Source organism: Phocoena sinus, chromosome 7 (genome assembly GCF_008692025.1).
Source record: "Phocoena sinus isolate mPhoSin1 chromosome 7, mPhoSin1.pri, whole genome shotgun sequence".
Lineage (NCBI taxonomy): Eukaryota > Metazoa > Chordata > Mammalia > Artiodactyla > Phocoenidae > Phocoena > Phocoena sinus.
The window spans coordinates 10,499,698-10,643,876 of record NC_045769.1 but is presented as its reverse complement, the minus strand read 5'-3'; positions in this window follow the sequence as shown (position 1 = coordinate 10,643,876).

Genomic DNA, 144,179 nt, shown 5'->3' with positions numbered 1-144,179 from the left:
ATCCCTTCAAAAGATTATCCTTCAATATTTTTTAAGGGCCAATATGAAAAAAATGTTACTATCAGAACCCAGATTCAGATTATTTCTCACCTATGACATTTTAAAACCAAAACCAAAATTCATTATATAAATTATTTAAAAAAACCTTAAAGAAAGATCAACATGAAAACTTTTCCATTTTACATTTAAGTAATCACTACCTAAATGGAAAAAATGTCAATTATGATGCAAGCAGATACATTTTCATTTTTGTAGCTGATTTCTGACATAAGGGTTGCTCGCTAAAATATAATCAAGAAATATGCCCTGTAGTTCAAATTACGAGAATGAGCCTTAATGAGAGAGAGTACGAGAAAAGTGAAAACTTCAATTGTGGAAAGTTGGTAAAAGTACTATGAGTTCACAGAAAACATTATTCTCGAATTTATACTCATATCACTAAGTACAGTATTTTCTATCTCAATTCTGCAAATTGCTTTAGTACCAGCTGTGTTACACCAGCCATGGGCATCAATACAATTATTGATGATAATAAAAATTATCCTAGTAGGGAAAATGCAAACCAAGTAGGTTGAAAAAAGTTAACTTATTTGTCTATATTATTCTTAGTGGGTAACACACCATACTGCAAAATGAATGACTTAGTGAATCTGCTATTGCCTGAGATTAGAGAGACCATCAGGAGAATGATTTAAAGGAAGCCTTCAAGTTGGCTTCCAGATATTGCAACATGAACAGCCTGGAAACTTTCCAAAGATATTTCATTATATTAACATGATTATAATTGAGGCACCGTTGTTTAATATTCAGTTCCATCTGGGAAGTATAAGAAAGAAGCATCCCTGATGGTTTGTGTCTTAGCAATTTGTTTCTGTGAAAGTATGTTGCACTCTGTTAGTAACTGCACAACAGAGCGGAGATACTGTAACTCATATAAAATGTAAAGCAGCTATTGACTGGCAATGGCATATCTTTTCTGCTCCAAGCACAATTGTAGGCACTCAAAGAAGCCATGGATCAATTCAAAATGGTTAACATTAATATAAATTTGCAAGCAGGACTTAACTGAATGTACTAACACGTATCTGCTCTTTATTTAGCATCATTTTCCTTCATACGTTTTTATTAATTTTCATGTATATTTAAAATACACTGTTCTATACACATTCTACTCCTTATTAAATGTTTAAACTCTTACACAATGTCACCCTTTATCAATCTGTTTAGTTTGTTTCTCACTTTATCAGGGTGTGAGAGCACAAACACATTTTAAAAGCTTACAGAGAGTTCAAATTGAAACACTGCCTGAAACCATAACAGAAACGCAATAAAAGGAAAGAAAAAAATTAATTTGCTTTATGTCCCATCCCCCAATCCTCAGCTTTTTTTTCCCCCCCCTTTTTAGACGCCTTGCCTTTGTAATTGGACTAATTCCCTTTAGATTCCAGGCATTTCTGGCTAGTCTAGCATGTTGTTTTGTTATTTTGCTTTGAAGCACCATTTTTCTAAATTCAAGTGTAATTTTTATTCCTCGTAGAAACTTTGCACCATACAAGGAAGTAAAAAGAAAAAAAAAGAAGCTGATGATATTTCCTTCTAGTTTTTAAATACAATTCAGAAAGTTTTTTCCTGAGGTAATTGGTACTAGAAAAATGATGCCAACAAAATCCAGTTAAATTGGGAACTAGCATATCATTGTATTGAGGCTGCTAGACTTAGTAAATATAAATACAGGACACCAAGATAAATTAGAATGTCAGAAAAACAACAAATAATATTTGTAGTATCAGTACGTCCCATGTGAACATTTCATAAGACCTGCATGTGAGGTATACTGATACTAAAATGTTTTCATTGTTTAAATGAAAATAAAATTTAACTGTCTTGCCTTTAATTTGGCAATCTTATATAAAGAGAAAGCCTGGTTGTAACTTGGCTTGAAAACTAAATGCAAGTTATAGCTTGTATCTAACCAAAAACTATAATTATACCCATAATATTGCATTAATTCTTCTAATGAATTTTGTGTTGATTTTTTTCTTCTCAGTGTAATTTTCAGTTCAAAATTGTATGTAAACATAACAGGACATCTTTTACTTTTTATTTTAATCCTCAAAATAAAATACCACGTAAGTAGATTTTATAATATTGAATATATGACTACCTTATAGTTTTGATATTTAAATTGTTTACTTTTAATCACTGATACTTGTGCTGCCCACAACCTTTCTTTACTCCAATGGTTATCTAGCCAAGTTCTGCTAGATCCTCCCTTGTTCCTGATATGGCTGCTGATTGGAACAGGCATCACCATCATTTGCATTGATTTAGGAAATCTTGTATCATTTACAAGTTTTCAATTTTACCCTTCAATTGATTTGCTTTGTACTTGGCATTTTGGAAATGCCCTATAATAAGCAAGAGGCTGATAAAGAAAAGTATTAATTCAATGGGCAGGAAGACCACTTTTTTTGTTTTTTACTTTTTGGCCGTGCTGTGCAGCTTCCGGGATCTTATTTCCCGGACCAGGGATTGAACCTGCGCCCTGGACAGTGAAAACTCGGAGTCCTAACCACTGGACCACCAGAGAATTCCCAAAGACCAAATGTTTTAATCAAAGAGGAATGCTGAGAAGGTACTAGTTTTATAAAAAAATGTCATTGATGACTTTTTCTTGGCATTAGGGTGACTCTTGCTTTACTTCAATTTTCTGGTTTTAAAGTTTTCTTAATAATGACAAAAAACGTTACCAAAAAAAATTCCTCATACTGTCATTCTTGACAATCTCTTGAAGATCCTTTCAGAAGTTTCTAAGCATATATAACAGTGTGTGTGTGTGTGCGTGTGTGTGCGTGTGTGCGCGCGTATTTGTGTGTAGCTATGTGATGTTTGGCCAGCACATCTGTGTAGGGTGGGTAGCTGGGAGTGTTCATGTATTTACATGTGTGTGCATTTGTGTGTATGTATATTTATGCTACTGTTTAAATTATATATCACAAATAGCACCCTCTTATACACACAGCTCTATATTTTATTTCTTTACCAAGTAATACATCATAGAGATGATTTCCTATCAGTCATTAAAAGGCAGCACCATTCTTTTTAACTGCTAATATATTAGATTAAAATGTACTATTATTTATTTAAACAGTCCTCTATGGATGGATACTTAAGCATTTTGCCTATTTATAAATGATAATATAATTACATACTGTTGCAATTGCACACCTTTGGAATTGTATTTACATGATAATTTCCTAGAAATGAAATTATGTGCATAAATTCGGGTTTGCATTCAGCTGTGAATAATAACTGACAAAATACGGCTGAAACTCATAACAATTTAGACTGTCCCCTGGTATAAGTTCAATATACAAAAGGAATCCATAGGAAGGAAGTAACAGGACTGGAATGCTAGCATAACATTTTCATCAGGGACCGACAAGAAAAGACTGAACAGTGTGTAGGTAGTTATACACTTCTGGCATACTCTAACAAAGTATGGGTGGGTTTTAAATTTTATAGATGCCATCAGCTCTCCGTATCTGTGGGTAGAATCCCCAGATTCTACCAATTGCATATCAAAAATATTTGGAAAATTTCCAAAAGGCAAAACTTGAATTTGGGCTGGCAACTATTTCAACAGCATTTACATTGCATTAAATACTATAAGTAATCTAGAGATGATTTAAGTATATGGGACGATGTGTGTAGGTTATATGCAAATACTAAACCAGTTTATACGAGGGATTTGAATATCTTTAGATATTTGCTGTGGTCCAGGGTACAATCCCCAGCAGATATGGAGGAATTATATGGAGGAAATATATTTTATAAGGGTGCCAATTTTCTTGAAATTAAATTACCACCCATAATGCATGAGAGTGCATATTTCACAATATCCTATAAACATGTTACCATCAAAAACTTTTTTGGTAACCTGTTAGGAGAAAAGTGTTATTTCAGTGGTTTTTTGTTTTTGCATTTCTCATTTCATTGATGAGAATGAATATCTAATGCTATAGTTAATAACCATTTGTATGTCCCTTTCTGTGAACTCTGAGTTTACGTCTGTTTGCCATGTTTCCTTTTGGGACACTGATCTGTTTCTTACTAGTTGGTGGGAGTTCTTCATATATGAGGGAAACTGTGACATCTGCTGCCAGTATTTCTGTATATATATGTATTATGAATGTTTTCTCTTGGCCCATGACTTGCTCTTTTCATTTTGGTGTCTTTCTTTGACGAGCAGTTTTCAGTTTTGATTATGACTAGTTTATCAATACATTTCTTTTATGGCAGTGGTTTCTGTGATCTATTTAAGAAATTTTCATCTATTCCAAAGTCACAAAGATGTTTTCCTAAGTTTGCTGTTAGGATCCTCCCTAGGGTCCCAATTTAAGTAAATTTTATTTATGGTGTGAGGTAAGGGTCAAGGTTTACGGTATTTTCCCCCCCAAACATATATCCACTGTTTTACCATCATTTGTTATAAAGACATTCTTTCTCTCAGTGATGAAAATCAATTTTCTGTATATGTGAGGGTCTATTTCTGGTCTCTATTTTGCTCCATTGGTCAATCTAACTATGTTTATGTTAATATCTCTCTCTCTTAATGACTAGATTTATGTTTTAAAACTGAGATAGCTTAAGTCTTCAAGATTTGTTCTATTATTAGAAAGCTTTTTGTATTTTCAGTGTTTTCCGGTTATAAATTTAATTATTCAGGCTGTCAGTTGCTATTAAAAATGCTAAACTTTTGAATATAATTTAGAATTTTGAGGAAATTGACATCTTCACATTATCTAGTCTTCCAGCCCAGAAGCACGGCATATCTGTCCATTTATTCAGTTCTTTAATTTTTCAGCAATGTTTTGTAGTTTTTATTATAGTGATCTTTTACATTTTTCATTATATTTATTTCCAGTTTTTAAATGTTCTTTGGTGATATTACCAATAGTACTGTTTGCGTAATTTCGTTTCTTATTTTTGGTATATAGAAATATAATTGAGTTTTGTATATTGAACTTATATCAAGAGAGTTGCTGAATTAATTTATTAAATTACACTTTTATATTCCTTTTGCATATTTTCTACATACAGGTTAATTGAGAATAAACTGTTCTTTTCTCAATAGTTATGCCTTATTTTTATAGCATTAGCATATTTTCAAGGATTCCTAGTTTAATACTGAATGTAATTGAAAGAGGAAACATTCTTGACTTGTTTCTGATCTTAGGTGGAAAACATTCAACATTTCTCTGTTACCTATGATGATAGCTGTTGGTTTTTCTTAGATGCCTTTATAAGATGGAAGTTTTTTTAATTCGTAGTTTACTGATATATTTTGTGTTTGTATGTGAATGTGTGTTAACTTTGCTAAATAATTTTCCTCTGTTTTTTGAATGGTTATTTATTTTTCTCATTTTTTTCCCTGAACGAGTAATTATTTTGACTGATTTTTATATGTTAAACTTGTATTCCTGGAATCAACTGTGTGTGTGTGTATGTGTGTGTGTGTGTATACTAATACAACTTCAAGGAGTTTAATCTGTTGGATCCAATTTGCTAATACATTGTTGAGAATTTTTGAGCCTATACTTACGAAGGGAATTTATCCATAATTTTAGTTTTTCATAATGTGCTTGTTCAGCTTTGATGTTAGAGGTACGCTGGCTTCCTAAAAACAACTGGGTAGTGTTTCATCTTTCTATGATTTTTTTTCCCTCTTAACTTATGCCAGTGGCTTGGGCCTCAGAGTAAATGTTTAACAGCATTGGTTAAGAGCAGAAACCTTTGCCCTTGTCCTTATCTTGAGGTACACAATTCAGTCAATACCATTAAGAATGATTTTAGCAGTAGATTGTTGCTAGATAACCTTTATAATATTTATGTACTGTCCTAGTTTGCTAAGAGTTTTTTATTTTCATCATGAATTTTTTCAAATGATATTTCTTCATCTATTTAAATGACCACATAGTTACTGTCATTTACTCTTTCTTTAATATGGTGAATTACATTGATTGCTTATCAAATATTCAGCTAACCTTTCATTTGAGGGATAAACCCTACTACATTATGATGTATTGTTCTATTTATATATTGCTGGATAATTTATCACTTGTAGTAACAGTAGCAGGCTGCTGTAACTAAGTACCACAGGACAGGTGGCTTAAACAACAGAAATTTATTTTCTGCCAATTCTGGAGGCTAGAATTTCAAGAGCAAGGCATCAGCAAGGTTGATTTTTTCTGAGGGTTGTGAGGGAAGGATCTGTTCCAGGCCTCTCTTTTTGGCTTTTTTATTTTTATTTTTTTAATACATTTATTTATTTATTTATTTTTGGCTGCGTTGGGTCTTAGCTGCTGTGCGTGAGCTTTTTCTAGTTGCGGCGAGCAGGCGCTACTCTTCGTTGAGGTGCACTGGCTTCTCATTGTGGTGGCTTCTCCTGTTGTGGAGCACAGGCTTTAGGCACATGGGCTTCAGTAGTTGTGGCACACCGGAGGGCGCTGCCAAGTGCAAGGTTCTGTGAGCCTCCTGAAAGTCAACAGGGACTAAAAAAAAATATCAATAGTCACTGACTTCAAGCCCTCAAGAAACCTAAGACTGCTGGGATCCCTTTGGAATGCTAAAGAAAAAAATGAATAAATATCTCAGCCTGATGATTTTATTTACCTAGTTCATACATTTCTTCCTGTTTTTTCATATGACTTCATGCTTAAAGCATACCTGATCTTCAAAACTTTTTATTTTACAGTCTAACTCTAGTTGGGAAAGTATTTTAAAATCCCCCTATGTTTCTCTTCCCTCAATAAACTTTCAAACTTTCATGTGGTTTCAACTTTGGAAAATGGAAAGAGAAGATGAAAAATTAAGGAATAAAAAATAACACTTTCACAAAAATAATTAACTGGAATGTCATTTGCTTTATTCTAGTGGTCTTACTAGAAAATTGCCTAAAATGTATCATACTGTGTTCCTGACAGGGTATCTATAAAAATCATCACAAGTCAGGGTTCCAGTCAAAAGCAATTGATATCTTGTTAAAGCATTTACAAGAGATACTTATCTGTGGCAATAAATCTGTGTCAATAAGGGGACACTTCAATATGCCTTTTTACATGCCTTAATAGACAAGCAATCTCGTAGAGTTATATTGACCAAAGCCAAAACCAAGGAAACTTCCCTTTATGTCCTCAGTTTGTAAATTATCATTACTATCACTTAAAAATAAAGTGATTGTTCAATAATTTCAGGACAATGCAATTGCTGACATTTACCCCTTTCCATGGCCTGACCATGAATCTAAATAAAGATTGTGATTTAAAAGGATCTATGAGTCTCCTCTATGGCTTGGTGAATATTTATTGAATCTCAGCTTTGAAAACAGCATCATATTTAAACAACAACAGAGCCCATACTTGTTTTCTTCCCTGGGCCAGATGGTGCATCATCGTGGGAAATGATGTAACCTGTCACAATGCATAAGTGTGATCTTGTGCGAAAAAATTCTTCAAGCTTGGGACACTCTCTGTGGAGGCTGCATGCTGTCTCTCATTATCTCAAATAATTAAAATCTTGCATTTTCCTCAACAACATGCCACTGAGATGAACAATTAAGAATCACTGACTAGAGTCACAGAAGTGTAAGAATCTGATGGTTAGAAAGGAACTTTTACTGTTTCATTCTATCGTATTTATATCCATCTATCTTCAGATGCTAAGATCCAGGGAAAGAATTTGCTCTCACGTATGCCCAAACAAGAAAATACTGTAATCATATGGGTAGAGAAAGTATGTGCATTTGGGCTGATGTATAGATTTTCTTCTTATGGATCAGAAAAATTCATAAAAACTAAGGATTTATTTTTTAAATGTGATTTTCTTAAATTAGTGAAGAAATTTTAAGAGAAAGGGCTTTGTTCTTGGAGAGAACAGATTTAAAAGATCAGAGTTCACGTTGTACTTCTGCCATTTCGTATATGACCTTGGGTAAATAACTTACATTCTCCATTAACTATGAAGCAAATGGTGATTTAAAAAAAAATCGAAACCCCAGTATTAATGTGAGGGTTAAATGAGACAATCTCTGGAAATAATTTATAAGCTACAAAATGATGACTGCATGACATTTTTATTTAAAAATGAAGGGAAATAACACATTTTTTTCCTTATATATCCTTTTTGTTTTCCTGGTTTTTCTTAAAGGTGTAGGGCAGATTGCTGAGAAAAATAGCTTGAAATAGTTTAATAATTTACCAACTGTAACAGTCAGCATCCAGTCAGGGGAATAGGAAACAGTTCCAGGTCTTTCAGGCAGGGAGGGTTATAATGCAGGGAATTGCTTATACAGGTGTCAGAAGGGCTGGTGGAGTGGATGGGGCAGAGAGGCCACTAGAGGAGCCCAAACAAGGAAGGGCTTTTCCAGAGAGGTGGAATCTGTAGCTATCCCTGGGCTGGTGTCCAGCTGTCACTTGTCCCTGCTCCATGGGAGGCAATGTCACTGCTATTGCTGCTGCTTTGAAACTGCACCAGTGCAACTGAATAGAAGCTCAGGAGCCCACACACCTTCTTGTGCTCAACTCCTAGAAGTACTGCCATATTCATCCATTTTTTTCTTCTTCCAATGTCCTGCCAGTACCTCTCAATGGAAAATCAAACCAGAACCTAACTGGCAAGGAAGTCTGGGAAATCCAATAAGAGATTATTCCTTAGTCTTTGTCTAAGATTTTCCGGAATCAGAGCCTTGAATGGAGCTGAGGGACAATGTGCCTTACATATTTTGGCAATCTATTTGCACAGCTCATGACATAATTTGGTAAGTCAATCAGATCCACTTAGTTTCAGACTACCAATTAGTAGAGAAAACTTACTTTCTTATGCGTATTGTGAGCAAAATAAGTCTTCCCAAAATGTTTGCATTGTAATATGGATAGATTTGAGACTTTAAGCATATTTAAAGAAAGTCTTCTCAAAATGTAATCCATGGACCACCTCTATCAGAAGTTCCAGATCCACTTTATAATAAAACAAACAATAATGCAGGAGATTGATTATACAGGTGTTATATACACTGATTAGAGAAATGATTCACAGTGGTTAGATGGTGCTATGGGTTGAAACTAAGATAGATGGTGAGTGGGAGTGGGTATAGGGGTAGAGCAGGATCTTTAGACTAATCGCCTCTCCTCTCTTGCTGCCTTCTCCTTCCCCAGCTGAGAATGTTATGCAGATGGATTTCAGTACACACTCTGCCAATGCCTGAGCATCAGCTCTGGGGGCTGTGACCCACTGCTGCTCCCCATATTATGCAACCTCAGAGATGAAGCTACTGGTTACTTTTTTACAAAAAACAAAATCAATGCACTAATAGCTAAAACGGCTTTCCATTATTTTCTTAGCTGCTCACCTGTTCCAATTTTATCTTTCCTCAAATTGCAAGCCTGGCACTGAATTTTAGTGTTGTGATTTTGACGTGCACTGACTTTGATCTTGGCTGTGCCCTGAGTCTGAGTTCTCTCTTACCCAACGATGAACTTTGATTTTCTCAACCAAACCTTTTGTGACTCCTGCTTTGTGAATTTTCATCTCAGGCTCCATTTATTTTATATTGATGCTTGACACCATCAGTTCTGGAGATGTAGCTGGAAAGCACTCTCAGAAGTCTATGGCCAGGCTGCACTCATTGTTAGTTCTGTCTCCATAGCAGCCATCCATGGAAATGCTGCAGCTTTTAGAGTGAGCTGAGGTTGTGCTATGTGTGCAGTCACCCCTCGTGGCTCTAAAGGGAGCTGCTGGTATCACAGTTGATGCCCAAACTCAATCCAACCCACTGAGTGAATGAACAGTTGCCCAGCAGTACTGCTTGACGCTTAGTGAGACATTATTTTCTCACTCTAAGAACTAATATAATGATTGCACAATGAATGTGAAGTGTCTGGCTTTCACAAAAATACCCATTGCTATGGTCTGAATATTTGTATCCCCCACCCAGATTCACATGTTGATGTCTTAATCCCCAAAGATGATGGTGTTAGGAGTCGGGGACTTTGGGAGTTTCTTAAGTCATGAGGGTGGAGCCCTCATGAATAGGATTAGTGTCCTTATAGAAGGGACCCCACAGACATCCCTAACCCCTTCTACCATGTGAGAACACAGAAAGAAACAGGCAGTCTGCAACCAGAAGAGGGCCTTCACCAGAAAATGACCATGCTGGCACATTGATCTTAGATTTCCTGTCTCCAGAACTGTGAGAGATAAACTTCTGTTGTTTATAAATAACCTGTGGTATTTTGTTATAGCAGTCTGAATGCCCTAAGACATTCATCATCATCTCTTTACTTCTGGAGAAGATGATTAAAAACTCATTGAAAAAACGCAAAGGTACAATGATGAAATGCCACTTCTAAACTTTATCCACGCTGCCTTCCTCTCTCAAAACACTGATGCCTCAGCTCTATAAGTTGCCCTTTTCTAAATTTCCCCTGTTTTTTTATCTAAAGTTTGTGTGCCTGTATTCCAACTCACAATTAAGCGAGTATTATCAGAGCTAGATGACACTTTAAGGATTATTCTTTAGTCTTTGTCAGTGAGAATTTTATGTGATCAAGGCATTATTTTCTTGGCAAAATCTCTCAACCCCTCTTCCATTTGCAATGTTTTCCTGATCATGCATGTGTGCTCTTCCTGGGAGAAAATGACTTCACAGGAAAACCTTTTGAAAACAGAATAAGGACATCATCTAGGACAATGCTAACTCAGAGGACAAATAAAGGAGAGCAGCTTTGTTCTCTGTTGTCTACTTTTATCGAAGACCAGAAAGGTCCATGAGCCGCTTCCCTTCACACCCTCTGGAAATGACAAGGTAAATGGCAGATTCGAATAGCACTGATAGCATAGCAACCAAACACTGCAAGCTCTGGCCTAGGTGGAGCAGCTGGGCTCAGGCTCTGTCCTAGGCACAGCTCTGCTTCCTTCTGGGTCGAATCTCCTTCATCCAGAAGATGAGGTGCTGGCACTGTAGGTTTTCTAAGGTACTGTAGCTCTCAGATTGAATAAACCTTTGTTTCCATGGGTTCTGCCAGCTGCAACTCTAAGCACTTTTTGAACACTGTTTAACTAGAAATGTTTTAAAAACATTATTAAAGCATGAAATACATACAGAAAAGTAAATGGTTATAGAATATAGCTTGATGAATTTTCACATACTGAACACTCCCATGTAACCTGTGCCCAGATCACGAAACAAAATATTCTAGCAACCCAGAAAACCCTTAATGGTTCCTTCCATACCTCCTCAAAAGGTGCTAAGCTAAGGTATTTTGCAATAAAATGTGTATGGCTAGAGGAAAAAAAAAAAAAAAGACATTTTATATTGATAAAAGAGTTGATTCATCAGAAGAATATGACAACCCTAATGTGAATATTTTATAAGTTTGAAAGCACAGGGAGTACTGAAACTCAGTCCTCTGGTCCTGCGAGTGCTCTATTGGAGTTTTAGTTGCCCTGCCTGCTGCTGACTGTAGCTGCCGTTAGATACAATCCATTAAAATACAGGAATCAGACGCCATGCCGTGTTCTTTTTGTACCAGATTTCTCCCATTCAAAACCTGGCTTTGTTGCACTCCTGTGATTTCAGACTTTTCCCTTCAGCACTTAGGTTTGTTGTCTGTAGGAAAGACCTTATTTGGCTACACCAGAAGTGAAACATTCACTGATGTTTTATATATTTCAGTGTAGAGTTCTTACACATCTCTCATTACATTTATTTACCATTTATTTGATGTATTTAAACATTAGTGTAATGGAATATTTGTCCGTGTAATTTTAATCATACATGTCTAACATACAGTCATACAATCGAGTTTTGTATACTGACCCTGTGACTAGTGACTTTCCAGAAAAACTTACCCTAATGGTTAATCGGTAGATTATTTTGTATGCCTGGATTATATCCAATCACAGGTTCTCTCGTAGTCCAAAATGAAAGTCTCAGTGTTTAAACATACGGAATATTCACTTTTTGATCTTCTCAGCATTATTATGTCCATTTTTCAGATTATAAAAACTAAAGAAATCAGAGGATAAAGAACTTTCTCAGGGTCACATGGCTAGTACATTGCAGAACAGAATTCAGAGACAGTTTGACTCCATAAGCCATACTTTTTACCACTATGCCATACTTTAATTAAGATAAAACTCAGTAATAGTGGAGTACATTATTATTTTCTCTTTAAGTTAAAGATCTATGAAATCTCTTCAAATCATCACATTTGTGTTTTCAGGAAGTCAAAGCAAGGAGGAAGAGGGATGGGGTGATATATGAGTAAGGAAGCACCAATGAAAGGAAATCTGAGAAGGATATTTTTTGACTGCGCTCAAGTATATGACTAGTAGTTAAACAAAATAACTAAGCATTCAGTTTGGATTTTAAAGCTGTCATGTATTCCCCTTTCCCTCATGAGATAATTTCCAATATCCAACAAAAATAACGTAGATTATCATCATCAGTCCTCCTGGTCCCATTCCTGCAATGCTGATGTGTTCAGACCAAGCACAGATTGCCCCTGTGTGTGGCCACAGATGACTCACTGGATTTTAAGGAAACCACAGAAGGCTGAAAATTATTTTACTTGTAATATTCTGTATGAATTTGCTTTATGCATGGAATGGTTTGTGAAGACTGTACATGAAATGAAATAAGAGCTATTGTTATATTGGGTTTGGAGATACTTGAGGTTTTTTGCAGTTTAGTTTCCTAGATACTAATAACACAAGCATCAAAGATATTTAGGGGCATGTTAACATCTTGCAAAATAATTGAAAGGTTAAGCTGACTAGAAAACTGTTGATTATATCTCATTTTCTACTCTCTCACATGTGTGTAAATGTAGAGTTGTCCACAACTGTTCAGCAATGCAGATAGGAAGGATATGGCATTTTATACTTTAGTTTGGGGGAAGGGATCAAGACCTTTGTAATAAAACAGAACTTTTATAGTTAGACTTCTGTCTCTACCACTAAGTAACTTCAGAACTTTGAACAAATTAAGTTACGCTCTCTCTGTCACTCAGTTTCCTATTTGTAAATGGAGATTAGGGTCTAGCTCTTCATGTTGTACATAGTTTTTTTATAAATGTTACTCTACTCTCCTTTATGTGTACCTTATTTCACTGCTTTGAAAATCTTTTCTTTTATTGGTTATATTTTGGGTCTTAGATGTTATCTCCAAAAATAATCAGTTAATATGCTTATGTAGAAAATAAGAGATAACAAAAGTAATAAATAGTCTGCTACCATTTGATAAGACATGAATATGAATGTAGATCGAATCACAAAGGTTGAGCAACCAATAAGCTCTGTCTTGTGCCCTCAGCTCCCAGTAGCGCCTCATGCATAGTCAATGGTCATACAGTGTTTCCTTGTTGTCTCACGCAAAGTGAGTAACGTACAGTATGATGCTGCGACCAAAGACCTCTAAACGCGTTTGCTGAAATAGCTTCCAATTAGTGGTTACACTTGTGTTTTATTTCCACTTCATTGCATGAGATTTGAGTTACTAATATTTTAAAAGCTCTCATTCTTTTTCTCAAGCAGAGTATTTATTTATGAAGTATTTATTCAAATAAAGTAGCAGTATCAGAATTTTTTTTTTGTTATAACCATAGGGTTCCATTTATTATTTATTTATTTATTTATTTTTGCCAAGCAACTTTACAAACTCAATGCTGACTCACAATATGGAGAAACATACAGCCAAACCCCTGCCTGACGTTAGCATTGCTATCACTATTGTTCTTTTTATGACCATTATGCTTTTTACTTGAAAGGGTACCTCCCCATTCTTGCAGAGTGGCTTCATGGTGACAAGTTAATTCTAAAGTAGAAGGAATAATAGCATCAACTACTTTTAACATTACCATTAAGTGAAACTGTGCCAGGCAGTGAGCTATTTTCTTTACCTATATGATTTTTTATATTTTAGTTTTTCTAAAAAGTTGACGAGGTAGATATTACTCCCCCATTTCACAGATGAGGAAACTGAGACTCACAGAGGTTGAATGTTACCAGGTTCATCGATAATTTCAGTGACATTGCTAAGCTTAATTTTAATTTATACTTGTCTGACTTCACCATGGTCTACTGACTCTCTCACTGCATTCTGGTGGTTGAACTTGATACATCTTGAATCCTTAATAGAGGTACCACAAAGCAGGAGATTTACGAGTAAAAGTGTGAATTATAAGCCGGTACCATCCACTTTTTGGCAAAATAGCTCCTATATTGATGTAATGAGGGCAATCCCTCATAGTAACTATCCCTTCCACTGCTTTCTCTTAACTTACCCCTTCCCCAGATCACATTCATTATTTTTATCTGATTATGAATGCTATATATGAGCCATGTGAAAAGTTGAAAATTATATATACAAAAAATATTTCACCAGAGATCACCATTGCTTCCGTTAGTATATTTGGTTCAATCTTTTTACTCATAATATAAGGAAATATATTTAATTTGGCATGAAATATATAAAGACACATATATGCATATTTGCAATTAAATAACATATACCATTTGTGTCCTGCATCTCCCATTAAATATTTCTTGGAAATGATTTACCACCTAAGTTTTTTAGAAAATTATTATGATGTTTGGGTTATATTATCTCCATCATAAAAGTATATGAACATTTAATTAACCTTTTCAATTTAATTGGAGCATATATTTGTTTTAGAAAACTCTGATACTGTTACAAATTTAGGTTCTTTCCATTTTTTTCTATATTATGTTAAAATGCCTTCAGTGAAAACCTTTGTTTAAAAATGCTTGAGTGCCTGTTTGTTTATTATCTTAAGATAAAAGGAGATTTTTAGCTACATGATGATAAAAATGCTTGGTTCAATATGTCACTTAAAATTTTAAAAAATCAACTACTAAATGAACAGAAATAGGACATTTATCTTTCAAATCTTAAAGGGACTAAATTTAATGAAGAAAACTTCATCACAAGGGACCATACATGATGGTGTTGAACATCTTAAAGATAGGAGTAAGAGGAAGAGGCTGACAAATATTTTCAAGAAGGACTTTGCAAAATTCTGTTGCTGTATACCGGAAGGACAGTGGGTGGTAATGAATTGAAGAAGGGGCCCTCCGAACCCCACTTGGGCTCTCATGTCAGTTTGGCATCCTAAGGACTCTAAATTGGGAGTATCCAGAGGTAACATCCTTGTTACACGTATTATTATTATTTTTTTCAAGTTAGGCAGTAGTAAATTTGGTTTTACCCGGTTGGCTTTTGAGCAGGAATTTGGAATTGAGGAATTTGAATAGAAGAGAAGTAGACATGGCATGGACTTATATACACTACCAAATGTAAAATAGATAGCTAGTGGGAAGCAGCTGCATAGCACAGGGAGATCAACTCGGTGCTCTGTGACCACCTAGAGGGGTGGGATAGGGAGGGTGGGAGGGAGACGCAAGAGGGAGGGTATATGGGGATATATGTATATGTATAGCTGATTCACGTTATAAAGCAGAAGCTAACACACCATTGTAAAGTAATTATATTCCAATAAAGATGTTAAAGAAATTGATTAATTAATTAAAAAAAAAAAAAAAGAGAAGTAGAAAAAAGGGAGGGAGTAGAAGCTGCAGCTGGTTCTAACTGGTTTTTAGGTTCATGTGAGAAATACCTAAATGACACTTTCAGGATGTCGAACTCTTGCTGCTAGATGAACTGGAGTGATCCAGGCAGTAAACATCTGGACTCCAATAGTGGGACTGGAAGTTAATAATAACTTCCCACTATGTGTGTTTTGTGTAATCTAAAATCCCCAAGATTCCACTGATGTTCTACCGTTAAATGACTCTGATCCACCCAATATTGGTACCAAATATTGGGATACTGTGGCTTAGTCAAGTTGACACATAAATTAACCATCATACCACTGATACACATGTAATTTCCTAACACTAAAAGTGCTTTCACACACCTGAATTTTTCCTATCACTAATCTCAAGTTGGGAATGCCTTTTTTCTAATCTTTTGAATCACATAAGTCTATGGTTATGTGATTGAAAAGGTTTAATCCTGCTGCCACGTCCTTCATGAGACCTTTTCTGGTCTTCCCATTCCTGGGTCATAAAACGTGCCTCCATGCTCCCGTGTTTATACTTGACCTTTAGCAATTCTCAGTCCACGTCGTGGATTCTAATCACTGATATATTAATACGTGAGGTCCCCCCAGTAGGGTTTATCCTGCTGGAGTGGAGGGCATTTTGTTCTGTTTATATTAGTGAACAAGTGTAACGGTTGTATAGAGTCAGAAGTCAATAAATGCAAGGTAGAGGCACAAGTCCAATACGAATTTGATTATTGAGAAAAGTTCTTTCTTATCATGTGGAACTGTATGCAAAGGTCGTGAGGTTGGTGAGCAGAGGGAAATGGATATTAGAACATGTCAACCTCCTCTGTATGTGAGCTGGTGACTGCCCGCCACTCTCTGTGGGTGATGTATGTCCAGATATTTTACCACAAGTGCAGACATCAAAGTGAGGAGTATTCATAGGTCTTACCTCTGTCTTTCTCAGGAACAGTCATGTAATTGTCTCTAGGGCTGAGGCGAGTATTGGGAGAAAATAAAACAAAATAAAACTTACCAAACAACCCAATCTTCTTTTGTTGCTCATGTTTTGTTTGCTTCTTCTCTCTTCTCAAATAAATAATAAGCTCTTATAATTTTTGTCTCAGGAAAATCCCCAGGGCATAATCTTCATTATGTTTGCATATCTTACAGAATCACATGTATTTACCACTCTGGACCTGCTTCTTTTCATTAACCTGTAAAAATTATTGAGTACAAAAGTTTAGTGAGGCAAAAGAAAAGAAAACAGTGAGGAACAGAAGTAGACAAGGCATTTTGGATTGTTTTTTCTGACTGAAATTTACCTTCATGTGGGAATGACAGCCCCTCTCTAAGTTTGGATTACAAATCAATAGTGTATGAATGACTCTCAAACTTTTATCATGAGGTGGAGGGAAGGGAAGGACTCCAACTAATGATTATACAATCCATTGAATGCTTATGATAAAGAATAGCGTATCTCTCCCACCCATTTTTAAATAAGCAAATGTCTTTTAAAAACGAAAATACAAAAAGCAACATGCTTATTGTGTGGTTAACATCAGCAAGTGTTACACTTATTTAACTATTTACTCTTGCAATCTTCTTATGAAACTTGAACAATTTCGGGCACTTCTGGAGGGATTGTCTAGCTTCTAAAGAAACATGGAAGGAGAGACAGGTCATCAGGTGTGGTCCAGTCTTCACCAAGTATTATTTCTGCCTTTTAGTGCAGATTTTCCTACTAACTCCCTGGAATGATCTGGAACTTCAAGATAATTTCAAGATAGAGCTTGGGACTTAGTAAAGACTGAATAAAAGTTGCTCAAACGAGTTGCCTTTATCAGACTTTGGTTCTTACCTTCATTTCAAAAAGATTTTGAAAGACTGGGGTGAAGGGGAGTAGGAAAGTTCGCTGGGATTTCTAAATACCATGTTTTCAACCACTTATCATTTCAAAAGACAACTGCACAGTTGGAACTGTGGAACCCTGCCAAGCCCTTTACCTCTCAGTCAGCAAAGCCATCACAGCCATTCGTTGTTAAAGCAAAATGCCTCCAGAAACCTGAGGACATTTTGCCTTTCACGTGCCTCCCCTCCATGTTTCCTCCCTCTTTACTATAAATTAAATATGCTTAATATTTGTGGCATTAAAACAAAACTATTCAACCCATCCAAATCCAATTAATCAATCTGTTCTCAAGGTTTATTAAGCTCCTTTCTTTATACCTCCTATTTGTAGGATGAGTGATATCAAGGAACCCAACAGAATGCAAACCTTAACATAAAATCATTGATGTAGGCAAATTAACTTACATAGTTTGTGGGCAGTGTGGTAGGATTGCTCTCTGTTTTTAACCAGTTTGTCCTTTGAGTTAGGTTAATAAATTTACTTGTACTTTGTCATTGAAATGTCAACTTCTGAGGTGCATACGGTATCACATGGGTGCAAAAGAATAACAGCTGAGGGCTCAGATGGGGTCGGAGATGAATTAAGAATAGCCACTTCAGGAAATGTGCTCCAATTCCAGGCTCAAACCAGGGACCTGACAACAAAGCAGGTCAGAACAAAATTTCTTTCATCACCTCTTCCCCCTCAAGCCGTCACTAGCTCTTTAAAAAGGTTGACTCGTTTAGATTTCTCTGTATGCTCCATATGACCCCAAAGACCACTAATTCCATTCTGAATCCACTTATCTGTGTCTTTGAGAATCTTAGAGGTTGTTGCTGTTTGCAAAGTAAGTCTCCTAGGTGCATGTTGGTTATCCGAAGGGTCAAATTCCCTTGGAGTACATAGCGTTTTCTACCTCAAATTATTCTGCAGATGGATGAACTCTATGCTATAGGTCTTAAGCTTAAGAAAAAAAAAAAAGGATGTGGAGAGTGAGGTTATTTCTGCTATTCCTGTTGAGATAATGGCAAAGAGAGGCACCAGGCAAGTGACCAACACATTGATTGATCATTTTCAGACTAATGTTTTAAAAGCAAGCTGGAACATCTGTTGCTTAGTCAAAGTTTCTCCATTTTCTGACTACCAGTCTTATGAAGATATCAAAAATGACATCTGTCAGCATCTATCCTTAGCATGTAAACTACATGCTAAACAAAAGATCCGTTTATCTTGTTTGCTGCCTTATCTCCAGTGCTCAAAACATGAAAAGAGCTCAAAATATACTTAGTAAATACATGAATAAATGAATGAATAATATGTGATTGTAGCTGCTGTCCTAATTTGGGCACTAAGCTGTCAGCTGCTGAGATTAAGACACATCTGTGTAGGACTAAAGAATTGGTGGGTCAGCTCAAAAAAAAAGCCTTTTAGGACTGAGGAATTGGGTAGGCACATTTCTAAAAATTTCCTCCTGAGATTTCTATCCTCTGGTTATTCAGTTAAACATGAATCTAGTCCTGTTGAAGGAATTTTCCTGTTGGAATTAGGGTTACCACATAAGAGTTCTTAAAATAAGGAGAATAGCTGGGATTATCCAGGTACACCCAATCTAATCACAAGAGCCCTCAAAAGCAGGGAATATTCTCCAACTGGTTACAGAAGAGGACATTAGAGGAGGTAAAAAGAGGAGAGATGAGGCCAAAGGAGATGCAGAGAGATTTGAAGAATAGGAAGAACTCACTGCTGACTTGGAATTTGGAAGAAGGGGCCAAAGCTGGGCCATGTGAGCTGCCTCGAGAAGGTGAGAATGACATTGCAAATCTATCACAGCATTCAGCACCTCTATTGCAGCAACCGGAGTGCCAGCAAACTCATCCCTTGTTTGGAGTTTCACAACAGCTTCTTCTCCAGTTTCTCTAACTGCATTCTTTCCCCAATACAACCACTGCCAGCAGTTCCAATCAGTCATCTGCTGCATAGCAGCCAGGCATCTTTCTAAAGCATAAATTAGATCCTGTCATTCCCCTGCTTGAAATAATTCCCTGCAACCAGAAGAACATCTAAGCTCCATTCTGTGGTCTACAAAGTCTTGATCTTGCCTCCACCTTCTTCACCACCTTCGTCTGCTTTACCCTCTCCAATTTCACTACATCCCAGTGGTATTGGCTTTTTGATGTCCATTGAATGACTCACTCTTGTTCCTCTTTCAGGGCCTTGATATTTACTTATTCTGCTTGGAACTTTCACATTTGTCTTCTCAGGTCTCAAGTCAAACGTCACGTCCTCAGACAGTACACCCTTGATATTCTACCTAAAGTGCCTCCCAAATACATTGGCTTATTTAATTTTTATAACACATTTTACTTTTAAATATGTTCATTCTTTCATCTTTTCATCTACTTATTGATGGCCTATGTCCCTTTAAAGAGCAAACACAAGTGAAAAATAAGGGACTTAATTTACCCTGCTGAAAATAAGGAAAGAGACTCCTTCCTGCTTCTTAATGCATTTACTTTAGAAAACTTGTAGTTGCAAGCTCTTTCCCTGTTTCTTTGAAATGTATGTAAATATTTTTATAAAGCTAAATTGATCGTCTGTTAATTTTACAAGTCAGGAATGTTTCCTTAAGGACCTGGGAACGATCTCTTTGAAATGTAATCATCAAGGAATATAATGTCCCAATCCATAGTTTCCTGGGGTGCTAAGACCTTAACTTCAGTGGGTGCTGACCCCAGGTTGCAAACTGCTTCGGGTCATAGTGATGTGAGAAAATTACTTTTTAAAAGACTTTTGCAAAACAGGTGGCTACTTTAATTACCAATAAATTTAGGATAGACTAAATTTTTTCTCAATCTCTTTTTTGTAGATTGTGCCACACATCACGTTTTGGTTTAATGATTATTCAGTAACAAAAATGTTTTCTACTTTTGTGAAGAGATTTTTCTGGGGTGATAAGGAGAGGTTGTCTTTCATTATACTTTCCCCAGCACCTTACATTGAAATGTAAGACTCACAGGAGAAAGACATTTGCTATCATCTTTGATATATACATCGGTGCTGGGCATTTTGTAGGTGCTCTGTAAATATTCGTGAACCAGCTGATCGACAAAAATGGTGATGCTTTAAGCGGAGGCAGGTTGCTGGATGGCTGGGAAGCTCCTGGAGGCCACAGTAGTACTCCACAGATGAGAATCAAGCTGCAAACATGGATGAGGGTTAGGGGAACAAGGTATGTGAAGTGGTAGTGAAGCAGACAGCATAGTGATCTTCTTTCAGAGAATTTATGAGAGACTTCCAGGATAGCTCTGACATTGCTTTGGAAGGTCTCTGCAGATGCATTAGCAGGTAGCTGTAAGAGCCTGCAGATTGTCAGTTACAAAGTTGATATTATTTCTGACAAAGTTAGATAGGAAAGTGCCTTTAGATCAAATGATTCCTACCCAAGTGAAAGCAAGTTCAATCGGCTTCCCGATCAGTGATTATAATGTTATGGAAAATACAAAAGTAAGCAAAACCAGAAGTAGTAGAAAGAATTGTAAGGTTTTCTTCAGCAGGGAGTTGTGAAACAGAAAATAAGGGCCACGAAAATGTCAGGATGATTGTATTTGGTATACTCTTTGAAAGTTTAATTAATATGGAATTAGGTAAACTAGGAAAACAGATCATTCATTTTTTTCTTTGTTACATGCTATACACACATGTCTTTACAATATTACTTATAGGCAAAACCAAAATTAAATATCTGAGATTAAAAATACACAATAAGATGGACAGTGAGCAAGCAACCTTCAGCTGTAGACTTAACTCAGTACTGAGGCATTCAAACTGCATTAAGATTAGCAATACACTTGAGCTTCAAAACGCCTCTGGCACTAGGCTTCTGCAGTGTAAAGGAAACCCTTACAGAACTTTCCATGTCCACTCTACCAAGCTGGGGATGGAGTCTGAGTTCAGAGAGGAGGGTGAAAGTGGGAAGAACAGGTGGTCTAATCATTATTTAAATGTTCATGGAAGATAAATGGCCTATTATCCAAGAGTGTGCTGTAATCAGTTTTAGACATGCTGACTCCATAAAGTTCAGTGTTTGCTTTTATTAGTAGAAAAAAACAATGTATTTCTCTTTTGCTGAAATATCCTTTCACCATTTTTCCATTAATACTTACAATAGCCCTCCAAGCATTTCCCCAGGATTTTTGGAAAGGTTTTGCCAGAGTTAAGTTGTCTTTGGGTATGAATTCAGCCAACTCTGCATGCCTCTACATAGGTACTTATTCAATACAAGCTTATCAGCAGAAAACAGGGAATGCTAGGACATTTTCAGCATAGGGTAGATTTTGAAGAGATGAGTCAGGAGAATACCAGGAAGGTTCTGGAGTTACAGGATTGAAAAGATTCTAATTATTTCTCTCCACACACACAAAAATGGGAATATTAAAGAAAGCAGTGAATTATTGGGAGGTCAAAGAAGGTGCATGTACTGTTTCTAGAGGACAGTCAGTTGGACCTTAGTCAAAATTTGCGGCGATGTTCAAGACAATAGTCTTGAGAGTCACAAAGATCTCGTTCTAATTCAGGCTTTACCACTTGCTAAACATGTGACTTTGAGAAAGTTACTTAATTTTCCTGAACCTTAATTTGTCATCCATAAACTAGAGGTAATATCAGTAATACCTAAATCCCATAAAATTTATGAGGATTCAATGTGCTTATATATTAGGGCATTTAGCAAATTATCTGACAGATAGTAAGCATTCAGAAATAATTACTATTAGCAATGGTAATATTAATAGCTATGAATTTCACAAGCCACAAACTCAGACGTGAAAAAAGAAAAAATAATAACTTTTTAATACTTGAATTTAACTTTTCTCTTGAATTCCTATTGTACAGGATGACAGAAAGATTAGTCTGGTCATTTCCAGATAAATTCAGACATTTCTGAGTTTTCTTATTCATTTCCAGTTTAAAGTCAACATATGATTTTCTACTCTTTTTTTCTCCCTGAAGTGGAGGTTGTGTGTGTTAGGATGTAGAGACAAGGCATTTGTCTATGCTCTCATTCAATTATACTCACATTTGATTCAAAATTTATTTTTGTATATATAATGAGTTAAGAGTTACATTTCCTCAGAATTTTCAAACTACCCTTCCATTGTTTTCAAGCAATCAGTGTTTTCCAATGGGAAGTATGAACCTAGCCTGACTCTCATTCTTTTGAAGGTGATAGCACTTTTTTTCCTTGGGAAACTTTAAAAAATTTTATTTTTATCCATGAAGCTGTGAATATTTATCTCACGTCTAGGTGTGGGTATCTGTTATTCATCTTACTTAGCATTCCTTTCAGTTAGACCATTTGAGTTTTCTTTCAGCCCTGAAAATTTTTCTTGCATTATTTCTTTGATAATTTCTTACCATTCATGTTCTCTATGGGTGAACAAAGTTGCATACATAAATCTTGGTCTAAATGTCTAGTTATTTTCCTAGGATAAATTCTCAGAAGTAAAACTAATGGGTTAAAATTTATGCCTATTTTATAGCATTTCATAAATATTACCACACTTTTCTCTTGAATGGCTGCACCAGTTCATATTTCCAACTTAAGTATGAGGATATTTAGGTAGTCAATGGGTCTTCAAACACAGATGGTATTTTAAGGATGTATTTTACAGGACATATAAAAACTTTAAAAATCAAACCACTCATTTTCCTTAGTTCAATCTCACATTAAAATAATTGTATATAATTATTTTATACAGTATTATTCAGAATATTTTTAACTTCATGTCAAATTCTGTAAAATAAGATGAAAGCCATGCTGAATATGCTTCAGTTTAGATGTTGAATATGTTTTGCATTAGATTTTAGATGAATTAGACATAATCTTGTAGTCTTAGCAAGATCTGGCTACAACTAAGTTTAGTATTTTGAATATGTCACTCAAGACCAAATAAATCAGTAAAACCAATAGTTAGTCCTTCCTTACCAAAATCTGATAAGTGATAAATAAGCTAAAGAAAATAAAAAGTTTTAGTTTTACTTATAATGACTGAGGGAGAAGGGCCAGTTGGATCTTGCTTCCCATCATCTGAAGCGTTACTTTCCATCCTTTTGTTCACCCTTTACTCAGTAACTAAGATTTTTTTTTTAAGTGACTGATGTTGAGTGTTTATTTCATTGAAAGTCTTAATTTTTTTCTAGATAGGACCATTTGGTAAATACGTATAATATGGTAAATAACATTTCTAGAGACATAACAAGTCCTCATTGTTTATCTACTTATCCTTACAAAGTCACTGACAAAGAAGAATATTGTGAGACTTTTTAAAAGTATAAAAATGCTTGTAATCTGTAAGAGATTTATGCACTGGGTAGCTTTGATATCCTAGCTAAATACTCAAATTGTGTCCGTCTGCTGACTTTTACAGTCTTGTATCGATATCAACAGGCTCTCTAACTTCTTAATAGGTTCAGCTGTTCATAGACAGTGGCAGGTGTTTGTAGGATGGGAGAAGAGAAAGACTGGGGTACCCTTTCCCAGGCTGTCCTCCCCCTGTTGCGAGTTGGCTGTGTTACTCCACAAAAGGACATAGCTTCCATCAGGGAGCCCTCTCCGTCACTATAACTGGTACCTGCTTCCCCCTCCTGCCCTTTTGGGTCTAGGTGTGATAATTGTTCACATCTAATTTGTCATTCCTTGCTTTACCATTGCTTTTTGGTTTTCTTAAGCTTACGTTCATTTTTGTAAACAGTTTCTTTCTTAAGCTCTCCTCAATTACCCTGGTAAATGTGCCATTCGCCTCGTGCTGGGATCCTGACTGAGGTACTCTATCACGGTTTTCTGTTCAATAGATGCATTTTTCTTATTTACTTATAGTGAAAAAACTTGAAATAAAAATCAGTTTTTGCTGTACAATGATGTTTTGAAACCCATTCAATAAGTTATTTTTCTATCCTACAGAAAGAAAAGAAAGAAATTCATGTAAAGTAGATTCACCTAGTAGGAGGTTCTCCTGCAGAGGCTCCAAAAACAGGTAAATGAATAAGTTTGATGCTTCCCAGTAGAACTTCCCAGTACACTGATTACTGTGTATACAGAATTAGTCAGTATATCTGCCAAGAATGCAGAATCCATTTACATGGAATAGGAAGTATGTTTTTTTTTTGTTTGTTTTGTTTTTTTGCGGTACGTGGGCCTCTCACTGTTGTGGCCTCTCCCGCTGCGGAGCACAGGCTCCGGACGCACAGGCTCAGCGGCTGTGGCTCACGGGCCCAGCCGCTCCGCGGCATGTGGTATCTTCCCGGACCGGGGCACGAACCTGTGTCCCCTGCATCGGCAGGCGGACTCTCAACCACTGCGCCACGAGGGAAGCCCAGGAGGTATGTCCTGAAACTAATGGATAGTGGTTGATTTTGATTGCTTCAATTTCAATCAAGAACCAATGGGCTATCTTGGAATAGAAATTGCATTAGCAGAAATGTCTACACCTAGGAAAAATAACATTTTTTCTTTTGATTATTATTATATTTGGTTTAGTTATTAAAGTTACTTTAGTTCAAGTTTCATCTGCTTTAATGACACATATATTCTCCATGGATTGTTTTCTGCATTATCTTTTTATATTCCCTCAACAGTATAATAAGAAAACATGCAAATATATAGAAAAATTTAAAGAATTTGTGGTGAATACCTCTAAAGACACTACCTAAATTCTATTAATATTTTACTATACTTGTTTCATTACAAGTCTATCATCTTTCTATGCACGTATCCATTCATCCATTCATTTATCCATCCTTCCTTCCTAATGATTTTGTTTTCTTCAAGGACTCTCTTTAACTCTTCTGCAATTTTCACATTCACTAGATATTTTCTAGCTACAGAAATTTATTATACTTGCAGATGATTAAGATTCTTTAACAAAAGGCACCATAAAGTGAAATGATGCAAGGTAAATCTGGTTTTCTCATAAAAGTGTTTCCATAGGAAGTTATATCCCAAGGAATTAATGACTCCCTTTATATAAAGGGATACAGGTATACAAAATAATCACAAAATGTTATACTTGTTCTGCATTCAACATAATTCTAATAAGCAGAGCAACAATATTATGAATTCCACAACATTCAGCATTCAAATGGACGGTGAAGAGGGATGAGCATAAAGTGTCCCTCAGTGCCCTTGACAATGACCTTTCATTTAAGGATAAACATACAGGAAAATAATTATAGAGCTTTAAAAATTTCTGCTTGTTATTCTCAGTAAGACAAATGACCACTTCAGAAAGCAATTTGGTAAAATCTAATAAAAACATATATACACGTGCCCTGCAATCCAGCAATTCCATTACTAGGAATTTACTTACGCATGGGGTGGGGACTCTGCTTAGGACCTGCGTGGAAGGGGAGAGGCACCATGTGGAAAGGAGGGCCTCCAGAGTGTGGAGTTCTGGAGTTTGGAGGTTGGGCCCTGAGTGTGGGTGTGTGGGTGGGGTTTAGGCCCAACGTGTTGGAGGGGGTCTCACAGGGGGTCTCCGAATGTAGAGGTAGGGCCCTGGGTGGGGGTGTAGGGGAGGGGCTTGGGTTCTGCACCCCAGGAGGGAGGCTCCGAGGGCAGAGGATTAGCCCCAGGAGCCCAAAAGGCTCCCTGTTGCCTAAGTGCACAGGGAAAGCAATGGCCACGTTCCCTTCCATTCCTTCGTGTCCGTCCCACACCGTCTCCCCCAGGGTCTCTCCCGTGGCCACTGGACCCCTAACCATGGGTGGGTCCCACTGGGTGTAGGAACTCCTCCCCTCCCCCAGCCACCCCTCAGGGATGCCGGTCCTGGAGGTTCGGCATTTACTTTTGCTCCCCCTTCCATCCCTCCCACTCCCTCAGGACCTGCGCCACTGGAGGGGGCCTCGGTAGGCAGGGGATCAGGCCTGGGATCTCAGCAGGTTCCTGGGGGCCCCAGTGGGCAGGGGAAACCTGGCCATGCTCCCTTTTGATTCTCTGCCCTCCCAATGGTTCCCCAATTTCCCCCTTTGGGCGTGGGATCTATTCCCCTCCCCCAGCCACCCTCAGGGGCACCAGTCCCGTCCCACCTCCACTTGTCCTCCCCTTCACTCCCCCCATGCCCCACGTCCTACCCGGTCGCTGGGGGTTCCTCCCGTCACCTTAGGTGCTTGTGGTCCCCCACGGGTGCCTGGTAGGTGCCCTAGTTGTGAAGAGACGCGAATTCCACGTCCTCCTAGTCTGCCATCTTGACTCCGCCCCCTCCACTTCTCATCTCACTTAATCCTCATCCAGTAATGAGAGGGACTCATTAGCCTGTCATGTACTGATAAGAAAAATAGACTCAGAAAAATTAACAAATTTTCACAAGACCACAGAGATAATAAGAGGCAGAGAAGAATTTCAACCTAGTTGTGTCTATTTCTAAATTCTTTGGTCTTGTCCCGTCTCCATGTGTGGAAACAAATAATGTCATTAGTCATGATCACCATTGATATTTTTTCATCACTAACAATGTACCAGGTTTAATAATAAGTGGTGTATAGGCACTGTCTCTAACAAACCTCACATAGAAACTATCATTGTTCTTGTTTTATAAAATGAGAGGATGTCCAGGGAAATAAGATTGGTTTCTCAAATCCCTGCAGATGAAGAGGGAAAGAATGGGAACCTGCATTTCTGTTGTGATGACCAATGTTACACTTCATGGAAAACAGAAGCAGGATTAGAGTCAGCTGCTTGCTTTAAGCATTATGGCTTATTTTTCCACAGCATTAATTTTACACTTATATTTTTGCTGACTATAATGTATAATATGTTTTAAAATGTTATCATTTTGTACCAAACATTTATTTCTCAAATCATTTGAATTATAATAAAAAGTACTTGATGTCCTGCTATTATGAAAATAGCCCCATGAAAGAAAAAGCTACAGATGCCTTTACAGCACAAGTGACCTTATCATTTTCATCATTGCTATGCTTTTAAAATCATCTCTTTTATAATTTCAGGTTCTCTCTTCCCTTTGAAGTCATAAGTGGCTGAAATAATCTATATGAAGCGCTATGCACAATGTTCCTTTAGGATGGTGATTTAATTTGTACATGAGAACAGAAATTGTATGTGTGAAAAAGATTAACTTTTTGGAGACATTTAATTTCCTTTCATTAAACTGTTTATTTTATTAGAATAATAATGTATAAAGAGAAATACTTCAGAAAGTTGGATAAATGAATATTTAAATGTCACCGTTCATAAAAATGTTTTACCATCCTATCCCTTCCCAAGTCCCTTTGCAGAAAATAGGCAAAATTAATAGAAACCATCTTCTCTTTCCTTTTATCCTTGAGTTCAAGAATCTAGCATATGTCTTTCTCATTACTATTTCTAGAAACTTAATGTAATTTTCCATTCTGTAGAAAGCAATTTTTATCTCAGAGAAATGTTCTTTAGTCACTAGTATTGTTATTGTATATTTCCCATCAGTTTCCTTTTCTTCTTCTGAAGTTGTTGTTATTTGGGTACTAAACTTCTGAAATCTGTTCTCCAGATCTCACATCTGTTCAAATTTTCTCTCTTTTCATATTTTTGGCCTGTACTTTGAGATAATATTCTTGCACTCACTCTTCCGGGCTGCTAATCCTGGTCTTAACAACAATCATCCCATACTTCACCTCATCTACTGAATTTTGTACTTCAAACATTTAGTTTTTATTTTAGAAAGTCTTGCTTTGTACCTAACTGGAATAGTCATAGCTGTTCCTTACCATGTTATTATTATATACTGGTGTTGTCTGAGTCCTCATCTGTCCCCTCCAGAGGTTCTCCTCTATTTCAGTTTCCTTTGCTGGATGTTTGGGTCCCTCAGAGTGGGATTATTTTTCCTTGTCATCTCTTTAGGAATCAGCTTTGGTTGTTGAAGCACCCTAAGTGGAGGAACTCTCAGAAGGAAGTCGAATCACCATCTACTTTCATCAGCTAAAGGTATGCCAATAGGCAGACAGCAGGAAAAATCCTACCACTGACCTAATAGTCTCATACTCTCCTAGCCTCAGAGGTATCAGTCCACCTTTTCACCTCTGCTTTCTCTTTTGAAGGCTAAGGAGACCAGCCCATCCAGACACTTGTGGGTCCATGGGTTCACGCACACACACATGTACACACGGGTTCAGCATTGCCCCCTCTAAATTCCCAGGGGTCCACAGATTTCTGTCATGGGTCAGTGTCAACAGTAACACTTTTTTAAAAGTACTTTCAGGGGGCTTCCCTGGTGGCACAGTGGTTGAGAGTCCGCCTGCCGATGCAGGGGACATGGGTTCGTGCCCCGGTCCGGGAGGATCCCACATGCCGCGGGGCGGCTGGGCCCATGAGCCATGGCCGCTGAGCCTGCGCGTCCGGAGCCTGTGCTCCGCAACGGGAAGAGGCCACAACAGTGAGAGGCCCGCGTACCGCAAAAAAAAAAAAAAAAGTAACAGGTTACTACCGAACTGAGTTGAGTTCTGAACTGAGAGGTATCAGAGATTAGCACTCCTTTGAAAAGCATATACCTGGCTTCTAAGCAAAGATTAGATTGAAGGGGGAAAATGTGTATGAGAGATGCCAGTTGGAGGCTATTGCAGTAGATGAAGTGAAAATGGTAGTGATGCAGACCAAGGTAGTAATGGTGAATATGGATAAGAATAGATCTCTCTTTTTTTTTTTTGCGGTACGCGGGCCTCTCACTGTTGTGGCCTCTCCCATTGCGGAGCACAGGCTCCGGACGCGCAGGCTCAGCGGCCATGGCTCACGGGCCCAGCCGCTCCGCGGCATGTGGGATCTTCCCGGACCGGGGTACGAACCCGTGTCCCCTGCATCGGTAGGCGGACTCTCAACCACTGTGCCACCGGGGAAGCCCTAAGCTAACATTTTTTAAATAGGAAAATAGGATAGTTAAGCTTTCATTTATATCTATCATCTTTTTATCTATATTTATATATCCAGCCCATGTTGGGGTAAAGTCATCTCTGCACTGACATTGTCTTGTATCATTTTTCTGTGTACCCGTTCCTCTTAAAAGACCCGGAGTTCTTTAAAGGCAGGGTCTGAGGTTTTTTGGTTTTTTTTTTTTTTTTGCGGTACTCGGGCCTCTCACTGCTGTGGCCTCTCCCATTGCGGAGCACAGGCTCCGGACGCGCAGGCTCAGCGGCCATGGCTCACGGGCCCAGCCGCTCCGCGGCATGTGGGATCTTCCCGGACCGGGGCATGAACCCATGTCCCCTGCATCGGCAGGCGGACTCTCAACCACTGCGCCACCACGGAAGCCCTATTTAAATATTTTTTAAAACACCTTTCAGTTTTGTCTTAAAATGCATTCAATCTTTGAACTCCATGTCTTGAGTATTTGAAATTTTATACAATATTAAATAATGAAATAATTGTTCACTCTTTAAAAATACTATTCTTGGTCTGCTCTCCTTTAGGATTGTCCAGTGCTACAAACAAAACTTCATTTCCCATTGGTGTTCACAGACAGGGCGTTATGTCCACAAGACATCAGTGGTACTTTAAAATTTGAATGTTAATTCTTTTTCCATGTAATTGCTGTTTGCTTTTGACATTGGCTTGTGACAGTGAAGGCCTTTTCTTTTCCTTTGTTTATTAAGTCCTTTCCCATCTCTATCTAATGGTTTATGTTACACTTCGGCTGAAAAATACATTGCACGCCCTTTACCAATTTATAATACTGTACTCCAGTGACAGATGTGCAGCTCAGTGGGAACATTATAGACATCACATGCCAGGATGAATAATTTCCTTTTTTCCCCTAATATTCAGCATCCTTTATAAGATAGAGTCAAGAAAACAAAAACTCAAATCAGGAAATTTGCATCTCTTTTAATAAAAAAATTTGCATCTCTTGTATCTTCTTTGGCATCAGAAGATAGAAAAAATTTCCTGTGTGCCTGACCTGCTACCTATGTCTTTTATGAGGCAATTTTCAATGTGAAATTTAGATGGGAAAGCGGTCAGAAACATGAGCCTCCTGTTCGTGTTTTCTATGCCTCTGGTGTTAGATTCGTTTTTGAATAGTTTTTATAGCCAATTTAGCAGTTTCTTATCTAGATGGCGTTTTTTAATTTTCAGTTTGTTTTATGATTAAGCTATCCTCAGGGTCCCTAGTGTTCTTCTGCAAGAAAATAGCCTGCTTGTTCTAGGAGAGTGGTGCTAATGGACAGTTGTGGGAAATATAAGCAAAGAAAAGTAGATAGAAGAAATTAAATTAGGTGTAAACTGGGGCTTTTTCATATTTTTAGCACATATGACTTTCTTGTATACTTTTCTTTCTGCAAATACAGCATCAACTGATCTCTAGGGTGGTTATTTTCCCAACTGCAAATCAATTTCATTTGAAATAACAAAAATATACATTACTACATAACACACACCAGGCAGGAAAGAAAAAATAAAAAGACCAGTGTGTACTGAAACAGCTAGTCACAGTACAAGCCACGTGAGAACCTGTGGAAACTATAAACGGGGATCTTTAGAAATGTTGTCACATAATCTCTAATCATTTCTATTTGCCTCAAAGAATTGAGGACTTTTGAGAATCACTTAGATCAAGCACAACGTCTGCCCGGCTTCAGCAAGACACACCAGGCTAGAGCATTAGAAATCACACACATAATTAGAAATCGCACACTTAATTAGAAATCACACATAATAGTGAATTATTGCCATGTAGCTGGTGGGGCTTCTGTGTGTGTGTGTGTGTGTGTGTTGCTTTATTGTTCCACAAAATATCTAAATACTCTTTTCATTTAATTGGAATGTAATATATGCCAATTCAGCTGCTATCACTCAGGTAGGGCAGCAAATTCATATATAAACTGACATGTACTGGGAGCGAGAAGGTGTTCAAGAAACCACAGATTGTTAGAAGGGATCATATGCTAGGAAAGTAGCAGCATGCAAGTCAATACAGTACCCATAAGTGTGTGTGAACTAGATAATTTTTGAAGGGTTAGAGATATAAATGATGACAAAGGGTCACTTATTTCCTCAAGGCAACCTTCCATGCATGCCCAGAATAGGGCTTGCTCTTCTCAGAAGGAAAATGTCAGGATCCATGGCGTTTCTCAGTGTGTGTAAAGCACTAGAAGTATCTTTGGAAAGTTAAATGAGAAAAAACCAGCGGGATGTTAAGCCACTTAGCAGGAGGTCTCACTAGTTGACACGTGTGCTCTCAGTTCTTGCTAATAGAGCCATGAAGGGTGACTGAGTGAGAAGGGTCAGTGACGAGGTCACCAATCCTGTGATGACCTAATCAACTTAGTGTGGGGATTTCCCCAGGCAGGAGGTCCTATACCTCACCCCACCAGCAGCCCCAGTGGGAGGGTAGACTTGGAACATCTTAGGTTTGTGGGATCTCAGCATGTGCCAGAGTGGGCGAATGCAGAAAGCAAGCAAGAAAATGAAAAGCTTTTTGTCTTGAGGCGGACAAAGCAAGCATCTTCTCAGGAGTACAGAACGCAAATGAGAAAATGCCAAAACAAAACCTGAAAATAAAACAGTGATAGCAATGGTCTCAACATTAGATGGAGAAGAACTGGAACTACAACTGAAACTACCAAAAAGAAAAATCACTCCAGAAAAATCTTTTAGTCTGTAAGATGAGACTTGTTACCAGCACCCCTCTTACTATTACTAGTTTTGTAGCCATACATCTGGAAGGCAACCAGTCCATCTAGAACCAGCAAAGAGTCCAGAGACAATGTGAACCCGGAAAATAGCAACATCTGGTATGAAACTAAACTGGGCTAGAAAAGGGTACCATTTCCCATGTGGTGAGGGGATAGGAATTTGGGAATGGTTACATCAGATCTTAACTAATTAAACAGTTAATTCCTTATTTCTCCTTTATATTTTTCTTCCAGTTTCATTGAGATATAAATGACATACAGCACTTCGTAAGTTTAAGATGTACAGTGTAATGATTTGACTTATATAATCATGAAATGTTTATCGCAGTAGCTTGCATGAACATCCATCATCTCATACAGATACAAGATTAAATAAACAGAAAAAGGTTTCTTCTTGTGATGAGAACTCTTAGCATTTACTCTCCTAAACACTGTCATATATAACACATGGCAGTGTCAATTCCATTCATCATCCTGTACATTCCATCTCTAGTATTTATTTATCTTATAAATGGAAGATTGTATCTTTTGACTGCCTTCATCCAATTCCCCCCTGCCCCCAACACTCACATTTGGTAACCACAAATCTGATCTCTTTGTTTGATTTTGGAGTATAATTGACCTACAGCACTACATTAGTTTTTGTTACACAACATAGTGATTCAATATTTCTATGCATTTCAAACTGATCACCAAAATAAGTTTAGTTTCCATATGTCACCAAAGAAGATATCACGTAGTTATTGACAATATTCCCCACACTGTGCATTTTATACCCATGACTCATTTATTTTGTAACTGGAAGTTTCTACCTTTTAGTCTCCCTCACCTATTTCTCTCATTCCTCCACCTCCCTCCCTTTTGGCAACCACCTGTTTGTTCTCTGTATCTATGGCTCTTTTACGGTTTTGTTATGTTTGTTTCTTTGTTTTGTTTTTAAGATTCCACATATAAGTGAAATCATACAGTATTTGTCTTTCTCGGTCTGAATTATTTCATTTAGCATAATACCATCTAGGTCCATCCAAGTTGTCACAAATGTCAAGATTTCCTTCTTTTTTTATGGCTAATATTCATTATATGTACATACCATATCTTCTTTATCCATTCATTTATTGGTGGGCACTTAGGTTCCTTCCATATCTTGGCTATTGTAAATAATGCTGTAATGAACATTAGGGTGCATATATCATTTCTAATTACTGTTTTCATTTTCTTCAGATAAATATCCCAGAGCGGAATTGCTGGATCATACGCTAGTTCTATTTTTAATTTTTTGAGAAATCTCCATACTGTTTTCCATAGTGGCTGCACCAATTTACTTTCCCACCAACAGTGCACGAGGGTTCCCTTTTCTCCTCATCCTTGCCAACACTTGTCATTTATTGTCTTTTTTATAATAAAAAGGTAGATGTAACAACAAATAAAAAGACATCTATCAGATGTCTTTCTGGCAGATATGATGTGAAGTCTCACTGTGGTTTTAATTTGTGTTTCCCTGGATGATTAGTGAAGTAGAGCATCTTTTCATGTGCCTGTTGGCCATCTGTATGTCTTCTCTGGAGAAAAGTGTTTTCAGATCCTCTGTCCATTTTTTAATGGGATTGTTTACTTTTTTGGTATTGAGTTGTATGAGTTCTTGGTATCTTTTGAATATTAGCCCCTTATTTGATATATCATTTTCAGATATCTTCTCTCATTCAGTGGGTGGCGTTTTCATTTTATCAATAGTTTCCTTCACTGTGCAAAAGCTTTTTAGTTTGATATAGTCCCATTTGTTTATTTTTGCTTTTGTTTCCCTTGCCTAAAGAGACATATCCAAAAAAAATATTTCTAAGACCAGTGTCAAAGAGAGTACTGCCTATATTTTCTTCTAGACGTTTTATGATTTCAGGACATACATTTAAGTGTCTAATGCATTTTGAGTTTATCTTTGTATATAGTGTGAGAAAAGAATCCAGTATGATTATTTTGCACATAGCTTTCCAGTTTTCCCAACACCATTTATTGAAGAAGCTTATTCCCCATTGTATATTCTTGTCTCTTTTGTTATAGATTAATTGTCCATATATGTGTGGGTTCATTTCTGGGCTCTCTCTTCTGTTTCATTGATCTATGTGTCTGTTTTTCTGAGCTAGTACCATACTGTTTTGATGACTATAGCTTTGTAGTATAGTCTGGAATCAGAGATTGTGATACCTCCAGCTTTGTTCTCCTTTCTCAAGATTTTTTTAGATATTCAGTGTCTTTTATTGTTCCATATAACTTTCAGAATTTCTTGTTTTAGTTCTCTGAGAAATGTTATTGATATTTTGATAAGGATCACACCAAATCTGTAGATTGCCTTGGTTAGTATACTCATTCTAATAATTTAATTCTTTCAATCCAAGAACACCATATATATTTCCATCTGTTTGTGTCATCCTTAATTTCTTTCATCAGTGTCTTAGAATTTTCTGAGTACAGGTTTTATTCCTAGGTATTTTATTCTTTTGATGCAATTGTACATGTGATTTGTTCTTAATTTTCTCTTTCCAATATTTCATTGTTAGTTTATAGAAATGCAACAAATTTCTGTATATTTATTCTGTATCCTGCATTTTTACCTAATTCATTGATAAGTTATAGTAGTTTTTTGGTGGTGCTTTTAGCATTTTCTATGTATAGTATCATGTCATCTGCAAAGACTGACTGTTTTACAACTTCCTTTTCAATTTGGATTAAATTTATTTATTTTCTCTGTCTGATTGCTTTGTCTGAGACTTATCATACTATGTTGAATCAAAGTGGCAAGAGTGGGCATCCCTGTCTTGTTTCTGATCTTACAGAAAATGCTTTCAGTTTTTCACTATTGAGTTAGCTGTCATATATGGTCTTTATTATGTTGAGGTGTGTTTCTTTACATTGTTAAGAGTTTTCATCATAACTAAATGCTGAATTTTTAAAAATTCTTTTCTGCATCTACTGAGGTAATCATATGCTTTTTATTCTTCAATATGCTAATGTGGTGTATCACATTGAGTGGTTTGTGAATATTGAAACATCTTTGCATCCCTGGGATAAATACCATTACATCCAGGTGTATGATCCTTTTAATGTACTGTTGAATTCAGTTTGCTTGCATTTTTTTGAGGGTTTTTGCATTTATGTTCATCAGTGTTATGGGCCTGTAATTTTCCATTTTGTGATATCTTTGGTTTTGATATCAGAGTGATACTGGCCTTGTAGAATGAGTTTAGAAGTGTTTGAGAAGGATAGGTGTTGACTCTTTTTTAAATGTTTGGTAGAATTCATCTGTGACACCATCTGGTTCTGAACTTCTGTTTATTGGGAGGTTTTTTTTTTTAATTAGTGATTCAATTTCATTACTGATAATTGGTCTATTTTTATTTTCTGTTTGTTCCTGGTTCAGTCTTGGGAGATTGTACATTTCTAGGAATTTGTCCATTTTTTCTCCATTGTCCAGTATATTGGTATATAATTGTACCCAGGAATCTCTTATGATTTTTCTGTGGTGTCACTTGTAACTTCTCTTTTTCCTTTCTGATTGTATTGATTTGGACCCTCTCTTTCTCTCTGTCTCTGTCTCTCTCTCCCTCTCTCTCTCTCTCTCTCTCTCTGTTGTTTTTTTGTTTGTTGTTTTTTTTGATGAGTCTGGCTAAAGGTTTATCAATTTTGTTTATCTTTTCAAAGAACCAGATCTAAGTTTCATTGAACTTTTCTAATCCTTTATCTCTATTTAGTTCATTTCCTTTCTGATCTTCATGATTTCTTTCCTTCTACTCACCATGGGTCTTGTTTGTTCTGTTCTTTTTCTAGTTACTTTTAAGTGTAAGGTTAGGTTGTTTATTTGACATTTTTCTTGTTTCCTTAGGTAAGCTTATATCACTATAAACTTCCCTCTTAAAACTTCTTTTGCTGCATTCCGTAGTTTTAGATCACTGTGTTTTCATTTTCATTTGTCTTCAGGTAGTTTTCTTATTTCTTCTTTGATTTCTTCAGTGAATTATTAGTGTTTAGCAGCCTATTATTTAGCATCCATGTGTTTGTTTTTTTGCAGTTTTCTTCTTCTAGTTGATTTCTTATCTCATAGCATTGTGGTTGAACAGTTAATTCTAAGAGAAGAACACCCCTGATATCCTGACTGCTAAGTCTTGTTGTTGTTAGGAGCTGGTCTGATCCTCATGGCTCTGCCATGTTGTTCTCCTTTTGGAAATAAATAATTTCACAGGACACCAACATCAGACAAGGTCATTCTGCAGCCATGATGAAGTGAAACAAAGAATAAGACCACTCATCATTTTGTCCCAGCACAAACAAAAAACAGGTCATTGTGGAAGCTACAACAAATATCCAACTGCCAAATATCCCTCTCTCCTGCCTAATATGAGTAATGGCTATCTCTTTTCCATTTTTTTTTCAATTACAGCTTTAACCTGCCTCTAGTCTTCCCTCCTAGATAAGACTTATTATTCCCAGTCATAGAATTGTCCTTTTTCTGACAGTATCTAATATAGAGAAAATCCTTGCTTCCTTGAACTTTCTCCCAAATCACCCAACACAAAGTCCAATCCCATAGGAGATCCTTTTTAGAAGAACTCACTCTTTTACCAAGATGTCTCAATGTTTCCCGTGACGTGCAGGCTTCCTCACTGCAACTAATGATAAGTGCAAATTTTTGACCCCAGGTATACCCCAGATAATCTTGGCTAGATGTGCATGTGAAACTTTCTTGCACTAAGCATTGTGTGTAGCCTTTAGGATACAACAGTGAGGAAGATGGTGCCATCAAGTACATAAGCATCACCATGAATCGGAGTTCTTCCTGTTTTGCTCACTGATGGTCCCCTTAGAGAGCCCAGCACATAGTAAGTTCTCAATAAATATTTATTGAAAGAATGAAATAGCTTTCAGTCTACCAGCTAGGAAGTGTTCAGCCGGGAGCCAGACACATAGAATGTACAATTAACAATAACTTATTTCATATTATATTAAGTTCAATAGTAGTTGTATATTTATTTAAGTTAATTCTACTCTACACTTGTAGAGTGTTGAGCCAAATATTTGCTTGTGATCTTTGTAATAAACTATTTTCTCTCCAATGTTTCAAGTCCATTACCTCTTTCAAAATATTGTACAAGTAAGGTTTAGTGCAGAAAGTCAGCTCTTTTTATGCAGCTCCAATCATATTGTAGTCAGCATTTCCTGACCTTCCAGGATTCTGTCATTTAGCTCACTGTTCCTTCCAGTTGAAATTGCCTTTATCTCCTTCTTGGTTAGGTTAAAGAAATCCTATTTATAATTTCCTTGTCTGATATGTTTCTTCTTAAGTAGAAAAAAAAAAAAACACTTCCATTTTTCTGACCTACCTGAGGAAAACATATTCATACATTTTTCTATACAGATGTTGTTATTTCTGTGTGGCAATTTCTAACCCTCTGCCATGCACGGTTCCTTTGGAAGGTAATGCATCTATTCCTTTTCTATTCCAGGCATTTAGTTCTATGTTGTATTCAATATATGGTAAATAAATAAATTTGTGGCCTCCCAATAAACATTTAATTATTTCCCCATTGGAAGATAAATCCACACTTCTTCTCTTGACATTCAAACCTCTATAAAATATTGCCTTAAAATATATTTCAAGGGTATCTTCCCTTACTCCTCTGTGTGAACAATTTACTTCCATGAAGTTGGTCTCTGCATGTTTACTGGCATTTTTTCCCATTTTTCTCTTCCAGAGTGATTTCCCTTCCTTTTACTTAGCTAAGACTTACTTCTCCTAAACTTCTGAATAAATTACTACCTATGTCATTAATTATCACCAGTATAGGACATGAATACCAACATATAGATGATGTACCTCAAATCCCCAGGACCTTACACAACATAGAGACTTAATACATGACTGATGACAATGATGGTAGTGATTAGGTGGGAGCTCAAGAGCTCAACAGACATAGAAAAGATGCTTCTACATGGTCTTAAGCCAGGATCTACTGTCAAGAATAAAATAGAAAGAAGGAAGAGCAGGATAGCAATAGAAAACAAAAATAGCTCCTGTTAGACATCAAATGGTGGTGAGGAGGTAAACCTAAGCTGTTGTCTTGAGTGCAGAAAGGTCATGTGGTTCTCTGGATTTAAAATGATTTATTATGACCTAACCAGACTTTAGAGTTTGGGCTTTGAACATGGGAATTTCATACATAGAATTCAGAAAATAAATTACCCACGTACATGTCTCATTCTTTTTAGCATTATTTATCTGAAACCTCATAATGCTATTCCTTCTCCTTTGTGATTTAAAAAAAATTGCTTGCATCATTTTCTTGGATTATTTCCTGCTAGACCTTCATAAAATATGTCTATTTTTAGGTGCTACTGAACAAATGCTCCTCATTCCCCGCTTGCACCCCACTGTGCAACCACAGAGGAGCCTACAGATCAGTGGGGGTTGATTCTTCATAGAAATAGCATCTCATCTTGGGAGTATGAAATTTCAGGGAAATATCTTTGTAAACTACTTGACTTATTTCTAAATTTCTTCTTCTCCGACAAGGCCTGAAGATTACAGAAACGTAAATAAGTCATATATCCATTGCCTTTGAATTCAGTTAGGGTCTAATATTTAAGGCAGAGACTTGAATGAAAACAAAATTGTCTGAAGTATTATGATTGTCTCTGGGAATTCAAACAAAGGATGACGATAAAGACAAAAGGCCTTTACTATAAACTAACAAAAAAGGCAGCACATAAATAAGTGCAAAAACCAGAAAAATGGGCAAATAAAAGGACTTATTCTCATAGAGGAGCTTGGCTTCATGGAGACCTCCTGGAGGAGGTTCAGTTTAATGTGGTCTTGATGGGTTTATTGGCTTTTGACAAATATTGACTTGAGAGGAAAATTCTAAATAAAAATCAAATTCAAGAAGGCAAAATGACTGTTTTGGGAAAAAAATAATCTTGATATGTGTAAACAGCAGTCTTCCAACTCCAATACAACTAATATATTATCCAACATATTTCCTATTTTATCAATCCTCTTAGAAAACTAAAAGCTACATTTGGGGTTCTGTTACATTTTCTTTCCTCAGCCATGATGTTTTTATTTTTTGTCATACCTTTCTTTTTTTCTCTTCCTCTCTTTTCTTGTTTCTTAGGTTTTCATTTCATCCTGATTTGTTTTAGTTATACCACACTTATGCATTTCCCTGTATTATCAACTGCACAAAATGCTCTTGTGTAAATAAGAAGGGTAAAAAATTCCACATTCATTACAAATACATTATAGAGTTTAGAGTGAGAAAGAAATCTAGAAGTGGAAGATGTTTCCAAAAGGTGGAAAACTTTGAATGTCATGTAAGAAAACAAACAAAAAACATATATTTTAGGCAAAGAAGAGCCATTGCATGTTTACTGGCAGCAGAATGATATAATGACTGTTCTACATTGTGAATATAGTTGTAGAAAAGATGAGAGATTGGAGGAAAATATTGGTCTAGTCAAGTGAACAGTACACAGATGCCTGAAATAGTTCACTTAGTTTTAAATGATGTATTGTCCCTTACACAGTCTATATAAAATTCACAGAGACTAAAGTAGAGGTAGAAAAAATTGTAAGGAATGAGTGCACTAAAATTTAATGCAACAGAAGTTGTGCTTCCAAGGTAGAGAAGAAAGATTCTAAAACTGACTGTATGATGGCCTCCAGTTTTGGTTCCACATGTAAGCAGCATGGAAGTCACCATTCTGTTCTAACATCAAGTAACAAACTGAACAGACTAAAAAATCAACAACTCTTCTTGGATCTGTAAGAGATGGTAAGGACACAGGGCAAACTGTTGTCCCCAAGACTGGAGGGACAGACAGGGGAATATAGGGCGTCTTGACTAGCAGAGCAGAAACTCAGGAGAGGAAACTACTGAGGGAACTAGTGCCGGGTCAGTAAAACCTGAACTGCAACTGGTAACTTGCTGAAGAGTCAGTGTGGACAACTCTGAGAGATAAAACCTGCAGGGGGCCCCAGACATAGGCGGGCCCAAGATGTTGTGAGATTTATCTCCAGGAACTCAACCAGATTCCCTCGGTAAATATCAGAGAAAAATCTCCTTGGGCTTCTAGAAGAGAGAGAGGGAAAGGAACCATTCTGAAAATATTGGTTTGGCCAAAGATGGTATGGAAAAACCCATACAAACTTTCTGGCCAACCCAATACATTAGGACACTCTGTTCTTCTTAACAAGGTCTGCCTTCAGGGTTAACTAGTTAACCAGAGCCTACCCGCTGGAATATTATCAGAGCCTAATTGACCTGGAGAAGGGAAATATCCAACTCTAGTCCACTTTAACCATCCTGTCCCACATAAGGGAGGAGACAAATAGTGAGAAGCATTTGTGCAGTTCACAGTACAGAGGTATAAGCTTACTGAAACACTGAAGCATAATCATAGGACTACAGAACGCTTCCCGCACACACACCTCACCACAACATTATTAAAGGCCTATCTACAGCAGTTCCTTTTACTCAAGATACATCATCTATTGCTACCAGTCAGAGAGAATGGGCCAGAAAAATATATATATTTGAAAAGATAATGGCCCAAAACTCTCCAACTTTTGTGAAAGACATAAATTTAAAGATCCCAGGAGTTCACTGAGCTCAAATAAGATAAATTCAAAGGAAAATATAACCAGAGACATAGTAAGCAAATGGCAGAATATTAAAGATAACATATAGAAAATAGCCAGAGAAAGACAAGACATTTCATATGGAGGAAAAACTCAACAATTCAAATGACAATCACGTGAGACTGACAATTTAAATACAGGTGCATATTGTTGTTTAGATAATAAGAAATATTAAGTAATTGCCTTTAGATTTTCCAACTTTTTCTCTAAGTTCCTGCTAGATTTCATATTCTAGTAGCAGATGTATTTTCAGAGAAATGTACAAATGTTCCTGTTCTCTTTGACCAGTATTAATTTCTTGAGATCTTATTGCTTGTTACTTGAATCCTGTAGCTCTCATACACCTGGTATAAGCAACATTTAATTTTTGAAGTATATCGACAATCTCTTTATAATTACAAGATGTAATTTTACATTTTTGCATTTTAAAAAACAGTTCGATCATAATCTATGCATGCTTTTCCTTCATGCACCTGCACACATGACCTTTGTGAACAAAAATTATCATGTACAATCTGTGTTTACTTATATAACTTTCTGGTTACATACTGCCTATATCTGTGGAGTCAAGTTATGAAAGTAATAGGAAAAAAAAATACCTAGGCTGTGTTCATTGGTTATACAAGTTTGAAATGCTAACCAATATATTTTATTCACTGTTACACTTCTGCGCATGCTTTAACAAATTACTTCTTAAATCTAGGATGTTCTAAAGCCTGCTACCAAAGAACTGAGTTTGAAAAAAAAATGACAATAGAATTTTCATCAGAACACAAGAAAAATAGAAGACAGCATGACATCATTTTAAAAGTGTGTAAAGAATAAAATATAAAAGACCCAAACAGGAAGACTTTTCAAATCCTATGCGGGTCTTAATGCCTATAGAAGAAGAGAGGGAATGAAAGACAATTGGAGCAGCTCTAGTGCAGCTCAAATTGTTGGCCAGGCCAATGGGGAGCTCCAGAGCAATGAATACCCATTGGAGGAGCCCCACAATGGACAGAAATGGCCTACCTCTAGTATCTTGATTATATGCTCAGTCATTGACCGGGAGTAGCCCAGAGAAAGCTTCAAGAAAATGATTGTCGATCTTGAACTTGGAGCAGCTGGAAGTTGGCAGCTCTCACCTTCCTTGAAGCAATTTCTCTCTTAAAAGAGAACCGAGCAGCACACTCTCATCACTGCAATACATATGAATTGGAGAATTTATACCTTACAATGGGGTGTTAATTTGTAATGTGTTAAAGACATATACCCATTCAAAAAGGAAAAAAATTATTGACAAGTATTTACACTAAGACTGTATCAGTTATCTAAACTCATGTGATAAATTACTCCAAAATTTATTAGTTTAAAATGACAACCATTTCATTTATTCATTATACTGTGGCTTAAGATTTGGGGCTAGGCTCAGCTGGGTGGCTTTCTGTTGGTTTTACCTGGAGTCAATCATATGGCTGCAGTTATCTGATGGCTCAAGTGAAGCTCACTGGTCTAAGGTGCCTCACTCTTATGCCTGGTATGTCTCTCATGCTAGACCTGCTTCTTCACAAGGCCCATCAGGCAGTCAAGTTCCAAGGAGCAAGTATTCCTCAATCCTCTGCTTGTGTCACACTTGCTGATGTCTCTCTAACCAAAGTAAGACACATGGCCAGCCCTAAGTCCATGAGGACAGACTATACTTATACACAGGTACTGGGAAGTATGATTCATTGGGGGCCATTACTGTAGCAGTCTACCACAGGGATCAATATATGAGGAATGAAAAAAGGAAAAGCAAATACGCCTGATGTTTGCAGCTAAGTAATTAATTAGAAATATTATGCTTTGATTGGCCAGAGAAGCAATAGAGACAAAGTGGTTTATTTTGAACATAAGCATTTTAATATATCAACAGTATTTTGTTCTATAATTGCAAGTATTAACTCTTTGCTGATATTATATTATCTGTCTCTAATTAAACAAAGTTTCTATGTTTTTCAAGTATATAAAAAGTGATATCAAAAAGAGAACAAAAGATTCATTCCAAGAAACACAAATAAACTTCCATGAGTAAGTCTGACCTGAGTCAACACTCTTAAAAAAAAAAGGGGGCTTTTTTTTAGGGTTAACTTCTGATTTGGGGTCTAATCTGGTGATCTGAGCCCATGTTTTAAACTTTTATCTCTCTTTAAAATATCCACTGAAATTGCTAAATGATTACTTTGGGAAAAATTCATACCTCTACAGAAACCAGGGGAAGATACATCTACCTGCCTGAAATGTCAACACATTTGGAAAAGATAGAGTGTAGGCAAGTTTGTGATCACCGTTAGAAAGAGGTTTCATCCTGAGAAACAAATGGGAGGAGCTGTATGAACCCTCACTAACCCCCTGATGCAGAGTGCTAGATACTGTGTAGTGGACAGGCACATGGAAGTCACTACAGAGAGAATCTTTATCTTTTGATCATTTCTGAGATCTGCAGTGGGTGATGGAGTAATCCTCTTGTCTCAGAGAGAATAATTTTAATGCAAACCAAAAAGCATGAACTGGAAGTGACATACGCTACAAAAGAAAATGTTCACTGAAAAACTATTGACTCCAAATGATTGAATATAAATTAGATAAAGAGCCTTCTCTAAAAAGTTTGCATTACCTGAAGAATGAGGACGGGAGGGAGTATTGGTATGTCTTTAGTTTCCAGTTCCATTCAAGGGAAATTGTGGATCTCTTAGTATGCAAAAACTTTATGAAAGCCTCTTATAATTTTAATATGCCTGCTGGTTAAATTGGATACTTGCCATTATATTTCTTACTTGAATATTTGCTGAACTAATGGGATAACTCAGTAAACAAACGTTTCACTCTCATTTAGGTTTTCTAGCTTGGTTCTTTCTCCTTCTTAATAAACCTGAACAACTCTAGTTTTTATATTCTAGGTATCAATCTTTAGTAAGAAAGCTGGTCTTTAAAATTCTCCTCATAATAGCCAAGAGGGATATAATAATGTATTTATGAGGTCTGCTTTATAAAATTGAAGTGTAGCAGAGCATGAAATATTCCTTTTTTAAAAAGGAACTGTTACCTAAAACATAAAATAATGTTTTTTAAAAAATTCTGCACATTAGAAAGAGCTTTATAGAATAAGAAGAATAACTCAATTTTGCACAAACAAATCTAGTTCACTCTTTAGCTTTGGAAGCAGTTCTTTGTAGGAAAATGCTCTCAGCAGGAAGTCCCTTTTCTTGTCACTTTAGCAGAGCTATATTGTAAGTAACTTTTAAACCAGGCGCCTCCATGCTCTACTCATCTCTGGCCTAAGCACACCTTTCAAATCTTCTAATCACACAATACCCTGTCTAACTTGTTAGTTCTTTTTGTAGATCAGAGAAGTATAATTGAAGAATAAGTAATTAACAGATGACCAGATCTCTTTCCTAACTTCCCCTTCAGAAATCTCGAGAACAAACTGTGTGAACAAACCGTGAACAAAGTAACATCTAGAGGAAGATCACAAGAAGTCGATGCACGCAGTGGGGGCTGCCAAGGAGTCTGATCCCCTATTTCAACGATTAACTGAGATTACTTCCCTTTTTCCCTTTAAAACTTTCATGGTCAAGCAGAATCTTCGGAGGTGGTTTTTTGGGGACATTGAGTCCACCATCTCCCCAGATTGCCAGCCTTCTGATGAAAAGCAACTTTCCTTTCTACCAACATCTCTCTCTTGAGTATTGAGTTTTGAGCGGCGAGCAGCTGGACCCGATTTGTTAACAGGTTCATACCTGGAAAATAATCTGTTGTCCTCCCTTTCCTTGCCTCACTCAGTTTTGGTGTTGTTGTCTTTAACTTCCCTTTTTCATTTCTCATGTTTCCATAGACAACTGATTTTAGAAATCTTCAAGCGAATGTTTGAATCCTTTTTAAACAACATATATCCCGAGCTAAGAGAATATTTCTCTACTAAATCATTCCATTCTAGATACATGTAATATCTCATGTAAATAGCTTGAAAAAATTTGAAATGGAAATATTATCTCCATCATTCAGATGTGAGTATTTCTGGGTAAGTTCACGATGCCAGGGACAAAGAGAACTAAGGTTGGACCCCAAGACTGTCTAACCACACCACCTATCAGGCACAAAATCAGTCACAGAGTCAGTTAAGTCCAGATCTATCTTTTCATTTAAGAGCCAGCTCTCCTCACAATTTTAGGTGTTAATACAAAAGATTCCATTATTCCTTCTATGGGAAGCAACCTGAAAAATTCTAAGTCGGGCTACCAAAATGAGATTTCAGGAAGAAACTCATTTCATCTCCATGATCCATTGTCCCATTTCTGTGGGTTGATTCCTCCCTACTCACCACCACATCCCCTTCTGAATCAACAACAGCCAAAAGATTTTTGCAGTATTTAGTATAGAGCACAGCACTACAGAAATGCCTAAGAAGATTCTAAATACACTCACAACTGACTAGCATAACTGTGGACAAATTGACTTCAGAATTAGAGAAAGCCTCTAAAAACTGTGATGGAATGATTGTTTGAGAAGTAAACCAACTGTTTCACAATATCCTTCAGTTAAATTGTGAGTCACTGGGCCATCAGGAAGTAATTGGTTCACAGAGCAGTCATCAACAACAGCAATGAAAATGTCAATTTCATAATTTCTAGGTTCAAAAGGTATCACTGGTATACAACAGAATATACAAGCAAGGAACTACTGAAGCAGAATCCACTCCTTCTTGATCCCACCCCCTATCCCTCTTTAGAAGTTTCTCTGAGTCAGGGAAGAGGAAGGGATAGTTTGGAATATAAAAAGCTTTAGAGGCTATTCACTGCGTTCTCATCAACCTGGTATAAACATGGGAAATGGGAAGGGGTGAGAAGGGAAGTGCAATATCATTTACTCTGATGATTTTAACTATGAGACTAAAAGAAACCAGAGAATTTAAGCCCCATAATTCCTTTACTAACCTGGCTCTTGAAGACAGAAGTTCAGTAAATCTCCCCAGGCCACACAGCCAGGGAGGGACACAGGGATGGCTGACATGTCTTGGGAGCTTGAGAGTGAGGCACAGAGGGTCTTGCCTCCATGGCTTTCTCCCCAGGCCCTAAGAGGGACCTGCAAGGTTACCAAAGGGAACAGATTGTCTCCAAAAGAGCAAACCACTGTGTCCACGTGGCCTGCCGTGGTGAGGAACACCAACACTTTGTGGCGGGGACTGCAGGTGGACACACAGAGATCAGAAGAGGGTGCTGGGTGGACTTCACCTGAGCTCACAGCAAAGAAATCAAAGGTTGAGTTGTTCAAGCTGACTTCTGCATACCCAAGTTTTTCACTATCAAAACTTGTCCCACAGGGCTTCCCTGGTGGTGCAGTGGTTGAGAGTCCGCCTGCCGATGCAGGGGACACGGGTTCGTGCCCCAGTCCGGGAAGATCCCACATGCTGTGGAGTGGCTGGGCCCATGAGCCATGGCTGCTGAGCCTGCGCGTCCGGAGCCTGTGCTCCGCAACGGGAGAGGCCACAACAGTGAGAGGCCCGCATAGTGCAAAAAAAAACCTTGTCCCACAAAAAGCCATTGATCTAAACTCTAGGTTAAATATATCCCATGGTACAAATGTTGTATAAAAAAATAAAGTCATGGGTCCGCAATATTTGAGCCCTCTGTAGCCTGTTGCTGAATTACTGACAGATCCCCATGTGCCTATGTCCTTATCTGTAGAAGAGACACTTCTATAAATTATCCCCTGCTCCCCAGAGACAATGTGACAATTAAGTTATTCAGAGTGAACCTTAACTATTCAATCTTCTCTTTCACTTAGGAATTTGTCTTCTATTTGTTTGGAACCTTAAAGCTGAGGGTCAAAACCAACAAACAAAAAGAGACTTGCACTACGTATCACTATGTTATGACTACTGGTTAGCCTAAAATGTACTAATTATAACTCAGAATCAGATTGTCTCTGGAACTTCATATCTAGGGATTAAAAGAAATGTAACCAAGTGGCCAGGCTGATTAAAGTGATTATTACTTCTACCTGGGGAAAATTATATATCTTTAGATGCAGACTAGAGAATTTGTCATAAGTATTCATGCTATATTTTTCTTAAGAGGATATGGAAATACTTTTTTTTCTCTAAGAAAATAAAGCTAGCCATGAATAATCGGCATGACTTCATTGTTCCTAAACCCTGCACGCATTTACTGAGTACCTACTATGCCTCCGGCATAGCTGATAAAACTGGAATCAAAGCAGACTAAAAGGGCTTCCCTGGTGGCGCGGTGGTTGCGAGTCCGCCTGCCCATGCAGGGGACATGGGTTCGTGCCACGGTCTGGGAAGATCCCACGTGCCACGGAGTGGCTGGGCCCGTGAGCCATGGCCGCTGAGCCTGCACCTCCGGAGCCTGTGCTCCGCAACGGGAGAGGCCGCGGCAGTGAGAGGCCCGCGTACCGCAAAAAAAAAAAAAGCAGACTAAAATTCCTGCTATCCTGATGAAAAATAAACAAAATAAATGAGTAAAATATAGAGTGTTTTAAAATATAAGTAGCATGAAGAAAATCAAGTACAAAAAAGAGCGTGGGAAGGTTGGGTTGCAATTTTAAATTGGTGGCCTGAGAAGGTTACATCTAAGTAAACAGGAAAGATGTGATGGAACAAGGCAGGTGGATTAGAGAAGGCTGTTCCAGGCAGAGGAATAGCACAGGCAAAGTCCTGAGGCAATTGACCTTCTACTGACTTCTCCACCAGTCTCCTTCAAGGTCCCACAGCAGCTAGATGTGCTGTTTCCCAGATTCCCTTCCTTACTTCATCTTGCCCACCCACATGTGTTTTTCTCTGACCTACCAATTCCTCTGTTCAGATCCTTATTTTTCCAAATACTTGCACAATTGTGTAAGTTCTTATTCTCTTATTCCATAATAATAATGGTGCTTTACTTCCCCGACTGAACCCTGACATCTCACTGTCTCATACATCTTAGTCTCTTACTCAAAATTTCAAGTCACCAAAGTGCATTGTAATATGAGGGTTAATTCGCTCATTCCTGGAATTGGCCTGAACTGTTTGGCTCACGTATTTGCATGACACCGATTCCTGGTTAAGAAGTGAAAGGTACCGATTCACAGGGTTATGTTGTGCCCATGGGTCTGAGGAGTTTGGGGGCAGTTTTTACCAGCTTGCCAGCATCGTTTTTGATAACAGGGGCACTTGTACCTAGTCTCAGTACACTTCCAATGGGCTCTTGTTGTTGGGTTTGGTTACACAGTGAGAAGTATGCCTACCTGACCAGCAAGATGTAATAGCCCCAGTTCAAGAGTTGTTCTCTGCATATGTCCAGTGGTTCCTGATTCAAGAGAGAAAAGCAGTCTGATATGACCCTATAGAGGGAGGAAACTGGACCTTGGACCTGCCTCTTCAGACTTCTTGCTGGGTGAACTCCTTTGGCCGTGATGTCCTGTCTTTAATTTGTAACTAAATTGAGTATTTTTCCTGAAATAAACTGTAAATTAACAAGCATTGACATTGGGGGTCCTGTGAGTCTTCTTTAGCAACTGAGCCAGTCTGACTGCCACTCCCATACTCACATGCCATGAAACATCTCCCTCCCATCCTTGTCCCCCAGCCACCAAGTTTCCCTCCCTGCAAGAAACCAGCCTTGTAAATGCCATGTGAGTCCTTCAAAAGATATTTTATGCATATTTAAGCAAAGTCATATATACATATATTTTTACTTATTTTACACACATAGAAAAAATTTGTGTACACTGCTCTGACCCTTGTTTTTTTCAAGGTCATATTTTAAGAGAGTTTTAATTTTCCTGTAACTTATTTGTTAACTTGTAAGCTCTTTTTTTTTTTTTAAGAAGATGTTGGGGGGTAGAAGTTTATTAATTAATTAATTTATTTTTGCTGTGTTAGGTGTTCGTTTCTGTGCGAGGGCTTTCTCTAGTTGTGGCAAGCGGGGGCCGCTCTTCATCGTGGTGCGCGGGCCTCTCACTATCGCGGCCTCTCTTGTTGTGGAGCACAGGCTCCAGAGGCGCAGGCTCAGCAGTTGTGTCTCACGGGCGTAGCTGCTCCGCGGCATGTGGGATCCTCCCAGATCAGGGCTCGAACCCGTGTCCCCTGCATTAGCAGGCAGACTCTTAACCACTGCGCCACCAGGGAAGCCCTGTAAGCTCTGTCTTCATATGGAGACTAAGTTTCTTAAATGCAATTATTCTTTGTCCCGGTTTTGTAACTTTGGTCACATGTCTGTATGAACATGAGACACAACACTAAAAAGGTCACATCACTTTATTTTGCTTCTTTTGATTTCCTGATAAATTTAAAACCTCTTCTAAATTCCCTCACTTAGGAAATTGTTCAATCCCAGTCACGTTTGGCATGGGGAGGTCCCTTCTTTTCCGTAGCATTGTTGTATGAGAATCTCAAGATGGGAAAATCGTCAGGAGGCTTCACCCTGTGTCCACGGTGGCGGTCATCATGCTGCATGCATAGCTGTCAACAACACTGGATGTTCTATGTCCCTTGGTCCCTCAGCACTCAGCATCCCCCCAGAAATTCCTCTTCACCTGTGAGAATGAGTTGGGCCAGTCCTCTGTTGCTACCTTCAGAGCCACGGCCCCCATCCGATTTACCCAACCTCATAATCAAGAGTGTTGTGTACAAGAAGGTCATGGTTTTCTTCTATTTTTTTACCACTTTCTTGGGAAAAATATAAAAATCTGTGTTTACTTTCCTGTCTACACTTCTCTTTTGAGGATCGGGTCACTTCACCTCCTACAGCCCTTGGAGCTCTCACCTTTCTTAGATAATCCACTCCAGTGTCCCTTGGTGCATGAAATACAAAAGTTGTTGGGACACTCGCCTTCCCCACAGCACGCTCCTCCCCTCCTGTGCCCAACTCTCCAGAAGAGATTTAATAGCACTTAAGCTTAGGCTGTTCTGTTATTTCCATCATCACAAGGGAAGTCAGTAAGAAACCTTTTTTTTCTATACCTCCTATTAAATTTGCTGCCTCAAGTGGCAGAATAATCATAAATCTACTACCGAGCCTTGGACATCAGCCACCCTTCACACTGTGTCTCCCTTCTGCTGATGACATTATGTTGTATTTCAAAGGTTCTGAATAGATTGTTCCAGAGGCTCTGGAGTTGAAAATAATTTTTACAAAACATTAACTCCTGTGGTATCAGATTTTGATTTTCTTTTGAGCACAGCAAACTTCGGCCCCAGTACCTTCAAGGTTCCCAGCCCATCCCCACCCCCTCAAGAAATAACAAGAACAATAAAGTTGCTCAGCAAAGTTTTTAAACTTTAGAAAGGTTTGTCTGAAATGGTGAAAACATATAACCTATGAAATGAATTTTTTCTGTTTTTCGGTAGAACTATTCCAATTTCTATTTCAATTAATCACAGGTATTTCTATATTATTTCAGATCACTTTTAGCAGAACATGATTGTAATAAGTTGAGGAATGCCAACACCCTCCCAACCAAATATAAAGTCTTAATTCCTGGAATGTTATCTTATAAGACAGAGATTTTGCAGATGTGACTTACGGATCTTGACATTAGGAGATTATCCTGGATTATCCAGGTGGGCCCTAAGTGCAATCACATGTATCCTTGTAAGAAGAATCCAGAGGGAGATTTGATCACACACAGAGAAGAAAACATGAAGATGGAGGAGAGAGAGATTTGCAGATGCTGTGGCCCTGATGATTAGAGTGATGTGGCCGCAAGCTAAGCAGTGCCCGCAGCCGCCAGAAGCTGGAAGAGGCAAAGAACAAATTCTCCCCTACAGCCTCCAGAGGGAGCATGGCCCTGCTGACTCCTTGACTCAGCTCAGAGACGCTGATTTTAATTCTGCTGTTTTAGGCCACCAAGTTTATAGTAATTTGTTGTGGCAGCCACAGGAAACCAACACAATAATAAAATACCATTTTAAAAAGAGGCATGTTTAAAATGTAGGCATTTGGAGATATAGAGTAGAAGAGAAGGGGGAAAGATTACTATCAAAGAAAAATCTTGTTTTCCAACATTGTAGTTCTTCTTTGTCTTAATTATGTACCAGAGAAACTTTCTCGAATTAAGAACTAACATTTGTTGCGTGCTTGCTGTGTGCTAGTCCCCATAAAACCTGCTTAGCACATGTTACCTGGCTTAATTCACAGCAACACTATAGGCATATAATTATGCCCACTTTCCTTGGGAGGGAACCAGCTTTGAACCAGGGTAAATACATTGGCCTGGTCACACAGCTGTTGGTGACATTTCCTGAAGAACATCTTAAGGAATCTCTGTAAAACCTGTACACAGATCTACAGGGTGGCTTTCTTTTTAATGGTAATGTTTTTTTGTTTTTTTGTTTTTTTGTTTTTTGTTTTTTGCTGTACGGGGGTCTCTCACTGTTGTGGCCTCTCCCGTTGTGGAGCACAGGCTCCGGACGTGCAGGCTCAGCGGCCATGGCTCACGGGCCCAGCCACCCCACGGCATGTGGGATCCTCCCGGACCGGGGCACGAACCCGTGTCCTCGGCATCGGCAGGCGGACTCTCAACCACTGCGCCACCAGGGAAGCCCAATGGTAATGTTTTATAATTATGCAAACTTACTTTGCCTTGGAACTGCCTCCTATCCCAAGACTTCATAAAATGTCATAATAATAAGACCTCTTTTGCTTTTTCTCTATTCCCAAGAATTGTTTTGTGTAAATCTGTTTTTTATTCCATGGTACTAACCTCAAAATGTTAGGAATAGGAATCAAATAATGAATACAGATTAAATGTGGAAATCAAACTAAAAACATATTTTGGAGGGATTTAAGAAAGACTTGAATAAATGAGATAAACCAGATTCCTTATGGGAAAAAATATTGCAAATATGGGACTTTTTCAAAATCAATGTGTGCATATAATTTAACACTATTTAAAAATACAATGGAGGGGCTTCCCTGGTGGCGCAGTGGTTGAGAGTCCGCCTACTGATGCAGAGGACACAGGTTCGTGCCCCGGTCCAGGAAGGTCCCACATGCCGCGGAGCGGCTGGGCCTGTGAGCCATGGCTTCTGAGCCTGCGCGTCCGGAGCCTGGGCTCCGCAATGGGAGAGGCCACAGCAGTGAGATGCCCGCAAACCGCAAAAAAACAAGAAAACAAAAACAAAAACTATAATGGATAACTTTTTTGACAAACTACAAGATGATGTGAATATTTAACTTGAAAATAAATGGAGACAAATAACCAAGAACATTTTGTGAAAGATCAGTAATTGAGGATTTGCATGATCAAACAATAAAAAGTATTAAAATTTTACCACAAATAAAAGTTTAGTATTGGTATTTCAACAGAAGAAACAATGGAACAGAAGAGAAAGGCCAAAAGTGAACTCAAGTACATATAGCAATTTAATTTATAATCAAGTTGCCAATTTAAATGAGTGAGAAAGTGGTGAATTATTTAGTAGAACCCTTGAACAACTGGATACATAGTTGGAAAAATACATGAAGTTAGAAATCTATCTCTCAAAATTATCTTAAAATATTTTAAAGAGTTACATGAATAGCCACACAAAGAATTGAAGGAAATACAGGTAAATGTCTTATTTCAGGATGGGCAGGGCCTTTCTAAACCACAAGCAAAGGAAGCAGTCAGTAAGTGACAGTCACTGCTGTGTCATCTTTGATGCTCCGCCCTTTGCTACTTGACCTAGGACTCAGCTCTGGGACACCTCCTCTTTATCTACAGTTTCCTATGGTGAGTACAGGCACTTCCACCAGTATTTATATCCTGGTGATTCCCTAATGAGTATCTCCCAAATGCATCTCTCCTCTGAGACTTACAGTCCAAAATTCACTGCCTACTCATCAGATCCAACTGGCTGCCTGAGCAATCTCTAAATAATGTCACCAAACCACTGCTTCACCTCCACATCCCACAAAACCCGCTTATTTTCCAATCTTCTTTTTAGTTGCCATCCATTTGGTAATATTTCTCACTTTCCTCCAACTCCACACAAAATCTTGTATCTTGTTGGTTCTACCTTCAAAATATATCTCAGATCTGACTTTTCCCCACCATTTCCACTGCTACTTTTCTAGACTAAGTTGTTATTGCCTCTTGCCTGTGTCTCTGCAATAACCTCTTGTTTTCCGTCTTCCACCTTACTCATCATACATTTGAGCTTTCACCACCCCTTAAAAGGGATTTTTTTCTTTGAACCAGAGATGTCACTCTTCTGTTTAAAACACCCTTAATGGAGACTTCCCCTGGGGGTCCAGTGGTTAAGACTCTGCTCCCAATGCAGGGAACCTGGGTTCCATCCCTGGTCAGGGAAATAGATCCCACATGCTGCAACTAAGAACCCGCATGCTGCAACTAAACTTCCTGCATGCGGCAACTAAGATCAGGTGCGGCCAAATTAAAAAACACCTCTAATGGCTTCCAAATGCAACTAAGATACCATATAAAAAATTGTAGCATTGGGCTTCCCTGGTGGCACAGTGGTTGAGAGTCCGCCTGCTGACGCAGGTTCGTGCCCCGGTCCGGGAAGATCCCACATGCCGCAGAGCAGCTGGGCCCGTGAGCCATGGCCATTGAGCCTGCGTGTCCGGAGCCTGTGCTCCGCAACGGGAGAGGCCACAACAGTGAGAGGCCCGCGTACCCAAAAAAAAAAAAAATTGTAGCATAACCTACAAAGTCGTGCATGATCCCATCCCTGTTTATCCAAACCCCCAACGCTACTCACCTCTTCTCTTCACACACACTGGCCTACTTATTCCTCAGATGTGCCAACCTTGTTCCTCCTGTGTTTTCTTTTCTGTCTTCCTGGAATGCAAAGCCAACACACAAGGCTGGCTTATTCTTATCCCCTCATTCTCAACTCAAATGAAGATTAGCTTCATGGTAAAATAATTGTCAAAGGGAAAAATAGGTAATTCACAAAAGAATAAACATGAATAACTATGAAAGCACAGGTAAACTTAAGCTATGAATAAAAGAAATGCATATTAAAACAAGAAAATACTACTCTTTGTCAAATTGACAACCCTATTAAATTATTTTATCAATTGTAGACAGTCAAATGCTTCACATATATATTATCTGTGGTTGGTTAATTTCACACTGCTTATCTGGTGGGGCAGCCCATTTATTTGTACAACTTCCGCATGTTCATTAAACACCTAGATGTCTGAGAGGCACTTTTTATATAATGGTAACTTCATAATGAAGAGAATTGAAAATGTCCCAGCACTTAACTGTAGCATACATTGTAGTTAAGTAAGACTGGCACTGAAGAGATGGACATAAATAAACTAGAAAATATGTATACAGAGAATTAAATCTTGGAGTGTGATAGAAGGTGATGTGACTGGCTACCTTAGACTGGATAGGAAGGATAAACCTTTATAAAGAAGTGACCTTTAGGCTGAAAGCTGCATGAACATCCCTGCATAGACATTTGGCTGAAAGCACAAATTTGCAAAGATTGAAGTGAGTGTCTCCCTCTTAGAGGGCTCTGCTCATACAGAGGTCTTACGTTACAGATAAGCTCGGTGTAGTAAGAACCGAGCTTAAAGAATAAATAGACATTTCTCCAAAGAGGGCATACACATGGCAAATAGGTATATGAAAATGTGCTCAACACTATAAATCAAGAAGGAAATGCAAATCAAAACCACAATGAGGCATCATCTCACTCCTGTTAGGATGAATATTATTAAAAAAAAAGATAGCAAGTGTTGTTGAGAATGTGTAGAAAAATGAACCCTTGTACACTGTTGGTGGGAGTGTAAATTGGTGCAGTCCTTTATGGAAAACAGTATTGAGATTTCTCAAAAAAATTAAATATAGAACTACCACATGAGCTAGCAATCCCACTTCTTGGTATTTATTCAAAAGAATTGAAATCAGCATCTCAAAAAGATATCTACACTCCTATGTTCACTGCAGCATTATTCACAATAACCAAGATATGAAAACAGCCTAAATGCTCATGGATGGATGAATGGATAAAGAAAATGTGGTATATATATACAATGGAATATTATTCAGCCTTACAAAAGAAGAAAATCCTGACATTTGGGACAACATGGATGGACCTGAAGGTTATCATGCTTAGTGAAATAAGTCAGACACTAAAAGATAAATAATGTATGATCTCACTTACGGGTAGATTTTAAATAGTGAAACTCACAGAAGCAGAGAGTAGAATAGTGGTTACCAGGGGCTGGAGGCAGAGGAGAATAGGTGATAGTCAAAAGGTACAAAGTTTCAGTTATACAAGATAAATAACAGGATAGTGCCTATAACTGACAGTACTGTACTGTATAGTTAAAGTTTGATAAGAGGGTTGGTCTCATGCTAAGTGTTATTAACACACACACACAGTACAGAAATATAATGATAAGGGGAGTGACAGGAAACTGGGAAATGATGGATATATCTACAGTCTTGTTGGTAGCAATGGTGTCACAATTGTATACTTATCTGCAAATGCATTGAGTTGTATAAATTTTTTATGTACTGCCTTTTACATGTCAATCATATCTCAATAAAGTGGTTTTATAAAAAAGAATAAGACTCATAATGTGCCTGATAGGTTGATTGGTACCTACTGAAGTCAGAGAGATAAGCAGGATCTGGTTCACGTAGGGCTTGGTACACCAGGGAAAGAAGATATTTTATATTAGATGAGATAAGCAGAAAATGGGAGGTTTTAAATAGGGGTATAACAAACTTAATTTATGTATTTTGAAGATTTCTGTGGCTGCACTGGAGTGTGTTGGAAAGTGGTAAGGGAAAAATAAAAGCACCGCCAATCAGTTGGCGGCTGCAGAAATCCAGGAACTGGACTTAGCGTGGTGGTAAGAGAACCATGTAAAAGTAGATGTACTAGGAGTATCCTTTTGGAGGTGCATTGACTGGACATGCTAATAGATTTATAGGGAAAAAAAGAAAACACCTAGATTGTTGGCTGGAGAATTCCTTTGGGGAGAGAGTCGACCAGTTGACCGGAGAACAGACAGACTGTCAGGGAGCCCAGGGATGTGAATATAGAGAAATGGCTGTATGTAGGGACTAGAACAGACCTGGGACATTTCAGATATTGCCAGCTTGAAAAGGCCAGGATCTTCCCTACGCTGTGATGCTATGTCTACAGAAGGAAGCCATCACTCCAGGGAGAAGAGTGAGGAAAAGTCCACTGAACTCAAAATGGATACACTTTCTGTCATCAGGCACATGGAGCCTTGACACCGAAGTTGAGGTGTAGAAAGCTCAGTTGACATCTTTAATTGCCACACGGAGTCTGTACTTTGAGGAACGTGCTCCTGTTGAGCCCTATTTATCGAAGTCTTCCTGTGTGCCGTGTAGGATGATAGCATATTTGCATACGTTATCTCACTTAATCCTTACAAAAAGCAGCACAAAATTATTCCCATTTCTTATATGAGACTCCTGAGTCTCTGAGGGGTTATATTATTTGCCCAAAATCTCAGTTTGAAGTGAGAGGGCCAAAATTATAACCCAGGCAGGACTGAATCAAAGTCTGTGGACTTCTTCCCTGTGCAAAACGTCCACATATGCGCCCTCATCATGCTGCCACTTCTTGGGAAGTTGACTCATCTGGAATTAGTGGGAGGTGTTTACTTCCTCCCCTACTACCACAGGGGCTAAAGAACACTCTGTTACTAACAGCTGGGTGTTTTCTGGTAAGCAATCACCCTCTTTTCCTGTAGAAAAGAGAAGGATAATCTTGTTTTTCCCCTCTCAGGGATTTATAAATTATAGCAACACAGCTACTGGTGTAGGTCACTCTCCCTCCCTCTTCTTCTCCCCCGTGTTTATTCTCAGATAACAATCTTGTTTTTCAGTTGATTGAAAAAAATGAAAAAAAGCAGAAGAAAAATTCCACAGGCACCAATCACCACATCTACCTGCCCACATGCACTTGAACCCAACATTTTCTTTTACTTTTGAGAGATGTTTGGTTTAAGGAGAGAAAAGGTATTGAATAGCCTCTGAGCTTGGGAGAGTAAATGGACTAAGGACATTTTGTGTGTGTGTGTGTGTGTGTGTGCGTGTTGGTATATTTATGTGTGTGTGGTGTGGCATGTGATATGTGTGGGGTGTGGGTGTGGGAGGATCATTGGATGTTTGTGTGCAGTGTATGGTATGTATGTGTGTTTGTATGGGGCACGTGGCACAAATATGGGGTGTAGTGTGTGTATGTGTGTGTGTGTGTGTGTGTGTGTGTGTGTGGTGTTGTGAGAAGCTAAGACTTGTTGACTCTGAGGTACCAGAAAGATTGAATGGGGAAAGAAGGAGGGTGAGATCATAAAACAGATGCAGTTATGGGTAGTGGCAAGGTTTCCAGGGAATGATGGCGGAAATGAGAGACTGAGAAGCAAAAGGGTCCATATTTCTTTGAGGAGAGGAGGTAAAGGAACCGAGAGGAGGGCATATTGTGTAAATACAGGAATCACCAAGAATCATGACACTCTAACAGGAGCTAAAATCTGCAGCGAAGGAGGAAAAGTGATCTAGGATCAGTAGAGATTGTTCTAAGGAGGAAAGGTGCCTGGTAAGGAGAGCGTTAAGGGTGAAGACGATATGGTTTGGAAGTGACCGTGTGGAGTGGAGAGAGTGTAGGGGGACGAAGTCCCTTCACAGCAATGTCTTTGGGGTTTTCCTTTAGGACTTTTTCCCAATTTGGGGGATGAGACCACAGGTATTGGCAGTTTCTATAAAAATATAAAGAAACATGGTGTTTTCTGTATCCCCATCATATAGAAACATGTATATCAGATTTGATGTAAAGAGAGATGAACTGAGAAAAAAAGAAATGGACAAAAATTCTCAAACCTTAACAGCGTTTCTGGCCTTAGTGGTGTTTTAATTTTTTAATTAAAAAATATATAAAATACACATTTGGGGTATTTTCCAAATTTCCAATAAGAAACATGTATTACTTTTTAATCAGATAGCAAGCCACAGAACACGTTGCTTAACTAATCACTGAGGCTTGATTTTAAAGCATTCCTGTTTGTTTACCTTCTTAAGCAAATGCAAACCATCCAGAGATGTGTGTGATTCACTTTGCTGCGTTGTGCAAATTCCCTTGTAGTCTTTCTAGGCACCCACTTCCCCATGTTTTTCTCCATTATTTTCATGCTAAGCTACCTCAGTGCAATTAGACTTTCTGGAGAGCTGCCAGAGGGCCACCGTGCTGTCCTGTGTCACCTTGCTGTCCTGTCCTGTGGCATTGGTGCTTAGATGCTTTCAGGCTGACAAAATTCCAAGGCCATTATCAAGTTCTATGCAGAGCTGCTAACTTGTAACACCTTCTAATCCACTTTGATGACAGGCATTTTGACCTCCTTCACCTTGACTCCGTAATCACCACCGGATAAAATACATTGAAAGTTTAATTGAGCTCTAATCATAATTAACAAACATCCAACAAGGTCTGGTCTCTGCATTTTAAGCTGAGGGACATAGTGACTCGGTAATTAAATCTGCAATTAAATAAAGATGTTAAGTTAATACATACCATGAATATACAGTGTTTTATAATTAAAATAATTTTTAAAATACACTTTCTCATTCTACCATGAAACTAATTGGAAACTATTTCCTTCATTAGAACATAGATTTAAAAATGAATACTGACTCTCGTTTTCCTACTCATTAACTTAAACAAAAACAAAAATATTCAGTATGAATAGCACATACTATCCGGTAATTAAAATTGTCATCTACCAGTGGGAAAAATTTGTCCTTTCTCCTTGTAGCCTTCAACTGCTCTAAAATATTGTGCAATCTGAAGCCTGTGAAACCTACCAACATGTCAAGTAGATTGTGTCCAATGTAAGGAATTTAACATTTAAATGGTGTGCTCATTTCTCCACTTGTATTCTACAAGCAAAGCCTTGTTTGTTTCAAAAAAATTATGTGTGTGAACCTATTATCTACTTTAAATTTGCTTTTCTGCCTAAAAATAAGGTGATGTTTTTATGAAAGAATGAAAGTGTTATGATACAGCCAGAAAGGATAATATGTATAAACCTTTCTTCAGAAAAGCATCAACTTTTTCCCTTTGGATGGTGTATAGTTTGCTGGCTTTGATGCAGTTAACTGAGGAAATCCAAGTTACAGCTGTGAAAGGAAAATCAAAATGGAGTCAGAATTGCTAAGAGAGTTCTCAAAAATGCAGCTGGGAGGCTACTGAGAAAGTGTGTGTCAACTGAAATAAACACACAACCTGAGAGCTGTGAGTTTCAGTTTTATCTAGGGACCTTACTGAGGACTATATCCTGGGAGACAGCCTCTCAGCTCTGAGGGACTGCTCCAAAGAAGTAGGGGGAGAGGCCAATGTGGATAGATAGATAGATAGATAGATGATAGATAGATAGATAGATAGATAGATATGAGAAACAGGTATCTCAGTCAATAATTTTAGTGTTTTTCTATGTAAGAGAAGATGCAAGAATCTGTGTTCATAAATTTTTTTCCTGTAATATATATATATATATATATATATATATATATATATATATATATATACATATATATATATGGGGCCTGTTTTTACTGTTTTCCCAGAGCACAGAGTGCCTCATCCTGTTCTTCATTCTGAATTCCTTTCAAGGTGTACTATAGGTCAGCAACTACAGTGGCTAATGATTGGATACTTGTAGAACTGGATGGTGGGCAACATTCTTTGTTTTATAAGTCCCCATTTTTGGTTATAAATTTGACCAAGGTTTGGGAAGCATGTCATGATCAATTTGTCCCATGTTGCTAAGAAGGTTCCTTCCTAGGTCATGGGAGGATTTTGTCGATAGGCCACTCAATGCGCTATTACTGGACTAGAGCCTGTTAATTGTAGCCGTAAAAATCTCTGGACCACCTGTCTTACTAGTCTGTTCTGGTCCAGGAAATGATTCTCCCTTGTTGCTTCTTCCCATATCTAGAGTTACACTATTACCATCATTTTTAATCTTATATAGAGCTATATATTTGATCAACCATCTCAAGTCACTTAGTTGTCATTATTTTTGTCGTGGTTCAGTCACACATTGGGCAATACAAGAAACAACAATCTTGTGAAATAGGCAGAATACAAGTAATATAGCTAAAAGCATTAATAAGATCACAAGTACAAATTTAAGCCAAAAATTTCCAGCACCATGCCAGTTCTTTAAAAGATCTCCAAGATTAGGGAGTGGATCATTAAAGGCAGAAATCTGATTTTCTTCATGTTGGTCATTAAACGTGTTATATTAAAGGATTTATCTGGTATAAAGACAACCTTCAGTTTCAATTATGGTACAAGTGCCTCCTTGAGATATCGTAAAGATACCAAGGGGAAAGGTTTACTTAGATCTGGAAAACAAAGATTAAAAGCCAGTAATATTTCAGAAAAAAAAGTTATAAAAATTATTGTTCAGCTCTATGTATTAATTTTTGGTCTTAATTTTCTGTTTACAGTTTTATGAAGCCATCAGGGTTTCCACTAGAATTATTTAATTTCTTACCCAGTTCATTAGTATCATCTGAAAGCTATCAGAAACCCGTACTTGTCAAAAAGTCCTTTCTATGAATATTGTTCAAGATGAAGCATTTTTGTAAAATCATCAGGGTAAAATAATAACTGTCTATAAATGACAAAGACAAAACAACATGGTTAAAGACCTGATTACAATGTAATTGTTAAAGAAATTTGGTTAATTTTGTGACATATGATATTTACAAATAATCGCTAAAATTATGACTGATAACATTATATACCAGGACATATTTGAATTTTAGAAATTCTATATAATTTCTAGAACATTTATATTAATAACATTTATCCATACAATACAACCTTGGAAGGTTTAACATCACTCATTTGACAGTGCTTCCCATGTAACTTAACATACCAAAAGGCCTAATTAGTTTAATATCTCTGTTTGGGGTTTTTCAGGGGCCTTCTGAAATGTCCCAAAGTTAGCTAGAGATCAAAAGACCTCCATTTAAAATCCGATTTGGGAAAGTTTGTCAAAGATATCAAAAGGTTTTAAAACACTTGTTCAAATAGAATGATAGGTCACTGTGAAACAATACTTATTCACTTAACCAAAGTAAAAATAAGATATTTCAAAGGCAAATACAAAAAGTTACAAGAGATCACTTACAGAGTAAAGAAACTTTACAATCTGCTATTAAAAGCAGATTAATAATCCAAGAAGACATTATCTTCTTAAAAGGGATAGAAAACCAAATTCTAATTTTGTAACAGCTCACTTTTTATACTAAAATGTACTTCTCAATTAAATTTATTCTAATCTTAGCCAATTCTGACTATGCACAAAACCCTTTTCTCAAGGTTTCTTTTCTACAAACCCTATGTAACTTCTGTTTTTACCCTCAGGATTTGTCCCATACTTTCTTTTTTTTCTCTCTCTTTTTTAACCTCTCTTTAGGACAGAATTACTTTCTTTTCCCTTAACAAAATGCATAATCAGTATTAAAAGTGTGAATAGGCTGACTTAGAGCTTAATACAAATCAAAGCAAACTGAACATATAATTGAAGTCTTCCATGATATTCTATCAGCTTCTGCTTATTCTGTAGTCTACTCATTTAGGAAGAATATATTCCATGAACTGATACACTGGAGTCTGAGGATGAGGTATTTAACAGCAGAACAGCAGTATTGAAGAAACACCAAATTTAGTCACAGTGGTAGACCCATTTTCAGAAACTTGGCCCAAAAGAAGCTTAAAATGTCTCCTGTACCACCAGTTGGCAGAACCAAGCTTTTGGAAAGAAAACGCAGAGAGCAAAGCAGAGAGAGTGAAAGAGCAAACACTGACACGGAAGAGAATGCTCAAATTAGAAGCACTTTGCATTCTTCTCCCTTGTTCTTCAATAGTTTGGCTATCAGTGCTTTATTATTTGACATCTAGGTATTCATGGCTTTTGGTCTTCATTTCAAACTACATGCATTACATAAGCCTTTTCTGCCTTGCTTAATGATTTTTTTCCCTTGAATTATGCCTTGTCAGATGTTGCAATCATAGCCACAGGCTTTCACATTGTATAACTTTGTTCTTCCTTTTGCTTTCCATCATCATGAATTGTCTCTTGCATTCAGTTTTTAATTGAATTTTGACTTTTGCTCTAATTTGAAAGTCTTTTAATAAGTGAGTGTAGTGTATTTCCATTGATTGCTATTATAGATATGTTGGGTGATGTTTCTACTATATTTTTATGATATTGCATTTTGAGAGCTTTAAAAAACATTTTTGGTACAAAACTACTCAGTTATAATTTGTTTTGTGTGTTGTTTTCTAATTATTTATATTATTCTCCTTTACTTCTCACATTTAGTCTTAGAAAACGATTATAGAACAATATTACAAACATGAAATAGTATTTGCATCCTTCAGTTTACTGAGGCAGAAAGCATACATTGAGTTTATTCTAAAATAATCACCGGGTCTTGCAATATAATTAAACAGTAAGTAAGAATATTAAAGCCTGGAGCTTCCCTGGTGGCGCAGTGGTTGAGTCCGCCTGCTGATGCAGGGGACACGGGTTTATGCCCCCGTCCAGGAAGATCTCACATGCCGCAGAGCGGCTGGGCCCGTGAGCCATGGCCGCTGAGCCTGCACATCTGGAGCCTGTGCTCCGCAACGGGAGAGGCCACAACAGTGAGAGGCCCACGTACTGAAAAAAAAAAGGAATATTAAAGCCTGAAATCTAATCAAGGTTATACAATTTAACCTCATTCATTTAAATTTACCTAAGATGATCCTTAGTTAAGAAACAAATAGCAGATTAGAGATCAATGCATATACATATGGTAAACGTTTGTAATTGTTTTTAGGCAGGATTTAGTAAGATGACAGTGTATATCTATAACCATTTGAAAAATATTTTTGTCTAAAATAGTCTTCTTCATCTTGAAATATATATTATATGTACATACACATATATTATGATAATTTGGGGATAACTGATAGTTGCCCACTGAGGTAGGCAGACTGATGGCCCCCAAATATGTCCATGTTCTAATTCCTGGATCCTGTGAATATGTCATGTTACATGGCAAAGGAGAATTAATGTTATAGGTGGAATTAAAGTTGCTAGTCAGTTAACTCTGGAGAGATTATCCTAGATTATCCCTTGTGCCCAATGCAATCGTTAAGTGTCCTTGAAAGATGAAAGACAGAGGCAGAAGAGAAAGTGTCAGGGTGATGCAATGTGAGAAAGACATGAATGGCCACTGCTGGCTTTGAGATGAAATAGCATAAGTCAAGGAATGCTGGCAGGCTCTAGAAGCTAGAAAGAGCAAGAAAATATATTCTCCCCCAAAGCCTCCAGAAAAATACACAGTCCCACCTACACATTTATTTTAGCCCCAGTGAGACTAATTTCAGACTTCTGACCTCCAGAACTCTGAAATAATAAATTTGTATTGCTTTAAGCCACTAAGTTTAGGTGATTTACTATAGCAGCCAAAGGAAACCAACACATCCATTTTTGTAATAAATATGTGTTTGTGTGTGTTTGTGTGTATTTGCTTCAGGGTCACTTATAAACTCAATGAAACTTTTGGAGTTTATCTTAAAAGGTGAGTACACACATTCCCAAACTGGAACACTATATTTGCATTATTCCCAATACTCTTGAGCTCAAACATCCTTTGAGGCTCAGTACATCTGAAGTGATATAAAAATATTTCACTGTAAACACAGCTCTATAGGTAATATTTTTAAACCAACCATACCATATTCTATACTACATGCTCTTCCTAAATAAATGTGAATTTTCATAAAAATTTGCTAAGTATCCAAACCACAATTTCCAGACTAGACAATTTAAACTACTACATTTTATTGAGAAAGAAATTAATGCACACTGAAAAGAAAGGTGTTTGATGTTCTACTGACTTCCAACATGCCTTTTGTTAGTCTAGCACAGATATTGCTAAACCATGGGATCAAATAGAGATGAACACATTGATTTTTTAATTGCCATTTTTTTTCTTCTGTAGGGTACCCTGAAATAAAATCTCATCAACAGCTGCATGGATTCTTTCCTGTGTTGAACAGACTGAGTGAATAGAAGTGACTTTAAATAAAGTCTAGTTATTTATAGGGAAGCAGATAAAAGACTTATGCTCCAGTGGTATGCATTGGGTTAGGGTATGAACATTTGAAATGGTAATAGACTAAAGTTTTGTGCTAACTTTTTATATCTTTTTATGCCATCTTACTGAGAACCCATAAACCAGGCATTAAATATCTAAAACTAGACATCAAAAACATTTTAGACGTTCTAAACTACAGTAAGTGTCATCTTTTTTATTGCTCATAGCAACACAATTTAAATACTTCTGGAGTGGAAACAGGCACCCATGACAAATTTTAGCTTTGCTTAAAACTCTTTGCCTATCTTTAAATGAATATTTTAGTACCTTTCTTACAGTTTGTTTCATTATCTTAAGTATGAAAAGAGGGAGAAAGAAAGATGATGCCAGAGCCCAGGAACCAGGACCACCTGGTGAAAGTCTATCTGATGAGTTCCAGAGCTGGAAAGGAGATGCCAAAGACAGCAGAAAGAAGAAGGAAAACACTGTAAAGCAACTATACTCCAATAAAAAATTAATTAAAAAAAAGAAAGGAGAAAAACCTTACCTTCCCCCCTTCCACCACCTTCATATCTTCATCAAACACTTCTCATTGGTGGAACGTACCTAGAAACCAGAGGGCAAAAAGCCTGGGAATATATGTCCTTAGGATACAGATAAAAGCCGGGGAAGGGAGAGAATTAATTTGAGAAGAAGGAAAGAGTGATTGACATGCTAAGCTATACCACAAAATACGAAAAGAGAAAGAACTTTGTCACTTTTCCTTCTACGTAGGGATGACAATATGCAGAAGTAAGTAAGGCAGTGTTTACATCTCATTTTATTTTCACTGACCATGACCACATCAAAAAGAATTCACTGGTGTAGGTGGGGTGATATTTGCATAATTACCCATATGTAGATTTGATTGTATATTTATTTTATTATTTCGATTAAACAATGTTACTGGATGTTGGCCATACCTTTCAGTTACTTTTCAAACACAATGGCTAAGACCCCTATTACATGCTAACTCATCTTGTGTATTGGATGAAGAATGCCACTGTTTACTTTCAAATTTCTGCCTTGTTTTCATAAGTGAATCGTTTATAGAAATTTTTTGTAGTCAATTTTAAAGGTAATATGTGTAAGTCAGAGAGGGAGGTAGGAAGCAAGCTTATCATTTATTATCCAATTATACTTTTCCACATAGTACTATAAGAATTAAACATTGAATTATTCAAAGTTTTTTTTTAAAATTAAGACTCTCAAATAATGAAAGAAGACAGCCACTCCTTAAAGTGGTGGAATTAGCATTTACAGATAATTTGGTTTCAATGTCATTAAGCTAACAATGTAGACATATAAAATAACACACATAAATTGAATTTTAGAAATTAAAAAACAAGGTAGAAAACATCCTTCTTTTTATTGCAAGACTAAAATGGAACATAACTAATGTTGAGTGTCTGCCCAGGGCACTTGTGAACTTCCGCACATTGTTTCTCAATGACGTATTGCCACATGAACTATCACGGACTCTATTAACATCTCACGTTTGGTTGTGTCTGTAGTGGGCAGATTATCAGGCCCTCAAGAATATTGGCACCCTAATCTCTGGAACTTGTGAATATGTTATGATACCTGTCAAAAGGGACTTTGCAGGTGTAATTAAGTTTACAGACCTTAAAATAGGAAGATCATCCTGATGGCCCGTCCAAATGGCCCACTTGAACAACATGTGCCCTTAAAAACAGAGCACTTTCTCTAGCTGGAGTCAGAGATGCAGCAGAGAGAACTCAGAGCGATTGAAGCACATGCAGTACTTGATGTGACGCACTGTTACTGGCTCTGAGATGTAGGAACTCAAGTGCAAGAACCAGATAGAAGTCCATGGTACACATGAGAGGGAATGTGGCAGCCTTTAGGAGAAAATGCTGTACACTGACTCACCACCAGCAAGGAAAGGACAACCTAAGTCCTGCAACCAAGAAGAACAGAGCTCGATCAATGACCTGAAAGAACTTGGAAGTGGTTTCCCCAGAGGCTCCCATAAGAAACACATTCCACGTTCCAGCTGCATGCCACACTTGTGCTTTGTTCCTGTTCCCAAGTACTCAAGGACCTTTTATCCTCACGTCCCATTACACCCACAGCACCTGCTAGAATGCCTCAATTCACACCCTGACAAAGCCCACCTCATCTCTAATTTCACCTTCTCTATTCTTGCCTTTGGTTCTTCCAAGCTGCTTTAATCACATCTCGGTTTAGTTATTCAATCAATATTAACTGAGCACCTGTATTTGCCTGACAATCTGCTATGGGTGTTTTGGGAATAAAGCAGATATTGTGTGTGCCCATCTTATGAAGAAAATGTGTAGAATAAAGAATACTACAATGAGGAGATAAAGTGACTCATAGATCTGTGTGGCACTTGTCTAGTTGTGTATAATTTATTTCTTTCCATTTGTCTCTTTCAAATAATTTACTGAGCTCCACAGAGCATAGAATAATGTGTTATACATCATCTGATGAAGGGAATTCTCAACACAGAGCTGGGGCTGGCACAGGAATTAAATGACCAATGGACAGTATCATGAACCAGATACTGGCAAAAGTTAGAAAACCAAGGAATGCAAGGAACCCAGCAAAAAAAAAAAAAAAAAAAAAAAAAAATCTATCTTTCCTAAGAAAGAAGTAATATAGCTGAGTACTCAATGAGAGACCAGCCATCTTCTGAGGAGCTGTTACTTTTAACAAGAAAGTCCTATCTCAAAGGTGTCCCTGTTTTATGTGCCAGAGTGCTGACAGCACTAGGAGTAAGCAACAACAGGAAATACAAAAAGGATCAAAGGAAAATGAACAATTTTGAGAAGTGAAAATAAATCTATAAGCTTCTGCTTAGTGCTTATGGCTGTGTATATCCAGATATGCCATAAAATACGTTAGCATCATGTCCTGACTTAGGTCAATACCTTTAGCATGACCCCCTCATGGCAAGCCTATTTCATGGATGATGTTTTGCTGGTAAATCTGGTTCTATGAACACTGTGTCTTTGACAAAAACAGTTTAGTGTATTGTTTTGTGGCGGTTTCCTTTACTTTTTCACTAACATTTCCTTCTTACTGTGGGTAAAAATATGAATCATTATTGTCTTTATATATTTACATTTTCTATATGTGTAATTGCATTTAATATTATTTATATTAAGTACACTTAATATTATTAAAATGTTCAAAATTAGGGAGAGTTAAAATCTCTTTAAAAATTAATTTGAAACTGTTAAATTCTCACAACAATTCAAACACACTCTCTCCACTTCTTCAATGATTCATTCCTTGACTTAATTTAATCTGGCTTCCCTTGAAAGTTTCTCCCTAAGATTTTCAGTGATGTCCATGTTTTAACTCCAGCGGGAATTTGTCAGTTCTCATCTTCATTTACCTCTTCACACTGTTCAACACCTCTTTCCATTGGTTTCTAAGATGTTAAACCTTCCAGATGTCTTTCCTGACTCTTTGTTAGTTTTCTTGCTGAGGCTTCCTCTCATATCTTATTTTTAATTGTAGGTGTTTCCATGGGCTCAGTTCCAGCTACATTTCTTGCTTCCTTACACATTTTCTCTTGAGAACTGAGCTCTTCCTTGGCAATATTACTTAGATAAAACTACATATGTCAACAAGACTTAGTTGTTTGCCCAGGAAAAAATAAGGCAGTTTGCTCTGGAAGAGTCCCACAAATCAATTTACTGGAGACAAGGTAATGTTCACCTGTACAAACAACTTGCAGTGCACTATCGAGAATCACTTCCAGGCCGTCACTTCTGTGTCCCCTGATCCTCAACTATTATATCGTAAACTTTTCTCACTCCTCCTGTGGATGGGGCTCAGAGTCTAAACTGCTGGACTAACAGAAAACCTCAGATCCCAGGGAATATCAATTAGAGTGAGGCCTCCTAGAGGTCCTCATCTCAGCACCAAGACCCAGCTCTATCCAACCACCTGCAAATTCCAGTACTGGATGTCTCAAGTCAAATGACCAGTAGACAGGAACACAGTACCACCCATTAAAAAAAAAAAAAAAAGAAACAAAAAAAATATGTTACAGAAGAAGTAACAAGGTAAAAACCAACAGGACCAAATAAATGAAGACGAAATAGGCAACCTACCTGAAAAGGAACTCAGAGTAATGATGTTCCAAAATCTCAGAAAAAGAATGGAGAAACATAAGAAACATCTAACAAGGATCTAGAAGAGCTAAAGAGCAAACAAACAGTGATGAACAATACAATTACTGAAATTAAAAATACTCTAGATGGAATCAATGACAGAATAACTGAGGCAGAAGAAAGGATAAGTGACCTGGAAGATAAAATGGTGGAAATAAATGCCAGGGAGCAGAGTAAACAAAAAGGAATAAAAAGAGTTGAAGACAATCTCAGAGACCTCTGGGACAACATTAAATGCACAAACATTCAATTATAGGGGTTCCAGAAGAGGAAGAGAAAAATAAAGGGTCTGAGAAAATACTTGAAGGGATTATAGTCAAAAACTTCCCTAACATGGGAAAGGAAATAGTCAATGAAATCCAGGAAGCACAGAGATTACCATACAGGATAAACACAAAGAGAAACACACTGAGAAACATATTAGTTAAACTATCAAAAATTAAATACAAAGAAAAAATATTAAAAGCAGCAAGGAAAACACAACAAATAGCATACAAGGGAATCCCCATAAAGGTTAAGAGCTGATGTTTGAGCAGAGACTCTGCAAGCCAGAAGGGAGTGGCAAGATATATTTAAAGTGATGAAAGGGAAAAACCTACAACCAAGATTACTCTACCCAGTAAGGATCTCATTCAGATTCGATGCAGAAATTAAAACCTTTACAGATAAGCAAAGGTTAAGAGAATTCAGCACTACCAAACCAGCTTTACAACAAGTGCTAAAGGAACTTCTCTAGGCAGGAAACACAAGAGAAGGAAAAGACCTACAATAACAAACCCAAAACAATTAAGAAAATGGTAATAGGAACATACATATTGAAAATTACCTCAAATGTAAATGGATTAAATGCCCAACCAAAAGTTATAGACTGGCTGAATGGATATAAAAACAAGACAAGTACATATGCTGTCTACAAGAGACTCACTTCAGACCTAGGGACACATGCAGACTGAAAGTGAGGGGCTGGAAAAAGATATTCTTGGCAAATGTAAATCAAAAGAAAGCTGGAGTAGCAATTCTCATATCAGACAAAATCAACTTTAAAATAAAGATTATTACAAGAGACAAAGAAGGACACTACATAATGCTCAAGGGATCAATCCAAGAAGAAGATATAATAATTATAAATATCTATGCACCCAACATAGGAGCACCTCAATACATAAGGCAACAGCTAAAAACTATAAAAGAGGAAATAGACAGTAACACAACAGTGGGAGATTTTAACACCTCACTTACACCAATGGACTGCTCATCTAAACAGAAAATAAGTAAGGAAACACAAGCTTTAAGTGACACAATAGACCAGATAGATTTAATTGATATTTATAGGACATCCCATCCAAAAACAACAGAATATACATTCTGCTCAAGTGCTCATGGAACATTCTCTAGGATCAATCATATCTTGGGTCACAAATTAAGCTTTCATAAATTTAAGAATATTGAAATCATATCAAGTATCTTTTCCAACCACAACGCTATGAGACTAGATATCAATTACAGGAAAAAAAGTGTAAGAAATACAAACAAATGGAAGCTAAACAATACACTACTAAATAACCAAGAGATCACTGAAGAAATCAAAGAGTAAATTAAAAAATACCTAGAAACAAATGACAATGAAAACACAATGACCCAAAACCTATGGGATGCAGCAAAAGCAGTTCTAAAAGGGAAGTTTATAGCAATAATATCCTACCTCAAGAAACAAGAAACAACTCAAACAACCTAACCCTACACCTAAAGCTATTAGAGAAAGAAGAACAAAGAAACCCCAAAGTTAGCAGAAGGAAAGAAATCATAAAGGTCAGATGAGAAATAAATAAAAAAGAAATGAAGGAAATGATAGCAAAGATCAATAAAACTAAAAGCTGGTTCTTTGAGAAGATAGACAAAATTGATAAACCATTAGCCAGACTCATCAAGAAAAAAGGGAGAAGACTCAAGTCAATAAAATTAGAAATTAAAAAGGAGAAGTAACTGACACTGCAGAAATACAAAGGATCATGAGAGATTACTACAAGCAACAATATGTCAATAAAATGGACAAACTGGAAGAAATTGCCAAATTCTTAGAAAGGTATAAGATTCCAAGACTGAACCAGGAAGAAATAGAAAATATAAACAGACCAATCACAAGCACTGAAATTGAGAATGTGATTAAAAATCTTCCAACAAACAAAAGCCCAGGGCCAGATGGCTTCACAGGTGACAAGCATTTAGAGAAGAGCTAACACCTATCCTCAAACTCTTCCAAAATATAGCAGAGTGAGGAACACTCCCAAACTCACTCTACAAGGCTACCATCACCCTGATACCAAAACCAGACAAAGATGTCACAAAAAAAGAAAACTACAGGCCTATATCTCTAATGAACATAGATGCAAAAATCCTCAACAAAGTATTAGCAAATAGAATCCAACTGCACATTAAAAAGATCATACACCATGATCAAGTGGGGTTTGCAGGATTCTTCAATATATGCAAATCAAACAGCGTGATACACCATATTAACAAATTGAAGGATAAAAACCTTATGATAATCTTAATAGATGCAGGAAGAGCTTATGACAAAATTCAACACCGATTAATGATAAAAACTCTCCAGAAAGTAGGCATACAGGGAACTTTCCTCAACATTATAAAGGCCATATATGACAAACTCAGCACCAAGCACCATTCTCAGTGGTGAAAAACTGAAGTAATTTCCTCTAATATCAGGAATAAGGCAGGTTTGCCCACCCTCACCACTATTATTCAACACAGTTTTGGATATTTTAGCCACAGCAATCAGAGAAGAAAAAGAAATAAAAGGAATCCAAATCAGAAAAGAAGAAGTAAAAGTGTCACTGGTTGCAGATGACATGATACTCTACATAGAGAATCCTAAAGATGCTACCAGAAAACTACTAGAGCTAATCAATGAATTTGGTAGAGTAGCAGGATACAAAATTAATGCACAGAAGTCTCTTGCATTCCTATACATTAATGACGAAAAATCTGAAAGAGAAATTAAGAAAACACTCCCATTTATCAGTGCAACAAAAAGAATAAAATACCTAGGAATAAACCTACCTAAGGAGACAAAAGACCTGTATGCAGAAAACTCTAAGACACTGATGAAAGAAATTAAAGATGATAAAAACAGATGGAGAGATATACCATGTTCTTGGATTGGAAGAATCAACACTGTGAAAATGACTATACTACCCAAAGCAATCTACAGATTCAACGCAATCCCTATCAAACAACCAATGGCATTTTTCACAGAACTAGAACAAAAAATTCACAATTTGTATGGAAACACAAAAGACCCCAAATAGCCAAAACAACCTTGAGAAAGAAAAACGGAGTTGGAAGAATCAGGCTCCCTGACTTCAGACTATACTACAAAGCTATAGTAATCAAGATAGTATGGCAGAAAAAACAGAAATATAGATCAATGGAACAAGATAGAAAGCCCAGCAATAAACCCACGCACATATGGTCACCTTATCTTTGATAAAGGAGGCAGGAATATACAGTGGAGAAAGGACAGCCTCTTCAATAAGTGGTGCTGGGAAAACTGGACAGGTACATGTAAAAGTATGAGATTAGATCACTCCCTAACACCATACACAAAAATAAGCTCAAAATGGATTAAAGACCTAATTGTAAGGCCAGAAACTGTCAAACTCTTAGAGGAAAACATAGGCACAACACTCTATGATATAAATCACAGCAAGATCCTTTTTGACCCACCTCCTAGAGAAATGGAAATAAAAACAAAAATAAACAAATGGGACCTAATGAAACTTCTAAGCTTTTACACAGCAAAGGAAACCATAAACAAGACCAAAAGACAACCCTCAGAATGGGAGAAAATATTTGCAAATGAAGCAACTGACAAAGGATTAATCTCCAAAATTTGCAAGCAGCTCATGCAGCTCAATAACAAAAAAACAAACAACCCAATCCAAAAATGGGCAGAAGACCTAAATAGACATTTCTCCAAAGAAGATATACAGACTACCAACAAACACATGAAAGGATGCTCAACTTCATTAATCATTAGAGAAATGCAAATCAAAACTACAATGAGATATCATCTCACACCAGTCAGGATGGCCATCATCAAAAAATCTAGAAACAGTAAATGCTGAAGAGGGTGTGGAGTAAAGGGAACACTCCTGCACTGCTGGTGAGAATGTGAATTGGTACAACCACTATGGGGAACAGTATGGAGGTTTCTTAAAAAACTACAAATAGAACTACCATATGACCCAGCAATCCCACTACTGGGATATACCCTGAGAAAACCATAATTCAAAAAGAGTCGTGTACCAAAATGTTCATTACAGCTCTATTTACAATAGCCCGGAGATGGAAACAACCTAAGTGTCCATCATTGGATGAATGGATAAAGAAGATGTGGCACATATATACCACGGAATATTACTCAGCCATAAAAAGAAACGAAATTGAGCTATTTGTAATGAGATGGATGGACCTAGAGTCTGACATACAGAGTGAAGTAAGTCAGAAAGATAAAGACAAGTACCGTATGCTAACACATATATATGGAACTTAAGAAAAAAAAATGTCATGAAGAACCTAGGGGTAAGACAAGAATAAAGACACAGACCTACTAGAGAATGGACTTGAGGATATGGGGAGGGGGAAGGGTAAGCTGTGACAAAGTGAGAGAGTGGCAAGGACGTATATACACTACCAGACGTAAAATAGATAGCTAGTGGGAAGAAGCCGCATAGCACAGGGAGATCAGCTCGGTGCTTTGTGACCGCCTGGAGGGGTGGGATAGGGAGCGTGGGAGGGAGGGAGATGTAAGAGGGAAGAGATACGGGAACATATGTATATGTATAACTGATTCACTTTGTTATAAAGCAGAAACTAACACAACATTGTAAAGCAATTATACTCCAATAAAGATGTAAAAAAAAAAAGAGAGAGAGATAACTCAAGCATGTTCAAACCATCTCCCCGAAGTCCAGTGATATCTGCAATGGCACCTGATCACTGGCTCCCCATCTTTTGGCTTCCAGTCCTCCTGTCTCACTTCCCAGCTCCTGACTGACAGATACTTTCAATAATGCCCTTCCAAATAAACTGCACTCAATGAGTTGCTAATCTGAGAGTCACCTTCAGGGAAAACCAAACTAGAACACTCCTTCAACTGTCTCTTGTTTGTTTGGTTTGATTGTTCACTTGGACAGCCTCAAAAATACTCAGCTTAGAGACTTCACAGTGTATCTTATTCTTTCTCTGAGTCTCTCAGTCTCTATCTCTGTCTCTCTTAACCTTGAGCTTAAGTTTATTTCCTTGAGACAGGCACCTGTGTGTGCTTGGGTTGGTGATCATGGAGGAAAAACTGAAATTTGTGTTAATTTGTGGGTCCAGAAGGGTGGGCCTTCTAGTGATACATAGCAGGGCCTTGTGGAGCCCTCCTCCGGGGCACAAAAGCCTTTCTGTGTCCCCCAATTCTGGATTACAGGATATAGTCTTCATTCAGCCTCCCTGACCTTCCCTGAGTTCCAAGAGCAGGTCCAAACAGATGTTAATTAGGGAAGGGAGGACCACTCCAAAGAAACAATAGTGCAGCCTTGGGTCGAGTTCCTTGTTCCCCCTCAAGGGATATACATAACAATATCTTTGAGCTGTTTTGCAGACACAGGAACCTTCACCCCGTGGGAGAAATTTATCTGCCCACAAGCATGTAGACCCCAGACGGTTGGGAAGAGAAGGTTGATGATGCTGACTCTCACTTACGTCCCCACCAACCAATCAGAAGAAGGTCCACGAGCTGATCATGCCCTCTTTGAAACACTACTATAAAACTTCTCACTACCCCCTCTAAGTTGGGACACATAGTTTTGAGGGCATTAGCAACGCTGTGGCCCCCTTTGTCCGGCAAAGCAACAAAGCTATTTTTTTCTACTTCACCCAAAACTGTCTCCAAGATTTAATTGTGTCGGGATACAGAGGCCAGATTCAGCTTCACCAGCTAACTCTGCTTAAGAACTCTAGGCTTAACCATATGCAAATTTGGTTTTCCTTGGTCTCCCTGGCCCCGCTCCATACCATCTCACCACTCTGTCACAGGCACTGGTCTGCTCTGGGGACCACTACCCTCCTTTACAGTTGTAAGGAATCAGGGAGGATAGTTCAGGAAATTATGGAACTGCCAACTCCAATTCCTCTCTTCAGCGTTGACACCACCCCATGGTTTTCTTCTGCTTCTGGGCAGCACTGCTACATGTCGTCTAATAACACAGCTGCAGAAAAACCTGGGGATCAGAGCTTCAAGGTGATTTTGACCAAGACTCCTTTGTGCCCCACTTGTGTGCCTGGCCCAGCCCATCATCAGTTGCCAAGCTTTCCACACACAGTTGTAGAGGTGACAGCTTAGATACAATTATTCCGCTCAGGAATGCCTGTAGGTATGCCTTTCCATCCAGATGGTAGTTTCTGGTCATGGTTCTCCAGGGACAATGAGACTTGCACACCACCTCGCTTCTTTCTTCTGAGTCTCTCTTCTTTTCCCCCAGTCTGTCCCCTATGTCATCTGCCTCTCCCCTCGAGGTCACCAATTTTCCCCAATGTTGGACCCTGCGTGCCTTCAATCTCCTATATTTGTACTTTAGTTGTTCAGCAAGACTTCACATTAATTCCACCCTGCTATGTGGAAGGAGTCAAAACCCAGGCTGGATTCACCATCTTGGGAACTGGAAGCCAAACCCCCACTAGGGTAAAAGTGCTTAAAGGAAATAAACAGCTGCTTCTTCTCTTGAAAATGGTTAGGCACCAAGGGTATAAAAGATAATTCAAGCATGAAATTTTACCTAACCATGTTTTTGAGTTATCAAATAATTTAATTAGTTATTAGAATACTCTATTTGATGTCTATTAGTTAAAGTATTTTTATTTTTCAAAAATTGTCCACTCAGTTAATAATTTTGGATAAAAATGAAGAATGACCTCTCTCGTGTAACTCTAAAGAAATAAATGACAGGAAATTAGAGAAAACTAAATTTAGTATAAATTATCAAAATCCATGTGCAAAAACTAAAATATATGATAAAGTGCTAGCAATAAGTATAATTTCAAATCACCATTTTATCTGAAAATTTTAATTTAAAGGAAAGAATAAAAATGGTTGAAGTAGAGTTATTGCCACAATGTTCTAAAATTTTTAAAAATCTAGAACTTGAGTTTTCACAAAGCTGCAAATGTTTTAATATATACAATTCTAACCAGAAGTGGGGATAGGGGAAAGATTAGAATCATTCTCACCAAAAATGGTCATTCCTTTCTTTGGTGTGACCACTTCCAGTTCTTCTAATAGTTTTTTGTTGTTGTTGTTGTTTTATTTTTATTATTATTATTTTTTTGGCTGTGTTGGGTCTTCGTTTCTGTGCAAGGGCTTTCTCTAGTTGCGGAGAGCGGGGGCCACTCTTCATCATGGTGTGTGGGCCTTTCACTTTCGAGGCCTCTCTTTTTGCGGGGCACAGGCTCCAGACATGCAGGCTCAGTAGTTGTGGCTCACAGGCCTAGTTGCTCCGCAGCATGTGGGATCTTCCCAGACCAGGGCTCGAACCCGTGTCCCCTGCATTGGCAGGTAGATTCTCAACCACTGCGCCACCAGGGAAGCCCATCTTCTAATAGTTTTTTATTTCTAGAGTACAATTGTGTTGAGGTGAGGAAAATAAGTTTGGGGACCCGAAGTAATAAATAAGGAAAAACAATTACTCTGGAGGCAGTGTGTGTAAATTTATAGATTAGAAGTGATGGGCTTCTCTTGTGAGAAGTGAGCCATGGCCACTGAGCCTGCGTGTCCGGAGCCTGTGCTCTGCAACGGGAGAGGCCACAACAGTGAGAGGCCCGCGTACCACAGAGAAGTGATGAGATGGGATGAGAGAAGAATTAACACACTCATCCTTTGTCTTCCCCCACCAGATACACAGAGAATGGTTGGCTCTTCATGTGAGAAGAGAACAGAGAATGTAGAATCTTCCAACTGTCTAAATACTAAGTTGATTGCCTAAGTCTTTACAGGGTAATGCAATTCTGTTCATGCTTCAAATGGCTTTGGCTGATTGTGGATGGTTCTGATATAATTACCATATAAAAAATCACATCAACTTATTTTGAAGAGCCATCCTTGGACATGCCCAAGATGGTCTTAAAATTTCTCAGCTTAACTAAACTTTAGACAGGCTTCCTCCTGCCTCTATGCCCATGACCTTTCTCTCATTCCAGCCCAGAATCCAGTTGGTCTAACCACAGGGGCCCCTCCATCTCCCTTTTCTTAGAGTATTTACTTTAAAAAACTTAAAATTATAAACTCTCTTCCCTTTTGAGATAAAAATATTTTCAGAAGCCACTTTCTAGTTTTATAACCCAGGATCATCTTTACCAAGAACTGGGAGTTATTCCTTTGAAACATCATTATCAAGGAGGATAAGGTCTTTGTCTTCCAGTCTCTGTGGAAGGATGGGAGCTTAACTTCCATGTGCATCCAGCTCTAAGTTTTAAAGCTGTCTTCTGTCATAAAGACAAGAGAAAGTTTACTTTTCCTTTGGTCAAAGCCAATTAGCAAACACAGATGGTCCACAGTCCTCTTACTCCAGTTCTTAAAAACTCTCCCACCCTTTGTTGCAGTGGGATTCAGCTCAACTGAGGTCTGGACTCTCCTACTACAATAGCCTTGAATAAACTCTTTCTTTCCTGTTTAATTTTGTCTGCTGAAATCTTTGCTTTGACAGGCAATATTATGGGAAAAGCAAGTTTAGCTTCAGCATTTTCAGGGATTGTTTTATGCAGCATTTAGGGATGGAGAATTGATTACCAAATGTTTAGAAATATAGCTTCATAAGAATTCAGAATCAGGGCAAATAGTTATGGTGGCTTGTTATATTTGGTGTAATAAATATAAGACAAATAAAGAGTTAGGATATTTTTACTCCTAGATCACCCCAAATTAAATGATCAAGGAGAAGTTATTTAGCCACCTTGGGCCTCAGTTTTCTCATTTACAAAATGAAGAATTTTGACAAATTCATTTCCAACTCTAATATTCTTATTTGAAGCTATTTTTATCTTAAAGACTTGGTTTTATCCCAATTAAGAAGCAGGCTTCCTCTTATATCCGGATATAATCATTAGACTACATGGTATCTTTAGTTGGGAGCAGAGACTCATCATGATGTGAAGTGATGTGTTCATTGCAACAAACCCATACACCATTAGTTGCCAATTAACAAGCTTTTAAATGACATTCTTAAATGAATAATAAGATTGTTGCCAAGGCTACCTCACCAACACTCCAGCTGTTAATTTTAATCTTAGCTGTACTGTAGCCCAATATTCCAATAATTTCTCCATTTTTACTTGAAATTAATCAATGTTGATGGAAAAGCCTATATCAAAAAGTAATTATAGAAAAAAATATCTGATCTCATTCTTCTAGACCATGTTGCACCTTCATTGTCTATAAAATCCTTCTGAAATGTTTTTTCAATGTTCTTTCATCATCATCATTTAGTCAGATAACTATTATTGATAGACCCATAATCCAGAGGGAAGAAAAAATGTTTTAACCCTAAATTCTAACACCATGGCTAAATTACTTTCTTTAAAAAAAAATGATGTTTATCAACACTATGGGTATACGAAGTTGTTTTTTCATATTTGTTGGTATTTTCATATGGTAGGCATGTAGACGCACGGAGACCACCAAGAATGACATCTCTGCTTACCAGTCATAGTGGTCAAGACACCTTATTAATAAGGAATAACATTCTAGAAGAGATGGCACTTAGATGCCTCAGATTTATCAAATCCTATAACTAGTGTGGATTTCATAAATCCTCCAGTCCAATGACTTTCTTTTACCAATGAGAATATTAAGAGATTTAAATAATTTGTGCCATTCAATTTATACTTCTACCATTTGAACAACTTTTCAGAGTTACCGTGAACTTACTAATTGGTTACTGTTCTCATTATTGATGTTTTGGGTATGACTGCTTGATCTAACATTAATAGAAATCATAAGTGTAAACAAAAGTTTACTTTAATAAGTTCTTCCACTTACATCCGATGTCTTTTCTTTCTTTTTTTTTTAACATCTTTATTGGAGTATAATTGTTTTACCATGGCCTGTTAGTTTCTGCTTTATAACAAAGTAAATCAGCTATACATATACATATATCCACATATCTCCTCCCTCTTGTGTCTCCCTCCCATCCTCCCTATCCCACCCATCTAGGTGGTCAAAAAGAAACAAGCTGATATCCCTGTGCTATGAGGTTGCTTCACACTAGCTATCTATTTTACATTTGGTACAGTATATATGTCCATGCTACTCTCTCACTTCGCCCCTGCTTACCCTTCCCCTCCACATGTCCTCAAGTCCATTCTCTACATCTACTTCTTTATTCCTGTCCTGCTCCTAGGTTATTCAGAACCTTGTTTTTTTCCCCATATATATATATTAGCATATGGTATTTGTTTTACTCTTTCTGACTTACTTTACCCTGTATGACAGACTCTGGGTCCATCCACCTCACTAAAAATAACTCAATTTTGTTTCTTTTTATGGCTGAGTAATATTCCATTGTATATATGTTCCACATCTTCTTTATCCATTCATCTGTCAATGGACACTTAAGTTGCTTCCATGTCCTGGCTATTGTAAATGGTGCTGCAATGAACATTGTGGTACATGTCTATTTGAATTATGGATTTCTCAGGGTATATGCCCACTGGTGGGATTACTGGGTCATATGGTAGTCCTATTTTTAGTTTTTAAAGGAAACTCCATACTGTTCTCCACAGTGGCTGTATCAATTTACATTCCCACCAACAGTGCAAGAGTGTTCCCGTTTCTCCACACCCTCTCCAGCATTTATTGTTTCTAGATATTTTGATGATGGCCATTCTGATCAGTGTGAGGTGATACCTCATTGTCATTTTGGTTTGCATTTTTCCAATGATTAGTGATATTGAGCATCCTTTCATGTGTTTGTTGGCAATCTGTATATCTTCTTTGGAGAAAGGTCTATTTAGATCTTCTGACCATTTTTGGATTGGATTGTTTATTTTTTTGATATTGAGCTGCATGAGCTGCTTGTAAATTTTGGAGATTAATCCTTTGTCAGTTGCTTCATTTGCAAATATTTTCTCCCATTCTTAGGGATGTCTTTTTGTCTTGTTTATGGTTTCCTTTGCTGTGCAAAAGATTTTAAATTTCATTAGGTCCCATTTGTTTATTTTTTTTTAATTTCCATTTATCTAGAAGCTCTGTCAAAAAGCATCTTTCTGTGATTTATGTCAGAGAGTGTTCTGCCTATGTTTTCCGCTACGAATTTTATAGTGTCTGGTCTTACCGTTAGGTCTTTAATCCATTTTGAGTTTATTTTTGTGTATGGTGTTAGGGAGTATTCTAATTTTATTCTTTTACATGTAGCTGTCCAGTTTTCCCAGCACCGCTTATTGAAGAGGCTGTCTTTTCTCCATTGTATCTCCTCTCCTCCTTTATCAAAGTAAGGTGACCATAGGTGCATGGATTTATCTCTGGGCTTTCTATCCTGTTCCATTGATCTATATTTCTGTTTTTGTGCCAGTACCATACTGTCTTGATTACTGTAGCTTTGGAGTATAGTCTGAAGTCTGGGAGCCTGATTCTTCCAGCTCCAATTTTCTTTCTCAAGATTGCTTTGGCTATTCGGGGTCTTTTGTGTTTCCATACAGATGGTGAAATTTTTTGTTCTAGGTCTGTGAAAAATGCCATTGGTGGTTTGATAAGGATTGCACTGAATCTGTAGATTGCTTTGGGTAGTATGGTCATTTTCACAGTATTGATTCTTCCAATCCAAGAAAGTAGTATATCTTTCCACCTGTTTGTATCATCTTTAATTTCTTTCATCAGTTTCTTATAGTTTTCTGCATACAGGTCTTTTGCCTCCTTAGATAGGTTTATTCCTAGGTATTTTATTCTTTTTGTTGCATTGATGAATGGGAGTGTTTCCTTGATTTCTCTTTCAGATTTTTCATCATTACTGTATAGCAATGCAAGAATTTCTGTGCATTAATTTTGTATCCTGCTACTCTACCACATTCATTGATTAGCTCTAGTTGTATTCTGGTAGCATCTTTAGGATTCTCTATGTAGAGTATCATGTCACCTACAACCAGTGATACTTTTACTTCTTCTTTTCTGATTTGGATTCCTTTTATTTCTTTTTCATCTCTGATTGCTGTGGCTAAAACTTCCAAAACTGTGTTGAATAATAGTGGTGAGAGTGAGCCACATTGTCTTGTTCCTGATCTTATGGTTTCAGTGTTTCACCGTTGAGAATAATGTTGGCTGTGGGTTTGTCATATATGGCCTTTATTATGTTGAGAAAAGTTCCCTCTATGCCTACTTTCTGGAGAGTTTTTATCATTAATGGGTGTTGAATTTTGTCAAAAGCTCTTTCTACATCTATTGAGATTATCATATGGTTTTTATCCTTCAGTTTGTTAATATGCTATATCACATTGATTTTCATCTATTGAAGAATCTTTTCATTCTTGAGATAAATCCCACTTGATCATGGTGTATGATCCTTTTTATGTGCTGTTGGATTCTGTCTGCTAATATTTTGTTAAGGACTTTTGTATCTATGTCCATCAGTGATATTGCCCTGTAGTTTTCTTTCTTTGTGACATTTTTGTCTGGTTATGGTATCAGGGTGATGGTGGCCTCATAGTATGAGTTTGGGAGTGTTCCTCCCTCTGCTATATTTTGGAAGAGTTTGAGAAGGATAGGTGTTAGCTCTTCTCTACGTGTTTGATAGAATTCTCCTGTGAAGCCGTCTGGCCATGGGCTTTTGTTTGTTGGAAGCTTTTGAATCACAGTCTGAATTTCAGTGCTTGTGATTCATCTGTTTATATTTTATATTTCTTGCTAGTTCAGTCTCAGAAAGTTGTGCTTTTTGAAGAGTTTGTCTATTTCTTCCAGGTTGTGCATTTTATTGACATATAGTTGCTTGTAGTAACCTCTCATGATCTTTTGTATTTCTGCAGTGTCAGTTGTTTCTTCTCCTTTTTCATTTCTAATTCTATCGATTTGAGTCTTCTCCCTTTTTTTCTTGATAAGTCTGGCTAATGGTTTATCAATTTTGTTTATCTTCTCAAAGAACCAGCTTTTAGTTTTATTGATCTTTGCTATTGTTTCCTTCATTTCTTTTTCATTTGTTTCTGATCTGATTTTTATGATTTCTTTCCTTCTGCTAACTTTAGGGGTTTTTGTTCTTCTTTCTCTAATTGCTTTAGTTGTAAAGTTAGGTTGTTTATTTGAGATGTTTCTTTTCATAGGTTTGTATTGCTATAAACTTCCCTCTTAAAACTGTCTTTGCTTCAACCCATAGATTTTGGTTCATTGTGTTTCATTGTCATTTTTTTCTAGGTATTTTTTGATTTCCTCTTTGACTTCTTCAGTGATCTCTTGGTTATTTAGTAGTGTATTGTTTAGCCTCCATGTGTTTGTTTCTTTTACACATTTCTTCATGTATTGATATCTAGTCTCATAGCATTGTCGTTGGAAAAATACTTGATATGATTTCAATTTTCTTAAATTTACCAAGGCTTGATTTGTGACCTAAAATATGATCTATCCTGGAGAATGCTACATGAGCACTTGAGAAGAAAGTGTATTCTGTTGGTTTTAGATGGAATGTCCTATAAATATCAATTAAGTCCATCTTGTTTAATGTATCATTTAAAGCTTGCGTTTCCTTATTTATTTTCATTTTGGTTGATCTTTCCATTGGTGAAAGTGGGGTGTTAAAGTCCCCTACTGTGATTGTGTTACTGTAGAGTTTTCTGGCTGTTAGTATTTGCCTTATATATTGAGGTGCTCTTATGTTGGGTGCATAAATATTTACAATTGTTATATCTTCTTCTTGGATTGATTCCTTGATCATTATGTAGTGTCCTTCTTTGAATCTTGTAATGGTCTTTATTTTAGAATCTATTATGTCTGATATGAGGATTGCTATTCCAGCATTTTTTTGATTTCCGTTTGCATGGAATATCTTTTTCCATCTCCTCACTTTCAGTCTGTATGTGTCCCTAGGTCTGAAGTGGGTTTCTTGTAAACAGTGTATATACAGCTCTTGTTTTTGTAACCATTCAGCCAGTCTATGTCCTTTATTTGGAGCATTTAATCCATTTACATTTAAGGTAGTTATCAATATGTATTGTTGCTATTACCATTTTCTTAATTGTTTTGGGTTTGTTTTTGTAGGTCTTTTCCTTCTCTTGTGTTTCCTGCCCAGAGAAGTTCCTTTAGCATTTGTTGTAAAGTTGGTTTGGTGGTGCTGAATTCTCTTATCTTTTGCTTGCCTGTAAAGGTTTTAATTTCTCCATTGAATCTGAATGAGATCCTTGCTGGGTACCAAGTAATCCTGGATGTAGCTTTTTCCCTTTCATCACTTTAAATATGTCCTGCCACTCCCTTCTTGTTTGCAGAGTTTCTCCTGAAAGATCAGCTGTTAACCTTATGCAGATTGCCTTGTATGTTATTTGTTGCTTTTCCCTTGTTGCTTTTAATATATTTTTTGTACTTAATTTTTGATAGTTTGATTTATATGTGTCTTGGCATGTTTCTCCTTTGATTTATCTGTATGGATTCTCTGCACTTCCTGGATTGATTGACTCCTTTCCCATATTAGGGAAGTTTTCAACTATAATCTCTTCAAATATTTTCTCAGTTCCTTTTTTTTTCTCTTCTTCTTCTGGGACCCCTATAATTAGAATGTTTTTTCTTTATTCTGCTCTGAAGTAGTTATTTCCACTATTTTATCTTCCAGGTCACTTATCCATTCTTCTGCCTCAGTTATTCTGCTATTGATCCCATCCCGAGAATTTTTAATTTCATTTATTGTGTTGTTCATCATTGTTTGTTTGCTCTTTAGTTCTTCTAGGTCCTTGTTAAACGTTTCTTGTATTTTCTCTATTCTATTAGGAAGATTTTGTATCATCTTTACTATCATTATTCTGAATTCTTTTTCTGGTAGGCTGCCTATTTCCTCTTCAGTTGTTTGGCCTGGTGGGTTCTTACCTTGCTCCTTCATCTGCTGTGTGTTTCTTTGTCTTTTCATTTTGTTTAACTAACTGTGTTTGAGATCTCCTTCTCACAGGCATCAGGTTCGTAGTTCCCATTGTTATTGGTGTCTGCCCCCAGTGGCTAAGGTGGGTTCAGTGGGCTGTGTAGGGTTCCTGTTGGAGGGGACTTTTGCCTGTGTTCTGGTGGATGAGGCTGGATCTTGTCTTTCTGGTGGGTAGGACTGCGTCTGGTGGTGTGTTTTGGAGTGTCTGTAAACTTAGTATGATTTAGGGCAGCTCTCTGCTAATAAGTGGGTTGTGTTCCTGTCTTGCTAGTTGTTTGGCATATGGTGTCCAGCACTGTAGCTCACTGGTCATTGAGTGGAGCTGGGTCTTAGCTTTGAGATGGTCATCTCTGTGAGAGTTTTCCTTGTTTGATATTAAATGGAGCTGGGAGGTCTGTGGAGGACGAATGTCCTGAATTTGGCTCTCCCACCTCAGAGACACAGGCCTGACACCTGGCCAGAGCACCAAGACCCTGTCAGCCACATGGTTCAGAAGAAAAGGGAGAAAAAAAGAAAGAAAGAAAGAAAGAAAGAAAGAAAGAAAGAAAGAAAGAAAGAAAGAAAGAAAGAAAGAATATAAAATAAAATAGTTATTAAAGTAAAAAAATTATTAAATTATTAAAAAAATTAAAAAGTAATAGAAAAAAAAGAAAAAAGAAATATAGAAAAAAAGAAAGAAAGAAAGGTGAGAGCAACCAAACCAAGAAACAAATCCACCAATGATAACAAGTGCTAAAAACTATACAAAAATAAATAAATAAAAACGGAGAGACAGAACCCTAGGACAAATGGTAAAAGCAAAGCTATACAGACAAAATCATACAAAAAGAAGCATACACGCTCACAAAATGAGGAAAAGGGAAAAAAATATCTACCTATTTATCTATATCTATATCTATATATAAAGGAAGAGAGCAACCAAATCAATAAACAAATCTACCAAAGAAAATAAACTCTAAATACTAAACTAAGATAAACATAAAACCAGAAACAAATTAGACGCAGAAATCAAACCCCAAGTCTTCAATTGCTCCCAAAGTCTACTGCCTCAATTTTGGGATGATTCATTGTCTATTCAGGTTTTCCAGAGATGCTGGGTACATCAAATTGATTGTGGAGATTTAATCTGCTGCTCCTGAGGCCGCTGGGAGAAATTTCCCTTTCTTTTCTTTTTCGCACAGCTCCTGGGGTTCAGCTTTGGATTTGGTCCCGCCTCTGCATGCAGGTCACCTGAGGGCATCTGTTCTTTGCTCAGACAGGATGGGGTTATAGTAGCAGTTGATTAGGGGGCTCTGGCTCACTCAGGCCGGGGGGAAGGAGGGGTATGGTATGCGGGGTAAGCCTGTGGCAGCAGAGGCCTGCATGGCATTGCAGCAGCCTGAGGCACTGTGTTTGCCCAGGGAAGTTGTCCCTGGATCATAGGACCCTGGCAGTGGCTGACTGCTCACACACAAGCTTCTTGGTGGCTGCAGCAGCAGCCTTAGCATCTCATGCCCGTCTCTGGTGTCCACGCTGATAGCCACAGCTTTTGCCCATCTCTGGAGCTCGTTTAGGCAGTGCTCTGAATCCCCTCTCCTTGTGGCCCCCAAAACAATTGTCTCTTGCCTGTTAGGAAGTTCCAGACTTTTTCCCAGACTCCCTCCCAGCTAGCTGTGGTGCACTAGCCCCCTTCAGGCTGTGTTCACGCAGCCAACCCCAATCCTTTCCCTGGGATCTGACCTCCAAAGCCGGAGCCTCAGCTCCCAACCCCTACCCACCCCGGTGGGTGAGCAGACAAGCCTTTCAGGCTGGTGAGTGCTGGTTGGCACAGATCCTTTGTGCGGCAATCTCTCTGCTTTGCCCTCTGCACCCTATTGCTGCGTTCTCCTCCATGGCTCTAAAGCTGCCCCCCCCATCACCCACAGTCTCTGCCAGTGAAGGTGCTTCCTAGTGTGTGGAAACTTTTCCTCCTTCACAGCTTCCTCCAGAGGGGCAGGTCCCATCTCTATTGTCTCTGTTTTCTCTTTTTTCTTTTGCCCTACCCAGGTACATGGGGAATTTCTTGCCTTTTGGGAAGTCTGAGGTCTTCTGCCAGTGTTCAGTAGGTGTTCTGTAGGAGTTGTTCCACATGTAGATGTATTTCTGATGTGTTTGTGGGGAGGAAGGTGATCTCCACATCTTACTCCTCTGCCATCTTGAAGGTCTCTCTCCATTCTATGTCTTTTCAAAGGCTTTCCTCCTTCTGCTATCTTTTCTTTCTCTCAAATCATGAATTTTATATTTTGGACCTCAGGTTAACAGAATTGGATTCATCATAATCTTTGGTTTGTGGCCGAAAATCATCACTGTTCATTGAAAAGAGCTATCTTTAAAACATATTTTTGTTTTAATAGTGTAAGAAGCACCCTTGAATCCACCACCAGACAGGAAACTAACATTATCTCACCATGTGGTCTTCTTTCCCATTCCCCTGTCTGCTCCACCCAAGCTACATATACTAAATCCTGTGTCGATTCCTCCCTTCCTTCTTTTCTTCCTTCCTTCCTTCCTCCCTCCTTCCCTTCCTTCTTTTTGTCCTATATGGTTAATTTTACAAGGAGTTCTTCATGTGTTTTCTTCACTGACTTTTTTTTTTAACAGTTTGATTGAGTATAATTAACATGCCACACAATTTATCCTTTTAGAGTGTACAATTCAATAGCTTTTAATGTATTTACGAGGTTATGCCTCCATAACCACAATCTAGAACATTTCATCACCCTAAAAAGAAACCTGCACCTCTTAGCTGTCATGTTCTAATCTCTCCATACTCCCTCTCTCAGTCTCAGGCAACCATCAATCTACCTTCTGGCTCTATAAATTTGCATTTTCTGGACATTTCATATAAATGGAATCATGCAATATGTAGTTCTTTGTATCTGGTTCCTTTTACTTAGCATACTATTTCATGATTCATCCATGTTGTAGCAGGTATCAGTACTTTGTTACTTTTCATGGCTGAATAATATGCTATTGTATGGATATGTCAGATTTTATTTATTCATCCATCAGTTCATGGATATTTGGGTTATTTCCACTTTTTGGATATAATTAGCAATGCTATTAATGTTTGTGTACAAGTTTTTGTATGGAGTTACGTTTTCATTTCTCTTTGGCATAAATCTAGAAGTGGAATTTTTGGCTTATATGGTAAATATATGTTTACATTTCAGAAACTACCACACTGTTCTCCAAAAAGACTGCACTATTTTATATCCCCAACAGAAGTACATAATGTTTTGAGGAAGTAAGAAGGGAAGGGAAGGAAGGAAGGAAGGAAGGAAGGAAGGAAGGGAGGAAGGAAGGGAGGGAGGAAGGAAGGGAGGAAAGAAAGAAAGAAGGAAGAGCTGCTACATTTTATTTATGAGGTTAGAAGTTCCTTTGTATTCTTTTGTGATTGGGTGATCTTTTTACTTTTGTTAGAAAGAGTTCCTTCATGCTTGGAACTCAAAATGAAAATGTAATGTCCCATTAAATAGAAATATGAACCACTTCTTGTGCCACATCATTAAACATCCTTACAGCAAAAGTACATGGTGTGCTTCAATTTTACAATCCATATCTAATACAATGTGGGTTTTGATAACTAAAACGAAAGAATGTATCTCCATCTGGAATTAAGAGCACTATGTTCAAGCCCCAGCATTGCCATCTCTTAGCTGTATAACTTTGGAAAAGCCATTTAACCTCCTACACAAACACCTTGTCTAAAAACGCAAATAACGCTATCTTACCTATCTACTTTTAAAATCACAGTAAAAATGAAATGAAGTCATATATGGAAAGCTCTTTATAATTTCAAAATGCTATTTTAACAGTTATCTTATTTTTGTCATAGTTAGTGTTAATGTCTTTTCTTATATTTCACTCTTCATCCAATTCTGTACCTATAAGACTTGCTCAGTACAGACTTTCCAATGCACCAACCAGACAGTACATGATCCTATATTAACTCACATATTTGGTGTTCTCTGTATTGAGTAGCAATATTTTAACTATGTTTATCACCATAATGATAATACCAGTATATAATCATAATGAGACTCTGTATTTTCTTTATATATTACCTATCAATATGGGCATACTTTATATTTAAAAGTGTGCAACATTACCTTATTTTATATAATAAAATATAAACATATTTTATACAAATATAAAGTATATAAAAAGTAAATGTCAATCAAAAAATTACTTTGTTAAAAGTAAAACAAAAACATTAAATAATAGCTAAGAGATTTTTAAAATTATTGCCTTATTTAATTAGATATAACCTAGAATTCAAATAAAAAGATACAACCAAATATATTATTCTTCAACTTCTTATGACAACGACGAGCACTTTACGCTTGATAGACTCTCAAGAAAATATACTCTACTAATATCATGGGTCTGAGAGCAGTCGAAAACTATAGTGCTTCCTCAAGGTAAAGTGATATTTATGTAATGAGCCAATTAGCTTCTTTGATGTAGACATTCCAAACTAAAAACTAAAAGCCATTAACCTCTAAAGAGCTAACTGTATGATAAATCCATCAGACTAAACCAAAGTGCTATCCCTCCTTTTTTTTGTAAAAAGACTGATTTGGTAAAGTAAAAAGCTATTTTTTTGTCTAGGTATAAAGATGCAGGTTTAGACTTCTCAAAGCTGATTTTACTAAAATGTTTATTCATATTTAGCATATATATTTAGAGAGATTTTTGCTACAACATTTTGAGTTAAATTAATTTTCAGATGCTATGTTGAGTGAGAACATAATGCATATTCAATTGGGTGTGTAAATTACATTGTTGATGCATGCTTCACCAGTAGCAAATAGTAATGCAATATCTTTGAAATAATTGTCCACTTTAGGCTGAGAGAGCTTTAAGAGTTCTGAAGTGGAGAATAATTACCACAGAATTTTTCCATGATGAATTCCTGGCCAGTTAATGTTTTTTTATCATTAAAGCTCTATTGGAATTTTCAATATTAAACCATCAAATAGTAAATGTTGAATTGGATTACTTTTAACCTTAGTGTGTTGGGGTTTTTTTATTTCTTAGAATATTTAGATCAATATAAGAAATGTTTTTGCATATTTTTGACACATTGCACTAAAGGTACTAAAAGTAATTTTGAAAGATATAGTTGTAAACTTGCCCATTTGGGTATAAATTTTGTTGTAATTTTCATCAAAGCTGCCTTGAGGTATTTATCTTTTTGTGTACCTATCACTAGGATAATGACTTTGTCGGTCTAATTTATTGTAAATGACAATCAATTATATACATATATATGTATGTATATATATATATATATATATATATTTCATATTGCATTACATTAACCAGTATGATTATATTTTTATTTGAAACATAATCTTTCTCTTTGTAAGTGTAATTTTTTTTACTGTAGCCCACTTGGTCTTCTGAACAGTGAAATGATCCCAACACCCCAGAAAAACTCACTTTTCCATTCTCTACACAGACAGCACACAGGAGCCTAAAGCAGGCTGAGTCAAAGGATAAGCAGTTACACTGACCAAAATATAAACTCACTGTGATAGTGCATTAAAGATTGTTCGTATTAAATACTCATATATTCGGTGCAGAGGAGCACAGATTGAGAAGTTGAGAGTGAGGGATCTTCCAATCAGACTGCCTGGAATTTCCTTGCTCCACTGTTGACTTTGGGTCAATTATCTCTCCAAGGTCTCTTTTCTTCATTTGTAGAATAGAACCAACGGTAATAATCATTTCATGTCATCTTTGAGCATTAAATATGACATAATACATGAAAAGTACCTGGTATATAATTGAGCAACTAATTAATTCCACCTTTGGATCAAATTCCAATTTGTGTATTATAGCTGATTGCTTCTACACTGCCAGTGAAAAGGCTGAAAACCAGGCAATCTGGATGACCTAACATGCCCCAATTTCTACAAGGGTAGAGTGAGCCCAAGGTCCACCCTTGGCAAAATTATGAGTTCCATCATTTACTTGAACTTCAACACAATTTTCCCTTGTAATTTCCTTAACTTTTGTTGGTTCTCTGAACTTTTAACCTCTCAGATGTCTGCCAAAAGTCGTTACTCCTTGAATAATGTTTTCTAACATTGAGCAAAGAGCTATACCAGACTGTTAAAAGAAGAATAAAATATGTCTTTTTTCCTTAAGAAACTGACAGCCTCATGGGTAGAGGTGATATTGGCTAAGTTTATAAAGGATAAATAGCTCTAACATAATTAAATAATAGTTGAATAAAATAAAGCCTATGTCACCAGACAAACATGGCTTATATTCAAAGTCCCTTCGAATTTGATCCTGGTGTTAATTTGGATCAAAAGGAATGTGTCTAAACTACATAATCTAAGTCTCCACAAGAATTCCTCCTGTCAATTTTTCTATGAAAAAAAAATGGCACCTCCTTGGAGAACCTAAAACTTCATGGAGAACCAACTGAAAACCACTCTGGAGAGGAAGCACAAGACAAACCTCTGGGACAAACCTCTTTTTCTGTAATTTCTGTAGGTTTCCTCCTTTCTTGTAATTTTCCTAGTAAAAAGGAGAAGGAAATAGAACTATTGTAACTTGGTCAGCAAGGCAAGACATTTAATAAAATGTGCCATTTTTCCTAACCCACTAGAGAAATAACGACTGGAGAGAAGCTGACATAGGTGAATTTGTAGTTGATGGAGTAATCATAACTGAAGATTCTCAATGAACAGGTGTTCATCTACCTTTCAGGAAACCTCTAATGAGATCACAGCATTCTGTCCTTTGTCCTTGTCTGTTAGGAAGTTTATTATCAACTTACAAATAGGAGACACCTTTGTCAAATGTGTGGATGATCTAAGCTTGAAATGAGATGATAATTCACGATAGACTAAATATCGAAAAAGTCCTCAACAGACTGGACTAGATTAACCACATAAAATTGATCAGTAATGAATATATAATTATTCATTACAGCTCTCAGTTTGAAGTGTACAAATATGAAACTGGAGGGAGACAGTATCTGTCTTGAAAGTAATTAGTGTAGAAAGAACTTGTGTTCTGACTGACAGCAAAATTAACATGAGAAAACTGTGATGTGGCTGCCAGAAATGTTAATGGTTCTTATAATATATAAATAGAAGTTGAAAGTCTAGGTGAGCCATCAAAGTATGGTGCATTAGAATAACTTGGGCTGTTTGCTAAAATGCAGATTCCTGGTTCGCATTCAACGTTTACTGAATACATCCGAAGGTCTAGATGTGGTGCCCTGGGATCTGTCTTTAACAGTCTCTTGAAATGACTTTCATGCTGATACCCACCTCAGAGGATTAGTGCAGAGAATTAATGGCATAATATATATATAAAAGCATAGTGCTAGCATAGACTGCAAATGCTCAACAAATTGTAGCTTTTCGTATTCTTTATTGACATTTTATCAGTTATATTGACACTTTTGTACAATTCTTAATCTGGATCAAATTTACCAATTTTAATCTTACATGTGAGAGCTTTCCTTCCTCCCTTCTTTCCTTCCTGTCTTTCAGTCTTCTAGCTTTCCAAAATTTCTCTTTTCTGTCTTTTGACATATGTTAATTAGGGCCTACTATGTGCACATTATTATCCTTGGCCATGCGGAGATTTGAAAAACACGGGTTCTACCTTCAGGCAACATGACTACCCAGAAGGGGAGGTAAAACCTGTAAATACGTAACAACATTTATATGGTTAGGATTGAAGCTTGGGGAAGATTTCTGGAATTGCCAGTGCTCCAAAAATTGCAAAGAGCAATAAGGGGCAGCATAGAAATAAGCACGCATCTCCTGCATTCTCTTAACAGGGGACATTTTCTTCAACCAGAGGATCCTTGCCGGAGAAAGTAAAGAGCCCCTTGGCTAACCCAAGCCATATTCTGTTCTTCCCACCAATCCTCAACTGCCCACCCTCTGCCTCACTCTTTAGCTCCACTGCCAAAGCCATTTATCCTACTCCACAAAGAGACAGAATCTTAGAAATTCTCCCCAACATTGATGGAAATTTTTTCAAGCTCCATCAGGTTCAAAATCTTAACCAAGCCTTTGCAAACTTTAATGTGCCTACCAAGTGCCTGCAGATCTTGTTAAGTGAGCAGACTCCAATTCAGTAGGTCCAGGGCTTCCCTGGTGGCGCGGTGGTTGGGAGTCCGCCTGCCGATGCAGGGGACACGGGTTCGTGCCCCCGGTCCGGGAAGATCCCACGTGCCGCGGAGCAGCTAGGCCCGTGAGCTATGGCCGCTGGGCCTGCGCGTCCGGAGCCTGTGCTCCGCGGCATGGGGGGCCACAGCGGCGAGAGGCCCGCATACCGCAAAAATACAAAAAACAAAACAAAAAAAACAAAACAATTCAGTAGGTCCAGGACAGAGCCTGAGAATCTGTATTTCTACCAAGTTTCTAGATAATTCCCATGCTGCTGTTAGAAAATTTAATACATAGAAATTAAGTATTATTAATTTCATATCAGTAAGAGTTAAAGTGCTACCTTTATAGACAGGAAGAATAAACATTCAGATATCTAGAGGCAATCAAGAGCAAGACTCTTAGATCAAATTCTTAAGGATTCTGGGAAGTATTTTAAGCATGAGATAGAAAAGTTGGAGAATTGCAAACATATGTAGGCTTGCCTGAGAAATGTCACCTCAGATTTTTTTGTTTTGTTTTGTTTTCCCTCTAGGATATTACTGAAACTTCAATTAATTACATTTCTGCTGCTACAAAAATACTTTTTCATGCTACAGTGATTCATGAATCTCCCATTATGTGTATTTATTAGGTGACAGCCCTGTTGACAGTGATAGAGAATAAAATACTTCCAGAGGAAACAAGAGACCTGTGCCTGCTTTTAGTTTATGTAATGTCAGGTTGGTCCCATTGTGCATCTGGGAGTGATTATTATTTTGTGATATGACTACAGACAGGTTTAGATTCCAGAGCGTAATCTTACTTTAAAGAGTGTAAAGAAACTAAATGATTCAAAAAAATTAAGAATCGATCATTTGGATAATAATATATCCTCAGTTTAAAACAGTTTATGAAATGAAGAAATGTATCATGCAAATGAAAGCAATTTTAGCAGGGAAAGGTTCTACCTCATCACAATGGCTATTTGAATGTTTATTAGTAGGATGAGAAACTCAAATCCAAACACTGGAAGAAAAAAATGGATTCTGTTAACACCAATCAGACAGATATGAAAGCATTTATATATTCTTATGATATTTAACAAAAAAATGTGCACCCTTTGAAATATTTGTATCTGTTTCAGTGAAAACATGTAAATATATATTTAAATAAAGGCTCATTATGATGGTAAGGGGAAGTGGTGGACATGACTTGGAATGACCATATGAGAACACTGAATGTTCTAGACCTCCTCTCTGTCTGAGAATATCAGAAATAAAATCATAATAATAACACCAAGACCTCAGATAATAGATTAATGACACTTCCAACCCAAAATAATAAATGCTACACTCAGAACTGTCTCTTAACACTCAGTCAACAGAAATTATTGTGCATACTGCATTACATACTACATATAAAAAAGATTGTATCTTTTATCTTTGTATCTTGGGAATATTGCTAAGTACCTAGTACCTAGGCAGCTTTTAATAAATGTTTGATTCATGACTGCATGAATGTCTGAAAATTCCAGGAGTTACATGAAAATATGGATGAAATAGAACAGAGGTCTGCAAAGGTTCTTGGTCGAGAGGCAGTTGTACATATTTTAGGCAATGCAGGCCATACAGCCTCTGCCATTGTAGAATGAAATCAGTCATAAATCACAGTCAAGGTATGAGTAACTGTATTCCAATAAACGTTTATTCACAAAATCAAGCTGCAGGTAGTCATTTATTGACCTTAAAGTAAAGCAAGCTTGATTACTATCCTCAAGAAGGTGCAGTGAGTGAAGGGAAATAGAAAAACAAATATTAAAAACAACTTAATAGGGCTTCCCTGGTGGCGCAGTGGTTGAGAGTCCGCCTGCCGATGCAGAGGACATGGGTTCGTGCCCCAGTCCGGGAAGATCCCACATGCCGCAGAGCAGCTGGGCCCGTGAGCCATGGCCGCTGAGCCTGTGCGTCCGGAGCCTGTGCTCCGCAACGGGAGAGGCCACAACAGTGAGAGGCCCGCGTACCGAAAAAACAAAACAAAACAAACAAACAAACAAAAAACCCCATAAGAACAACTTAATAGGGCTTTTCCCTTGAATTAAAATGGCATAGGTGGTATTCAACTCATACTCCCCCTGGAAAAATTAAAAGCTGCATTGAAAAACAAATGCAGAAACAGAAACCTGCTGCTGGGAAAGATTAGAGAGCAAGGAGTGTCGTCAGCACTTGGGGCACAGGACCAGAGTGAGGAAAATGCATGCAGGTGAGCCCTGAATCCCCATTGGCCTCTCCTCTAGGTATTTGCCAATGCGAAAGGCAGGTAGTGGCCTGCACCAGTGACATCAAAGTGTCCTGCCAAGTGCCTATCTGTGCTAAGCGCCTGTCTGCAAACTGTTATTACCAGGATGTGTTGAGATAATCACAATACGTGACAGATTTAGAAACATTTATGATGGAGTGACTTGGGGTCCATTTTATTTAATAATTTTTAAAAAGACCCTGGAGTTTTTTGTCTTTTGTGCTTCCCCAGCCAAAAAGAAGATGGGGAACAAGGTCCCTAAAGAGGTTGCTGCCCAAGGGGCCAGAGAGGGGCCTAAAGCCAAGGCCCCTGTTCCTCCCAAGGGCAGTGGGTCCAAGATGGATCCTGTACCACTGGCCAGGAAGGCAGAGGCCCCTAAAGACTCAAGAAAGCCTGGCATTCCCACTAAGTCCTTATCATCCAAAGTGGCCAGTAAGAAGGCAGGAGCAGAGAGCTAGAGGCGGGTTGGAGAGAGACTGAGATTCTACTTTTATTCCCCTAAAAATTATCACTCTACTTATTTCACTGTAACCTATTTATCAGTAAAGATGTTTTTCCCCACAAAAATGTATTCATTAAGACTTCTCAGTAATAAATACTTACTGTATTTTACAAAAGTATAATTTAAAGACATTTTTAAAAAGTAAAATTTGGATTCTTGATGATGACACTAAACTCTGCCATCTGTATCCCTCCGGGGATAGAGGGTTGTTTTTGATTTACTCTTTTTCTAGGTAGAGGCAATTCTGATGGCTTGTATTTGATCTTTCTCATGGAAATAGCCCTCACTCCACAGATCAGGGAACTAATGTGGAGGATTCTGTAGGCTGCCTATTCCAATTCTGCATTCTGGAACTGGAGAAATAACCACAGATGGGTTTGGGGACCCACTGGACACCCCAGGAGATGGACCTGAACGAAACCTCCGTTGATCACCTGACCTCCATAAGCCCCTACACTGACTTGTGCGTCACAGTGACGCTTTGGGGTCCTGGAATCAGTTTCAGTTAAGCAACTGTGTCCAGTAGTCCCTGAAAGATCTGATTATTTCCTTTTCTCCAGTACACGGTTACTCTGGGAAAAGACTATAGTTTCCTCCTGTAGAAAGACTGGAAGAGAGATCAACAGTATACATTTTCAGTAGTGTATTGGGTCCTTTCTGGAGGGGATCTGGTCTTCCCTTCATTGAAGGGGTTTTGGATCTATACTGACTCACATCTGGGAATTGACTGAGGGGTCAGGACTCTCTGTTTTTATAATTTGAGTTAGACTTTTATTCACTTGATCTAGAACTCTTTAAAAATACAGATCAAGTAAGAATTTAGGAGGTTTCCTATCTATTTCACATTTAGGAACACCATGATTAACTGGCTAATACAGTAGGTCTGTGTGAGTCAGACTATTGTAATTTCTGCTTTAACTCTGTTGCCCTTTAAGGTAACTACATCCATTCTGCTTTTGGCTGTTGAGTGCTGCCTGCCATCCTAGGGATCAATTACTCCCATCACATTTAGATCTTCCAATTGAGTGTCTGGAATTCCTTCAGTAAGGTCTGGTCTACAGAGAAGAGCAATCATAGGCCTCTTCAAGAATGCTGGGGTTCCCCTCACAAATTTATTTCTCAAAGCATTGGTGAAAGATATATTTTCTGGACTTTCCCATGTGAGTGGTTAGGTCTCAAATGGACAAATCTACTCTAACACTCCAATCTCCCTAAGCCTTTGAAACCCTTCCTCGACACTAAACCAAGGGAGGTCAGGCATTTCCAATTTGCTCACAATGGACCAATTTTTAAGTCAATTTTTAGCCAAGCAACCAAACTATTAGAGCCCCTTCCAACTCACCCAGCTGCAACATTAAATGTAGACCCTCTGCTTAGTGAGCCCATATCAATAAATTCTGACCAATTCAACATTATGTTTTTTTCTACCGTCACCCTGATGCCAAAAACTCAGCCTCTGTGCCCTGGTGATGAATTGAATCATAGAGACGAGTTTTGGGTGAAGTAGAAAATAATAGCTTTATTGCTTTGCCAGACTAAGGGGGACACAGTGAACCTGTGCCCTGAAAAACTGTGTGTCCCAACCTGAGAGGATTTGGTGATGAGTTTTATAGCAATGGTTCAAGGGCAGTGGGGTTGCTGATAAGGATTAGGGTGTGTGCAGTTCCTGTACTCCTTTAATCTGGTCTCAGGTGGCCTCTTGAAGAGCTCCTCTGGTTCCTTTAATCTGGAATGAAGAATGCTAACATCTTTTATTTGTTGGGGATTTTAGTTCTGTAAAGAGCTCAAAGATATTATGTGTATCCCTTGCGGTGGAGCCAGGACCCTGCTCGAGGGCTGCACTATTGTGTCTTGGCTGCTCCTTCCTTGATTAGCAATTTGCTCTTTGGAACTCAGGGAAGATCATAGAGGCTGGAGTCTATTCCCTACAAAGAAGAAACAGGGGACAGAAAGGTCTCCACGTCCAGGAGCCCAACAAGGTCCTTGTTGGTTTAAATCTCACAGCCTAAATATCCATTACCACACATGTTTCCCTGACTTATGCTTGTATAAGTTAGAATACTTTTCTTCTTTTTTTCTTTTTGCGTTATGCGGGCCTCTCACTGTTGTGGCCTCTCCCGTTGCGGAGCACAGGCTCCGGACGCGCAGGCTCAGTGGCCATGGCTCACGGGCCCAGCCGCTCCGCAGCATGTGGGATCCTCTCAGACCGGGGCACGAACCTGTATCCCCTGCATCGGCAGGCAGACTCTCAACCACTGCGCCACCAGGGAAGCCCGGAATACTCTTCTTTTGAAGTGTAGCATACTTTGTAACTCACCTTTAGGAGTCTGCTAGACTTGTGTCAAAGTATAGGCCTAGAAGCAGAGAAGGATGGTGGCAGTGGGTCCTGAGGAGACTCAGCACCCTCTTACCTGGCAACTGCCTCAGGGGAGGTCATTATGGTTTACTCAGGCAATGCAGGGTTGATCTCTTCAGATAGGTGGGAAGGGGGATACTACTGTGGGTGGGGAACCAATTCTCCTGGGTGTAGGGAAGACTTTGTCACTGGCAAAGAAGTCTTACGAGTTTAGGAGCTCAATGTCCCTAGCTATATCAGAGTCTTCCCACGTATCCCCTCCCAACTTACAGCATCTTATTCTTTTCCAGTCAATGACCTCACTTTAAAAGTAGATATCCTGTGAGGCTGGGAGTTCAATTTACATTGTAATTCATCAAGTTGCACATGAGGTTCTGTGTTTGATATTCAGCAATTTTAGTCCGAGGGCTTCAGGAGATAAGACTGTCCTCTGGGGTCACGTAGGTAGCACTTGTCCTGGAAATTCAAACTCCCGAGCTCACCCTTATCTTTCACCACTTTGTTCAGGGACATTAGGAGCAACCAACCAACATCATAACGTTCTTTAGTCTTACAATAATACTTTAAAGTACCATACACAGAGTCACTTAGCTTCTTTCTTCTTATAAGAGGTTGATTAGGAGTATCCAATGCAGATATTTTGTGTATCTTTACACATAATGACCCTAATTCAATATGACTGATGTCCTCATAAAAGGGCAAAATTTGAACACAGAAACACACAGACACACACAGTACCAGAAGCCAGGTAAAAAGTCATTCCCCCTCAGAGCCCTCAGAAGGAACCAGCCCTGAAGACACCTGGGTCTTGGATGTCTAACTTCCAAAACTTTGAGGCAATAAATTTATATTGTTTAAGCCACCCAGCATGTGGTACTTTGTTATGGCAGCCCTGGCAAACAACTACAGAATAGACATGAAAGATGCCATTCCTATTTCTAACTTTTATTTCCTGGACCTATGTGCTGTGGTTAATGGAGGACAACATCCCTATATTAGTTGCTGGTTTAGCACATTCAGTGCAGCTTCTATAATAGCACCTGACCCCTATGATGTGCTTTCTCCCATTACGCGTACATCACAGATCATTCTTCCATATTATAAAGTTAACTGCTATGATGGTTAATTTTCTGTGTCATCTTGACTGGCTCACAAGATGCTTAGACATCTGGTGAGACATTATCACTGAGTGTTTCTGTGAGGGTGTTTCTGGAACACATTAACTGAGTGGGGTATATCAGTTCCCTCTGTTTATCATTTAAACAGTTTCATATCTTCAATCATGCTGCTCCTTCTTCTTTCACATCCTTCAAGATTCAGATTAGACATTTGCTCTTCCAAGAAATCTTTCATGAATTGCTGCTTTCCGTATCCTTTATGAGCATGCTAATTGCCACTGAGCCTGAAAAGTGATCAACCCTTAAGAGGGGATCAACAAATGTTTTCTGAGTTAAGCTGAGTTGGCTGGAAATTATCCATGAAGTTTACCCCTTCGTGAACTATGATTACCCCAATTATTATAAAAAGGTAGTGTATCCACATGGCAGGAAAACTGCTAAGATATGAACATCCTCTCTGCTTCATAAAATACTGCACAAGAAACTAGACACCTATTTTAACCAAAACCTAAAGTCACTTCTGAAACTTAAATTAAATTGTATATGTCTAGGCAATTAAGAGTCATTAAACACAACTGACATTTAAAATTATGTTTCTTTTATATACTTCTAATAACTTTTCTCTATATTTTATAATAATCCAGATTTTTGAGAAGTGTGTTAAACTTTTCAAACATGGCCATCAGAGGGTTAAGTATGGAGAAGGTAGAGCCAAGAGCTGTAAAGAACAATAGACAAAAGAGTCAGCTCCAGAAGGTAGAAACATTCACATTGTTAAACTTATTGTGTTAATCATTCTCTGTCATGTGTCAGTCAAATCGTTATGCTGTACACCGTAAAACTGTACAGTGCTGTATGTCAATTATATCTCAATAAAACTGGAAGAAAATATAAATAAAATTCTATTGTTATTGATTTTCATTGGAGAAAATTTTTTGCCTTAAATTAAGATCTTTAGCATTATGCCTAAGTAAGGTAGCTTGTTTTAATGGAAAAATGTATGCCTCACGACATAGAAATGTAGGTTGGCTCACTCAAGCACCCACCTGAATTCCCTTCTAGATTGGCTTTCTCAGCTCTTCAGACTGGTAACCTAGAAAATTCTCTTCCTAGAGTGTTTTTCAGCTAGGTATGGCCACATGATTTTCTTCTGTGAAATGAATGAGGCACAAGGATTAGTGCGGAAGTACTGTTTTCTCTCCTGTCTATAATGCAGATGTGATGATGGGAATTGCAATAGTTACCGTGCAACTATGAGGAACAGTGTAAAGAATCAAAGAGATCTCAGCCCCAAACCCATACTAACAGCCTCTGCCACTGGATTTATTGTTATACTAGAAAAAAGAATGCTCCTAATTCCTTTAAGTCATAAATTAATTGGATTCTCCCTTGCAGCTGAATGCAAGCCCTAACTGAGACACCCTTTGGTGTAAAAGGATAAAATTCCACATTATCACTTACAAGTTGTGTGACATAGGTGAAAGCAACTTGTGGGAGCAAGGGTTGGCAAGGGAGATATTCACCTGTTGACATGATACGAGGACTAACATGTTAAATACCTGACAGTCTTTATGGCATGTAGTAGGCTAGGAGTGGCAAAAATGATGCATAAGGGTATTTCCTGTCTCCCATAGCTGTAAGTTGTTTGCTAATAGATCACGGAATTATTTTCCTATGACTATTTTATTTTAAAGAGAATACTTCAGGCAATTCATCAGAGTCAGATCAGACCGTAAAAGCTATTGAATGTATTAGGCACTAAACAAATGTTAACACTCTCCTTTATGTGCTTACACTTTCTAGAAAAAGCAATTACATATTTTTAATATAATTATAACTTGAAACTAAGAGATTTGATACTGAAAGTATTGTTTAAAAAATGTCAAACATTTTTATGTTTGACATTGTAAAAATGTCAAACAATTTACAATGTACTATGCCTACTGACCAATACAGGTTCAATGATTTGATTATTTAATTTTTTAAATTAATTTTTATTAGAGTATAGTTGATTTACAATGTTGTGTTAGTTTCAGCGAATTTTAAAATAAAAACAGCAATAACTACTAAATATAACAAAACTACTCTGCTAAGTACATATACTTCATAACATTCTAGATACTGAGCTGCTTATTACCAGGAAATAACCCAAATCTAAGAAAATGTTATACTAAAAACCTGGCTTTTTCTTTTTACCTCTCTATAAAAAAATTCCAAATAACACTGAACAATGCAGTCCCTTGGAATATGTTATCTCACAGTATTTTAAACATAAAGTCCTTACACACTCTATTTTCAAGGGTGAAAGTGGGTGAGACATGAAAGAAAATAAAAAAAAAATCTTGAGGCTCTTTTGGGTTAGAATTTGTTAACCTCTGTGTAAATGACTAAAAATAATCTCTCTCTCTTCTGAATTCAGCTGTGGTGAATTAGGCAGTCTGGACCAAACCTCTTGTTGAAAAGTACTAAATATATAGAATATAACGTATTTTTTTAATCTTAAAAATATCAGATAGGTAGTAAGAAATTACCATGATACCTTATCATTGAGAGAACAAGGAAGCAACCTAGTAAAGAGAGAATATGACTTGAAAATATTAGTAGAAAACATAAAGCTATAAAAGATGACAGGGTAAATTTGAAAAAGAAGGGAATACACTGTCTGTGAATTAAAAAATATAAAAGTAACTGCATAATAAAGGGGATGGAGAAAACACTTAAAATAGCATTGTCCGGACTTCCCTGGTGGTGCAGTGGTTGAGAGTCCGCCTGTCAATACAGGGGACACGGGTTCGTGCCCCGGTCTGGGAAGATCCCACATGCCGTGGAGCGGCTAGGCCCGTGAGCCATGGCCGCTGAGCCTGTGCGTCTGGAAACTGTGCTCCGCAACGGGAGAGGCCACAACAGTGAGAGGCCTGTGTACCGCAAAAAAAAAAAAAAAAAAAATATATATATATATATATATATATATATAACATTGTCCATGTATTGACAATTATTGAAAAATAAGCATATCCGATTTATTTTGTGATTCTTATGCTTTTGTATATGTATGAACATTTTCATAATGAATATTCAAAAAACCTCTCCATGCATGCAGTTAATAGAAAATTGGACACAGCTGACAAAAAAGTTAATGAACTGGAAATTATACAGAGTACAGCATAAAGAATCAAAATGAGAGAAAATACAAAGTGAAGTTGAAGTTGAAAGACATAAAGGATAGATATAAATGTTTTAATATTTTTAATAAGAAATCCATAAAGAAAGGGGAAAAAGAAAGAGGCAGGGCCAATAATAAAATAGATAATGGATGAGAACTTTTCAGATCTATTGAAAGTGAAAAATTCACAGTGCAAAGAACCTGGCAAACTTTAAGCAGGAAAAAGAAAAATACACCCTCATTTTAGTGAAATTGCAGAAAATCAAAGATTAAAACAAAATTTTAAAAGTCACTATAGGAAAAACATGCATTACTTTCCAAGGAATGGCAGTGGAACTGTCAGCTGACTTAGGGGCTACTATGGAATAACATCTTTAAAGTGATGGGAAAAAATTCCATGGCCTATAATTTTTATCTAGTAAAAATATTTCTCTTAAAAAATGAGGACAAATAAGGGAACTTGCAGACAAACAAAACCAGAAAATTCACTAACAGCCAAGAGCAATAAATCTGGTCTCTGTGCTTTTTGTCAGTGGCTGACAACAGTTATATCCATAACTGCAGTGTATGACATAAATGTAAGAAGGCAAGGCAGAATGCAGTATTTTTTTAAAAGATCTCCACTGCTCCAAAAAAATATTAATATGAAACCTTCTGACATAATGAGGGTTCAAATTATCATAGCCTCAGGACTGTATTGTAATTACCTTTTATAAATGGCACCATGTGAAACGGGGGTGTTGTGGAATCATACACAATGCAAAAATGAAATACTATCTGGCTTTTAAAATTAAAATTTCAGTGATTCCCATAAGTTGGAGAATGTGTTTTAGAGGAGTCTTAGAATTTATCATAGGTGTTCTAGTGTAAATCTACAATTCTCCTTAAAAGGGGAATAAATTGGAGTTAAGTATGTGTAGGAGGGAACAGTACGGAGGGAATGGGGCCCAGCATTAGCTCCTCGTTCTGCAGGAGTTTGGTTCTAAGTACTGCTACCATTCAATTTGTCTTTACCTACTAATAGGGCTATGTAATAATGACCTGCATTTCCTTTTCTTAGAGCATTTGTCCATGCATATTTCCTTAAATTTTGCTAATGTGTTATCTGCAATTTGGCTGATCCTTAACTCAAGAGCAGAGAACACAAGTGATCTTTGGTATTACGATGATAAACCAGACCCATCTTTGGGCTTTTTTTTTTTTCTATGTTCATGGAAGTTCCACACATAATAAGAATCCTAGAGTTCTTTTAAAGAGACAATTGCTGGGGTTTCAGGAGGTGGCTAGCGGGGGTGAGGTGTTTAGGGTGAGGTAACAAAGACCTTGGCGCCAGATTTGTTGGGTTTGTACCCCAGCCCCCAAATTTAAGCGCTCTATGGCTCGGGCAGCTCAGGTAGCATGGATCTCATCAGCACAGGGAGAAAGCTTCACTGAAAACTCACTGCAGAGCGGCGGGGGAAGCCAGATTCCACGATGGCAGCAGCAGGATTCATGGCAAGAATCACGACTTTCAGGCGGCCCTGGGCGGTCTCGACTTCCTGCAGCTTATAGACCCTCATTAGGAGCTGTTTCAAGCACACCACTTTGAGAGACTAAGGTGTTCTTGAAACCATCTGTACCGAATCCGTGACTGAACCCAGTGAAGACGTCTATATAAACGTTGAAGATTCTGGCAGCACATGCGGAGATGTACTCTTAGCTACCAGCTGCTGGAGACAGCCTTGTAGACAAAGTGCTCCCAAAGTCTGCCTGATGTAGCTGAACAGCTATTGTAGACCCTCATAATCTGACTTCAGAATGGAGACCGCCACATTCACTGCCAAGCAGCTGACAGGGCCTTGGTGCTCCAGCTGGTTGTCAGGCCTGAGCCTCTGAGGTGAGAGAGATGAGTTCAGGACATTGGACCATCAGAGACCTCCAAGCCCCATGTAATATCAATTGGCAAAGGTTCTCCCAGAGATCTCCATCTCAACACTAAGACATAGCTCCACTCAACGACCAGCAAGCTCCAGTGCTGGACAACCCATGGCAAACAATGAGAAAGACAGGAACACAGCCCCACCCATTAGCAGAGAGGCTGCTTAAAAACATACTAAGTTTACAGACACCCCAAAACACAACAACAGATGTGGTCCTGCCCACCAGAAAGACAAGATCCAGCCTCATCAACCAGAAGCAGGCACCAGTCCCTTCAACCAGGAAGCTAACACAACACACTGAACAATCCTTACCCCCTGGGGGCAGACACCAAAAACAAAGGGAACTATGAACCTGCAGCTTTGAAAAGGAGACCCCAAACACAGTAAGTTAAGCAAAATGAGAAGATAGAGAAATACACAGCAAATGAAGGACCAAGGTAAACACCCACCAGATGAAACAAATGAGGAGGAAATAGGCAGCCTACCTGAAAAAGAATTCAGAGTAATGATAGTAAAGATGATCCAAAATCTTGGAAAGAGAATGGAGAAAATATAAGAAACATTTAACAAGGACCTAGAAGAACGAAAGAGCAAACACACAATGATGAACAACACAATAAATGAAATTAAAAATTCTCAAGAAGGAATCAAACTGAGGCAGAAAAACAGATAAGTGACCTGGAAATTAAATTGTGGAAATAATTACTGCAGAGCAGAGTAAAGAAAGAATGAAAAGAATTAAGGACAGTCTCAGAGATGTTTGGGACAACATTAAGCACACCAACATTCAAATAATAGGGGTCCCAGAAGAAGAAGAGAAAAAGAAAGGGACTGAGAAAATATTTGAAGAGATTACTGTTGAAAACTTCGCTAATATGGGAATGGAAATAGTCAATCAAGTCCAGGAAGTGCAGAGGGTCTTATACAGGATAAATCAAAGGAGAAACATGTCAAGACATATTAATAAAATTATCAAAAATTAAATACAAAGGAAAATATTAAAAGCAGCAAGGAAAAAGCAACAAATAACATACAAGGCAATCCCCATAAGGTCAACAGCTGATCTTTCAGAGGAAACTCTGCAACCCAGAAGGGACTCGCAAGACAGACTTAAAGTGATAAAAGGGAAAAATCTACAACCAACATTACTCTACCCAGCAAGGATCTCATTCAGATTTGATGGAGAAATTAAAACGTTTACAGACAAGCAAAAGCTAACAGAATTCAGCACCACCAAACCAGCTTTACAACAAATGCTAAAGGAACTTCTCTAGGCAGGAAACACAAAAGAAGGAAAAGACCTACAATAACAAACCCAAAACAATTAAGAAAATGGTAATAGGAACATACATATCGATAATTACCATAAAGGTAAATGGATTAAATGCTCTAACCAAAAGACATAGACTGGCTGAATGGTTACGAAAGCAAGACCCATATATATGCTGTGTACAAGAGACCCACCTCAGACCTAGGGACACATACAGACTGAAAGTGAGAGAATGGAAAAAGATATTCCATGCAAATGGAAACAAAAGAAAGCAGGAGTAGCAACTATCATATCAAACAAAATAGACTCTAAATTAAAGACTATTACAAGATTCAAAGAAGGACAATAAATAACGATCAAGGGATCAATCCAAGAAGAAGATATAACAATTGTAAATATTTATGCACCCAACACAAGAGCACCTCAATACATAAGGCAAATGATAACAGCCATAAAAGGGGAAATTGACAGTAACACAATCATAATAGTGGACTCTAACACATCACTTTCACCAATGGACAGAACAACCAAAATGAAAATAAAAAAGGAAACACAGGCTTTAAATGATACATTAACCGAGAGGGACTTAACTGATATTTATAGGACATTCCATCCAAAAACTACAGAATACACTTTCTTCTCAAGTGCTTATGGAACATTCCCCAGGATAGATCATATCTTGGGTCACAAATCAAGCCTTGGTAAATTTAAGAAAATTGAAATCGTATCAAGTATCTTTTCTGGCCACAATGATATGAGACTACATATCAGTTACAGGAAAAAAACTATAAAAAAAATATAAACAGCATGGAGGCTAAACAATACACTGCTAAATAACCAAGAGATCACTGAAGAAATCAAAAAGGAAATCAAAAAAATTACCTAGAAACCAATAACAGTGAAAACATGGCAGCCCCAAATATATGGGATGCAGCAAACATAGTTCTAAGAGGGAAGTTTATAGCAATACAATCCTACCTCAAGAAACAGGAAACATCTCAAATAAACAACCTAACCTTACACTAAAGCAGTTAGAGAAAGAAGAACAAAACCCCCTAAAGTTAGCAGATGGAAACAAATCATAAAGATCAGATCAGAAGATCAATAAAACTAAAGGCTGGTCTTTGAGAAGATAAACAAAATTGATAAACCATTAGCCAGACTCATCAAGAAAAACAGGGAAAAGATTCAAATCAAGAGAATTAGAAATGACAAAGGAGAAATAACAACTGACATTGTAGAAATACAAAGGATCATGAGAGATTACTACAAGCGACTATATGCGAATAAAATGGACAACCTGGTAGAAATGGACAAATTCTTAGAAAAGCACAACCTTCTGAGACTGAATCAGGAAGAAACAGATAATATAAACAGACCAATCACAAGCACTGAAATTGAAACTGTGATTAAAAATCTTCCAACAAACAAAAGCCCAGGACCATATGCTTCACAGGCAAATTCTATCAAATATTTACAGAAGAGCTATCACCTATCCTTAAACTCTTCCAAAATATAGCAGAGGAAGGAGCACTCGCAAACTCATTCTATGAGGCCACCATCGCCCTGTTACCAAAATCAGACAAAGATGTTATAAAAAAGGAAAACTAGAAACCAATATCACTGATGAAGATAGATGCAAAAATCCTCAACAAAATAATAGCAAACAGAATCCAGCAGCACATTAAAAGGATCATATACCATGATCAAGTGAGGTTTATCCCAGAAATGCAAGACTGACTTCAGACTATACTACAAAGCTACAGTAATCAAGAGAGTGTGATACTGGCACAAAAACAGAAATATAGATCAATGGAACAGGATAGAAAGCCCAGAGATAAACCCACGCACATATGGTCACCTTATCTTTGATAAAGGAGGCAAGAAGATACAATGGAGAAAAGACAACCTCTTCAATAAGTGGTGCTGGGAAAGCTGGACAGCTACATGTAAAAGAATGAAATTAGAACACTCCCTAACACCATACAAAAAAATAAACTCAAAATGGATTAAAGACCTAAATGTAAGGTCAGACAGTCTAAAACTCTTAGAGGGAAACACAGGCAGAACACTCTATGACATAAATCACAGCAAGATCCTTTTCAACCCACCTCCTAGAGAAATGGAAATAAAACCAAAAATAAACAAATGGGACCTAATGAAACTTAAAAGCTTTTGCAAAGCAAAGGAAACCATAAACAAGATGAAAAGACAACCCTCAGAATGGGAGAAAATATTTTCCAACGAAGCAACTGACAAACATTTAATCTCCAAAATTTACAAGCAACTCATGCAGCTCAATATCAAAAAAACAAACAACACAACTGAAAAATACCAAAAGAGCTAAAAAGACATCTCTCCAAAGAAGACATACAGATTGCCAACAAACACATGAAAGGATGCTCAACATCATTAATCGTTAGAGAAATGCAAATCAAAATTACAAAGAGATATCACCTCACACCAGTCAGAATGGCCATCATCAAAAAATCTACAAACAGTGAATGCTGGAGAGGGTGTGGAGAAAAGGGAACCCTCTTGCACTGTTGGTGGGAATGTAAATTGATACAGTCACTATGGAGAACAGTATGGAGGTTCCTTAAAATACTAAAAATAGAACTATCATATGACCCAGCAATCCCACTACTGGGCATATACCCTGAGAAAACCATAATTCAAAAAGAGTCATGTATCACAATGTTCATTGCAGCACCATTTACAATAGCCAGGACATGGAAGCAACCTAAGTGTTGTTAGGTTGTACTTATTTGTAGTGAGGTGGATGGACCTAGAGTCTGTCATACAGAGTGAAGTAAGTCAGAAAGAGAAAAAGAAATACCATATGCTAATACATATATATGGAATAAAAAAAATCATTCTGAAGAAACTAGGGACAGGACAGGAATAAAGACACAGATGTAGAGAATGGACTTGAGGACACGGGGAGGGGGAAGGGTAAGCTGGGACGAAGTGAGAGAGTGGCATTGACATATATATACACTACCAAATGTAAAATAGATAGCTAGTGGGAAACAGCTACGTAGCACAGGGAAATCAGCTTGGTGCTTTGTGACCACCTAGAGGGGTGGGATAGGGAGGGTGGGTGGGAGGGAGACGCAAGAGGGATGGGATATGGAGATATATGTATACGTATAGCTGATTCACTTTGTTATACCGTAGCAACTAACAGAATAATGTAAAGCAATTATACTCCAATAAAGGTATTTTAAAGTAAATTAATTAATTAAAAACTTAAAATAAAAAAAGAGACAATTTCTCAGTGGATCACTAAGAACAACATTTCATAAGGGGGATAGGTGACGTTGGCATGCAGGTCACATATGAGAGAGTTTCTCCTAAGGTATCCAGCCACTTGTCCTCCATGTGGATTATTGTATTGATTAGTAAAGGCTAGAATGAAGTGGAAGGAGATTGAAAAAAATGTTATCATGGAAAAAAGTGGGTTTTAAATAGGGTGGATGTGTAATTTACCAAACTGGGATATATTGAGAATGAAAGGAGAAACTATTAATAATTTTGTTAGGATAACAGGCATAAGCTAGTACTGTTCATGGCAAAATGGGACATATGATCACCTTATTTTTAACTTATAAAAACCTCTATTAGAATATAGTTCTTCAGCTAAAATTGAAATGTCATGTTGCCTATTCCTATTCATGTTTAATCAGTGAGATGCTATAAAGTGAGTGGATTCTGGAGTCAGCCGTCATGAGTTCAATCCTCAGCTCAATAGCTTGATGGACCAATAAACTTCTCAGTTATTTGGTTTTTCGGTTTGCTAATTGTCTCATCTATAAAATGTGGGTAATAATAATCGAAAATACATCAGAGAATTGTTATAAAGCTTAATTGAGTACTGAATTTAACACTACATTCATCAACTTTTTCTATAGTGACAAAGATCTCCCAGATCAGTGGCTGGTGAAACAAGCATTTACTTCCTGCTCAATTATATGAAGGCTGTGGGTTGGTTGGGCCTTAGTAGAATCTCTTTGACTCAGCTGGACTTGACTCAGCATCACATGTCTTTTTATTTCAGTCCCACACTGAAAAAGTAAGACTTGTGGGCCTTGATGTTCCCATCAGCAAGGGCAGAAGCCCCAAAGGGACAGACAACCCATGCAAATGCATTTGAAACTTCTACATAGGCAAGGTATATTTATGCTCACTCATATTGGATTGCATTGTCCAAAGCAAGTCTGAAACTGAGGACTCCAATCAAGAGGGCAGTGACATGTACTCTGCCTGCAGGGAAGCATGGCAAGAGGTAAATGATGGTGAACAAACCTACCATCTACTCAGGAACTTAAAACAATTCCTGGCACATACCAGACACTATATAAGTAGGACCGTATGGAGCTCCATGCCACTTTCCACGGAACTTGCCCTATATATTCCTTCCATTAGGCTGCTCCTGAGTTATATCCTTTATAATAAAACAGTAACACAAAAGCAAATGTTTTCCTCAGTTCTGTGAGCTGTTCTAGCAAATTATTATAACTGAGGAGGGGGGTATGGAACCCCTGATTTATAGCCAGTAGGTCAGAAGCACAGGAGGCCCAGGATTTTCCACTGGTGTTTGAAGTGGAAGCAGTTTTGTGGGACTGAGCCCTTCACTTGTGAAACATGCCTGACTCCAGTTGGAAGATGTCAGAATTGAATCAAATTGTAGGACGCCTAGCTGGGGTAAGAGAATTGGTTGGTGTGGGAAAAACAAAAGCAAAACCAAACACACATTTGGTGTCAGGTGTGCTCTGCAAGTAGGAACAGATCATGGTAGCAAATGTCCTGGGAGATGTAAATGGATTACAGGGAATTTATGGATTGCCCACTTGATATTCATCAGACTGGATTTAAGGTGACATCGGTCAGCCTTGGTGACAGAAGCTTGATATATTTACCAGGATGAAGATGGATTGCTGGGTAAAAACATATGGCCAGTGGACATCCAGAACCAAGTATAGTCTTGCAAAAATTTGCAAGTTCGATTGTTCTGTCCCTGTTTCACTGAGCCAGTGAATTCAGGAGACTTTACCTTTAAGGTGAATCTAAAGATTAGAGTGATGGTTAATTTTATGTGTCAACATGGCTGGGCCATAGTGCCCAGATATTTGGTCAAATATTATTCTGGATGCGAGGTGTTTTGGAATGAGATTTACATTTAAGTTGGTGGACTTTAAGTAAAACAGATTGTCTTCTGTAATGTAGGTAGCCTCGTCCAATCACTTGAAGGCCTGAATAGAACAAAAGGCTTCCATCCCCCAGCAAGAGAGAATTCTGCCAGCACAAAGCCTTCAGACTTCACATCGGCTGTTCCTGGTTCTGCGGCAGACTGTCTTTGGACTAGAACTGCAACTCTTTCCTGAGTCTCCAGACTGCTGGCCTCCCCCATCAGATTTTAGACTCCACAATTGCATGAACCAATTTCTTACATTGAATCTCTTACTATATCTATCTGTATCTATCTATATATATACGAAACATTAAAATTGAGTACGTACATTATATAACATACATACATCCTATTATATGTAAGTATAGTATGTAAATAATTGTAATTATGTGTATTTATATAATTATATATAATTATAGTTTTATATATATAATTAGAGTGCATAGACACATCCTATTGGTTCTGTTTCTCTGGAGAAACAGAGACTAATGTAATTAGTAGCAAATAATACAACCAGTAACAATATAAGTTACCTGTATTAGTAACAAAAGAAATCACCCATGTTGGCTAGTAAGGTAAATGGACACATGCCATAGACACAGGGCATAGATGGAATTTATGGCAGTGATTCTTTCTGAAACAATTAAGTGAAATATTACTAATCACAACAAAACATCATAGTTTTGTATATCATCCACTGCAAACACCTTCTTGATGTTTTCATCTCCCTTTTGTTTTTCATTTCATTTTTAAAGTCACTCCATCAATGGGACAGGGAAGATTTGTTCCCTTTCAGATGAGAGAATTGAGGAAGGATGAATCCGTGTTTTTCAAAAATTGTCATTACATGTTACTTAATTTCACTTCTAGAAATTCAGATTTATTTTGGAAATTAATTCATATTATATAGCTTGTTGGACTAGGTAAATCTGGAGATTAGCCCTTTATTTTCTGCATATAAAGATAAAAATGTTATTTTAAAGTTTGTAAACCAGTGTGAAAATTGGTGGTGAGGTACTTTTGATTCTAAGCCGAGTGGAAAGCACATCACTGAGTGATATTTTTATTTCTTAGGAAACAGATACCTGTGCATTCAAGTTGCAAGTGTGGGTGAGACAGTGCTCCAAAGTGAAGTACATTGTCGGTAATATGGTGTGACCTAGTTTTCGGAACTTAAACCTCCAGTTGGGATTTATGAAGACATAAGCTTCGGAAATCAAGGGATAAAAAGAACTATTTGCATCAGTGTCTAAGGACAGCATATCCTGAGTGATATAAATGAAGCTGCCAAGAAAATGCATTAATTTTTTGTTTGTTTGTTTGTAAATCAAAAGTATGTAGGAGGGGTCTTTCCTGGTGGCGCAGTGGTTGAGAGTCCGCCTGCCGATGCAGGGCACACGGGTTCGTGCCCCGGTCCGGGAAGATCCCACATGCTGCAAAGCGGCTGGGCCCATGAGCCATGGCAGCTGAGCCTGCGCATCCAGATCCTGTGCTCCGCAACGGGAGAGGCCACAACAGTGAGAGGCTCGTGTACCGCATTAAAAAAAAAAAAAAATGTAGGTAGGAGGAAGAGAAAAAGCCTCTTTATGGGAGACTGCAAAGAAAAGAAGATAAGGTCTAATTAGAAAAGGACCTCACAGCTCGCATGTGGCAACAGCAAAAAAGGAAGCAGCCAATTATACGGGAATAAAATGACATGAAAAGAGTATGTGACAATAGAAGAGAGGAAATCTGGGATGGACAGAAAGGGGCACTCAGGCAGTGCTCATCCAGAGAGGTGAAAGTGAAACAAATGTCCTAGGGAAGTAAATGCTACAGGGGTAATGTTCCTCGGGGTTTCGTGTGCGATTTAATTATGTTAAATAATTATATTTCATTTAATTAAGCACATTTAATAGGACACCACTTTAGATGTTTAGTTTTGTGTAGTCTTTTGACTAATATATTTGAAATAAATCTATTTATTAACAGCACATTTGTCAAGTTTGATATCACTTCCCATGCATTCCTCAATTTTCACTGCCAATTTCACAAACAGAAAAATTCTCAACAGCTGTCTATGCAACTCTGTTAGTGCCTTTAGTGATGCCAATAATTTGAACCACAAAGTTCAGGGGACTTGGGCAGCCGCAGCGTGACGATGGGAAGATAACAGGAACTTAAAAAAAAAAAAAAACACTACAAATGACAAAATAGCACAGGCAGGAGAGCGAGGGAAGGAGGCAGGGAGGGAAGCAGCTGTGCCTGTGAAAGCGTAGCACCAGAGACCCTTATGATGGAGATCTCTGTCTCTTTTTTTTTTTTTTTTTTTTTTGCGGTACGCGGGCCTCTCACTGTTGTGGCCTCTCCCGTTGCGGAGCACAGGCTGCGGACGCGCAGGCTCAGCGGCCATGGCTCACGGGCCCAGCCGCTCCGCGGCATGGGGGATCCTCCCAGACCGGGGCACGAACCCGTGTCCCCTGCACCGGCAGGCGGACTCTCAACCACTGCGCCACCAGGGAAGCCCGAGATCTCTGTCTCTTGACTGCTGTGGTGGACACATGAACTTAAACATGAGATAAAACTGCAGAGAATTAAATACATGCACAAATGCGTGCATGCAACACCGGTGAAGTCTAAATAAAGCTTACGGATTGTATCAATATCACTTTCCTGCTTGTGATAACGTACTATCGTTTTGCAAGACGTTATGGAAGGGTGCAGGGTGGGGCGGGGGGCGGGCGGCCTTGGTGAGTGGTATAGGGGATCTCTCTGCATTAGTTCTTACGACTTTAAGTTAATCTACAATTACCTCACAATTGAAAAGTTAACAACAGGTGAAACAATTCAGTTCCTTTCATTTCAGTCATTCTAATAGATGTGTGGTTGTACCCTGTTGTGGTTTTAATTTGCATAATTCGTACTTATTTCCCATGCATGTACTTTCTTTGACAAAGCGTCTGTTCAAATCTTCTTTGAAGAAATAACTATTCAAATCTTTTAAATGATTATTTTATTTCTTATTATTGAGTTTTGAGAGGATATATATACATATACATATACATATATTATCTATCTATAGAATATTCCGCCTATAGGATCATATCAGATATGTGCTTTGCAAGTATTTTTTCAGTCCGAGACTTTTCGTTCTCTTACCAGTTTTTCTGAAGAGAAGAAGTTTTAATTTTATGCAATTCAATTCATCAATAATTTATTTTATGAATTGTACTTTTGGTATTGTACCTGAGAAATCTTTGCTTAACCCCAGGTCACAGAGGTGGAGGAAGCAGAACTCTATATACTACCTGTGGAAATGTAAATTGCTACAACCTCTTTGGAAACCAGTTTGGGTGTATTTCAAAAGTCTTTTGAATATTGACATTTTATTTATGTATGTTTTATTGAAGTCTAGTTGATTGACGGAGATTTTTTAAAAAGGTTAACCTATTCCTGTCATATGACTCAGCCATTTCATGCCTGAGCATTAACCCAAAAGAAATGAAAGCGTGTGGCCATGCACACGGATGCTAGCAGAAGCTTTACTGTAATGGCCCAAAACTGGAAACAACCCATTCAGTAGGTGAACGGGTGTACAGATTGCAGCATATCCATACAATGGTATAATACTAGGCAACAAAAATGAGTGAAGTATTGATACATTACGGATGAATCTCAAAATAATTGTGCCAAGTGAAAAGAGCCAAAACTCACCTCCCCTAAAGGATACATATTATATGATGCTTTGTATATAAAAACGCTAGAAAATGCCGACTAATCTATATTGACAGAATGCAGATCTCTGGTTGCCTGAAGAAGGGCAGGGCAGGGAAGGGTGGAGAGAAAGATTGCAAAAGGATATTAGAGGTGGTGAGTATGCTCACTATCCTGATTGTAATGATGGGGTCCCAGGTGTATACACATGTCAAATGTACCAAACTGTACACTTTAAATATGTGCAGTCTGTTTAATAAAGCTGTTACAAAGAGACAGTCCTGCTTCCGCTTAGGCGGCTGAGAACTGCCACTGTAGGACAGGACATAGCCCTGCCTACTTCCCCAGACCCTTCTCTCTTACCAACAAAAGCCCTGAGCCAGTGTGAGAGGGGCAGAAAATGTTTCCACTCCCAAGCCCAGAAAAAGATGCATTACTTTTGGACAGGGTAGAAACTAAGGGCATCCATCGACCCAAGAGGGAGGCCAAGAAACTCTCTTGGATGCAGAATCCAGCACCAATGATAAAAGTCGAAAAGGGGTCAGGAGAATTTCTCCAGCGTAAGACCTGACACACAGCAAGGGCAGTTTGGTGGGAGTCTGGGGACAGGATAGAGATATTAAGAAAGCCCCACCCCTGAGACCCAGGTTCACAGGGGCAGCTTCTGACTTGAGGCTGGAGCAGGACCTCTAAGAAAGAAGGTAAATACGGAAACTTGTTTAATTGACTTAGCTCAGAAACAGGTGTCCTTTGCCTGTGCCAGATCTACATGACATTTCATCTATTGAGCCATCCTGGATTGGCAAGCTTTGACAAAGTTTCTACCAAAATGGCAGGCTCTTGTTTTCTAGTGGTAATGAGGGGAGGCCACGCTCCAATGTAGAAGGAAAGGTGGGTCCATATCTGGCCTTGCCCATCTTTTCCCCCATCCACCAATGAAAAGCAAAGTCTTTAACATCAGAAGACAGTGATTCAAATCCTTCTACATCTCATTGCATGCATTTCTTAGGTGGAAGTAATAAACTGTAAACTTTCATTTATTTGAAATTCTAGAGGCATTATTAAGCACATTATCATTTTCCTCCAAATGGTTTTGCAGGAAAAGAATGATGATTATTGTTCTATCCTTCTGATAATTTTTGGCACTAGTCATCAGTTGCTAGATGTTAACTTCCTTTCTTTACTAAAAGAAAAGACATTTCTGCATCATGAGATATCTTGAATACATTAAATTGCTTTGGAAAAAGTTTGCTACAATGAAATATTAATAAGCTGTTTAATATGGAATTTTTGAAAAAGTGTGCACCCTCATTCTTTATTGAGAGAAATTTCTGTAGATTTTCCCCCAGAAGAATTTTCAAAGCACTGCAAAATCATTGTTCAATTTAGAGCTGATTTCAATAGTTCTCCTAGGATTGGAGTTTAATAAACACATTCGTGTATTTTTTTTTTCTTTCATTATGTGTTTCTTTGAAAGATTTCAACCATTTCTGTCTCAGGGAACATAAACTTGAAGAACCTTTTAGTTAAAGGCATTTTAATAGCACTGCCTTTTTTTTTTCTTCTCTAAAGAAGATGGATGACATGAATTAAATGACAACCACTAGTATTTTACTTGACAAAATATTTAATGTTAGCTAAAGTAAAGAAGGAAAACTAAAATGATGGTAGTTATTTAAAGCCAGGTATGTGAGATTCCTGTTAATCCACAGCATCTACAGGCTATGCTTCCTGCCACATTACGCACTTAGGAATCCATCAGCGAACAAATGTCTACTTGCCTCACAGACAGGCAACTACCACAATCAGAGTTTGGTTTGCAGTGGGGGGCGGGGGCGGTGGTAGCCTCATTTCTCCTCTCTGAAGAGCATGGGTGTTGGAATCACAAAATGGTTCCACTCAGCTTCCCCTCTTACACCTCGGCTACCTTGGGCCAATGAATAACAATAACCACAACAAAAATAATAGTTGACAATTATTGAACACCTATGTGAGCCAGTCTTTATAATAAACACTTCACATGCACTAGTTCTTCCACTCTTCACCATGACATTATACAATCTCCCTTTTAGATATGAAGGTGGAAGGGCTGGATAATCTGTCTGTGGGTACATGGCTTGTAAGTAGCCGAGTGGCTTAATTAGCATTTTGCCCGTTGGCTTTATGAATGTACAATGACATTCGGGTATGTACCAGCAAGAGGCTCTGCAGCCCAGGTCCGTGAGTGGACCTCTGTTCAAAGAACAAGAAGGAATCTGAGGCTAAGGGAAGCCAAAGATCAGGCAGGTGAGCGTGAATTTGTTTATGGCCCCCATCATGGCATGATATCAATGTTAAAGCCGAGTATGCCAGTAGCACTCCTTGTTTTTTGGTAGCATAAAATTGGATCTGAAAGTGGGGAGGACTAAACCTGCAGACCAGTGAAAAAGTAGTTGTATCTGCCCAGGGAAGCCACAGAAGGAAAAGTTCCAAGAGGATTCTGACTCTCATGACATCAGAAACTAGCCACACTGAGCCAGAAATCTCCACTCAGTATTTAAGTTCTGTTATCTACATTTGATCATCTTCCAATATAAATCAAGTTTGAAAAAATAGAAGAAAAAGTTTGCTCCCTTGAAAATTGTTTTGTATTCTTTCATATGACGCTCAGTCAGGTTCAGCCACAAGAGAAGACACAGAAGGAGCTCAGGAAAGAAACAAAACTTATTATACTTACAGGTCCTAGAGTCAAGAAGCATGGCATGCCCGCCATCTGGGGCCACACAGGAAAGCACCAGGGTGGTCAGGAGGCAGAAGACAGGAGTGGGGAGTAGTTCTTAGGTCATGACATTCACTGGGGTTTCTGAGGAAAAGGCAAAGCAGTCCAGGGTAAAGAGTTTAGAATTGGCTAGTTTGAATAATTGCAGCAGGATTTGGGCTATAGGTGTAGTCTCTAGTTGTCTGGTACCTGGCCCTGGGATGATTAAGATTCCTTTCTTTGAACAGACATGCTCCAGCTAAGCCCTTTGCTATCTCTAAGAACTGTCTAGCCCCAGGAGGGGCAGTGTCTCCCCAGCCAGAAAGGTTTTTTAGGATGTCAAAATATCATAATATTCAGAAAACAAAAACTATATATGCAATACAAAAATAAATGGCCTAGTAAGAGGGAATTTGGTGTCCACAAATCAGTTATTCTGCTTCCCACATCTTGCACTTTCCCTCAGAGCTCATGACCTTGCTCTTTTCATCCCAGAGTGGTATGTGTCAAATTTTACTGTGACATCTTGTAAAACTGCTAAATACTCAGAGCCTTATAACCTATTCCCCAAAATTCAGATTTAGTATTTATGGGTAAAGACCTAGAAACCTGAAATGTTAGCAATGGCACAGATCCAACCTCCTCTGGCACTTGCTGGTGAAATGTACACACACATTCACTCAGACACATGCCCACACTTGCACCTTAAAATCTCCAGTTCCATCACCTTTTGGAAAACTTTCCCAAGCCTCTCTCCTCCCTGGATTAAACCATTGCAATTTTTCACAGCAAGCGCCTTTTTATTTTTTATTTTTTTTTATTTTTTTTTTTTTTTTATGCGCCTTTTTAAAAAACAGCATACTGGATGGAAGCCACAGTCCCAGTGCCTGGCAACTTCTACATTTGGCTCTACGCTAAGATTTGTTAAGCTCCCGAAATAAAGCATTTAAAACTCAGAACTCAAAACCTGGCAAACTTGCTGGGATAGGGGAGGGAGACTGCTTCACATTTCTTCCAGGCTCCTACATCAAAAAGAGCAGAATGCACCAGAGAGAAGAAAGAAATTTAGGCAGTGCCACATTAAGTCCTTAGAGGAATGGGCAGTCATTCATGAGGCACCTGAAGTCTCTTGACACTGGGCAAGATTTGGGTCAACCCCATTAACAGAGGACTTATCACTGAAATGATGGGGCTTTCCAGGGATGTCAGCAGAAAATTGCCCTTTGAATTCCAAAGCTTAATGACATTGGCAAGACAGAGATGGAGGGTGGATTTTAAAACACTCTATATGTAAATCATTTATGGAATTGCTGAAGATAGTAGGTTGAATGGTGTCCCCCAAAAGATACGTCCACATCCTAATCCATGGAACCTGTGAATATTACTTTAATGTGGCCCAAAAAAATGGGGCTTATTAATGATTTTGAGATGAACATATCCTGAATTATCCAAGTGGACTCTAGATCCGTTGACAAGTGTCCTTGTAAGAGCAAAGCAGTAGAAGATTTGACAGGTGATGTGAAGAAGGAAGCAGAGATTGGAGTCATGCAGCCACAAGCCCAGGATTGCTCAGTCACCAGAAACTAGAAAGCAGAAGGAACAGACTCTCCCCGGGGTTTCTGGAGGATGTGAGGCTCCGATTTTTAGCAGAATGAGACCTACTTCCGTTTTCTGACCTCCAGAACTGTAAGGCAATAAATTATTGTTGTTTAAGCTACATTTGTTACAACAGCAACAGGAAGCAAATACACCACTAACAAGGAAGTCGCAGATTTGGAAGACAGTCTAAACAGACCTAGTAGGCTTCAGATGCTAACTCAGCCACAAACTAGCTGTGGGACATTTCTTGGTTTCCTCTACTACAGAAAAGGGATAATACTATTTTCCTCATAGGATTGTGGTGAAGATTACATGAGATAATCTGGAAAGTGTCAAATAGTGGACTTGTAATCAATAATAGCTACCAATACAGGTCTTAATTACCAAACATTGCCAGACAGACTCTCTACATCCCCCCATGATTTCTATGCTCAGAAGGTGTATTTTAATTAAAATAAACCTTTCAGGGAGCAAAGATGTAAAGGAACTCTCTTTCCGTAACTATGTCAAGTAGAATGCCTTGTACTGCACAGTGCTAAAAGGTTTATAACATCTCAAGTGACCTGCTTCAGAGACCTCTCTGGCTCTTCCACAACACCAAGAACTAAAAATCACATAGGAAAATAGAAAACAGGTTTCATACAAAAGCAAGTCTCAGGGCTTACTTAGATAAAATAACAAGAATTTGACTCCACAGTCAATGCTAAATTTCTGAATATTATCAAATAATGAGTCAAAGGAATTCATCTTGAAGCAACATACTCTTTACAGACCTATGTAGACTTCTTGAGAAAAAGATATTACCATAGATCACAAAGAATACACAATTTCTTTGGTGTATTATCTGGAAATCCAGACCTTTAAATTGGGCTGCTAGAAACAAAAAGAGAAGCATAGAAAGGACCTATATTTATTTTTTTAACTCTTTGGGTAAACCAACTTTTGTCTCTCTTTGACTAATTTTGGAAGCAAGACTTAAGGAAAGAAACATCTTGTATGTCCTCTTCAGGTCAGGAAAAAAAAATGTGAAGATGTGAATATTTGGGGCAGAGGTGTAACAGGATGTGTGGTATTCAGATTCACATCTGTGCATGTATTCCCTGCATTTCACTATAGCAAATGTGCCAGTTGCCTGACACTGCCAGCTGACTGAAAGCTTAATAACTGCCTTAACATAATGCTAACCACTAAGGAGTGCAGCCCACACTCCTGAGACTGGGCACCCGATAGTAATAATTAGCTTGGTGATTTTTATTGACAGCTAAAACAAATTGAATGCTATGGCTTTTTACCTGAATTATATAATTTACCCTTCTCATCAATGCTACGAAATAGTAGGTCCTATGACTGATTATTTGATTTTACCATTGGGAAAGAAAAAGTGAAAGAGAGGTCCAATAACTTGCCAGAGATCACATAGCTCATAAATTAAGGAACAAAGACTCAAATCCAGTTCTCTGTGAACTTTGAACTCTCTTTTATTAGATTAACTTTCGTTGGAGTATAGTTGATTTACAATGTTGTGTTAGCTTCAGCTGTACAGCAAAGTGAATCAGTTATGCATATACATATATCCACTCTTTTTTAGATTCTATTCCCATGTAGGTCATTACAGAGTACTGAATAGAGTTCTCTGTGCTATACAGTAGGTCCTTATTAGTTTTCTATTTTATATACAGTAGTGTGTATATGTCAGTTCCAATCTCCCAATTTATCCACCCACCCCGCCTTCCCTCCTTGGTAACCGTGTGTTTGTTTTCTACATCTGTGACTCTATTTCTGTTTTGTTTATAGGTTCATCTGTACCATTTTTTGAGATTCCACATATAAGCGATATCATATGATCTTTGACTCTTAACTATAATTTTATATTGACTTAGGTCACAGGTAGGTCAAATGAATCCTTGCTAATATATAAGTGTCGAGATAAGGTGCTAGGCCACCATGCATTCTTTGGAAAGCCTAGGATGAAGTGGGAAAAATGAGAGGGACTTCACAGAAACCATTCAGCATGTTTGATACCTGCTACTGGATTTTGGAAGGCTCTATGAAGGCACTGTCAAACACTTATCCCTAAGAAATCTAAAGAACAGGAAGCTACTTCCAACAGGGTCAAGGCAGAAATGGAGGTTGGAAATTCATGATTCTCATGGCCAGATGTGTGCATGATGGAGAAATGGCCAGAAAATGCATTTAAAGGAGACTGACCAGAATCTCTTCCTCCTCAGAGAATACCAACTGTAGTTCACAGTTGTGCCTCACAAGTGAGAAATACCCTAATTCCTTCTCCTATGCCAGACTTACTATACTGCAGGCTGGAAAGAAAGTCTCAGATATATGACTAAGAAGCTGGAGTGGAGGGGAGAAGGAGGAGAGAGAAGAAGGGAGTATCAGGTGGGGAAGAGAGGGGAGGCTGGCCTTACCATCTATACCAATGCGGACTTCTCATACTAACGCTGACGGAGGGGAGGGTTAACTCTCAATGAAATTTGGTGTTTTGATTACAGCTGTAGATTGGATGCTTGTGTCCCAAAATTTATATGTTGAAATCTAATCCCCAATGAGATGATTTTAGAAGTGAGAGCCTTTGAGAGGTGATCACCCTCATGAATAGAATTAGGGTCCTTATAAAAATGACTGCAGAGAACTCTCTGCCCCTTCTGCCACGTGAGAACACAATGCAAAGACAGCCATCTATGAACCAGGAAGCAGGCTGTCACTGGACAGCGAATCTGCTGACGCCATGACATTCGACTTGCCATCTTCCAGAACTGTGATAAACACAATTCTGTTGTTTATAAGCCTCCAAGACTATGGTAGTTTGTTATAGCAGCCCGTGTGGACTAACACAAGTATGAAACAGGGGTGAGCATTTTAATTACTAAATTGAGACTATTCCTGAGACTAAAAGTTACTGCAGGATTTGCATTTCCTAAGAGTGATTAAAAAAATATGCATAGGACTTAGACAACATGCCTTCCAGGGAAGGGTCACAAATTACTCACTTAGAGGATTTAAGGAGACAATGAAAACAGAGAGTACAGTTAGAGTGAGTTTTATTTTATTTTGTTTTGCTTCTATCTTGTTAAGTTTCGCTCTTGAACAAAGTTAACTTATGTCAACCACTTATACTAGTGCCCAATAAGCAGTAAAACCTAAATAACTATAAGTTATTATTTCAATGTAATGGTTTCATATTTAATTCCCAGAAGGAATAAAGGGTTTATGGGACCTTGAAAAGTTACAACCAAGAATTATATTAGAATAGAGGAATTTGTTGTCCTTGAGGACACCTTGGCACAGCCTGAAAAGCAGATCATTGGTAATACTGTACAAGTAGGTTGAGATAGATGACTATTAAGTTCTTTTGTGAAAAAGAGCTTCACAATTCACAATCCTGGCCCAGGATCAAGTTAATTGTTTCCACTTAGGAAGACTGAATCAGCACATTAAGGATGAGTACATCCTTTTACTACTTAGGAGTGTTAAAGACTGGCTTGTCTCTGCTACCAAACTCTGCTGGACACTCAGTTACTGACTTCATAGGGAGAATGGATTAATCTAGAAACTCTGTATACACATTTAGAAAGACTTGTTGCTCTTAAAATGTTTCTCAAATAAGAAATAATGCCATTTGCAGCAATATGGATGGACCCAGAGATTGCCATACTGAATGAAGTAAGTCAGGCAAAGACAAATATATGATTTTGCTTATATGTAGAATCTAAAACATGGTACAAATGACCTTATTTACAAAACAGAAACAGAGTCACAGATGTAGAAGACAAATTTAAGGTTACCAAGGGGGAAAGAAAGAGGAAGGATAAATTGGGGTATTGGGACTGACATATACACATTACTATATATAAAATAGATAACTAATAAGAACCTACTGTGTAGCACAGGGAACTCTACTCAGTACTCTGTAATGATGTATATGGGAATAGAATCTAAAAAAGAGTGTGTATATGCACATGTATAACTGATTCACTTTGCTGTACAGCAGAAAGTAACACACATTGTAACTCAACTATATTGCAATAAAAATTAATTTTAAGAAAAGAATCTATAGAATTGTCTTCTATAAACAGTAAGAGGCAATATAACTTGATGACAAGACTGGTCCCTCTGGTGGAAGAGAATGACTGAGCTCACTTACAAAGAATGAGGAGTAGAGAACAGGGGAAGGGCAGACACATGGAAGGGATATATTCTAAACCAAGGAATCAATATGTACTAAGAGATGAGCATAGAGTTAATTTGACAAACTAAATATACATTAGAAGCCTTCTTATGTAAGACAGTTAGGACTATTGGATAGTTAATTGGAAAAGTATATGAAACATACATTCAAGGTTTCAATTTTTCTTAAGTCATGTAAATGTATTCTTTCACCAGTCTTTGGCTCTAAGACAAAAGCTTCTTCCTTGACTATGGGTATATTGATTAGGTTAATGCAGTGAAATAGTTAAATGGAGGATGGTTATGAGTCCCTACTATAGGCAGAAGCAGAAACCAGGGTTCCCAGAAAGAAAATTCTCCCACTGTCTACTAAGGGGATTTGATTTCACCCTGAAGTTAACAATCGTGGGAGGTGACCGTGAAGGGTTTTGCAATAGGTTATATGGTCACACTAAAATCTAAATTTTAGAAAGATGAAAGATTGATCTGTCAATGATATAAGAATTGATTGTAAGGGCAATGAGTCCAGTAGGTATGTTTTCATGGTAATACAGGAAAGACACAAATAGGAAAGGCTGCAAGTAAAGACATGGAGAAATGGAATATATGGCAAAAATAAGGGAAAGAAATAAGGAAATAGAATTAACAGGAGTCAGCGTCACATTGCATTTCTGTGGGGCGAAAGGCCATTAATAAGATTTGGGCAACTGGGTGTGTAGGATATTCACTAGATGCATAAGGGGGGATATTGATGGAGATCCTAATGCAGGAAGTATGGAAGGGAACAATGTTTTCTTTGTGTGTTTGTTTTGTTTTGTTTAGTGTGTTGGGTTTGAAATAATAAGACATTCAGGTAAAGAAAACCTATGAGAGATATAGCACACCAGATACCACACTTAGGGCAAAAGATTTATTTCAAATTATTATACACTGATAAGAGTGGGTTTCAGAATATACCTGCAGTTTTGTCCAAACGAGTTTGACTGAGTACCTAGAAGACATGGACCTGCAGCCTCAAGGTTTTTTCACACCAACAGCTGGGCACTGACGGAAAGGCAGGCAGCGCCAGTTACAATATGATCCAGCTTCAAGATTTGTGCTTTCTAAGAGGAGTGACTGTAATATTTGCAGTAGGACATCAGCACATACTATAGTCAATGTCTTTGAACTATTCTCTAAAATACTTACTCTTCCTTAAGATGTTAAGATAATATTTTACATCTGCATTAAGGAATTCCTAAGGATGCTATCTGAATGTCAGTCTGATCTCCTGAAAATCAATCTTTTTAAGGGCCTGACTTCTTAGTGAGAAGGAAGAAAATGACTTATTTGGGAGGAAGGACATTTCTAGGTGTAGGTGCCATGGAAGAAGCCACAGGTTCTGAAAGGCAAGAACTTTAACACTCCTCTAAGCATCAGAAACTTCATTTTCCCACAGCATCTCTTCAGAAGAAGCCAAGTTAATATGTTCTCGTTCAAGCAGAAGAAATAAAGCAACTGCCAAATATTTAAATCCCTTTTTCTTTTCCAATATTTCATTATTTAAAAGAAAATCCAAGCCTCTCCAAGAGTCAACATTTCAGGAAAATACAAAAACTGAAATTTTAAATGACTAATTTTAAGTCAAGAGAAACTTTTTAAGGATTATGGGGGGGTTATGTTTTGCTTCACTTTAATAATTTCATTCCTGGTTAACCATGAAGAAGTTTCCCAAATTAACTCTGAATGTAAGAACAAAGACTAATACATTTTGCAATTATAAGAATAACTGCTATTATGTTGCCTTGTGTTTTTGAAAATCTCTCTGAGTTATTCTGTTCTGTCTCTATAATTAATCAAGAACCTTTGGCCTGGGCTTCCCTGGTGGCGCAGTGGTTGAGAGTCCGCCTGCCGATGCAGGGGACACGGATTTGTGCCCCGGTCCGGGAAGATCCCACATGCCGCGGAGCGGCCCGTGAGCCATGGCCGCTGAGCCTGTGTGTCCGGAGCCTGTGCTCTGCAACGGAAGAGGCCACAGCAGTGAGAGGCCCGCGTACCGCAAAAAAAAAAAAAAAAAGAACCTTTGGCCTAACTGAAGTTGTTTCTAGAAGAAGAAAAGAGAACACGGGGACGAAGCCTCAGTTAAATATTTCTGCACTCTGATTTCTGTAATTACTTCTAAGGGGCAGGATATATCACAGCCTACCTTATATCTGTTGCCAATTTATAACAATTTTAAAAACAGAAGCCTGTGGCTGACGTTCTTACAAAATCCCCTCTAATGCATCTGTGGCATCACCATAGACACTTCTAGATAAAAATGAAAATCAGTGATCACTGTTTAAAGGATATGGTTGATTGTGTGCTGTCCTCCATGAGCATAAGCAAATGCCTGCATAGGAATTCTAAATTAACCTATGGTTCAAACCCAGGTCCTCTATTTCAGTGTTACTTGAAAGGATGGCCCATGGGCCAGTCCCAGTCCCCGTACACTACTTCTAGGACACTCAGGAGATAAGTACAGCGATTAAGAGTAATTTTATTACTCTTCAAAAGCAATTTGGGGCTTCCCAGGTGGCGCAGTGGTTGAGAGTCCGCCTGCTGATGCAGGGGACACGGGTTCGTGCCCCGGTCCGGGAGGATCCCGCGTGCCGTGGAGCGGCTGGGCCCGTGAGCCATGGTCGCTGGGCCTGCGCGTCCGGAGCCTGCGCTTCGCGACGGGAGAGGCCACAGTGGTGAGAGGCCCGCGTACCGCAAAAAAAAAAAAAAAGCAATTTGGAGAGTAATTTTATGTGCATTGATTCTAATAATTTTTTTAAAATTGGGACTTCCACACTGTAGGTAATTTTTATTATTTCATTTTTCAAGGGATTCTTTTATTTTTCATGCTGCAAATTCTGAGTTGCCAACATATTTAAAATAGAAAAAAAGTTTTTCAGGCGGTTTTTCTTCACAAATAGTTTGAGATTCCCTTCTCTCGTCAGGAGATGAAGGAGTTAAAAGTTTGTTTGTTTGTGGTTTTTTTGGCCGTGCCATGTGGCATGCAGGATCTTAGTTCCCCAGCCAGGGATCAACCCTGTGCCCCCTGCATTGGGAGCACAGAGTCTTAACCACTGGGCTGCCAAGGAAGTCCCAGAAGTGGTTTTGGATGTGAGAGATTTTAAACATATCATTTAAATAACTCTAGATTTATAGTTCCTTGTCTACTCAGGGAAGAGATTGAACTCAATTAAGGGTTTAAACTGGCCACTACAATAGAGTCACAGATGTTTTGTTTGTATGTTAACAGAAAAGATTTGGGATGGTTTCAGTCAAGTGATGTGCTCACCAGTGAGGACCACATCCTGCCCCTTCGAAGTGGGACATGTTCGTGTTATGTACATGATGCTAAAGGTGTGTGAGCTTGTGACCTCCAGACAATGGCTGCTAAGGTTCCTTCTAGCTCTGTGATTTAGAGCAGGACATAAGATAACATGGCATTATTATTATTATTTGTTTTCTATGAGGGTTTGACCTCATAGGGTAGCTCCAGTTTTAAGGTTTTCTGAACTAAATCCCTGAGTGGACCTTTGAGCAGTCTGTGCTCAAGGCCTCAAATCCTTGCACCAACACAAGCATTTCATCTGTACTTGATTTACGTGTTGCAATTCCATGTAAAGTTTCATTTGAGAAAAGGGGTTCACAGCAAACTTTTTGAAAATAATTCCTCGAAATGTTTAAATCCAGCACAGTTTTTACTTTATCATATTGCTTACGTGCATTTGGTTGGCTACGTTTGGCACACATCGGGCTTGGCATGGAAAGAATCTCGGTCCAGTTTGCTCCTATTTCATCCAGAGACCATTATCCCACAAGGTCAAGCAAGGCACTCCATTCACAAGACATCTAAATATAAGTACACATGGGTAAAGGAGGACTACAGCCTCATCTGAGAGATGGGAGAAGTAGACGAACGTGTCGTTTTATGTCAAATCCTATTTGGCTATGTATATAACTCAACGTGAATTTTGATGAATGAACAAATGAATGGGGTGAGTACTAGAAATTATCATAGCCCATGTACCTTGTAAAAAAATCAAATTTGATTACCTTTTGATTACAGGCCTTAGATAGAGTCCCTTATTTCCTAATAAAAGAAAGTCTGTATTATTCTTATTTGAATCTCTTAATTACAACAGAGCTACCCATACATCCACAGATACCTCTTCTCTCCACAGAGTTCCAGATATATGGCAAGCAGAGTTCTGTGTACATATGGACTTAAATTCAGCAAAAGAATAAAATCAAAATTTGGAGAAACAAGGGAAGGGAAAGAATTGAGCTGGAGATAAAATGTAGGTAAATCTCACGATTCTGGACTTCTTGTATATTTCTTCCCTGACTTCACCCACAGATTAATTTCCAGTAGGAGCTGGGATGAGTCACAGGGCCAAATTAAGTTGTCAGTGGGACATCACCAGCCTAAGAAATTGCTTTGATCGTGGCAAATACACAATATATAGGAGTGCCACTTAATTTAAATTTTCTTTTTTTTTTACTCTTTGCCTGACACTGAGCATAGCAATTTACATGCTTAATTGCATTTAAGCATGACACAAGCATATTACCTTAGTTATTATTTTGAATATGAAGAAATTGAGTCACAATGAACCTGGGTAATTTTCCATAGGTTATAAAGCTAGTGTGTAATTACACAATCTCAGCTAGTCTATTTCTACCTGCACTTATCTCTGGGGGACACCTGGAACCACAGTGCTAATCCTTGGCCATACCAGAATAAAATGTAATGTGATTAATCCATTTCCATGCTAGGATTCTGAAACATAAAAGGAGGCATCATGTACCAGCTGGTCAGCCTTCTTTATAGAAAATGTACCAATTAATTGTTTGTGTCTGGTTTCTGTTATGTTATCATAATTTCTGTTATTAAACCTGATCGTGTAGCCTGCTATTGGCTACATGGCCAGAGGGATACAAACAACAACCTTCTCGGATAAAACTATAACTTTCCTGAAATCAAGGCATTTTGTGTGTGTCTTGGCAGTTCACCATCCTGAGACAAAGCATACCTCACGTGACTAAGAAAGAAATTTGGAAGCTGCGCCAAGGTGCCTTGGACTTCCCAGAGGATTAACTGTGATTTCTCTCTCCTACTTATCAGATCCTTTACCTCTACTAAAGCCGTATGTGCTTATACTTTGTGGAGTTTTGTGAGTCTTTACAGTAATCCAAAAAATCATAATTGGTATAGCTGACATAGTCAGCAGGATTATTGAAATGGTCCCAGATTCAAGTGAAGTAACTAAAGCTTTTTTTCTGGAGGAAGGATGATAAGGAAAGAAGGATAGAGAACCTTCGGTACAAAGCTGACTGCTGAGCCAGTCCTACTTTGAGGTCATTCAGGGATTGAGATAATTAATTAGAAAGGCTTCTCAATGGAATTTAGAAGAAATATGATTGGAGAGGGGTAGCTAAATGGATAAGGAACAAGATATAAACTGAGGACTGATCAGAACTGATTTAAAAATACAGAATCAGTTCCAGGGACATCGAAAGTGCATAATCAAGCAGTAGATGTTTGTTGCTTGGGTTAGGAATGGGGAAATGGTCCCAATGAAAGATTGAAAAATGTGAGTGGGCCATAGTTGTGACTCTTAATTAACCCCTTATTGCTAAACAGCTATAAATTTGGAAAATCCTAAGCAGGAAACTACTGAAACTGCAAGATATTCTATCGAGAAATTGATGAATTTTCTGGACGGAACTAGAGATTATCATACTAAGTGAAGTAAATCAGACAGAGAAAGACAAATACCATATGGTATCATTTATATGTGGAATATAAAATATGACACAAATGAACTTATTTACAAAACAGAAACAGACCCACAGACATAGAAAACAAACTTATGTTTACCAAAGGGGAAAGGGGGTGAGTGAGAGATAAGTTAGAAGTTTGAGATTAGCAAATACAAACTACTATATATAAAATAAATAACAAGGTCCTACTATATAGCACAGGGAACTATATTCAATATCTTGCAATAAACCGTAACGGAAAAGAGTATGATAAAGTTTATATATATATATATATATATATATGAATCATTTTGCTCTACACTGGAAACTAACACAACATTATAAATCAACTATACTCCAATAAAAATTAAAACAAAATAATTGACTGATTTTATGAACAGATATTGCCAGCACCTCCAAAAACCTTGGTAACATAAGTTTTTATGTATAATGTTTACTATTTTATTATCTCTGAGCATGATGGCTAGGAGGGGAATCTTTGGTTCCAAATTACCCTAGCTTTGATAAATTCAAGAAACCTGAAGAAAATATAAAAATGGATTTTATAAGACTCTTGGTTGGTGTCTACATTTACCATTATGGAAATGGATGCAAATACCACTGCTCCTATTTCTAATTTGTTTAATCAGAATTAAGTAAAAAATTCAAGGGGGGGACCTTGAAGATGGCGGAAGAGTAAGACGCGGAGATCGCCTTCCTCCCCACGGATACACCAGAAATACATCCACACGTGGAACAACTCCTACAGAACTCCTACTGAAGGCTGGCAGAAGACCTCAGACCTCCCAAAAGGCAAGAAACTCCCCACGTAACTGGGTAGGGCAAAAGAAAAAACAGAGACAAAAGAATAAGGACGGCACCTGCACCAGTGGGAGGGAGCTGTGAAGGAGGAAAAGTTTCCACACACTAGGAAGCCCCTCCGCGGGCGGAGCCTGCGGGAGGCAGAGGGGGGAGTTTCGGGACCGCGGAGTAGTGCACAGCGACGGGTGCGGAGGGCAAAGCGGGGAGATTCCTGCACAGACGATCGGTGCCGACCGGCACTCACCAACCCGAGAGGCTTGTCTGCTCACCCGCCGGGGCGGGCGGGGCTGCGAGCTGAGGCTCGGGTTTTGGTTTTGGACGGAGCTCAGGGAGAGGACTGGGGTTGGCGGATTGAACATAGCCTGAAGGGGTTAGTGCACCACGACTAGCCGGGAGGGAGTTCGGGGAAAAGCCTGCACCGGCCGAAGAGGCAAGAGACTTTTTCTTCCCTCTTTGTCTCCTGGTGCGCGAGGAGAGGGGTTTAAGAGCGCTGCTTAAAGGAACTCCAGAGACGGGCGCGAGCCGCGGCTGAGGGCGCGAGCCCCCGAGACGGGCGCGAGCCGCGGCTGAAAGCGCAAACCCCAGAGACGGGCGCGAGCCGCGGCTGAGGGCGCGAGCCCCCGAGACGGGCGCGAGCCGCGGCTGAAAGCGCAAACCCCAGAGACGGGCGCGAGCCGCGGCTAAAACCGCGGACCCCAGAGACGGGCGGGAGACGCTAAGGCTGCTGCTGCCGCCACCAAGGGGCCTGTGTGCGAGCACAGGTCACTCTCCACACCCTTCTTCCGCGGAGCCTGTGCAGCCCGCCACTGCCAGGTTCCCGGGATCCAGGGACAACTTCCCCGGGACAGCGCACGGCGGGCCTCAGGCTGGTGCAACGTCACGCCGGCCTCTGCCGCAACGTCACGCTGCCTCTGCCGCCGCAGGCCGGCCCCGCACGCAGTGCCCCTCCTTCCCCCATCCCCCAACCCCCGTCCTGAGTGAGCCGGAGGCCCCGAATCAGCGGCTCCTTTAACCCCGTCCTGTCTGAGCGAAAAAACAGACGCCCTCCAGCGACCTACACGCAGAGGCAGGGCCAAATCCAAAGCTGAGCTCCTGTGAGCTGTGAAAACAAAGAAGAGAAAGGGAAATCTCTCCCAGCAGCCACAGAAGCAGCGGATTAAAGCTCCACAATCAACTTGATATACCCTGCATCTGTGGAATACCTGAATAGACAAGGAATGATCCCAAATTGAAGAGGTGGAATTTAGGAGCGAAATCTATGATTTTTTTCCCTTTTCCTCTTTTTGTGAAGGTGTACGTGTATGCTCCTGTGTGACATCTAGTCTGTATACTCTAGCTTCCACCATTTGTCCTAGGGCTCTATCCGTCCATGACTTTTTTTTAAAAATTCTTTTTCTTAATAATTAAGTTTAATTGTAATAACTTTATTATACTTTACCTTCGTTCTTTCTTTCTTTCCTTCCTTCCCTCCCTCCTTTAGACAACGAATCACCCCAAATTGAGGAGGTGGTCTCAGGGAGCAGGATTTATGATTTTTCCCCCTTTACCTCTTTTTGTGAAGGTGTATGTGTATGCTTCTGTGTAAGATTTTCTCTGTATAGCTTTGCTTCCAACATTTGTCCTAAGGTTCTATCCGTCCCCTTTTTTTTTTTTCTAAATATTTTTTAATTCAATAACTATATTATACTTTATTTTATTTTTACTGTATCATCTTTCTTTCTGTCTTTTTTTCCTTCTTTCCCTCCTTCCTTCCTTCCTCCCTCCCTCCCTCCCTCCCTCCTTTCTTTCCTTCTTTGCTTCTTTCTTCCTTCCTTCCTTTCCTCCTTTCCTTCTTTCTTTCCTCATACTTCTACTAATTCTCTCTACTTTTTCTCCCTTTTATTCTGAGCCGTGTGGATGAAAGGCTCTTGGTGCTCCAGCCAGGAGTCAGGGCTCTGCCTCTGAGGTAGGAGAGCCAACTTCAGGTCACTGGTCAACAAGAGACCTCCCAGCTCCACATAATATTAAACAGCGGAAATCTCCCAGAGACCTCCATCTTAACACCAGCACCCAGCTTCACTCAACGACCAGCAAGCCACAGTGCTGGACAACCTATGCCAAACAACTAGCAAAACAGGAACACAACCCCACCCATTAGCAGAGAGGCTGCCTAAAATCATAATAAGGCCACAGACACCCCAAAACACACCACCAGACGTGAACCTGCCCACTAGAGAGACAAGATCCAGCCTCATCCAGCACAACACAGGCACTAGTCCCCTCCACCAGGAAGCCTACACAACCCACTGAAACAACCTTAGCCACTGGAGACAGACATCAAAAACAACGGGAACTACGAACCTGCAGCCTGCAAAAAGGAGACCCCAAACACAGTAAGATAAGCAAAATGAGAAGACAGAAAAACACACAGCAGATGAAGGAGCAAGATAAAAACCCACCAGACCTAACAAATGAAGAGGAAATAGGCAATCTACCTGAAAAAGAATTCAGAATAATGATAGTAAGGATGATCCGAAATCTTGGAAGTAGAATGGACAAAATGCAAGAAACAGTTAACAAGGACCTACAAGAACTAAAGATGAAACAAGCAACGATGAACAATGCAATAAATGAAATTAAAATCACTCTAGATAGGATCAATAGCAGAATAACTGAGGCAGAAGAACGGATAAGTGACCTGGAAGATAAAGTACTGGAAATAACTACTGCAGAGCAGAATAAAGAAAAAAGAATGAAAAGAACTGAGGACAGTCTCAGAGACCTCTGGGACAACATGAAACGCACCAACATTCGAATTATAGGGGTTCCAGAAGAAGAAGAAAGAAAGAAAGGGACTGAGAAAATATTTGAAGAGATTATAGTTGAAAACTTCCCTAATATGGGAAAGGAAATAGTTAATCAAGTCCAGGAAGCACAGAGGGTCCCATACAGGATAGATACAAGGAGAAACACGCCAAGACACATATTAATCAAACTGTCAAAAATTAAATACAAAGAAAGCATATTAAAAGCAGCAAGGGAAAAACAACAAATAACACACAAGGGAATCCCCATAAGGTTAACAGCGGATCTCTCAGCAGAAACCCTACAAGCCAGAAGGGAGTGGCAGGACATACTGAAAGTGATGAAGGAGAATAGCCTGAAACCAAGACTACTCTACCCAGCAAGGATCTCATTCACATTTGATGGAGAAATTAAAACCTTTACAGACAAGCAAAAGCTGAGAGAGTTCAGCACCACCAAACCAGCTTTACAACAAATGCTAAAGGAACTTCTCTAGACACGAAACACAAGAGAAGGAAATGACCTATAGTAGCGAACCCAAAACAATATATAAAATGGAAATAGGAACATACATATCAATAATTACCTTAAATGTAAATGGACTAAATGCTCCCACCAAAAGACACAGATTGGCTGAATGGATACAAAAATAAGACCCTTATATATGCTGTCTACAAGAGACCCACTTCAGAACTAGAGACACATACAGACTGAAAGTAAGGGGATGGAAAAAGATATTCCATGCAAATGGAAACCAAAAGAAAGCTGGAGTAGCAATTCTCATATCAGACAAAATAGACTTTAAAATAAGGACTATTAAAAGGGACAAAGAAGGACACTACATAATGATCAAGGGATCGATCCAAGAAGAAGATATAACAATTGTAAATATTTATGCACCCAACATAGGAGCACCTCAATACATAAGGCAAATACTAACAACCATAAAAGGGGAGATCAACAGTAACACATTCATAGTAGGGGACTTTAACACCCCACTTTCACCCATGGACAGATCATCCAAAATGAAAATAAATAAGGAAACACAAGCTTTAAATGATACATTAAACAAGATGGACTTAATTGATATTTATAGGACACTCCATCCAAAAACAACAGAATACACATTTTTCTCAAGTGCTCATGGAACATTCTCCAGGATAGATCATATCTTGGGTCACAAATCAAGCCTTGGTAAATTTAAGAAAACTGAAATTGTATCAAGTATCTTTTCCGACCACAACGCCATGAGACTAGATATCAATTACAGGAAAAGATCTGTAAAAAATACAAACACATGGAGGCTAAACAATACACTACTTAATAATGAAGTGATCACTGAAGAAATCAAAGAGGAAATAAAAAAATACCTAGAAACAAATGACAATGGAGACACAACGACCCAAAACCTATGGGATGCAGCAAAAGCAGTTCTAAGGGGGAAGTTTATAGCAATACAAGCCCACCTTAAGAAGCAGGAAACATCTCGAATAAACAACCTAACCTTGCACCTCAAGCAATTAGAGAAAGAAGAACAAAAAAACCCCAAAGCTAGCAGAAGGAAAGAAATCATAAAAATCAGATCAGAAATAAATGAAAAAGAAATGAAGGAAACAATAGCAAAGATCAATAAAACTAAAAGCTGGTTCTTTGAGAACATAAACAAAATAGATAAACCACTAGCCAGACTCATCAAGAAAAAAAGGGAGAAGACTCAAATCAATAGAATTAGAAATGAAAAAGGAGAAGTAACAACTGACACTGCAGAAATAAAAAAAATCATGAGAGATTACTACAAGCAACTCTATGCCAATAAAATGGACAATCTGGAAGAAATGGACAAATTCTTAGAAATGCACAACCTGCCAAGACTGAATCAGGAAGAAACAGAAAATATGAACAGACCAATCACAAGCACTGAAATTGAAACTGTGATTAAAACTCTTCCAACAAACAAAAGCCCAGGACCAGATGGCTTCACAGGTGAATTCTATCAAACGTTTAGAGAAGAGCTAACACCTATCCTTCTCAAACTCTTCCAAAATATAGCAGAGGGAGGAACACTCCCAAATTCCTTCTACGAAGCCACCATCACCTTGATACCAAAACCAGACAAGGATGTCACAAAGAAAGAAAACTACAGGCCAATATCACTGATGAACATAGATGCAAAAATCCTCAACAAAATACTAGCAAACAGAATCCAACAGCACATTAAAAGGATCATACACCATGATCAAGTGGGGTTTATTCCAGGAATGCAAGGATTCTTCAATATACGCAAATCTATCAATGTGATAAACTATATTAACAAATTGAAGGAGAAAAACCATATGATCATCTCAATAGATGCAGAGAAAGCTTTCGACAAAATTCAACACCCATTTATGATAAAAACCCTCCAGAAAGTAGGCATAGAGGGAACTTTCCTAAACATAATAAAAGCCATATATGACAAGCCCACAGCAAACATCATCCTCAATGGTGAAAAACTGAAAGCATTTCCACTAAAATCAGGAACAAGACAAGGTTGCCCACTCTCACCACTCTTATTCAACATAGTTTTGGAAGTTTTAGCCACAGCAATCAGAGAAGAAAAGGAAATAAAAGGAATCCAAATCAGAAAAGAAGAAGTAAAGCTGTCACTGTTTGCAGATGACATGATACTATACATAGAGAATCCTAAAGATGCTACCAGAAAACTACTAGAGCTAATCAATGAATTTGGTAAAGTAGCAGGATACAAAATTAATGCACAGAAATCTCTGGCATTCCTATATACTAATGATGAAAAATCTGAAAGTGAAATCAAGAAAACACTCCCATTTACCATTGCAACAAAAAGAATAAAATATCTAGGAATAAACCTACCTAAGGATACGAAAGACCTGTATGCAGAAAATTATAAGACACTGATGAAAGAAATTAAAGATGATACAAATAGATGGAGAGATATACCATGTTCTTGGATGGGAAGAATCAACATTGTGAAAATGACTCTACTACCCAAAGCAATCTACAGATTCAATGCAATCCCTATCAAACTACCACTGGCATTTTTCACAGAACTAGAACAAAAAATTTCGCAATTTGTATGGAAACACAAAAGACCCCGAATAGCCAAAGCAATCTTTAGAACGAAAAAAGGAGCTGGAGGAATAAGGCTCCCTGACTTCAGACTATATTACAAAGCAACAGTAATCAAGACAGTATGGTACTGGCACAAAAACAGAAAGATAGATCAGTGGAACAGGATAGAAAGCCCAGAGATAAACCCACGCACATATGGACACCTTATCTTTGATAAAGGAGGCAGGAATGTACAGTGGAGAAAGGACAGCCTCTTCAATAAATGGTGCTGGGAAAACTGGACAGGTACATGTAAAAGTATGAGATTAGATCACTCCCTAACACCATACACAAAAATAAGCTCAAAATGGATTAAAGACCTAAATGTAAGGCCAGAAACTATCAAACTCTTAGAAGAAAACATAGGAAGAACACTCTATGACATAAATCACAGCAAGATCCTTTCTGACCCACCTCCTAGAGTAATGGAAATAAAAACAAAAATAAACAAATGGGACCTAATGAAACTTCAAAGCTTTTGCACAGCAAAGGAAACCATAACCAAGACCAAAAGACAACCCTCAGAATGGGAGAAAACATTTGCAAATGAAGCAACTGACAAAGGATTAATCTCCAAAATTTACAAGCAGCTCATGCAGCTCAATAACAAAAATACAAACAACCCCATCCAAAAATGGGCAGAAGACCTAAATAGACATTTCTCCAAAGAAGATATACAGAATGCCAACAAACACATGAAAGAATGCTCAACATCATTAATCATTAGAGAAATGCAAATCAAAACTACAATGAGATATCATCTCACACCAGTCAGAATGGCCATCATCAAAAAATCTAGAAACAATAAATGCTGGAGAGGGTGTGGAGAAAAGGGGACACTCTTGCACTGCTGGTGGGAATGTGAATTGGTTCAGCCACTGTGGAGAACAGTATGGAGGTTCCTTAAAAAACTACAAATAGAATTACCATATCACCCAGCAATCCCACTACTTGGCATATACCCTGAGAAAACCAAAATTCAAAGAGAGTCATGTACCAAAATGTTCATTGCAGCTCTATTTACAATAGCCAGGACATGGAAACAACCTAAGCGCCCATCATCGGATGAATGGATAAAGAAGATGTGGCACATATACACAATGGAATATTACTCAGCCTTAAAAAGAAATGAAATTGAGCTATTTGTAATGAGATGGATAGACCTAGAATCTGTCATACAGAGTGAAGTAAGTCAGAAAGAAAAAGACAAATACCGTATGCTAACACATATATATGGAATTTAAGGGAAAAAAATGTCATGAAGAACCTAGGGGTAAGATAGGAATAAAGACGCAGACCTACTGGAGAACGGACTTAAGGATATGGGGAGGGGGAAGGGTGAGTTTTGACAGGGCGAGAGAGAGTCATGGACATATACACACTAACAAACGTAGTAAGGTAGATAGCTGGGGGGAAGCAGCCGCAAGGCACAGGGATATTAGCTCGGTGCTTTGTGACAGCCTGGAAGGGTGGGATGGGGAGAGTGGGAGGGAGGGAGACGCAAGAGGGAAGACATATGGGAACATATGTATATGTATAGCTGATTCACTTTGTTGTAAAGCAGAAACTAACACACCATTGTAAAGCAATTATACCCCAATAAAGATGTTTAAAAAAAAAAAAAAAAAAAATTCAAGCAACCTTTAGTAGGAAAGTAAATCTCCCTTCTCCTCCTTCACTTTGATTACAAAATAGAGTACCCCAATGAGGATTCTATTATGTTAAGAATATAGGCTACATATTGGATTGGCTATATGATAATAAAACTTCCCATAATTTTATGCCTTGACTCAATTTATAATGATGTTGCAAGAAAAGGAACTCCTCTGGTGTGGTGTGGGCTCCAGATGTGGCCTTGCTATTAGAGGGAAAGATTACGGGAAGGAAGCTGTCATAGTCTTGTTAGTTCAGTTGCTAAAATGGGGTTGACCAATGTGCCAATGACAAGTTATTCAAAACAGAGGGAATAACAAATTTTAGACAAGAAATAATATGTTAAGCATGGTAAATTGAGGGGCAGCCTTTTGATAGTTAAGAAAGATGTCATGATAAGATAATATAGACAGGTGCTTACTAAGGTGTTGCTAGACCACTATTGAAGACTAGGTGAACACTTCAGGCATTAAGGGGACCGCGCAACAATTCAACTTACCCTAACCTCAATGAATTGAGAGAATCTGAAGGAAATATGCAAAACGAATCCATAATCCCTTTAGAATCAGACAGTATAAGGCAGTGGTCCCCAACTTTTTGGCACCAGGGACCGGTTTCATGGAAGACAATTTTTCCGCAGATGGGGCGTAGGGGGAATGGTTTCGGGATGACTCGAGTGCATTACATTTATTGTGTACTTTATTTCTATTATTATTACATTGTAATATATAATGAAATAATTATACAACTCACCATAATGCTGACGGGAGGTGGAGCTCAGGCGGTAATGCGAGCGATGGGGAGCGGCTGTAAATACAGATAAAGCTTCGCTTGCTCGCCCACCACTCACCTGCTGCTGTATGGTCCGGCTCCTAACAGGCTGAGGACGGGTACTGGTCCGCGGCCCGGGGGTCCCGTGCCACAGCTGCTGAAGTCCGCGTGCCTAGAGCCCACGCTCCGCAACAAAGGGAAGCCACCACAATGGGAAACCGGTGCACCACAAGGAAGAGTAGCCCCCGCTCGCCTCAGCTAGAGAAAGCCGGCGTGCGGCAACAAAGACCCAACGCAGCCAAAAATAAATTAATTAACTAAAGAAAAATAAAGTGGAGCACTGTTGTTTTTTTGTCACATCCTTTGATATTATTACAGCCTTGCACTGAGTATACGTTTGAGAAGTTTTGTGAGTCCTTTCAATAATCTGAAGACGTTATGTGACACAGACACAGCTAATAAGTGGAAACTCTGGGTTTTGAAATCTTTTCAAATCCAGAGCAATTAACCACTACCAGATATGCTTCTAAACTGAAATGTGCATCTTAATAAATAGGAATTTATTATCGATCCTTTACCAAGAGGAGATTTGGTAGCTAAAGGGTAAAGTATAAACACATGAGGAACTTGAACTAGGTCCTCTGAATTGGAGAAGAGCACAGATCATTAAGATATTAAATAGAATCTTTGTATTCTCCATGGTTTCCCTTAGAGCTGCACTGTTTGGAGTCATTGCCAAACCATAGTTTGATTACTATTGATTTATTTCAGTGGTCGGAGTCTAATTTTCAGGTCCCAAAACAGAATGCCCTAACCAGTATTCATTAGATATCCTTTGGGCTATGACTTTATTTGATATTCATGAGTTTTATTGATTTTTAAAGTGTAAGAGGCAATTTTCAGCTCCCTTGTAAATTTTTTACATCTGTAATATTAGGGGAAAAGAAAAGAAATTACTTTTAATATGGAATTCAAATAGGTTTTAGAACAAAATGTCTCAGATCTATATTAGAGATGACTAAAAACTGTTCCCACCAACATTTATCAAATTTGAACCATTCCTAAAGTTCAAGTTCATAATTTTTCAATTGGAGATTTTAAAAAGTAATTGATATAATATTGTTGGATTATGAGGCCATTAGTACAGTAAGGCATTATATAGTAACAGAGAAAATTATTATTATAAATCAAAAACTACAGAAAACTTTGGGTTTATAGAGTACAAAAATTTTAAGAGATTATTTTTCTGAAGTCCAAGTACAGAGATATTTTTAATGGAAAATACTCCTCTGTATCCAAGTGATCTAATATAGATTTATTTTTGGCCTTGGCTACCTCTTCATGTTTTAAAAAAATGTACAATTAATGCATGGCTACTATGTGTTTGATGCTAATCGAACTTTGCTGTGTGTTTTACATCTTTGCCTCAATATAATCCTTATAAAATTGCTTCAAATTGGATATTACTTATGACATTGTTATGGGGAGGAGGTGATGGAAAGGGTGCTGTTGAATGTATTGGTCTTGAAAAATGGAAAAAAAATTTGAAATTTCAAGCTTACTTCTGACATTTTAAAAAAATTGGGCTCCCAATTGCTGCATATATTATACCTCTGAATACAATGGACATGCAGGATATAGTTGTAACACGTATTTATACCATGTAAATAAGACATGCAACTATGGGACAACTATGCTTAAACTGTGTACATATTCTAAATGTACATGTGTACATGTTATGATTCCCTAACACAGGCTTCTGATTTAATTTTCAAGTCTAATCTCTACACCCAACGTCTCCTTGTCAGCTTCTGTATTGACCTTATTCAAAGTAGATTGATTGATGTCCTCTTTTTTATTTTTTTTAATGGGTCTCTGAACCAGAAATCAGATAAGCTTTGTAAAAGTTTCTGCTGCTCTAGACTATGACTTTTCCAGCTGAAAGGGAAAAGAACGCAAGGGCTGATGCAAGGACTTTGGCTCTCATCTGATAACCATTTGTAGAGGGCACAGAAATGTGAAGCGCTCTTGTTTACCTTCTGGGCATAGTCTTATTAGTGCTCTCATGTAAAGCATCTGGATTCTCTCACTTTGTGCTGCTGTTAAAGATGTACACAACGTGAATTTAATGCCAAAACAGCCCTATCAGAAGAACTGACAATGAGTGATGAGCCATTATAAAATGCATTTGGTATTTCCCATAGGAAAACCCTTGGAAGGGGGGTTAGGGGGTCGGGAGAGACAATTCTTTATATACTGGCTGTATTTCCTTTCAGGATTCCTGTGAAGTTGAATTAATTGACATTTGAAGATACACTTTCATTCTCAGGAATAAGTTTAACACATGTGGTTTTAACAATTACTCAATGTTAACCTCTTATTAAAGGTCCTGAATTTGGGTTTTTAACTGAAAGTCTGTTTGAGGTCTCAGACACAAGGAATATTACTCCAGGAAGATGAGTGGAAGAAAAGAGGCTTTGACATTCTAAAAAACTGCATTTTTCAGCTGTGCACTAGAAGTCTATAAGCTTGGCACTAGAATCTTGCCTTCATCATAAATTAATAATAATATTTGATGTCAGATTTCCATTTGATCCATTTCAGTGAGTATTTAGTACTTAATCGCATGGTGTGGTGTGAAGCTATAAAATCATACTGTTCCATGCATATGAGCTCCTGTTGTGACCAAAGGCATGAGCATTCCGTAGGGAAAACCTAAAAAGTGAAGCAGAATATGAACTCGTAAAGATGTTCACCGATGCTGAATGCTGTTCCAAGGAGTCCAGAATAACTTCCAGAAAAATGTCCCCAGATACTGAGCTAAAGACTACTTCCCCATAACTTCCACACACCAAAGCATGGCTTCTGCCTTTACCATGAGGAAGAAGCTCCCACCCCTCAGGCATTCTTCTTCAGTTCAAGGAGAAAGGAAGGGAGAGACATTTTTTTGCATAGGAAGCATTTATGTGTCAAAGAGGTGGTGATGTGTGTGTGTGTGCACCAGGGCAGGTAGATGTCAAAGAAACGAGCTATAGAGCTGAGCAGGCTGCCATCCAAGCAGCTGATCTGGGTTTGGTTCCTGGCCATCGTGTTAGTTAGGGCTGGAGAGAGCCAAGTTCCTGAGTTTGGAACAAATTGGATGAGGGGCAAATACCATCCCTACTGTGAATGAGGTTGAGTTGATAATGTGGCTGGAGCATTGATCACAGAGGGGCTCCCTGACATACCCTGATAAGATTATGGGACTGATCAGCAGAGAAGATCTGTGTCCTTAGAGACCAGCCTTTCACAAAGTGATAGAAAATCTTGAAAGGACTGAGACACGTAAGCTGATTTTTTTTTTCCTCCCAATGTCACCAGTCAGAAAAGTCATTCTTCCCCTCACAGGGAGAAACGAGAATGGTAGTAAAATGAAATAGAACAGAAGTGTTCTTCCCATTCATTACCCTCCCTCTGAGGCAACAGAAGTTTCCTCCCCTTTCAGGAAACATGAAGAATGGAGAAGAACCCTCCTCTGATATTAGTAGATGCAAGAAACCTGTTATCTTTAAAATCGCTTTAATATACTCTGATATGCAAATATATCCTATCAGTGGTGGTGAACTCAGAATCATCCAGAGTCTGTAAAAAAAACAACAGGTGCCAGACACCACTACATTCTTAATAATTACTCCCTAGGTCCACCCCATTTGTTTTTGTTTTTTAATAAATGTAAGTTTTGGAGCTTCATTTATCCTTCAAGAATCACTGCATTTGAGCATTTAAACCAATGTTGCTTTAATATTAACAGTGTTTACTGAACCCATGAATTCTGTACCATAGAATCACAGAGGAAGTTCTAATTGACCATGGAATCTGGCTTCCGATTCTCAGAATGCTCCTTTAGTTATATTTGTATGTGTACATCAACGTAAAAAATAATGAGACTTTAAACACCGAGATAATCATAAAAGCCAGCAAAAATGTTTAGTGTTTCACAGTATTTTAAGTAAGGGCAACAAAGTAAAGAATGAGTCTCTAATCAGAGACTTCGTTTTCTGCCTGAAATACCATGATGAGGAACATGTTCTGTCTTATCCTTCAAAAGTGAGTATAATTATAGTTGCTTTAGAGGAGCACTCTTTGATAGGAATTTCTGTATTGAGGGAAATATATCTGTGCTATCAAATATGGAAACTACCAGCCACACGTGACCGCTGAGTTCTTGAATGCCCCCAGTGCAACTACAGGACTGAAATTATAATTTCATTTAATTTTAATTAATTTAAACTTAAGTAGCCATGTTAGACTACTGGGTGCCACGTTGGAGAGTAAAACCTTAGAGCACATTTTTCAAACTATAGGTTGAAATGCATTAATGGACTCAGAACACTATTTCATGTTTCATGCCAGCATTTTTTTTTTTTTTTTTTTTTTTTTTTTTGCTACACTGCCAGGTTTGCAGGATCTTAGTTCCCTGACCAGAGATACAACCCGGGCTCCCGCAGTGAAAGCACTGAGTCCTAACCCCTGGACCACCAGGGAATTCCCATGCTAGCATTTTTTTAAAAGAATTAAATACTATAGATAATATCAAAGTTCCTCACTTATAGCAAAGTAGTTTCTGTGTGAGGAGAGAGGAAATGAGTCCCAGCTCGTGGTAGAAAATGGGTTTTGTGTGATTCACTGACCACTGCCCTCCAAGGTCACTGAAATAGTAGGTGTAATTTGGGGAGCAAACCAAAGAAACAACAGACAGGAAAACTGCAATGTTAGTTTTGCTTGCAATGAGGGAAGAGCCAGTGAGAAACTATGTGATGATGGCTCCTCCTTGAGGTTTGGTGATAATATTTTCAGTGGGGGAAAACTAAAAAAAACAGTAGAGTCAAATGAGAAGAAACACACTAATTTCCTCGTGTGTACACACAATACTTTCCCCTTCTTCTTCTGCGGTCCTCAACCAAAGCCCCACCTGCGCCAACCTTCCAGAGCTTAAATTGGCCACTTCAAACTTAGGTTTTAAACAGTGTCTGTGTTAGTAGACAGAACCGGTCCTCTGATGCTCCTGCTTATGTTCTAGTCCAGCTTTTTGATGTGGCATTTCAGCGAGAGACATAAAATCCCACTGGGCTTTAGCTCAGAGTGAGCTCAAAGGTAGCCTTGGAAAGTGGCTATGAATTTGAGACGATTAACACTGTGCGTCTCACTGTGTGGAGAGATGAAAATTACTAAACCCTCAGAATGTGTACAAATATAGAAGTATGACATCTCTGTACTCTGAAGTTGATTATATCGTAGTCGACCAATAGAATTTGTTGTTGTTGTTATTTGCGTATTATGTAATTGTATTAGAGAATCTGGGGGAGCAAGTTTTTGAAGAAAGAGGAATAGATTCCCTATGAGACAAAAGGAAATTGTTCTTCTTTATTGAGGTTTAATTTATGTTAAAAGAAATGAAGTGCTCTTGAGTGCTCAGCGAGATGAGTTTTGACAACTGTATATAACAACCAGCCAAAATGAGGTAATGGACATTTCCATCAACCCAGAAGGTTCCCGTCTGCTGCCTCCCCATTGAACCCCTGCCTTGCCATAGACCATCACTGTACTGTTTTCTAGCATCAGAGACTAGTTTTGGCTGTTTTTGGAGTTCACATAAATGGGCTCATGCACTATCTACTCATATGTGTCTGACTTCTTAGGCTCAGTGACATGTTCTGTGATTCATCCTGGTTGTTCCGCATGTCAGTAATTCATTCCTTTTTGTTGCTGAGTAGTTTCCCATTCTATGAATAGGCCACCTTTTGTTTATCTAGTACCTGTATGGTCATTTGTCATTTTTTTATTTTTTAAAAAGGTTGCTATGAACACTTTTGCGCAAAAAAATTTTTTTTGTATACGTGGCTCTGTATTTTCTTTTTGCTCAGGTAAATATATAGAGATGGCATTTCCAAGTCATATGATAAAAGCATGTTTAACTTTATAAGGAACTGCTGAAAAACTTAGCATAGGGAGGGCTCCAAGCCTAGATGAAGTCTATCAATCACTTGGTAGGAGTTCCTTGTACATTCAGGATACCAGCCCTTTGTCAGATATACGTATGACTAAGAATATTCTGCAGCCTGTGGCTTTGCTATTCATTTAATTTGGGTCCTTTGATGAGTGAACCTTTTAATTTTGCTGAAGTCAAATATATATATCTATATAATTTTTCTTTTATGGTTGAGGTAAGATTGTTACTATTTTTTACCTGAAGGTTTGATAGAATTCACGGGTGAAAGCCATCTGGGCTTCTTTGGGGAAAGTTTTTAATTGTGGATTTAACTTCTTGTTTGCTTGTTTTAAAGAAGATGTTGGGGGTAGGAGTTTAGTAATTTATTTATTTATTTTTGCTGTGTTGGGTCTTCGTTTCTGCGCGAGGGCTTTCTCCAGTTGTGGCAAGCGGGGGCCACTCTTTATCGCGGTGCGCGGGCCTCTGAATATCGTGGCCTCTCTTGTTGCGGAGCGCAGGCTCCAGACGCGCAGGCTCAGTAGTTGTGGCTCACGGACCTAGTTGCTCTGCGGCATGTGGGATCCTCCCAGACCAGGGCTTGAACCCGTGTCCCCTGCATTAGCAGGCAGACTCTCAACCACTGCGCCACCAGGGAAGCCCTGGATTTAACTTCTTTAATAACTATTGGACTCTTCAGATTTCCTGTTTCCTCTTCTATCAGTTATGGTAATTTGTGTTCCTTGAAAAGGAACTTCAACGAAGTTGTCGATTTTATTGGCTTAAGGTTTTAAATAATTTTTTGTGTCCTTTTAATGCTTATAGCTTATATAATAATGTTTCCCATTTTACTATCAATACTATAATTTCTGTTTTCTATTTCTTAATTAAACTAGTTAGGCATTGATTAGTTTTATTAGTTTGTTATATAAACCAACTGTTTTATTCTGTTGATTTTTTTCTGTTGTTTTCTGTCTTATGTTTCATTAAATCTCTCTGTTGTTTGTATTATTTTCATTCTTCCCCTTACATTGGATTTAATTTGCTCTTCCTTTTTTAGTTACTCAAGGTTAAAGTTTATATCATTGATTTTAAGCACTTTGTTTCTAATCAGGCATATGGCTAATTTTCCCTCTAATCACATTTCCAGTGCATCCCACACAATTTTTGATACATCATATTTTTTAACTTCTATCTGAAATATAGTTAAATATATCAATTTCTTTTTTTCTTTGATCCTTGGGTTATTTAGAAATGTGTCATTTAATTTTCAATTATTTGGGAATTTTCACATGTATTTCTGTTACATTGCTAATTTATCTGCACTGTGGTACAAGAACATACTCTATTTGATTTTGATCCCTTGAAATTTAATGAGGAGTTATATGGTCCAGCTTATAGAATATATTGATAAGTGTTTCAGGTGCGTGTGAAAGAATTCTGCGATGGTGGGTAGAGGTACATACGCGTCAATTAGATGAAGTCGTTTGATAGCCTTGTTCAACTATTTTGTATCTCTACTAATTTATCAGGTTTTTCTATTCAGTATTGATAAAAAAGAGTAGTAAAATCTTCAACTGCATTTGTGGATTTGCATATTCAACCATATGTTTTTATCTATAGTATATTCTACTGTTATTATAATTATACCTTATTGTGGAATCGGCATTTCTGTCACTATGAGGTATTAGTCTTGTCTTTTCTCTAGTAATATTTCCTTTAAATAT